Source organism: Piliocolobus tephrosceles, chromosome 2 (assembly GCF_002776525.5).
Source record: "Piliocolobus tephrosceles isolate RC106 chromosome 2, ASM277652v3, whole genome shotgun sequence".
Lineage (NCBI taxonomy): Eukaryota > Metazoa > Chordata > Mammalia > Primates > Cercopithecidae > Piliocolobus > Piliocolobus tephrosceles.
The window spans coordinates 98,583,779-98,726,755 of NC_045435.1; the positions used below are offsets into that span (position 1 = coordinate 98,583,779).

At 47.0% G+C, this 142,977-nt stretch overlaps 3 protein-coding genes across 5 annotated transcripts; 1 reads left to right on the forward strand and 2 right to left on the reverse strand.

Moving 5' to 3' along the window:
* The first annotated feature begins 6,345 nt into the window (after positions 1-6,345).
* On the forward strand, positions 6,346-28,823 carry PLCD1 (phospholipase C delta 1). 3 transcript variants are annotated; one of them, XM_023187653.2, is made up of 15 exons: positions 6,346-6,595; positions 16,066-16,230; positions 19,824-20,052; positions 24,681-24,810; positions 24,909-25,140; positions 25,777-25,978; positions 26,065-26,209; positions 26,287-26,436; positions 26,529-26,687; positions 26,908-27,067; positions 27,180-27,296; positions 27,702-27,880; positions 27,971-28,103; positions 28,174-28,323; positions 28,465-28,823. In XM_023187653.2, exons 1-15 carry the CDS (start codon positions 6,562-6,564, stop codon positions 28,548-28,550), a joined length of 2,271 nt encoding a protein of 756 aa, XP_023043421.2. In that variant the 5' UTR covers positions 6,346-6,561; the 3' UTR covers positions 28,551-28,823. The 3 variants fall into 3 exon arrangements, 2 of the variants coding, with proteins under 2 accessions (XP_023043421.2, XP_023043420.2); XR_002725466.2 differs by lacking the exon at positions 6,346-6,595 and adding an exon at positions 11,446-11,784 and having other exon boundaries at positions 27,702-27,777; XM_023187652.3 differs by lacking the exon at positions 6,346-6,595 and adding an exon at positions 11,446-11,784.
* Positions 28,824-29,140: 317 nt separating this feature from the next.
* Positions 29,141-48,289, reverse strand: VILL (villin like). Its single transcript, XM_023187640.2, has 20 exons — positions 47,974-48,289; positions 42,616-42,761; positions 42,376-42,450; positions 41,898-42,103; positions 40,515-40,623; positions 39,144-39,254; positions 38,647-38,846; positions 38,166-38,244; positions 37,970-38,068; positions 37,285-37,423; positions 36,860-36,960; positions 34,726-34,863; positions 34,459-34,617; positions 33,744-33,923; positions 33,007-33,152; positions 31,928-32,072; positions 30,359-30,541; positions 30,081-30,152; positions 29,633-29,884; positions 29,141-29,383 (listed from the first exon to the last, which is right to left on the reverse strand). Exons 2-20 carry the CDS (start codon positions 42,673-42,675, stop codon positions 29,270-29,272), a joined length of 2,568 nt encoding a protein of 855 aa, XP_023043408.2. The 5' UTR covers positions 42,676-42,761; positions 47,974-48,289; the 3' UTR covers positions 29,141-29,269.
* Positions 48,290-51,849: 3,560 nt separating this feature from the next.
* CTDSPL (CTD small phosphatase like) lies at positions 51,850-90,487 on the reverse strand. Its single transcript, XM_023187605.2, has 8 exons — positions 90,439-90,487; positions 88,746-88,900; positions 79,080-79,112; positions 71,687-71,788; positions 68,480-68,536; positions 64,849-64,941; positions 60,441-60,626; positions 51,850-55,582 (listed from the first exon to the last, which is right to left on the reverse strand). The coding sequence occupies exons 1-8, from the start codon at positions 90,485-90,487 to the stop codon at positions 55,457-55,459; spliced, it is 801 nt and encodes a 266-aa protein (XP_023043373.1). The 3' UTR covers positions 51,850-55,456.
* Positions 90,488-142,977: the final 52,490 nt, after the last annotated feature.

Here is a 142,977-nt window from a genome sequence, read left to right on the forward strand (position 1 = left end):
GACTCCCAAAGTGTTGGGATTACAGGCGTGAGACACCGCGCCCAGCCAGATGTCCAACGTTTTGATTGCAAGGAAATTTTTGCTTATCTGTGGTGGTGGATATAATGAACATTATGCATGGACCTTTTTTTTTTTTTTAAGCTTATCAGCTATTATTAGTGTTAGCGTATTTGATGTGTGGCCCAAGACAATTCTTCTTCAGGTGTGGCCCAGGGAAGCCAAAAGATTGGAGACCTGTGTATAAAAACAAATTCAAATAGTACATAAATAATGAAAAGGAAGTATCTTCCTCTCAGTCCTTTCCCCCAAATTATTAGAGTATGTCTGCATACTTTCAGCTGTTTTTTCTGCCTGCATGAACACTGATATTTGTCAAGACATTTAAAAAGTTGTTTAAAAACAGGTCAGGCATGGTGGCTCATGCCTGTAATCCCAGCACTTTGGAAGGCTGAGCAGGTGGATTGCTTGAGACCAGGAGTCTAAGACCAGCCTGGCCAACATGACGAACCCTGTCACTGCTAAAAATACAAAAATTAGCCAGACATGGTGGCACATGCCTGTAATCCCAGCTATTTGGGAAGCCAAGACACAAGAATTGCTTAAACCTGGGAGGCAGAGGTTGTAGTGAGCTGAGATAGTGCCACTGCACTCCAGCCTAGGTAACAGAGTAAGACTCTGTCTCAAAAAAAAAAAAAAAAAAAAAATTAATGACACAAGTGAAATAATGTTATACATGGATATTGTCCTGTCATTTGTATTTTTCACTTATTATATCCTATGGCAACTCATGGAGAACTACTATTTTTTTTTTTTTTTTTTTTGCTCCTATAAATAATGCTGTAATGAGTAACCTTGTTCATGTTTGTACATACTTTGCATAGCTATACAATGTTTCTGTGGAATAATATCATAGAAGTGCTTGGCCAAAGGTGTGTACATTTTAGTAGCTGAGATACTGCCAAAATGCCCTTCAAAAAGATTATACCAGAATATAATCCCATATGCAAAATGTAAGAGTTCATGGACATTTTAAACATGTTTTGAACCATATCCCAGATTTTATCCCTAGCTCACATCTCCCTCCCAAACTCTGGACTTGTACATCCATCATGTTCTTGACATCTGGATGGTACCTCAAACTTAATGTGTCCGAAGTCGAGTGCCTGCTTCTCCTCAGCCTTCCCCATTTCAGTTAATGGGAGCTCCATTCTTCAGGTGTCCAGGTCCAAAATTTGGAGTCATCCTTGACTCCTCTCTTTCTCTCACAGCCTCCACCAGTAGTAATTCCTGTTGACTCTACCTTCAAAATATATCTGGAATCCTATCAATTTCCACACTCAACTCCTACCTCCAAGGTCTGAGCCACCATCCACTCCCACCTGAATTGGGTATTACAAGAGTCTCCTCACTAGGCTCTTGCTTGAGCCCTTGTCCCTCCATGGTGACTTCCAGTAGTCAGAGGATTCTTTTTACATTAGTCAGATTATGTCCCTCCCTGGCTTGAAGCCTTGCAAGTGCTCCCCATTTTGCCCAGAGTAAAAGTTGAATTTTTTTTTTTTTTGAGACAGAGTCTCGCTTTTGTTGCCCAGGCTGGAGTACAGTGGTGCAATCTCAGCTCACCGCAACCTCTGCCTCCCAGATTCAAGCGATTCTCCTACCTCAGCCTGCAGAGTAGCTGGGATTACAGGCATGTGCCATCACGGCCGGCTAATTCCGTATTTTTAGTAGAGATGGGGTTTCACCATGTTGGTCAGGCTGGTCTTGAACTTTCGACCTCAGGCAATCCGCCTGCCTCAGCCTCCCAAAGTGCTGGAATTACAGGCGTGAGCCACTGCGCCCGGCCAAGTTGAACTCTTTTTTGTTGTTGTTGTTGTTTGAGACAGAGTCTTGCTCCGTTGCCCAGGCTAGAGTGCAATGGTGCAATCTCAGCTCACTGCAACCTCCTCCTCCCGGGTTCAAGTAATTCTTCTGCCTCAGCCTCCCAAGTAACTGGTATTACAGGTGCCCACCACCAACCACTCCCAGCTAATTGTGTGTGTGTGTGTATGTGTATTTTTAGTAGAGACAGGGTTTCACCATGTTGGCCAGCCTGGTCTTGAACTTCTGACCTCAGGTGATCCACCAGCCTTAGCCTCCCAAAGTATTGGAACTACAGGCATAAGCCACCATGCCCAGCTGTAAAATGTGAATTCTTACAAGGCCCAACAGGACTTGGTCCCGGTTACTTCTCTTTCTCCTCCCATGATCACCCCACCCCCCACTTCCCGGTTGCCTTGCTCTCACAGCTCCAGCCACACTGGCCTTGTCCTCCTTGCTCCTCCTCCAGCATGCCAATGCCCTCCTGCCTCAGGGTGTATTTCCTGTGCCTGGAATCTTCTGTCCAGATATCTCTAAATGTCTCAGTCCCTCACTTCTGTCAAGGCTTTGCTTGAATGTCACCTTTCCCATAAGATCCAGCCTGATCAACCCCTTTAGAATTTAATTGGCAGGCGGGGCGGTTCACTTGGCGTCCAGAGTTCAAGAGTACCCTGGCCAACATGGTAAAACCCCGTCTCTATTCAAAATACAAAAATTAGGCGGGTGTGGTGCCACACACCTGCAATCCTAGCTACTCAGGAGGCTGAGGCAGGAGAATCACTCAAACTTGGGGGGCAGAGATTGCAGTGAGCTGAGATCATACCACTGCACTCCAGCCTGGGCAACAGAGCGAGACTCTGTCTCAAAAAAAAAAAAAAAAAAAAAAAAAAAAAAAAAAAAAAATTAACCCTATCCCATTCCTGAACTCCTTTATCCGACTTTTTTCATTTTGCTTATTATCTGCTAATATCCTATACAATTCATTTCTTACATTTGTTAAAATATCTCTTTCCATTAGAATTTGGGCTCAAAGAGGGCAGGGGTTTTTGGTGTGTTTTGTTCACAGATGATTCCCAAGCCTCTAGAACAGTGCCCAGTACACAGGAGCTGCTCAATAAATATCTGTTGAATAAGTGACATAGCAGAACAGTTTTCAAATGTGGGTCTCTTCAGTTCACACACCCCTTAAGTGTGCTTCCTCCCTCAGGTGAGTTAGCCTCTGCCTCCTCCTTCAGATAAGGGTCTGAGGGCAAGTTTCCTGACTGTTCCCCACACCAAGCACTATATTCTGCCTCTGGGGTGGAGGTGAGCATTGGGACAGTCCACAGTGAAATGAACATCACAGTTACATTTACAAATGAATACACAATAAAATCCCATGAATATAATTATGGAATAGTAACCCCAAATAATCCCATACTGTCCTGGGACTACCAGCAAGTCCAGTTCATTATGTTATGCCATGGTTCACTATGGCATCCTGGATCCCTGCAAGGTCAGGACCTGAGGATCTGACCCTGCATGACCTGAGGACTCTCACTTTGCCACAGCTGCTCCCTTGAGAGGAGCAGCCTTCACTTCACTTTTCCTCCTGATGCATCTGGACTTGGGCCCATGACCCTCTGAAGGGAGCTCCTATGGGAGCTTTGCAGCCCTCAAAAGCAGCAGGGGCATGAGCTTAGACCAACAGCCTCAGGCTGGGTTCTGGCCACCTGGATCTGTAGAGGGGGCCAGGCAGAGGATGGTTATGGGAATATGAGATTCTGGTGGCCTTCTAGCAGGTACTTATTTGTGCCCTGTACTTGCCATCCATTATTTCTGCCAGTTCTAAGGATGATTATAGCTCCTGATTGAGGAGCTCAGAGAAGCGAAGTCACTTTTCCAAAGTCTTAACAGCAGGAAGCTGCAGAGCCAAGATTTAAACAGCCCCTTCACCCCGTATTCTGGAGCAGGGGCTCTTAAGACAGGGAGAGGGCAGAATAAACCCCATCTACCTCACCTACCCAAGCTGGGCTAGGTTTGCATTTCATGGGGCAGGGACTCGAAAGGGTCAGCCCTGAAGCACGCTTGTAGCCTGACCATCCTGAAAATTGTCATTCTTGGGTTGATAATACCCCCTCCTTAGGCCTCCAGAGAAAGTCATGGTGGAGAGGCCAAGGGAAGTGGCTTGAGGCAGGCACTGGCACCAACACTAGGTCTCTCTTCCCTGTCTCCAGTGATCCCAGAAACTCCATCACCCCATCCACCCTCACACAGACATGGAAGACTGGGCATGGTCAGGAGAGTGAGATGCCAGAAACTCCCCCATTAAAGAACTAGTCTTTGGGGCATGTGTGGGCCCTCTGTGCACCCAACTAAGCCTGCCAAATAGCCCTCTGAGTCACCGGGATCTCAGGGGATCTTGCATAGGCAACTGAGAACTGGGTTTTGAGGAGGGTAATTTAGGCACCTGGCCAGGGCTGGGCCCACAGACAGCCCTGGGAGTTGAAGGCAGAGGGAGTGAAGGCAAAGGGAATGGAATCCAGCACATCTGTGGCTTGGAGCAAAGCCTCTTTGCCTCCGCTGAGCTCCAGTCCCTCCACACATGTTCCATCGTACCGCATAGGCTTACCCCCAGCAGGAACCAGCAGAGCACCTCCCAGCCTGTGAGAGCCAGGAGGGGCCGACAGACTGGGGAGGAGAGGAGAGGACTGGAGTGAGGGCTGACCCACAGCTCCGAGCAGCCGCTGGGTTTCTTTATGAGCAGGGCGGGGCCCAGCCCTCCTGTCTGGCAGAACCTGGTTGCTTGTGCCAGCTCTGAGTCAGCAGTGCCCATCCTGCCCAAGAACCCTGGGCTAGGGAGGAGGCTGCAGCAGCTCCTATGTCTGTGTCAGGGGCCAGAGGAAGGATTCTGTGAGGTGGGTTTGGAGCATGCAAAGAAAGAGCCTGGTTGCAGCCCCCACCATGGTACAGAGACAGAGGGAAAAGAGAGGCTCCCAGGTAATGTCCTGGCTTGGGGCCTGGGGCTCAGAGTTGGGAGATGATGTGAATACATAGGAATGATGACTGAGATGAACCCATGTCCACTCCTGGTGTCAGAGTTTCATTGTGATGCTGCCTAGGAAGAGGAGGGGGGCTTGAGGAGGCCTGACTTGCTGAGTACAGGGGCTTGCAGGCTCCAGGAGTATCAGAGGTGCAGGTGGTAGGCTCCAAGGCCTGAGGAGGCCCCCAGAGGGCAGAAAAGGGGACTCTTCTTCCCCGCTGGCCCCCTGTATGGAGGTCCAAAGCAAGGCCTGCCAGTATGGATTTGCTCATCCCTCAGCAAACATGGGGTACGGCCCTGGGCGGAAGGGAAACCAAGGAGGGACCTGACAGGCCTGCCCAAGGCAGGGGTGTTCGCACTGCAGGACAGGATTTGAGCTGAGTGCCAGGTAAGGGGTGAAGCCCCATCTGTGGAGAAGGGGCATGCAGAGCATGGGGCTCTCCAAAGCCCGGAAGTCCTGGTCCACTTTTAACTCCCAGAACCAGAAGACTGACCTTCAGCTGTTCCACATCCCTTATTCAAGGCCACCCAGGCCTAGTAGGGCCCAGATGAGGAGGGATTGGGATAAGCCCTGCCCCCTCGTCCCAGAGCTGGTCCGACTAGCTTTGCCTGACTCTCACATTGGCCTTATCAGCCCAGAAGGCCTGGGTGGCTTCACTAGGGGGCCTAGCACCCCATCCTGGGAGGCCCTCTGGGGGCTCTCTGACACCAAGAGCCCAGTTTTCCCAAGGGACTCTCCAAAGGCGTGGTGGGCAACAGGATCCAGGGATCCTCCCAGGGTCTATAGTGGGAGGGGTCTCTGGGCAACCTATAAAGGGGGTTTTCTGGGTCCCAAGAGTTAGGGGGTGGGTCTGCATAGGGACCTTGCCCAGACAGCCCCTTGGGAGGCCACCTGAAGAAGGGACCCTGGGGATCCTCACCCTCGGCTGCATGGATCGCTGGGGTTTCGGGATATGAGGGGCTCAAAAGTGAATTCCGTGCACCTGCTTGCTTCCCCTTCCACCCGCAACACTCCATCAAAGGCACTCTTGGGGTTAGAAACCTCCTAGCGAGAGGGAAGGGGACCCTCCTCCAGACAAGGTCCAGGTATTGCTCTCTGAAGACCTTCTAATCGTGTCCGTGCACACATTTCGCAGAAGGGAAAGCGAACACTGGGGAGCTGCGGCTGGAAGCCTGGACGCCGCGTCTCCCTAGCTCAGCAGCCCGGCTGGGCGTGGGACCTTACACGATCCCTTCCCCGGGATGACGCCGGATTCTTTCCAGCATCACCCCGACCTCAGCGAGGCGCCCACAAACAGGGCGTGGGGCCCGGCCGCCCGCGGTAATGACAGGGCCCGCGGCCCGTGGGTGGCGGCGGCGGAGGAAGCTGGAGGGATCTGGCTATTTCTGGTCGGGGCGCACCCGCTGGCCCGGGCCAGGGTTGGCCAGTCGTCCGGGCCCCCAGCTGTGCCCTCCCTCTGGCGTCCCCACGAGGGGGCGGGGAGAGACGCGGGTTGGCGGGCTCAGGGGGCGGGGGCGCAGGCCGGTGGGGGCGGGGCGGTGTCCCGGGACCACCCCCAGCCTCCTCCCACCGCGATCCATTCAGGTCCCTCCACCGCACTCTGTTTGGACCCCAGGCCGCCGGTGCTGTCGCCACTCACGTGAGTCCCGCGGTGCCCCTCCCGCCGCGCCGCCCGTCGGGCATGGACTCGGGCCGGGACTTCCTGACCCTGCACGGTGAGTGCCTGGCCCGCGCGAGCGGGAGACCCTGCAGGGGCTGACGCCTGGAAAGCCGTTCCGGGCCCTGGACAGGGAGCCCCCAGCTACTTCGGCCGCCTCCACACCACCCCGGGCCCTCTTCTCTGCCCCTTCACCGGACTGGGAAAAATCTCAGCCCCCGGCTCCCTGGGTGGGACTGCCGGGCACTACCCTGGGCGTTTCCAAGCTTGTCCGAGATCTAGCCTGGGGGGTGGGCGGGCGGTACGGGTCTGAAGACTTCTCTCCGCCTCGCGGACCCCCTCGTCCTGGTCATGAATGTCTGAGCTCTATGATCCCGCTCGCACGGAAGGGCGGAGAAGGAAGGAAACAGCATCCGAAAACGACCAAATTCTCCTTGCCCCATCCGGGCCGCCCCAGAGGCTCCCCAAAGCCTGGGCGTGCCTGGACCGCGTCAGGCCGCGCGGGTGTGGCGGAGTAGGGGCTAAGGGGGTGGGGCGAGGAGGTGTGCAAGGTTAACCGTGGTCGGGCCATGCAGCCTTAACTGCCCAGCGCAGAATAGTCAGCGATGCCCAGGCTGGGAGAAGCAGCCCGATCCCCTCATCTGCAATCCTCCTTGGGGGACAGGACCAGGTCTCAGCTGGAGCTGCTTGCTCCATCCTTTGTCCAGCAGAGCTTTGTTTCCTCTGATAGGAGCCAGCTCTTTGCCCTTTCGCTGTCCCTCCAGCAGCCAGGGAAGCCTGGGCTCCAGAATGCAGATCTGGAGGCCTTCTGGGAGGCAGGAGGATGGGGAGGATAACTTTGGGCGCCTCTTTGCTCCAGGACAGGCACTCACCTACTCTTGGTGAGCTTGCCCTCCTGCCCCTCCAGATCACTTGCCAGCTCAGCAAACCCTGCTCCTTTCATACCAATTACTGCTTTACTGTATATCCCTCACTTTTTTAGTACCCTTGGGGTTGGAGACTTTAGTGGCCACCACCCATCCATCTAAACTGTTCATGGACATAATAGATGGGAAAGAGAAGGGCACAGTCTTCTAGCCTTCCACTAGAGTCCCCCTGGAATTTAGAGATACTTAGAGATGTTCCCATCAGCCAGCCTCCAGTCTATCTCGTGTTCCCCAGTTGGCACAGACCCAGTCCTCCTGGCCCAGAGAGACCTTGTTCTGTGCCCAGAGCTGTTGCTTTTACACCAATAGCCTAGGCTCCTTAAAGCCACCTTGTCTAGATGAGTCATGGAGTCCCTGCCCCTTCCAGTGCCCCGTCTTCTTTCTTCAGGCCAGTGGTGTCTTTAGTGCGCCTGCCAGACTAGCAAGAAGGGAGGCTGGGCAGCTGAGAGGACACGGCAGAGACCTCTGCTTTCTCTCTGACACAGCGTCATTCCTTGGCTCCTGTTGGAACAGGCTTCATCCTCAGTGTCTGTGCCTTTGTTCAGTTTCTCTCCTAAGGCAGCCCTGGTATCTTTTCCATGGAGGAAGACACACGGAGGTTCAGTCAGGACCTCCCAGTCCTGTGGCATAGGCTTGGCTGCCCTGGCCCACCACATTTGAGACCAGTCTCCCAAATGCCTAACTCAGTCCAGCCTTTCCTGAAGGGTTGACATGAACACTGTGACCCCAAACTATTTTTCCTGAAGGCCCTGCCACTTTTGGCTCATCACCCAAAATTACCTCCTTAACTGCCATCTGTCTACACTGCAAACCAGACAGGGAAATAAGAACCTGTCAAGGAGGATGGTTGGTGGGAGGGGGTGGTCACTGTGCCCTGTGCTATTCCAGGTTGTCTACACTTGCATTGGAGAGTCTGTATCTGTTTCACAGTGTGGGTACCCCAGCACTGGATGTGCTGCCAGACCACACTCTCTGGCTTAGGGCTCCACACTCTCTGGAAGGAGCCCAGAGGGATTCCTTCTATTGGCCTGGGGAGCTATGGTGCTCACCTAGATGTGACATGTCCCTTCTGTCCTCACCCCAGATGCATGCAGAGGGAATGTAGTTTACTGGCATAGATTCCGAAAGCAAAGTACCTGGGTTCAAGCCTTGGCTTTCTCATCTCAGACGAATCCCTTGACTTCTCTGTGTGTCAGTTTCCTCATCTGTAAAATGGGGAATAATACCATCTACCTCATAGGGTTGCTATGAAGATTGAATGAGATATCTACACAGCAGTTAGAACAGTGCCTGGTACTCAGTGAGAACTATGTTCCTGCAGGAGGCCCCCTCCCCAAGTTTCTATGCCTTATGAGTTGCCATCTATAGTTCTTTGGGAGATAATGGGGGCATCATAAGGTAGTTCCTAGTCAGGGAAAATAGTACCAGAACTAGATTCAAGAGTGAGCCAGCCAGCTCTTTCTAGTGCCTCTGAAGCCCTCAGACTGATACGACAGCTTCCATTCTCCTTCCTTCACTTACTTCCTCCACTCACTACGCCTGGACTGGCTTCTCTAGCAGGTTCCCCGATGTGCCCAAAAAGACATCACCTCCCAGGGCCCTCCCCTCACTGAACACCCCCTACATACACACTAACTCTTCCTACACCCAATCCCTTTTGCCCACCGCCCCCCCTGCCCCGCGAGAGGTGCCATTTGTAAAAATAGAAAATAGAGGGACCTCATCTTGGCCCCAGGAGACCTGGGCTCCAGGCCTATCTTTGCTTCTACTTACTGTGGGTCTGAGAATCATCCATGGGATAGCAATACATATTTCACAGTAGGTGTTGTGAACATAAATACCAATGGGCATAGGAATTCTAGGTTGCCCCAAAAACTAGTCCTCCAAGAGATGATGATTCCAGAACTTTTAGTAAGTTGGGGTGGCCAGCTCCTCACCTACCTATGTTCCAAAGCTGTCTGTCCCTAGGCTTCCAGGCCCATGCTACACAGGCACACACTGATCCACACCAATCTTAACTTTTTGTGCCACAGACCACTTTGGCAGTCAGGTGAAGCCTGTAGACCCTTTCTCAGGATCATGTTTTTATTTATTTATTTATTTATTTATTTATGAGACAGAATCTCACTGTCACCCAGGCTGGAGTGCAGTTTGCACCATCTTGGCTTACTGCAACCTCCGCCTCCCGTGTTCAAGGGATTGTCTTGCCTCAGCCTCCGGAGTAGCTGGGATTACAGGCGCCCGCCACCACGCCCAGCTAATATTTGCATTTTTAGCAGAGACGGGGTTTCTCCATGTTGGCCAGGCTGATCTCAAACTCCCGACCTTAAGTGATCCTCCCACCTTGGCCTCCTAAAGTGCTGGGATTACAGGTGTGAGGCACTGCGCCTAGCCAGGATCATGTTTTTAAACACAGAAAATAAAATAAATAAGAATTCAAAGGAAGCCAATTATTTTGAGATGTTATTCTATCTACAGGCACTTGAGGGGTCTTTGGTCTGGTTAAGAACCCCTGCACAGTTTCTCCATAACACAGGCTCCCTTTGCACTCTGCTTCCTCTCTCCAAAGAAGAATAACTTTTCCGCGTTCATATTTCAGTTCATCTACCTTGTCCATCTATTCACCTTGCTAATGATTTATTCTCTCTGGTATGACCTTAGGCAAGTTACTCTGCGCTTCAGTTTCTTGTTATTACTGCTGTGCTTGTCTGTGCCAATAACCAGCTTTGCCAGTGACTCACTGTCAATGCTGGTGACTGGAGCTGCAGTGCAGCGAACTGGGGGAACTATTCAGAGGCTGAGAGTAAAAGAGTGAGTCAGGCCTCTGGGTGGTGTCCTGACCTTGGCACACAGTAGGGGCTCAATAAATAATTACTGGGTGAATGAAAGGGAATTTGTGATGTACACGAAAGGACCCACTGTTGCCGAGCATATTGGCAGCAAAGTTTTGTGCAAAGTTACAGTCGTTCTCATGTATTCATGAAAGCCAGCTTGGGTTAATGGGCTCATTTTAAGATCAGCATTTTTTCAAGAATTTCGTTTGCATCCGGCACCTTGGGGATGATCACTTTGGTGGTCAAACCGAGAGAAGCAAACAAGCCCACCTGAGGTTCACAAATGAGGCAACAGCAAGCTGAGTCGCAATGAATTAGTTGAGCAATTGAAGTAACATACTTGGGGGGGCTCGGTGTCTGGCCCAGGCTCTATCCTCGGTCCCGCCTGGCCTCGCTCCATTCAGGTCCCCGCTAGACTGCCGCCCTCCTCCCACTGGGACTCTCCTCAGCTATTTCTCCCCAGACTCAGCCCTTCGGTTCTGCGCCAGCCTCCAAGGTGGCCTTAGAATTGGCCGCTCAGGCTCTCTGGTCAGACTCCGCCCACACTGCCTCCAGGGCCCTGCCTCCGCCCCCGCACCGCCTCCAAAGCCGAGGGCCCGTCCCTCCCTGCCTGGACACCGCCCTTCCAGTGCGGAATCCTCCCAAGCTCGCCTCCTGGGCCCTGGCCCCGCCCCAGGGCTGCTTCCTGGGTGTGGCTCTGCCTCCACGTCGCCTCTGGAGGAGAGGCTCCCGGCCTGAGCTCCGCCTCTGGGCCTGACCCCTACCTCTCCCCGCTGCCTTGGCTCTGGTCCCGCCCCCAGTCCGTTTTCTGTCCTCTGGCCCTCGACACAGATTTGCTTCCTGGGTTATGGATTTGTCCCACTATGCCTCCGCGGGTCCCGGCACCTCCTCGGTCCCGCCTCCTGGGTTCTGGATCCACCCCCCATTCCCCCTCCGCCACACCTCGACGCCGCTCTCTCCCCACCTCCAGGGGGCATTGGTCCCACCCCTCTTGGATGGCCCAGCCTTTTGGGGTCTGACTCCGCCCTCCCTTAGTCCAGATTTTCTTCTCGTCCCGCCTCCTGTGTTCTGACTCCCCCCACCGCCTCACTTTGCCTGGGTTTCGCTCTCGCCTCACCTTCAGGGGGCATAGGTCCCGCCCCTCGTGGACTAGCTCCGCCTCCTAGAGTCTAACTACCGGATTTCCCTCTCGTCCCGCCCCTCCGGAGTGAGCCTCTCCTCTCGAAGTCTAGCTCCTCCCTCCCACTCCTGGACTCCGCCCCTGCTCCCCTCCAGGGCGACAGTTCCGCCCCCTAGACCAGAGCAGTGGGTGTCGTGAGCATAAAACACTGGAGGCAGCACTCACTGTCCTGGATCCTGCTTCACGCAGGCAGGGGCACTGTGGAACGCCATGCAGTGCCTGGGGATCCGGAGCCGGAGCCGCTCCAGGGAGCTCTACCTGCAGGAGCAGAGCCTTAAGGTGGCGGCGCTCAATGGACAGAGGCTGGGTAAGGGGCGCAGAGCACTCTGAGATCTGCGAGGAATGGGCAGGCAGCTGGAGCAGGACGCCGACCACTTGTCCCTTAACTTGGGGCCATTTGCCTTGGAGCCTTTAATTGGACATGTTTAGTACTTATGTGAGTGTGTGGCCCACTGTGGGGCAGTGTTTGCAGTGGTAGCACGTCGGGGTGAGTACTAGGGCAGTAAGACACCCCTTCTCATGATTTAACTCAGCCCTTCCAAAGCTCCCCATCCCTTGTCACCTGATGCCCTCCTGTTTACAAATTTCTGAGGCACTGGGTGTGTGGCCTGGTGTGTTACAGGTATGACTGTGTAACCAATGAGATAATCTGCAAGAGTTTGTGCTTCAATTTGATCCTGTGCGAAAGTGTGCCTGTATGTGATGAGTGTGACAGTGGTGATCTAGTATGGGACCCAGTGCCGACTGAGTAGTTCTGTCACGACTGTGGTCTGTGGTGGAGCAGTGTGTAATGATGGTGATGGTGTGTAATGTGAAACAAAGTGTGTGACATTGTGGCACTGAGGGTGGCTGCTTGTAACCCAGTATGACAGCGTGTGATCTGTTGTGATACCGTTCAACTGAGTGTGACTGTATAACCAGTGTGACAGTGGGTGACCCAGGGTGACTGAGTGGTTTTGTCATTCAGTTATGGTGTGTGTGTTACATGGATTTTCTGATGTTCTTACTCTGTGGCAGTGTATCCCTTCACAGTGGCTGCATAAAGTTTCATAGTGCTGACCCTGTGGGTAAGCTACCTGCTTCTGAGTCCTGACTCCACTATGCAACTTCCTTGAGCCTCAATTTCCTCTTGTGTAAAATGGGAATAATGACAGTGCCTTCCTCAGAGGGTTATTGAGAGAATTAAGTGCATGTGCTAAGAACAGTATCTTATTTAAATATTAACTATTATTATGGGAGCCTCTATCATCATCATCATGTTCTGGCACTGTACGTTGTGTGGCTATGCGTGACTAAGTGAGACACTGTGCAACTCCCTGTGACAGTGTGTAATTTTGGGGGGCAGTGTGTCATTGTGTGTGGCTCATTGTCTCTTTGAGGTTGTGTGAGTGGTGGTCTAGTGTGTGTCTGTGTATTTGTGTGGCCATATCTGTGTAGCTCTGTATCGCTGTGGGTCCCAGTCCCAGTGTGTGTTCGTTATGCATCACCCTAGGTATAGGGACAGGACTCCTGGCACCTCCCTCAGCTTCCCACTGGCACCTGCAACACCCTGTATGCCCCACCACATGGCAGTCTCACTGTGCACAGCTAGCCTGGGCAGGCTACAAGGTCAACCCAGGGTCAGCTCACAGGCCCCTCACCACCACCCTCCCACAGGAGGAGAAGCTATTAGGTTGATGCAAAAGTAATCACAGTTTTTGCTATTGAAAGTAATAGCAAAAACCACAATTACTTTTGCACCAAACTAATACTATGACTGGGTTGAGTAGGGCTGGGTGAGGGGTGCCACAGACTTTCTGGGTACTAAGGGAGCAAGGGTGGTGGGGCAGGCAGTCCAGAAGCTTCAGAAACAGAAGGGCCCCAAATGAGGCTAAGAGATGAGGGCACCTGCCCGGGTTTCTTAATGGTCCAGAGGGCTGTGGCTATCACCTTTCTGGAATTATCACTCTGGAACTGATATCCACCTTTTAGAAACTATTGTTGGCAGCTGGAGGTTTATCTCTGCCTGACTGTAGATAGGGCCACAGCCTGGCTCCAGGACAGGATGAGTATGTCATCTCTTTCATGGTGTTTTCCAGAACAGGAGGGTGGTGCTCAACTTCTACTTCCTGGCTCCCAGCTCCATCCCCATATGTGCTGCCAGCAGTGGCTTGCCCTGATGTATGCCCAGCAGGGTGCTGGCAGAGGGTAAGGAGATGTCCCTCTCAGCTTTAGAGGGACATCAGCCTTAGAAGGGATAGTGGAATTCCCCACTGGAGGCCGGAGGTGGCGCTGTCCTCTGGCAACCTGGGAACTCCTTTCTCCCTCCTCTTGTCTCAGGCTCCTCAGACACAGTCAGTAGTTGGGAATAGTCTATCAGAGCCCCCTTCTTTTCCACTGGGACTCCCCTTGGGCTAAGAGGGAGCTGCTCACAGTAAGGCAGAACAACTCATCAAGTGGGTAGACAGACCTGGGAGAAAGGTGGAGGAAGGTCACATCAGACTGTCACCCCGAGGAGGCCCAGGGATGCCTCCCCCACGCTGTTCTTAGCCTAGTGCTGATGGGGGAACAAAAGCAGAAAGAGGGAAGGGAGTTGCCTAAAGCTATAGGAGGTGGATGTTAGCACTGGCCTCTGTTCTGACTGGAAGCAGGAGACTGGGGAGGGATAGAGATGTGTGAGCGATTGAAGGCTGAGGAAGTGGTCCAGAGGGTTCTGTGAGCCCTGAAGATATGTGGGACAGGCTGGCTGGGGGAGGGGGCATGTATAAAATGGGAGAGGCCATCCATTGTTGGGGATCTGGGCTCAGAAAAGAAAAGGCCTGTGGCTTTGTGAGGGCTTCCCCACATAGGCTTAGGCTCAAGACCCTCAGACTAGACACTTGAAGTCCGGAGGCTGCCACTGTGCTGGAGCAAAGGACAGAGATTGCTGATGGGTCACATAGCTCTGGGGAGAGAAGTGAAGTGGCTGATTGACTCTCAACAGAGCTGGCTGCTGGACTATACGTGGCTAGGGTGATACACGCATACATACGCCCTTATAGATGTTTCTATATTACACCAGTGGGTTACTAAGGGTTGGGGTCACTTTTATCAACTTCATCAGTTGGTGCAGGACCTGCTGGGTGGTGAAGGCTCTGGCATCCTTTTGGTGCCTCCAGTCTGGGCCTGGTAGGACTGAGGGCATCGCATCTTTGGGAGCCCACGGCTCTGAGAGCAGCAAAAGAGTGGGGCAGGACTGGGGCAAGCAGCCAGGTTCCTCTCTGTGGGCTCTGGGACAGGACCTGCTCAGCTTCAGAAAGGGATGCACTGCGCCTTAAAGCTGCTGTATCCTGGCCGGGCGTGGTGGGTCTCACCTGTAATCCCAGCACTTTGGGAGGCCAAGGCGGGTGGATCACGAGGTCAGGAGATTGAGACCATCCTGGCTAACACGGTGAAACCCCATCTCTACTAAAAATACAAAAAATTAGCCTGGCGTTGTGGTGGGCGCCTGTAGTCCCAGCTACTCGGGAGGCTGAGGCAGGAGAATGGTGTGAACCCGGGAGGCAGAGTTTGCAGTGAGCCGAGATTGCGCCACTGTACTCTAGCCTGGGTGACACAGCGAGACTCCGTCTCAAAAAAAAAAAAAAAAAAAAAAAGCTGTTGTATCCTGAGGGGTCCCAGACCCTGGGCACTCTGAGATGGGGCTGGGGCAGCGAGGGACAGGGCCATCCCAGCAGGCCAAACACAGGCTACAGTGGACTCATCTGTCTCTTCTTGGGGCAAGGATCAGAGACCCACCATGTGGGCTCAAGTCAGAGGTGGAGGGGACAGCAAGGGTAAGGGTGGCAGAGATGGGCACAAGGGTCCCACAGTAACCACAATGTTGACACCAAGAACCCCAACTGCCATTAGCTCAGGGCCTGCACAGATTCAGGCATCATCTCATTGAACCTAGAACTTTCCTTTGAGGTGGTTGCTATTATTATCTCCATTTCATAGACAGGAAAGCAGAGGCCCAGCAGCGTGAAGTCCCTCGCCCAGGTCACACAGCTTGTTGGGAAGGGCACCTGAACCTAGGCACAAATGATTCTGGAGCTATTGGAGTTGGGACATCGTTTGGCTCCATGACGCTCTGGGGTCTGTTTCCCTCTGTGTCTGTCCCCCTTTTGTCTCCCTGCTTTGCCTAACCTTTTGATCCCAGCTTCCTTCAGTTCACTCTGACCCCTAAGTGTGACCAGGAGGGGCTCACCTAATCTTTCAAAACCATCTTTCAGAACATTTCTTAGGGGCCTGGTCCTCTAGGAACCAGGGGTTCTTGAATTAGCTGCCTTTCTTTTGTTCATTCAGCTGTGGGTGGTAGGTCACCGTGTATAAGTATGGTCTTGGGTGGGCAGGTGTCCCGTTTGCATGGTCACCTTAGCTGGCAATCAGGGATGACTTCCTGGAGGAAGGCAGGCACTGGGAGCAGGTTGGAGCGTGGGTGGAGGAGGGAGGAGTAAACAGAGCTGAGGATGAGGCTGGGTGAAAAGTGGGCTCTGAGAGGGTCCAGAGGTGGGCACGGCCAGTGAGGGGCCTAGGGCATCAGGGAAACCAGCGGAGAAGGTGGCATCTTACTGGCTTTGCTCTCCAGGCCTGCAGGATGATGAGGATCTACAGGCCCTGCTGAAGGGCAGCCAGCTCCTGAAGGTGAAGTCCAGCTCTTGGAGGAGAGAGCGCTTCTACAAGTTGCAGGAGGACTGCAAGACCATCTGGCAGGAGTCCCGCAAGGTCATGCGGACCCCGGAGTCCCAGCTGTGTAAGTGCCCTGGAGTCACAGGGGAGGGGATAGAGTGTGGAATCTGCTCAGGGCTGGGTAAATATAAACGTCACTCATGGATCAAAACCACAGATGGGGAAACTGAGGCCTGGCCTGGTGGGGCATAGGTCATTTGTACAACCTGGACTGGCAATGGGGAAACTGAGGTTGGCTGGGGTTGGGGAGCGGGGCCAGTTAAATTGCCTGTCGGGAAATTGAAGCCTAGTCTGGGTTGGAAAGGGCAGTCATGGAACGAGGACCACAGATGGAAATGGCAAAGCTTTTGAGGGATGGGGATACTTAACCATGACCACAGATGGGGACAGCCAGGCTCAGAAGCGGGGAGAGAGCTGGACAGTGTTGCCTGAACTCACAGGCCTCCGCCCAGGCATTTGTGAGGAGGGAAATTGGGCGGATTAGGACTCCAGCTGTGGTGAAGGCAAAAGCCGGGCCCAAGGTCCAGGCAGATAAGGTACTTCTGGGGTTGAGTGGCCAGGGTGGGAGCTGGGGCCGCAGGAGGCAGCTCCTCCCTGGGACTGGAGCTGCAGGAGGGTTGTTAGGGCAGAGCAGGACTGGGACACACAGACAGAGGGCACTGCTGGGGAGCCCTTGTGGGTCTGAGAGCTTTCTGGAAGCTTCTAAAAAGTCCAAGGAACCCAAGTCTCAGGCCACAAATAGAGCCTCCTGCAACACCTCAGGGAGAAGAAAGCTCACTTCTGCCCCTTAAAGGACAGAATTCCCTAAAGATCCTATAAAGTGAGATGTCTCCTTCTATACCTTTACTTGGTGAGGAAATTTTAGGCTGATGCTGTACAATTGAACAATGATGGGAATGTTCTATATCTGTACTGTCCAGCATGGGAGCCACTAGCCACTTGTGGCTATTGATTGAGACCTTGAAATGTGGCTAGTGTGACTGCCGAACTGAATTCTCACTCTTATTTAATTTTAACTAATTTATATTTAAATAGCCCCAGATGGCTGGTGGCTACTGAATTAGACAGTGCATATAAATCATTGCAGCCTGGGTTTCATATAGTCAAGAACCCTGGAGATCCCTCACCTGTTCTCCTGCCATTGGCTGAGGTGTGGGTGGGGAGATGGGGGCAGGTCTATGGGGAGTGAGACTGGACATGGGTGATAAGCCCAGGTAGGAGGAGAGCATAAGGAAGAGGAGGATCCACCCACCGAGGGTGCCCCAGGAGGGTGTCTTTTACCCAGAAAGGGTCTGCCTGGCCTCAGGACACTGGACAGGACCCTGAGAAGGTATGGCCTGGCAGCCTGTGGCCTGTGGAGGGGCTGAAGGTAAGGCAGGACGGGAGCAGGACCAGTTGCGGAGAGCCTTGGGGCTCTCCACACAGTCCTTGGGGCTATGTGCCATGCAAGATTTCCGAGCAGGGCAGGGCAGAGGAGGGTCTGAGGGGTAGGGGCTCCAGAACATTCTGAGGAAACCACACACACACACACGGAGCCCCAGCTCAGCCTGCTGCCACACAATACAGGAGTGACCGCCTGACCTTTTCTCTGTCTGTAGCGCCAGACAGGCTCCTTCGTGGGGCTCTTGCCCTGATATGGGATTTCCTGTTAGATGCTGGTGGGTGGGAGCACAGTGAGAACGAGATCTTACACTCTGAGCCCTGGGGGTTCCTTGGAGCCCACCTACCTACCGATACATATGCATGACTCCCAGTGTGTACCTAGCTCTTGGGAAGCATGAAGCGGGAGACAGAGGAGTGGAAGACCCAGGCCTTTCCTTGCAGGAACCACATTTGGGCTGGCGAGAGGAGGACCTAATATTGCGACAGCTGTGAGCAGATGGGCAGGAAGGGCATTGCAGGCAGGAGGCCCAGTGTGAGCCAAGGTGCAGGGTGAGGCGGAGGAACAGCCATGAATGGGAGGCTGAGGGGCTGCGTCCTGCCAGGAGGAGGGGCTGCAGGGAGCCAGGTCCAGGGTCAGGGAGCCAGGTGTGTGCAGGTATGGAGCAAGGCCTGAGGGGGCTTTCTGCCAGTCAGACGCCTGAGACGGGTCTCGTGCTACACCTGCTTTGTTGGCTGCCTCCCTTCTCTGGGTGAGCGGTGAGACTGTTGTCTTCAATTGCTCTTTACCCTCTGGGAAACAGAGCCAGGTGAGGGAGGCCTGGAATAGCCTCCCCTTCTGCCCAGTTTTCTTTGGCTCTGCTTCCAGCTTTTTAAGTCTCCCCAATCCTGCCACTACTACCCACCCCCATAACTCTGGTTCCCAGAGGCCAAAGGTGTTATCAGAAGTGAAGGATCTGGAGTTTCTCTCTGTGCGGGTGAGGGCGCTGGCCTTGGGGGGTTCCATGGCTCAGGCTTCCTGTTTTCATTCCTGACCCAGGCAGCTGCAGCTGCACCCTGTGTGCGGCCGTGTGGGTCACCAGGGGCTGCAGGCAGAGGGATTAAGCAGTGCTATCCTCTGTCCCCGAGATGGCCCTGGGCTCATGTGTCCCACTCCTCAAAGCCTGCAGCCCAGGCTGGCACATGCTACATTTGTGGGCCCTGCAGGTGGCTAGGAGGCCCCTGGACACTCAGAGTGGGTGGGCACAGGGAGGGACAGGTGGACTTCAGCTAGAACCGTCTAGGAGCCTGGACAGATGGTTGAGGATGGCTCAGGATGGGGGCATGGCAGGGGCAGAGCCTGGATCCTGCTGCTGGGAGGAGCAGCATGAGCCTGGCTGGAAGAACTGGCTCCTGGCCAGGCCATGGAGGGCACATTGGAAGCGGGGGTAGACAGGGCCTGGCATCTCCCTGACGCTTGAAAGGCTGGGCTGTGACGGGAGGGCCCTCCCCTTGGCTTTTCTAAGGGCAGATTGATGTAATCTCTCAGACCCCTTCAGGGCACCCTCCAGTTTGCCTCTTGGGATTGGGGAAGGCAGAGTCTTCCTGTATCCCCTGCCAAGGGGCTCCCTGAAGTCAGGATACACACAGCTGCACAGAGGGCATGACTCTGTCTCCTCTCCCATTCAGGGCTTCTCCCTCTGTCTTCAGCCCTCTGTCTATAGACCCCAGGGCTGGGGCTAACTGAGGGTGGTTCCAGTCTCTTGAATGTCCGGGAGAGGGGCCCCGTGGCTCTTGTGGCTATGTCGGGTCAGGACAGACCCAAAGTCCAATACAGTCAGAAGGGTATGTGGCCTTTCTCTGTCATGGGCCCCATATGCCAGAGTGGTCTGTCTGCATCTCTTAAGAGCCCTGCCCTGCCCTGCCCTAGTCCTCTCCCTGGGGCCCTGCACCCCCCATCACTGAGACAGCAGGCCTGGGGTCCCAGGTGCCCTTTCCGCCGCTAAAGTCTGTCTTTCTTTCACCTTCTGTCCCTCCCTGTGCATCTCCACTGTGCCTGCAATGACTGTGTCTCATGCTCTGGCTCCCCCTCAGTTTCTGTCTTCCTTTCTCCTTTTTGTCCCCCCTTATCTGACCTGCTGCCCCTCTCCTTTCCCTCTGGACTCAAGGCCTGAACTCTGGCCCTGGCTCTGTGTCTCCAAGCCATGCCCCTCTCCACTGTGGCCTTGGCCATGTCAGGGTCAGGGACTGACCTCACAGCATTCTCTCCCTCTCTCCTCCACCGTCCCCCTCTCGCAGTCTCCATTGAGGACATTCAGGAGGTGCGAATGGGGCACCGCACGGAGGGTCTGGAGAAGTTCGCCCGTGATGTGCCCGAGGACCGCTGCTTCTCCATTGTCTTCAAGGACCAGCGCAATACACTAGACCTCATCGCCCCATCGCCAGCTGATGCCCAGCACTGGGTGCTGGGGCTGCGCAAGATCATCCACCACTCAGGCTCCATGGACCAGCGGCAGAAGCTACGGCAGTATCCTTTTGGTGGCAGTGGGTCAAGGCCTGGCTTGTGGGCACTGGCTGTGGTTATCCCCAGGGCAACCTGGGTATGGAAGGTGGTGTAGGTACTTTGGGCTGCCATAACAAAATATCATAGACTAGGTGGCTTAATTTATTTTCTCACAGTGTGGAGGCTGGAAGTCCAAGGTCAGGGTGCCAGTGCGGTCAGAGCCTGGTGAGGGCTGTCTCCTTTGCTGGCAGATGACTGTCTTCTTGCTGTGTCCTCACATGGTGAGGAGAGAGACTAGGTTCTCTGCCGTCTCTTCTTGTAAGGGCACTAATCCCAGCACAGGTGCCCCACCCTCATGACCTCATCTCAACCAAGTTATCTTCCAAAGGCCTTGTCTCCAAATATGATCACGTTGGGTATTAGGGCTTCAACATACAAATTTGGTGAGTTGGGGGGTTGGGTATACAATTCAGAAGGGAAGGAGGGAAGGTACATGAAGCCCTCTTTGGTCTAGTCTGACCAGAGCCCAAATAGCTCTGCTGCTCCTGATACTCCCTGTGTCCCCGTCTGTCACCAGCATGGAGTTGGGGGTCTGGGGAGCCTGAGGGGAGCAACCTGCTGCAATGGGAGACCAGTCTTGGGTGTTTTAATCATGTTTTCTAGAGTTACTACACGATTTCCCTCTGGGAGTCGGGAGGCCATAGTACCCTCCTGTGCCATTCTTTGGGGAGTGATCAAGTTCCCCTGGGTCTGGTGTGTAGGCCAGTCTGTGGGCTCAAAACAAATTAACTTCAACATTTAGTTACACAGTGACACACTGGTTTATGATTCGAAGGGTCAGGCTTCTGGCGTGTACGGATTAGGGTGGAGCCCGCTCTCTCCATTTTTTATGGCACCTTTATTGAGTATAATTCACATACCATATAATTAACCCATTTAAAGTGCTGAACCTGATTCAGTGCTTTTTAGTATATTCACAGAGTTGTGCAGCCATCACCACAATCAATTTTAGCACATTTCCATCACCCCAGAGAGAAATCCTGTACCCCTTAGGAGTCACTTCCCATTTCACCTCAACCACCAGCCCTCGACAGCCACTTATCTACTTTCTGCCTCTATACTTTCCTGTTCTGGGCATGTTACAGAAACGGAATCATGGAGTCTTTTGTGACTGGCTTCTTTCATTTAGCATGATATTTGCAATGTTCATCCATATTGTAGCCTGTGTCAGTATTTCATTGCATCTAGTAATATGCTATTGTATGGATAGACCACATTTTATTTATCTCTTCACCAGGTGATGGACATTTAGACTGTTTCCACTTTGGGGCTTTCATGAAGAATGCTGATATTAACATTTGTGTATAAGTTTTGGTGTGTATATATGTTTTCATTTATCTTGGAGTAGAATCACTGGGTCATATGGTAACTATGTTTAACCTTTTGAGAAACTGCCAAACTGTTTTCCAAACAGGCTGCATCAATTTACATTCCCACCAGCAGTATACGAGGGTTTCAGTTTTCTATGTCCTTGACAACACTACATCTTTCTTTTTGATTATAGACACCCTGTGGGTATGAAGTGGTATCTCATTGTGATTTTGATTTGCATTTCCCTAATGATTAGTGATATTGAGCATTTTTCCATGTATGTTTATGTATCTTCTTTGGAGAAATATCTATTCAGGTCCTTTGCCCATTTTTTGGATCATTTATCTTTTTATTATTGAGTTGTAAGAGCTCTTTATATATTCTAGATACAAGTCTTTTATGAGATTTATGCTTGCAAATAATTTCTCCATTCTGTGGGTTGTCTTTTCTCTTTTTTGATGGGTTTTTTTTTTTTTTGTTAGAAAAGTGAAACAGTGAGAGTGGAGAAGGAACAAAGAAATCTGGAACTGCTTGTGATCAGTTAGTTGTAAACAGCCCTGCACTCAGACCAGACTCTTCATATTCTTTGAAGCATAAAAGTTTTTGGTTTTGATGAAGTGTAATTCATATACTTTATTTCTTTTGTTATTTATGTTTTTTGGCATCATCTTCAGGAAGGTTTTGCCTAATCCAAAGTGCTGGGATTACAGCAGTGAGCCACTGCGCCCGGCCTGAATTCTCAATTTTACTCTGTCTAGATGTCTGTCCTTGCACCACTACCACAATATTTTGGTTTCTGTAACTTTGTAGTAAGTTTTGAAATAAGGAAGTGTGAGTTCTCTAAATTTGTTTCTGTTTTTGTTTTTTTTTTTTCAATATTGCTTTAGCTATTCTGGGTCCCTTGAGTTTCTGTATGAATTTTAGGATTAGCATGTCAATTTCTGCAAAGAAGCCAGCAAGATTTTGATAGGGATTATATTGAATGTATAGATCAATTTGGAGCATATTCCCAGTATAGTAATGTCAAGTCTTCTGATCCATGAACATGTAATGTCTTTCCATTTATTTATGTCTTCTTTCATTTTTTCAACAGCACCTTATGGTTTTCCAGGTTTTGCCCTTAAACAATTTCTTTAAAAGTATTTTATTCACTTTGCTGCTACTGTAAATGGAAATGTTTTCTTAATTTCACTTTAAATTTTTCATTGCTGGTGTATATCCACTCCTTAGGGGACACATTTTGAGCCCTGTTAATTTCCTTTTCTGTGTGCTTTTGTGCATTTGAAAAACTTTTAAGTGTTATTTCTCAATGGCACATCTGCCTGATTCTGAGCTTTTTAAAAAGCACGATTCTATGGCGTTTTTGTCATAATCACAACTTTGGCAGAGCCTTGACCTTAGACAATCTCGTGCCCTCTGCAGAGTCCTGCTGCCTAGATCTTACGATCATAAAGCCATTCTAATTTATAGTGCCTATACTCAGTGAAACATTATACAGCCATTAAAGCTGTTTATGGAGACTACGCTAACACAGGGAAATAATTATGATATAATGTTACACAGAAAATGGACTACAAATGTATGATTTCCACTATTTTTGGCAGATGCATCATTAGGCAAATTAAAATCCAGAAAGGCTGGGCTGTGTCTCACACCTCTAGTCCTAGCACTTTGGGAGGCTGAGGCAGGTGGATAGCTTGAGCTCAGGAGTTCAAAACTAGTCTGGGCAACATGGCAAAACCCCATCTCTACAAAAAATACAAAAATTAGCCAGCCATAGTGGCATGCACCTGTAGTTCCAGCTACTTAGGAGACTGAGGTGGGAGGATTGTTTGAGGCTGCAGTGAGCCATAATCATGCCACTGCATTCCAGCCTGGGCAACAGAGTGAGAGACCCTGTCTCAAAAAACCAAATAAATAAATTAATTAAATTGCAGAAAAAAATATTAGGAGGAAAATGCAAATATCAGAAGCTTCTGGAGGAGGTAGGTGGATCTTTAAAACTTCATTCTAGGCCAGGCATGGTGGCTCACACCTATAATCCCAGCACTCTGAGAGGCCAAGGCGGGTGGATCACTTGAGGTCAGGAGTTCAAGACCAGCTTGGCCAACATGCTGAAACCCCATCTCCACTAAAAATACAAAAATAGCCGGGCATGGTAGCATACGCCTGTAATCCTAGCTCCTCAGGAGGCTGGAGCAGGAGAATTGCTTGAACCCAGGGGGCAGAGGTTGCAGTGAGCCGAGATCGCGCCAGTGCACTCTAGCCTGGGCGACACAGCAAGACTGCATCTCCAAAAACCAACAACAACAACAACAACAAAAATTCTAACATATGTTTTCCAAATTGTATATATGGGTATATATGTGGAAAAGAATAATTATGACAGAAAGCCAGGTGAAAAAAATTCAAGTTCAGCATGGTCCAGCCAAGCACAAGATTCGTGTGCCGAAGGTTATTCAGCAGGTGGAATATCCATTTCTTTAGTGTTGGATATTTATTATTATATATTGTATGTTGAAAACCAGTCCAGATGGCTCACATCTGTAATCCCAGCACTTTGGGAGACCAAAGCAGGAGGACTGCTTGGGCCTAGGAGTTTGAGACTAGCTTGGGCAACATAGGGAGACCCTGTCTCTACCAAAAAAAAAAAAAAAAAAAGCCAGGTGTGGTGGTATGGTGCACACCTGTAGCGGGAGAATCACTTGAGCCTGAGAGGTCAAGGCTGCAATGAGCTGTGATTGTGCCACTGCACTCCAACCTGGGCGACAGAGTGAGATCTTGTTAAAAAAAAAAGAAAAAAAAAGAAAAGGAAAGAAAAAGAAAGAGGGAAGGGAAGGGAAGGGAAGGGAGGGGAGTGGAGGGGACAGGAGGGGAAGGGAAAGGGAGGGGAGGGGAGGGGAGGGGAGGGGAGAAAAGGAAAACCAGAAGGATATACTTTGGAATGTTAATAGTACTTATCCCTAGGTGATAGACTATGGGGGATTTGTTTGCTTGTTTACTTTTCTGCATTTTCTAAATTGTCTACAGTGGGCCCTTTTATAGTAAGAAAATAAATGTTTTTAAAAATTTGAAAGGTTTGAAAACCAGCAAATAGAAAAACATCCCTTCATGGGATGTAACATTTTTCTCTGAAGAGGCCACTGAAACGTGGATGTGTAGTAAGTCAGGCCTGCAGGGAGCTGTGGCTATAGGTGGCTTCAGCTGGAGTCATTCATGGCTCTGGCTGGGACCTTGGTGGGTTCCAGGATTCCTGGGTTCTTTCCTTACTTCTTACCTAGCTGGATTCACTCCTGCTTGCGAAAAGCTGACAAAAACAAGGACAACAAGATGAGCTTCAAGGAGCTGCAGAACTTCCTGAAGGAGCTCAACATCCAGGTGGACGACAGCTATGCCCGGAAGATCTTCCGGGTGAGGCAGGAAGTGGGGGCTGGGGCTGCCTGTCCATGGGGCCCTTGACCCCGGCCCAAGGCCTGCTCTGAGCCCACCCGGCTGTCCTGGCTCTGCAGGAGTGTGACCGCTCCCAGACAGACTCCCTGGAGGATGAGGAGATTGAGGCCTTCTACAAGATGCTGACCCAGCGGGTGGAGATCGACCGCACCTTCGCCGAGGCCGCGGGCTCAGGGGAGACTCTGTCGGTGGATCAGTTAGTGACGTTCCTGCAGCACCAGCAGCGGGAGGAGGCGGCAGGGCCTGCGCTGGCCCTCTCCCTCATTGAGCGCTACGAGCCCAGTGAGACTGGTGAGAGCCTGACCAGGGCCTGCCACCTGCAGTCGCAGTGCCTCACTGGGCCGGGAGACCCCTGGGGAGACTGCAGCCAGAAAGAAGGGAGCTGGAGGGAAGGGGCTGCCTCAGCCAGCCCCGCGCCCCTGCTCAGCACTTTCCAGTCCCATGAAAGCCGGCAGATGAGAGACAGGGCTCCCGCATCCCTGCCCTTCCCTGGTCCTGTTTCCCTCTTAGCACCTCCTTCAGGGGGCTTTGAGAACCTCTTCTTCAAGAAGCCAGAGAGATGGCTGAAAAGCAGATGCTACTCCTGCTTCTTTTTTTGTGCTCATTCTGGGCTAGCTTTGAGATGTGATAGAGCAGAGAAGATGGGGCCCTGCTCTGGAGGGGCCTCCAGTCTGGGGGTACAGAGAACGGGGAGATGACACCCTGTCCTCAGGGGTCTTAGAGTGTGCAGACAGAGGAGGAGGAGGAGACAGGGCCCCACTCTGGAGTAGCCACAGTCTGGTCGAGAGCCTCAGACTTATCCTAATTCCAAGAGCTCTGGAAGACTGGCTCAGGACAGGCAGGCAAGCGGGTTCAGAGGGCTCCTCTGTCCAGATGGGTGGGCAGCCGGAGGCTGGCTCTGACTGGCAGTGGCCTCCTCCCTCCTAGCCAAGGCGCAGCGGCAGATGACCAAGGATGGCTTCCTCATGTACTTACTGTCAGCCGACGGCAGTGCCTTCAGCCTGGCACACCGCCGCGTCTACCAGGATATGGGCCAGCCGCTTAGCCACTACCTGGTGTCCTCTTCGCACAACACCTACCTGCTGGAGGACCAGCTCGCTGGGCCCAGCAGCACTGAGGCCTACATCCGGTGCTGTCCAGGGAAGCCTTGGGGCGGGAGTCTGGGTGGGACCCAGGACGGGACTTGGAGGGTCCTAGCTGCCACCCTCCCCTCAGGGCACTGTGCAAAGGCTGCCGCTGCCTAGAGCTCGACTGCTGGGACGGACCCAACCAGGAACCAATCATCTACCACGGCTATACTTTCACTTCCAAGATCCTCTTCTGCGATGTGCTCAGGGCCATCCGGGACTACGCCTTCAAGGTGGGCGTGCCCCTGGCAGGTGAGGAGTGGGATGCTAGGGGTGTCCCACCACTCCTAATGTGCCCTTGGGCCTGCAGGCATCCCCCTACCCTGTCATCCTGTCCCTGGAGAACCACTGCACCCTGGAGCAGCAGCGCGTGATGGCGCGGCACCTGCAAGCCATCCTGGGCCCCATGCTGTTGAACCGGCAGCTGGATGGGGTCACCAACTGCCTGCCCTCCCCTGAGGTGTGTGGTGGGGATGTGGGATCCCAGGGGGACGGTGGAGAGCCTGGCCGGGAGGCTAGGTGTGTCTTGACCAGTTGCCCCTCCACCCCTAGCAACTGAAGGGGAAGATCCTGCTGAAGGGGAAGAAGCTCGGGGGGCTCCTGCCTCCTGGAGGGGAGGGTGACCCTGAGGCCACTGTGGTGTCAGACGAAGATGAGGCTGCTGAGATGGAGGATGAGGCAGTGAGGAGCCGCGTGCAGCACAAGCCCAAGGTTTGAGGGGGAGCTGTGGGGTGGGGCAGCCCGGGCCTTCCCCACCCCCAAACCCTGGGAGGTCTGCCTTGTCTCAGTTCTCTGTGGCTGCCACTCAGACCCTCTGCCCTGCTCTGTCTGTCTGTCTCCTTCTATCTCTCCGTGCCTGGGTTTCTGGCTTTCTCAGTGCCTACCCTGCCCCAACCACTGAATCTAACCCGGGCCTCCCCGTGGCCCCCAGGAGGACAAGCTCAGGCTAGCACAGGAGCTCTCTGACATGGTCATTTACTGCAAGAGCGTCCACTTTGGGGGCTTCTCCAGTCCTGGCACCCCTGGACAGGCCTTCTACGAGATGGCGTCCTTCTCTGAGAACCGTGCCCTTCGACTGCTCCAGGAATCAGGTGAGGCCTGGCTCCCCACTACTCCTCTGCTCTGTTACAGAGAGAACTGGCAGGGCAGTGCTAGGGCCTCACCAGGAGGCCTCCACTGCGACTGAATCACACCTCCCCTCAGGAAATGGCTTTGTCCGCCACAACGTGGGGCACCTGAGCAGAATCTACCCGGCTGGATGGAGAACAGACTCCTCCAACTACAGCCCCGTGGAGATGTGGAACGGGGGCTGCCAGATCGGTACGGGCTGGCTGGGGCTGGAGGAGGCCTGGAGGAGGGTTTCAGTCCCAAGGTGGGGGGCCTGGAGCCTCGAAGGCCATGCAGTGGAGCTCTGAGGACCCAAGCAGGGTCAAATGCCGGGGCTTGTGGAGCTGGTAATATCCGTCTGGAAATATCTGCCCACCAGCACGTCCCAGTGCCTGAAACCTCATTAGCACACTAGCCCTTTGATTTCTGACACGAGAAATGGAAGGTGTGGTTAGCGTGGTGGGTCACTGAGGGTGGCAGGTGGGCAGCAGGCATTGGAGTGATGCTGTGCCCTGATAACTCACCATGTGACCCTAGGCCTCAGTGTACCCTGAGCAGGCTGTGCTCTAGGGCTCCAGGGCCAACCCACAGCCTGCGACTGCTCTGTCCTGCCTGTAGTGGCCCTGAACTTCCAGACACCTGGGCCAGAGATGGACGTGTACCAGGGCCGCTTCCAGGACAACGGGGCCTGTGGGTACGTGCTGAAGCCAGCCTTCCTGCGAGACCCCAACGCCACCTTTAACCCCCGCGCCCTGGCTCAGGGGCCCTGGTGGGCACGGAAGCGGCTCAACATCAGGGTACGCCGGACCCAGGAGGGATAGGTGCCGATGGGCCTCCCTTCCCCGCTATCACTCCTGAACTGTCCATTGTCCCCTGCCTTTCCTCAGGTCATTTCGGGGCAGCAGCTGCCAAAAGTCAACAAGAATAAGAATTCAATTGTGGACCCCAAGGTAACAGTGGAGATCCATGGCGTGAGCCGGGACGTGGCCAGCCGCCAGACTGCTGTCATCACCAACAACGGTAGGTGCTGGGCCCGGGCTGGGCTACTAGGCTGGTGTCCATGCTGTTGATATGGTGCCTGTCCCCCTAGGTTTCAACCCATGGTGGGACACGGAGTTTGCGTTTGAGGTAGTTGTGCCTGACCTTGCCCTCGTCCGCTTCTTGGTGGAAGATTATGATGCCTCCTCCAAGAACGACTTCATTGGCCAGAGTACTATCCCCTTGAACAGCCTCAAGCAAGGTGAGTGTCAAGAGAAGGGGACGGCCAGGTTGGCGGGAAGCAGGGCCTGGTATCTCTTGGGCTGGGGCTGGCTGTCCCTTGAAGCATCCCCCGAGTGACCAAAACTCTCTCTGTGTTCCCTCCTGCCTGTCCACCCACCAGGATACCGCCATGTCCACCTCTTATCTAAGAACGGGGACCAGCATCCGTCAGCCACCCTCTTTGTGAAGATCTCCCTCCAGGAGTAGGCTGGAGGAAGCCAGGAGGGTCCCCCCGAGTGGGCTGGGCCCTCTGTCCACACGTGGGGACAGGGCTGGTGTGGCTGCTCCCAGCCTCTTGCTCAGAGCTAGGCCCCCAAACTGCCTTCAGCTCTAACATAGTGTCTGCTGCTGCCTCCCTGGGGACCAGGAGCTAGCCCAGTCCCTGGAGCTGTCCTTCATTCCGTTAGGAACAACACTGCAGCCCTCTCCACCCTCTGGCCGGCCGGTGGTCAAGGGTTTTTATAAAAATCACGATAAGATGAAGCCTTGTGGTCTCTTTACCTGGATGCCAGAAAAATCCCCTGTGAAGCGTGTGTGTGTGTGTGTGTGTGTGTCCCCATGTCCTAGCGTGCTGGAGCCTCAGCACCTCACTCTCCACCTTCCTTGCACACAGTTGAGTGGGGCGGGGGGGGGGGGGGGGGCGGGCCTGGGGGAGGGTATCTGGAGAGACCAATGAGAAATAAACCCCTCTGTGGGGTGGCACCGAGAGCTCACACTCGCCAGCCCCGGAGGCCCCTTCCCCTGAGAGGTGGACCTGCTGAGTGGCCCGGGCTTGAAAGCATGCATACCACACCTTGTATGGGCTGCCTGCTTTTACTGACAAGCAGAGGATGACCAGAAGCCTCTGAGGGGAGTGGAAGCAGGGCCTCCCCAGCATTGTAGGTATGTTGGGGTGGGGGGGTAGGGGCAGTCGAGAGGGCTTGGGGTCAGAAGAAGCCCAGCTGCTTTTTCTCCTGCTGCTGCCTCCATGTGGCCATGCTGTAGAATTCCTCCTTGGATTTCCCAAAGATATCTTGGAAGTCAGAGTCTGAGAGATAGAACTGGGCAGGGGAGAGAGGGGGAGGTACAGGGGAGGGTGTCATCTGAGCCCAGAATCCTGCCCCACTCAGGAGCGTCATCCAGGGCTTAGGACTCCCGCATCTGTCTGCCCACCACCCCAGCTAGAAGACACATCTCCCGGGGCAGCTGCCCACTGCACGCCACCCGTGGATCCCGCCTCGGGCTCCTCCAGCTCAGTGTCAGATGCACTGGTGCTGGGGCAGTGAGTGGTGGGGGTCTTGGGCACTCACCTCCCTGCGGGCAGGGTCCACGCCCTCTGGCAGGTCCTCAGCGGCCTGGTGCATCAGTTGTTCCCGGCGCAGGCCCCTGTTGATTGTGGCGCTGGTGCTGCTGACAGAGCTGCTGGTTCTGGTGCCACCCGACTTGGGGCCCCGCATCAGCTCATTCTCTGAGCTGTCCTGGGAGCCCTTGAGGGCCTGCAGGGCCACCGCACCTGCCCTGCCATTGCCCGGCCATCTGGATAGCCGGAAGTTGTTGACCTCCTGTCCAGAGAGGAGCCTCAGGCTGGGGAAGATGGGGAATCGGTAGCCCACAGGGAGGCTGCACTGAACCTACAGGCCTCTTGCCTCCAACTGCAGCCCCTCCCACCTACCAGGGCCTGGCACTTCCCCTGCCCATCAGGACCATGCGGTCAGAGCCCAGGTCACTGTGGGGAAGGCTAGGGGCCCCAGGACTCACTGCTGTTATCTCAGAGATGGTTGATGCTGCTGCTGGGCTGCCCTCCACCACTTCCTTGTGGGACAGGTGGCTCTGGAGCAAGAATAGGGGCAAGTGTCAGGGCCAGGGCAGGAGGAGGGGGCACCAGTGGGAGTCAGGAGGGGCCTGAGGACAAGACCAGGTCTCTTACACACACTGGCAATCCCCAGCCAGGGCAGTGCCTCCTCATTCCATTGGCCCAGGTCAGGCTCCTCTCCCCCCAAATTAGGGTGGGGCTGGGGGTTTCAGGCCTCACTCACGGTCCACTTGTAGGGGTCCCAAGTGAAGAACCATCCAGTGAAGGTGGGAGGCTCATGGCCCTGCTTGACCAGCACGATGGGTGTGGCCGGACTCCTCCCTGCTGGGTGGGTCTTCAGGTACTCCTGGCCCCAGGCCACCGCCTCCTTCCACTCACTTGCAGCTTCCCCAAGCCACAGGAAGATCTGGGCCACAGAGGGGGCCTGGCCTTGGGCAGGTGGAGGGGCTGCCCAGAGCGGACCCCTTCCTGTCCACTCCCTGTCTATCAGTTGTCCCAGACAGGACCCCACATACAGATCCCTGGCCAAGCAGACACATCCAGCAAGCGGCCATAGCCACATACCCGTGAACACACGAGAAGGTCACAGGAATGCATGCATGCACACATATTCAACCCACACATCTTTTTTTTCTTGCATGGTTTACCTGGACATCAATCCACAAATACTTACTGAGCACCTACTGTGTGCTGGGCCTTGGTCTAGACTCTGGGGAGTCAACAATGAAAGAAAAAGGACAAAAATCCCTGCTCTTATAGAGCTTTCATGAGAGAGCAAGTCACATGTATGTCTGGAGGAAAAGTGACCTAACCAGAAGAAACAACCAGTGTAAAAGCCCCGAGGCGGCCGTGTGCCCAGCATGTTCAGGGAACACAAGGAGGCCATTGTGGCTGCAGCAGAAGCAGTGGGGGAGTGCGGGGGGAAATTGGGTCAAAGAGTTGGGGCTGGCCAGGTCACGTAGGGCTGTGGTAAGAGCTCTGGGTTTGTTCTGAGTGAGATGGGAGCACACAGCTTCATCACCAATTCAAACAGTGCTGCAGACACGGCCCCACAGAGACGCAGAGAACACACATTATTGCAGCTTACACAGTCACACAGTCATCCATCGCCACACAGCCAGACAGCAACCATAGCCACACAGTCATCCACTGTTGTCAGACACAGCTGCACGTAAACACAACAGCACTTGTTTACACAGCCACGCACACCCAGCCAGTTACACCACTGTGCACAGAAACACAGACCCACAAACACACCCATCCATCACTCACCCACAGCCAGTCACAGTCTCTCTCACAGACACATTTTCACCAGTTGCCACTGGTCTGGTCAGTTCTACCATCATGTGACCTCACAGTCACTAACAAAGTGTCACACACAGGTGCACGAAGGGAAACGCTCACACCAAGCCACTCACGTGACTGATGCGACTGGGCGTTCCACTCACAGTCACTCATGCAGCACTGACACATGCTTGGCCGCAGGTACTGTCGCTGGAGCCACACACAGTATCATAAGGCACACAGCGCCGCACACAACTGCAAACATGGTCTTAGTTAACCCTGAGTTCCAACACACTCCTAGTCTCCCAGAGTCTCAGTGCTGCCACCTGGTGACACACACTCATCCATGGTCTCATATGCACCGCAATGCAAGCTCAGTGACAGGGTCACACAGACTCACCCACAACCCTATGTGCAGAGTCAGATGGCTAGATACACACACACCCAGTTACACAAACAGAGATACACTCCCATTCACAGCCCCACCAGGCAGGGGTGGCCACTTTACCTCCTGCCAGGTGTCCAATAACATGATGTCATACTTGTCCAGGTCCTCCTGGCTGAAGAACACCACTTCTGCCAGGACCAGGCAGCCCATCTGGCTGGAGCACTCAAACAGTCGTGGCTGGAATCTGGGGACCTCCTCAGGGAGCCTGGCCAGCACGGACAGCAAGGCTGTGAGCCACGCAGAGAGGCACCCCAGCCCATGGCACAAGTGCCCCACCCGGGGGCTGGGAAGCCACTTCTCAGGAGTGGGAGCCCTGGGCCCTCCTCTGAGCCCCATGGTCCGCTCCCCGAGCACTCTGCTCTGCTCTGGGTGCAGGGCCCCTCTCTGCTCATGGAGAAACTCTCACCCCACCCAGCTGTGATGCGAGGTGTCCCATGAATTCCCCTAGGAGGGGGCTGCAGGGGAAGGGGAGGGCCTGAGCTGGAGTCTCACCCTCCCTGGGATGGGAGGAGCTCCTCAGCCCACCCCTGGCAGAGAGTAGGTCTCCAGCCCAAAGTGGAAGGAGGGGAAGCCAGGCTGGGAGAAGGAGGCGGGAGTACTGAGCTCAGGAGAATTGTGGGGAGTGCAGCACATAAACTAAGCCCCACAGGCAGACCAAGAGTGACCAGGACTCAGCTCCCTCCTCCCCTTGAGGCCTCACTCCTACCTCCCACACAAACCCTGTCCATTTACACACCACACACACAACACCCAGAATACACCTGTTCTTGCACATCCACACGCACTATATACCGATACATCATATGACACTGTATACACACACACTGGGCACCGTGACCCCTGAGGACTGTAGGGTGCTTTGTCCCCTGGCCCAGGACCAGGACAATGCAGGGAGGGGATTCTGCCAGCAGAGAGCGCCACTGCCCCCACCCTCCCCAGCATCTTCGAGACCCAAGTTACCCAGGCCTGGGAGTGAAGGGCGGGCTGTGCTCGTGGGAGTCTCTGTGAGTGGGAAGCTGAGAGTCCTCAGTTCTAGTCTTGTCTCTCCAGCTCTCTGTGTGAACCCCAGTCACCCACCCTCCTCTCTGGGCCTCAGTTCCTCCTCTGCATTAAGAATACTCTCCTCCCAACCCTGTTACCTCTTCTTGCTGGGGTAGGGGGCCCGGCCTCCCAGGGCCTCCCAGAAGTGGGGAGGCTCCTGACCCTCCAGTACTGTTTCCTCGTTCTTCTTGGAAATGACAGTGACCACCACCCGTGCCGTCTCACGTTGATCACCATTACACCCCTAGCAGGCAAAGAGATGGCTCAGGCCCTGTACGAGGAGGGGCCTTCACCTCCAGCCCCATATCCCATTCACGGGGTGTATGGGGTGGGGCTGGGCCCAAGTCACAGGAGGCCTAAGCTGACGGCAGGGCGCTGGTGAACAAGGCATCTTCCTCACCCTCCAGGCCTGTGTCCCCAGCTGATCTGGATCACAGGGTCTGGGACCCTCGCAAGGTCCAGAGCATGGGATGGGAGGCTCCCAGGCTTAGAGGGTCAGTCATAGTTTATGCTGAAAATTAGAGAAAACTCCAGCAAACTGGCATAGGCCTCCCCTTTTCCCAGGAGACCTGGGAAGGGACATGCCTTGTGCTCCAGGCAGTAAGGAGGCGGCGGCCTGGGCCTGGCTCTGACCTGTAGACGCTCAGGTCCACCTGTAACTTTGTAACTTTCCCCAAGTTCCAGAGGGGACGCTGTGGCTTCTTCCCCTCCCCATTCCCCCCATCAGCCTATCTGAGGCTGGACTCAAAGTCTGCATCCCCTATGGAGAGGACCCACCCCCAGCCTGGCACCACTACCTCTGGGCATGAGTCAAGTGGTCAGTGCTTGTGGGTACCTTCCCAAACCAGAGGTAGCAGACGCTGGCTGTGACCAGCAAGAAGATGTCATTGGAGTTGAGGGACGAGGCACGGGCTGGCACCTCCAAGGTCTTGGTGTTTTGGCTGTCAGTGCCTTGCACGTGGAAAAGCCTCGTGGTGGACGCTGACTGCCCCTTTCCATGGTGCCCAGCTCTCTCCTACAGGAGAGCAAGGCCTCAGGCTGGGCAAGGGCTCCTGGGGGCGCCTTCCTGTCCCAGTGTGGGACATATTACGTCAGAGCTCAGGGACCCTTGCTTGAAGCTACCAGGGCCCTCACTGGTGATTTCACATGAGGAGTATAGGACCCTCTAAGCATGGAGTGCAGGAATGCCATCAGTCTGGGATAGGGACAGACCCTTTCTAAATGAACTTCCTCCCCCCATCTCTGAGTGGTAGGGGCATGGGTGCTCAGGCCTTGGAGGTGGAAAGTGGGGACCGGGTTTGCCAGTGTGCGGCCCCAGGCAAGCCTCTGGCTCCCTTTCAACTCAAATTCCTCATCTGGCTCTGGGACTGGGGAGGGTAAGTCAGGCAGGGGCCAACCTTGGAGCTCCTGGGCCTTAGACAAGCTCTGGGAAACTAGGGGATGAGAAGCAGGCCCCAGGCCCAAAGAGAAAGTGCTTAGAAGTGTGTGCGGGGGCCATGGCCCATGCAGAACTGGGCAGGCTGTGGCCAGAAGGGCAAGGTGAGACCTACCCGGAAGATCACCAGCTGGCCCTGGAAGATGGCGAGGAAGTGGGGGGGCTCGCTGCCCATGGTCACATGCTCCTGCACTAGGGCGCCACCATACATGACGTCCAGCTCCTCAGCGTTGCTGTTTAGGGCCTTGATCTCATCTGCAGTGGCCTGGTGGCCCTGCAGGTAGAGGCAGTGAGTGAGGGCCTGGCCCAGCTCTCACATCTCACTCCCAGAGCCCAGTCCTTGGGCTTTAAGGTGAGTGCCGCCTCCCTCAGGCTGGCTCACCTGCCATAGGTACAGGATGTACTGGACACGGCCCAGCCTCTGGTACGTGTAGAGCACAAGGTAGCAGCTGCCTGCACACAACTGTCCATGACGCTTGGGGTCCACGGGCTGCCTGTGTAAGTCCTCCATGCACCACACCTGGGGAATAAGGGACCGATGGGCACAGATGGCTGCTCTTCCTGAACCAGCCCACCCATCCTGCACCCAACCGGAAAGCTCTCCCCAGCCTCCGAGGCCTTCCTCATCCACAAAGGCCAGGGGCCAACCCTCAGCTCCAGGCCCATTCCGGGCTTTGTGCTGGGCTTGAACAAGGATCTGCAGGCGACCCTTTCCCCATGGACCTCTGAAACCCACCACACTTGGGAGATGGACCCAATCCCAGCCACATGCCCAGCCCCAGTCCCGACCCCACCAGCCACAGCCCTGGTTAGGGGCAGTTCGGTCCCCTCCCAGCTGCTTGCTGCTCAGGCCAGGGCAACAGAAGCCAGGCGGAAAGGGAAGCCTTGGAGCTCTTGAATGAATTCCCTTTTTTCAAGTGTCATTTAGAAAACACAAAGCCTGTTCAAAGACTGGAGGGCAAACACTGTCTCACATCTGTTAGTGTAGTTTCTTCTTCCTGTGGGTGGCAGAGCCTGGAGCCAGGCAGACTCTGGTCAAATCCCAGATAGGCCCTGTGTTAGCAGTGACATTGTTCTAAGCTTCAGGCCTTTCCCGCCTGTATACTGGGGACGATGACACCTCCCTTACCTCACCTCTGCATGGCAGGAGACAAGGCCTGGGTGTCCTTTCCCACACTGACGCTGACAGTTGTCCCTGGGGAGCTGACCTCCAGCCCAGAGCAGCCAGAGCCCTGTCTTTCACAAAAGGGGCTGACCTGACCACAGGCCACTTGGCACTTACCAGACAGCCAGGACCCCTGGCTCAGGCCCTCTCTCTGCCTGCCTGTCCACTGTCTGCCAGGAGGGATCCCCTCGCTGACTTTGTGCTTGGCGCCTGAATTCTGGAGCTCTCTTTCCTTCCGTCTTTCGCCTTTCCCTCTGCTTTCCTGTCTCCCTCTCCCACTGTCTGGCTCTCTGTCTCTCTCTGTGTATCCCATCTATTCCTGACCCCCCTTCTCTTCTCCCTGTACCCCATCTCTCCCTGCTCTTTCTCCACCCCACCTCCTCCTCCCTTCCCTCTGTCTCCTCCTCATCGCCTGTCCTTCCCAGTCTTTTTTTCTCTGTCTCTCATTGTGCTCTTTCCCTGTCTTCCTCTTTCCCTGTCTCCCCTTTCTTCCCCCTTGCCCATCTTCTCTTCTCTCTGTCTCTTCCCACTCATCGCTTCTGTCCATCCATATTAGGGCAAAGGAAGAGGAAATCTTGGTTTTCTCTGACCTCCACCTACCTCGAGAACTAGGACCCCTTGCACAGGCCCAGCAGTTCTGTTCCCACAATTCCACAGGATCCCCACATCAGCCTTGGGGCCAGATGGGACCACAGTTTCTGACTCCATTTTATTTAAAAACTAGGGCCTAAAAAATTCAGGGCTCTGCCTAGGGGGTCAGCCAACAAGTCAAGATACAACCCCACACTATACAGAGCCTGGAAGTGGCCCTCAACCCTGTGTCTCGCAGGACACTGGACTGAGACCACATGAGTGGTTGACAGTGTATGGCTATGAGCTGGGGTTGGGTGTGTGAGGCTGTGATTGATTATGTGTGATCATGTGTCTGTGTTGGTGTGTCTCTGTGGATTGATGGTTGTGTGTGACTGTGGTCATGTCTGATGTAGAGTTTTTGCAGCTTCATATTTGCGGTTGTGTACTTGGCTGTGACTATGTATGTGTGTATGTGTGTCTGTATAAGCATATGTTTGATTTTGTCCTACATGTGACTACAGGGCAAATTTAAGGGTCCAAGTGTTACTCTACTGTGTGTTTGTGATATGTGAGTGCCCATGGCTGTACATGATTAGCTATGACTATGTATGAACTGCCTGTTAGAAGAGTGTGTAAATGTACATGTGTCCCTTGGTGTCCCTGATTGTGTATATGGATATGCACCTGGGTCACGTTAGATAGCAGTCATACCGTTTACCTATAGGCAAAGCTTACCCCTGTGTGCCCATCTTCCCCTAGGTAACCCAGTGCCCCTCACCTCCACCTTCCCACAGCCGTCGTCCACCATCCTGAGCTGGGCCGCTAACTCAGGCTGGGTGTGCAGCTTGCCCATGTCCAGCTTTACATGAATCAATTTATCTGAAGGTGGGGCAGCAAGGTGTCAGTGGCGCCCTCCGCCCCACCCCCTCCCACACCATCCCTGCCCCACCCACTCCTCAACCATCCCTCCGAGATTCCAGGTCCCGCCCCGTCCTCCGCCGCCCACGCCCCTTTGCTCATCCTGAGGAGGTTCTGTTCCGCCCCGTGCAGACCAGGCCCCGCCCCCTCCGGCCCCGCCCCGCCCCGCCCCGCCCCGCCCCGCCCGCTTACCCATCCCGCCGAGTTGCCGGTTCCTGCCAGGCCCCGCCCCCGCTAGTCCCGCCCCCGTCAGCCCCGCCCCACCCGCTCGCCCCGCCCGCTCACCCCTCCCGCCGAGCTTCTGGTTCCTGCTCCGCTTGTCAGACCAAGTCCGGAAGAGCTGCTTGAACGCGGCCGACTCGGCGCCGTCGTTCAGCACCTCCACGTTGGTGTAGGTTGGGTAGCCCTTGGCCTGGATGAAGCCCTGGGACAGAAGGCACCGTCAGTCCTGCGACCCGAGAGTCCACTGCTCCACTCCCGCCCCTGGGGACCTACAGCTCTGGGACAGCCAGCCGAGCTCCAAGAAGCGTTAATTAACCGAGCTCATGACCCACTTAACGAACTGACTCTGTCACCACCAACTTCTCTGAGGTCCCTGAGGGCAGGCAGGGTCCCCTTAGTCCAGGCCTCGGGCAGGACAGGCCATGTCAACCCTCATGGACCCCAGACGGAGCCCCGTCTCCTCCCCAGCCCCACCCTCAGAAAGCGGGGCCGCCCAGTCAGTAAGGCCCCACACCTGAAGGCAGGGCCACGTGCCCCTTTTATATATGGTTTCTCAGTGGCCACCTGGTCTTCAATCTCAGGGCTCCCAAGGCAGGGCTACCTCCCCTTTAAGACTCCAGCATAGGATTTCCCAACTCAAACTCCAGGGGAGGGCTGATTCCTCCCTTAGACCCCGGGGCAGCGCTGCGTCCCCACTCAGACAGCAGGGCAGTGCTCCGTTCCTCTCAGACAGAGCCCCGGGGCTCACCACAGCCCGGCTGAAGGCAGCCTTTCTCTCCTGGAGGCTAGACATGCGTCCCTGCCACACATAGATCTTGAAGCCACCCTGGTCCAGGATGTAGACTTCCTGGGAGCAAGGGTGGGGCTGGTCAGTAGGTGGTCCAGACTGGGCTGGGGTTGTGGGTGGGGAAGGATGCGAATAGCTGGGGCCAGGACTTCCTCACCTCCTCCTGCAGCAGGTCCTGGGTCAGTGGGGGGGTCGCCAACTCCACGACCACCAAGTCTTTGCCCTTCTCATAGACACTGGGGGAAGAGGAACCCAGGAGTGACCAGCCCAGCCCCTCCCTGACCTGACTCCACTCCAGCCCCTCTTAGGACCCCACGCCAGCCCCTCAGAGACAGAAGGCATGGGGGCTGGAGCCCTGAGTTGTAGTCTTGACTTTACCGCAGCCTTGCTGTGGAGCTTTAGGCAGCTCCCTGACCCTAGCAGGGCACCACAGTCCCCCGTATGTACAATAGGTTTCTCAGCAAGGCAGCCGCACACCATGGAAGAGTACAGGCTGGGCCCACGGTCCATATGACATGTCCCGGAAACCCAGCAGCCTTTGCTGGAGGGCTTTCTAGAGATGCCGTGTTATTGCAGTAGTGATGGACACGGAGTCCTGGACTGTCCCATCCACCCCTGCCCACCCCAAGGGTACTTACTGGTACAGGCGAACACTGGCCTTCTGCAGCTGGTTGATATCTTTGCTGGGCGTGGCGGCACGCAGGCTGCCCACCCTGCGGCCCAGCACAGCTTCCATGATCTGCATGAGGTCCGGGGCTTTGGCCTCATCATCCACCACACCAATCTGTGCACGACCACCACGTTCCCTGTCCCGGAGGCTGTAGGTCAAGGCCAGCCCCTGCGGGAGAGAACCTGGCAGTCAGGGTGTCACCAGTGTGCCCCCTCACAGCACAGCTTTCTCCTGTCACTGCTCAGCTTCCAGAGGCTGGTGGGGAGAAGGGCTGGTGTCCCCTCATCCTGGCATCCAGGGGGACACCAACAGTGCAGGGTCTGAACTCAGCTTGTAACTCGTAGATGTTTCTTGGGTTGTAGCAGAGAGCCAAGCCCACCTCTTGGGGTGGCTGGAGGATGGGCACCTGGAGGACCATTCCCCCCCCAAGCCCCATACTCCCCAGTTCCTTGGGCAGACACTTACCCGAGCCTTCTCAGAAATGCTGGTCTTGGGCCCATTCCACTGGATCATCATCTTGCCTAGGTCCAGCAGGAAGATGTCACCCTTATTAAAGCTGTTCCAGGAGAGCTCCACCTGCCAGAGCCAGGAGGAGCAGGGAGGGAGACAGGGTGTCATACCACCAGCATCCACTAGAGGGGAGCATAGCTGGGATGTGTCACGTGTGCATGAAGCTGTATGCAACTGGGTGTACTAGGCATGTGTGACTGTAGATAATGCTGCATTTCACAGGGTGTACATGACTTATGACATTTCCCAGTGCATATCTGTTGCTGTACATGCGTACATGTACACATGTATACAGGTGGGGTGTATCTGTTTATCTTTTGTGTGTGCATATATACACACGTATGTATGTGGGCACATCACATGTGAAGAAGTGTGTGTGCTCATGGTGACAGTGTATACGTATGGATGAAGACAGTCTCCAAACGGACACACTTTTGAGAGTAAAAGGGAGTACTTTAGATAATTATGCCAGGATAATAGGAGAAACATGGGGCTTCATGGTGTCCCTGAACGACCAGGGATGTATGGTCACTGGGTCTGTGGGTGACATGCAGAGCCTATGTGGGATTGTCTGTGTGTCACAGGCTGCCTATGCAGACTCACTTGCCTACCTCAAGGGTTACCATTCACACTGCAGATGTTGTACACCTGAATGTTCATCACACCAAATTCTGGCCAGATGGCAGGAAAATGTTTTGTTCTAACAAAACCAGTACTTTCCTGTAATTTCCTGACAGATGGAAGAAAGGGACACTGTGTTCTGATTTGCACAAGGGCACTAAATGGACCAGAGGAGCACGTGGGGATAACAGTGGGAGACGGTGTGCGTGCATATGGGTGACAATGACAACGTGTGTGAGAGAGTGTGACGTTATTCACTCCCCAAGTTTTGCGCCACCTCTCACTGTGTTGCTAACAAGGACCATTCACAGGTGCCATATTGTCTGCCCCATCTGCCCAAGTTCTTTTTTTGATTTTAGAGACAGGGTCGGGTCTTTCTCTGTCACCCAAGCTGCTGGAGTACAGTGGTGTCATCATGAATCACTCCTGAGCTCAGGTGATCCTGCTGCCTTAGCCTCCCAAGTAGCTGTGCCCAGGTTCTCAGTATGTCCATGTGACAGATGCAGAAACACAAGGTCCGGGGAGCAGAGGCAGAAGTGGGGCTAGAAGCCTGGTGTCCTCTCCGTTCTCTTCGTTCAAGACCATCTGGGAATGCTGACAGCTCCTTGTTCCCCACACCCCCAGCCAATTTCCAACTTCCTTATACCTCAGTACACCCAGTCTGAGCTGAGTCCAGAGGTCAAGAGGCTCCCCTGGCAGCCTCACCTCAGTGGCAGACATGTGCTTCCTCCCTTTGATGTGCAGCAGTCGCTGGATGTTGAAAAAGTTGGTCTCCACATGCTTGAGGTCAGACGCTAGGCCTCCCTTCCTGTAGCTGAGGAGGGAATAGCAGGAGGGTATATACATTCTGTGTATGTGAGAACACAGTCTGCCATATGCACGAATGACTGCCGACGTGAGCACATGCACATATGTGCCTGCTTCATACATGCACGGGAGTCTGTGTGAACACATGTATGTATAAGTACATGGGTGCACACGTAGGGCATGAGTGTGCATTCGTTTCCATGTGTAGTGCACTTCCATGCATAGTCATGTGGACACATACATATATGTGTACATGTACATACATTTGGGGGCACAGTGTCTATTTGTTTATCCCTGGAAGTCTAGATGGTGAGTACATGAAAACGGGCAACAGTATATATGTGTGTAGGTGAACATGGGTATTCACACATGTCCATCTATAGGTGGACTTACATGGGGTGGTGTTTCTGCATCTGTGCATATGCTTGTGTGCACGTGTTCATGTATATGCTATATGCATATATAGGTTCAACTGTATGAAATGGAAATGATCAAATAGCAGCAATTTCCTATACTGCCAAATATATTGCAAATGTTAATTTAAAACACCTGTGAAGCAATTTACAGCGAAAGACATATTCCCACCAGCACAATAATATAAAAGCAAACTCAAAACAACATTGGTGCCTGCTCCTAGGTATATACCAAGGGGAATGAAAACATTCGTCCACACAAAAACTTGTATACAAATATTCATAGAAACAGATTCATAGCAGCCAAAAAGTGGAAACAACCTAAATGTCCATTAAGTGATGAATGGATAAATAAAATGTAGTATATTCATAAAATGCAATATTACTTGGTAATAAAAAGAAGTCATAACACGTGCTACAACATGGATAAACCTCGAAAACAGTGTGTTAAGCAAAAAGAGTCCGTCAGGGAAGACCACTTGTTGAATGATTCCATTTCTATGACATGCCCGGAAGAGGCAAATGCATAGACAAAGTAGATGAGTAGTTGCCTAGGGCAGGGGATGGGGGTGTTGGAGGGAAATGGGGAGTGACTGCAAAGGGGTATGGGACTTCTTTTTAGGGTGATGAAAATGTTCTAAAATTGATTGTGGTGATGGTTGCACACAACTGTTAAGAATTACTGACATGTATGTGTATTTTAAATGGGTGAATCGTATGGTGTATGAGTTGTATCTCAATAAAGGTGTTATCTAACCCCTCCCGGCTTTCCCCATTCAGGGATGTGGACTATGGCCACCCTAAGACTGCCCCAGCCCAGGCACCGCCTCCACGGCTCCGTCCTGCCCCCGGCCACCCCCGCACTCACATGATTCCCGGGCGGAAGTAGCTGCAGAAGCAGTCGGACTCGTGGGCCTGCGCCTCGCAGTGCAGCACGGTCTGGCCCCCCAGCTCCTCCTGTAGGCGCTGCTGGAAGGCTGCCGCAGTGCCCTGCGCCTCCGCACCTGCCTGCTTCCCGACCCAGTAGTGCAGGTCGCTGGACGCCCCCTGCGTGGCCTTCGGGCTCTGGGGAACCTAGGGTCCGGGTGTTTGTGTATATGTGTCGCGGGGAAGGCGGAGGTGCGGGTGGAGAAGGGGAGGATGTACCAAGGGCCATGGGGCTTCCGCGGAGATCAGGAAGGGGGAGGGAAGGGCTAAGAAGCCTCAACGGTAACCGCCCCATTGTGGGATGTGATTCTCGGGCTCTCAACTCCCCGCTTCCCGGGGCAGAGTTTATGTCTGTGCCACGGTCTCCCCAGTGCTGGGCCATGTCACCCCTCTCAGACAGACTTCCCCAAGCGACTCACGTGGAGGATGACATAGCAGTGTTCCTCAAAAAAGTTCCCGTAAGCCCCCTCGGGTACCGGCACCATCTTCTGGTTCTGGGAGAGGAGAGTGCCCTGTAACAACTCAGGAGATCCCTACCCGTGACACCCGCTAGGGTGGGGTGGAGGAGGACGCTCTGAGTTGGGGGCGGGAGAAGCCTGGTGTGGGAAACCCCACGCTCTTCCATGTCACCAACTCTCCTATCTGGTCGTGCCTCTCACCTCAGTGATCCATATGTGGAGGCCTCCCTGGATGGCTGGGAGGCCCTTGCTGATGTCCATCCTAGGCCAGGCAGGAATATGGGATGACACAAGGAACAAGAGCCAGAGTTCTCAGGTTGGAGACCAACGCCTTGCTACCTGTACAACTTCATTATAGAACATGACTTTTATTAGGAGGGCTCTGTAAACACACAAATGTCAGGACACAGACTATGAAGACTGACAGATTCTGCAGCAAGTGACAGGCTCAGCTGATATGAGTGGACTGGGCAGATTAGGCATAAACACTTGACAATTTTTTTTTTTTTTTTTCAGTTTTTTCGAGACAGGGTCTTGCTCTGTCACCTAGCCTGCAGTGCATGATTCGAACACACTTCACTGCAACCTCCACCTTCTGGGTTCAAGTGATGCTCCTGCTTCAGTTGACAAATTCTTGAAACAGAGCTGAACTCTGTATAAACACAGGCTCTGCAAACAGCCACAGGCTCTGCAAATAGCGATGTAGCTTGCTTGAGTCTGTGCTGTGTGGTTCTGCGCGTGCAGAGGAGGGAGAGACTGAGGGGGCAGTGAGTGACAGTGACATGGAATGAGAAGTACCTCGGGGAAGGAAGGGACCCTCACTTCTGTCGATTTTGTTATGTCTTGGCACTTCATACTCAATTACCTGAGGCTTCCCTGCACCACTCCTTCAGAAACCTCTGTGTGAGGTTTGGTCCAAAAGTCACTTCTTTCTGAATCTCTCACTCAGGGTGACCCTGGTGTGTTAGTCCTTCCCGCCCCCCTCCACTCCCACTATGTCTTATCAATAGCAGGAACACCCTTGGCTCCAGGCAGAGCGAGGCGAGGGGACAGAGTTACAGAATCGGGCGTGGTACAATAGGTGGCATAGAGCGGCTCACATTCCTTACACCTTTGTCAGGGCCCTTGGTTTGGCCCTGGTGAGTTCACGGTACACTGTGGCAACGCCCAACAGGTAGCCAAGGAAATGTGGTGGGAGCAGAGGAGGCTGTGGGGCGGCGGGGGCAGAGTGGGCGGTCCTTCTAGGGGGTTAGAGCTGGGTTTAGCTCACAGCTCCTCCCGCACCCTGTGGAAACCATAGCATGGTTGTTGGCTGCTGTCTCCCTCACCAGAGCATCAGATTCCTGAAGGCAGGGGTTTGTCCTCTTGTTTACTGTGGGATCCCAGCTGCCTGGCCCCCAGCAGGTACTCGGTAAGTAGTTGTTGAATGAGTGAAGCGTGCTGCCCTGTGACGGGACTGAGTGAAAGTGAATGGAGAAGGGAGCCGTCCCACACCCTAACTGCCCCAGGATATGTTGCCACAGTTGATGGCCTATTGGTGTGACAATGACATGAGTGACAGGCAGACACAGTGACCATGAAAAGGTGATCTCAAGCAACAGAAAACGTGAGGACGTTGGGTGGCAAGCAGGATGACATGCAATGGTGGCCCTGTAGGACACTGAGTAACAGGCAGAAATAGTAACCAGTGACAATTACCAGAGGCCCAGGCAGGCAGTGAGCAGAGGTGCAGACAGAAACTGTGAGCTGTACGTAGCTCATGGAAGAGTGCAACTCGGTGACAGAGTGTCAGAAAGACTACTGGATGGCCTCAGAACAGTGGCAACCAGGGCCCATGGGGGACAGGAAAGTCAAACTGGCAGCCAGAACGTTGGGACTCGGCTGGTGTCACTGGGAGGGGCAGCATCGTCCCCAGGGAGCCGGGAGCCTGTCTGATATCCAGCCCCAGCCCGTGGAGCCAGACCCTCAGCCACGAGGGCTGAGGTCCCACTCCCATGGCATCTGTGTCCACTCTCTTCCACCTGGGCTTCAACGAGGAATGGGTGCTCAAAGATTGGGGGCCTCCTACCTCTCCGCAGTGCCGCCTCCAGCCTTCCAAGCCCTCCTGCCCTCTTTCCTCTGGGGAACTCCCTTTCACCACCTTCCCAAGTGGGAACCCTCCTACCCCTGGTCCTCTCCTTCCTCCTGGAAGCCCCTCCTTCTCTTCCCTGGGGGTGCGCTTCCTCCACCCAGGGCTCCTTTCTCTTCCAGGTGCCCAGCTCCTTCCCTGGTTTCCCTTTCTCTCCCCATGCCCCACGCCTCCCCTTTTCCAAGGTTTCCCTCTGTCCCCGCCTGGTGCCCCTGCCTCCGCCTGGCTCTTCCTTCTCCCCGTTGGTTTCCCCTCTCCCCTGGGATCCTTCCCTTTTTCTCCCATTTTTCCTTCCCAGGCACTTCCTCCTTTCCCGGTTCCCTGTTTTCCCCTACACCCCTTCCTGTCTCCCTCCCCGCCCTCCCTACCCAGGTCTTCCCTTCTCTTCCCCGGGCTCCCCTGTCTTTCCCGGGGCACTCCCTACCCCCTTCACACACACCCTCTTCTCTCCTCCTGCCCCTCATGTCCCTGGGTGCCTCCTCTCTCCTAGCTCTCTCCCTCCTCCAGCGCCTCTTTCTCTCCCTACAGGAGCCCTTCCTTCCTTTGTGGGTACCCTTGAAGGGAGCCAGAGATTACCTTGCCCAACTTCCAGGGAGCAGGGAGTGGTGCCGCCCTCTAGAATGAGGGGAAAGGATGGGGCCAGGGTTGGGGGCAGGCACACTCAGTCTGTGGGCCACGGACTTCCCTGCCCTTCTACAAAATCCGCCACTTTCTTCCCCTTGGGCTGCCTGCCACAGTTGCCCTGCCCCATCGGTGTTTTCACCTGCTGGGCTGCTGCTGCCTCCCAATTCTGCCGCCAAGGCTCTGTGACCCTGAGCCCTGCAACCCTATGCTCTATGCCCTTGAGTTGAATAGCCCACTCTCTGCCCCACTGGTTCCCTGGAACCCCCCCACACACCCTGCCCAGGCCTACCTGCTGGAAACTGCTCCCGCGCCTTCACCCTGCCTGTGGGCAGTGCTGGGCCTGGCACAGGGCCAGTCTCTGCCTCCCAACTCCTGGCCCCTGCCACTGTAACTGAATCCCAGCTCCTGCCCTGCAGGACACACCCCACCACAGCACTCAGCGGGCTGGGCATTCACTTAGTCAGTTAGTCAGTCAACAAATATTGAGCAAGTCATCTAGGGGCCAGCGCCCTCCCCAGGGCTATGGCTAAGTCTCCCAGGTCTCACTGCCTGGGCACCAGTGGCCAGAGAGAGCAGGGGATGGAGGCCTGGACTGGGCTAAGTGGTGAGGTGTGGAAGATACTGGAATTTCCTTCTCTGGAGTACTAGATGGGCCCCTGATCCCTCACCCAGGGTGGTGGGCTCCCCCTGGACCAAGAGGGCCAGGCCACTCCAGCAAACTTTAGGAGGAAGTAGGACTGAGGCTGGGGGCTGTGGGATCAGGCTCTGTAGGACCCAGCTCACTTCAGGAGGGGAAGGTGGCCAGGGCTCCCTCTAGATATTTCTGCTGTCCCTACCCAAATGTGAGCTCACTGCCTGGCACAGCCCTCCTCAGGGAACCCCGCTACCCATCATGGGAGAGGCCAGTCCAGCTCTTGCAGCAAAGACACCTCTCGCTCACCTCAGCTGCCACCCACTGCCACTCTCTGTCTCTCACTGTGGGGTGGAGGGGCTGCAAATAAAGCCTTTCGGAAACTCCAGGGGCACAACCTCCTCTTGGCAGCTTAGGGCAAGGCCTCAGTCTGAGCCAAGGCCCAGCCAGCATGGGCCGTCCCATCAAAGCCACGCTGCTAAAGCCTGCCCACCGCCCACTGCCCACTGCCCAAGACGCTCTCCCTGTGCTTAGTCTTCACCCCACAAAGGTCTCTGTCCCAGGGGTCCGAGGACTTGGGGACTCGGGGCAGTCTGTGCCAGCAGGACCTATAGCTAGTGTGTGACTGTGTTTAATAGACACAATGCAGGGTCCCTGTGTGTGAAGGGATGCCTGTGTCACAGGCACTTGGTCTGTCCCCATGTGTGCCACTGCCTGTCCGGCCTCATGTGTGTGCCTGTGTCCTGGCATGCCTGTCTCATCCTCACTTGGGACAGGGACCCTGTCTGTGACAGTGGCAGTGTATCCGCTGCAGCTGTGCATACCCTCTTCCCTGTCTCCTTTTGTCCCTATGCCCAGGAAGACTCTGTGTCCTCACTTCTTCCCACTGACTCTTCCCCCATCTCCCCTCAGCCCACCCACCCTGTTAGTCTTGGTTCTTGAATTCCCTGGTAATGGCTCTTTCCTAAGTCACCAATGCCCACTCTCATCCAAGCAGCAGTCGGTTCAGTCACCATTGTTCCTTCCCTCTCCACCCATCTCCCTCAGGCCTCTAAATGGCAGCAGGTGCAGAGCTCGGGCCTTCACTCCTGTTTGTTTTCTAGTTACCTTCCCAGTTCCAGTCTGAAGGATGCAAATACCATGGAAACCAAGCGTCTCCCTGACCCAACTCCCCTGAACCTTGCCCCAGCCTAGGTCTCCATCTTCCATCTGATCACATCTTTCCCGGCACGTTTGGCCTCGTACTTAACATTGCCTCAGGCCCCTCCCAGATCTACCCTTTCTGAGCCCCAGGAACATGTTCAGCATGAACATCCAGTGGGTGCTTAGGCCCCGAACCTGCAGTTGCCTTAGTTTCTCTCTCCCCCAAGCCACTGGCCAGTCTGCGGCTGGTTCATGGTGGATCCTGGCCCTGGCCCTCCCTCTCATGCCTCCTGCGTGCTCCGGAGCCAGCCTCCCTCTGTGTCTCTGGGTCTGCCTGGCCACTGTGGCCATCCTCCCACAGTATCCAGGGGGATCTTTTCTCCTAAGATTTAAAAAATTGTGGTAAAATATAAAAAATCTTTTTTTCACAAGATGTAAAAAATTGTAGTAAGATATACTTAAAATTTACCATTGCATCCCCTTTTTATTTATTTATTTGAGACGGAGTTTCGCTTTTGTTACCCGGGCTGGAGTGCAATGGCGCAATCTTGGCTCACTGCAGCCTCCGCCTCCTGGGTTCAAATGATTCTCCTGCCTCAGCCCCCTGAGAAGTTGGGATTACAGGTATGCATCACCACATCCGGCTAATTTTGTATTTTTAGTAGAGACAGGGTTTCACTATGTTGGTCAGGCTTGTGGTGAACTCCTGACCTCCAGTGATCCACCCGCCTCAGCCTCCCAAAGTGTTGAGATTACAGGCATGAGCCACAACACCCGACGTGTATCCACTTTTAAGTATATGGTTCTGTGGTGTGAAGGACACTCATATTGTTGTGCAACCGCTGCCACTATTTCCAGAATTCTTTCATCTTACAAAACTGAAACCCTGCACTCATTAAACACAGACTCCCCATTGCCCCCAGCCCCTTGCAACCACCATTCTATTTTCTGTCTATGATTTTCACTAACTAGAGGGAAAATTTAACCTCAGCATTTAACCATAAACCCGCTCACACCATCCCCCTCTCCAAACCTTCCAGTGGCTTCCACTAAAACTGGGATGAAATTCTCAATGGCCGTTCCTAGCTGCCTCTCCCGTCACTCTGCGCATGGCTCACTGCGTTCTGGCAATATGATTCCTTGTGTCCCTTGAAGACGCCCAGGTCGTTGTCTGCAGACCTTTGCACTGCAGTCTTCTCTGCCTGGAAGCCCCACTCTGTATCTTCCCGTAGCTGCTCCTTTACTGCATTTAGGCCCCAGCCAAAATGGCAGCCCTGCAGAGGGCCCTTCCTGCCCTCCTTAGCCACAGCAGTCTCCCTCCTCAGACATCACCACTTTCCTCATCCTGGTGCTCCAAGAAGCTGATCTTGCTAAGTGGGATCTTTGGTTAGTCTGGTTAGTCTCTGTGTCCCAGCTGGACTGTGAGTCACCGTGGGTGGGGCCTTGCTCATGTCCACCTGTGTGTAGAATGGTGCCCGGCGTACTGCAGTTGCTTAATAAAATGTTTGCTGACATGTTTCTGTGGCCTGCGCCTGACCCAGTGTGTGTGTGTGTGTGTGTGTATGTATGTATGTATGTATGTATGTATGTATGTATGTATGTGTGTCTGGATCCTTTACTGGGCTCAGTCCTCCTCCTCTGAGAAGCTGAGGGAGTGACTCCTCTCCACTTTGGTTGTGGGCCAGATACCCCAGCTGGCACAATCCAGTGTCAGCAGCTTAGTGGGGGGCACGAGAACTTCTCCAAGGCCTCACCCCTCAGAATTGTCTCGGTGTCTGCAAACCAGAAGATGTCACCTGGGCAGAACTGCCCTGTCCAGAACCACCTACTCTGTAACCTGTGATCCCAGGCCCAGGAGAGATGGCAGTCTGGCCTTAGAACCTGGCCTCAGGCTACGATGAGCAGCACTGCCTTGAGTCTGGCCTGGGCAGCCTCCGGCTCATGGCTGTCACACCCCAGGCACACAGAGGGGAAACTGAGGCCCAGGGCAGGCTCACAGGCAGCCGGGTGCTACAAGAATGGGAGGGTGGGATGCCTAGCCTTTCCCTCCCTCCTCCCCCTAGCAGGAAAGGGGTCCCACCACCCCACCCCCATCCCTACCTCCGCCCCTCTTCAAGGGGGCCTGCCGGGAGTCAAAAGGGCCCTGAGCAGAGTTTGCCTTGCTAGCAAAGCCCTGCCCTCTTCCTGCCCCAGCCCCCCTTAATCTACCACCTCCTCACTCAGCAAGTTTCCAGGGCTTGGGGCCTACTTTGTTCCTGCCTGGCTTGTCTCCAAGGCCCAGCCTGCTCCATGTCAATATTGACCCAGGTGAAGGAGTGGCCCCAAGCTAAGTCCAGGCTCCGCCCCGGTTTCTCTGGGCTCAGGCATCCTCTCCCAGGCTTCATCCCCCAGGCCTTCTCCAGTCTCTCCCAGGCAAGTGCAGAATGTTGCCTCTGTGGAGTCTGGGCTCTGTAAGGAGTGTCCCTCCCTGAGGGCAGACAGGGAAGTGAGGACTGGAGCCCACTGCTGGAGATGCCCTGGCTCCTCATGCTGGAGGGGAGCAGCCATGGGCCGGCGTGTGTCCCCACATCTGGTGGTCCCGCCCTGGGCTGCAGGATGTGGAAGGAGCTGTGGCAGTGGTCACTGGGGCTTGCATAGGCTGGAAGTGACTCCTCCCAAGGACACCACAGGAACGGCTGGGTGAGAGGACAGACCAAACACCAACCCTGGACCCCTGCAAACAGGTGTCACTGCCTTGCCCACTGTGGTCCTGCTCAGCAGCACGCCCACCCATTAGGACCCAGCTTGGGTCAGGAAAGCCCCTGGCCTGTTGGAGGGGTGGTGGTGCAAGGCTGGGGTCCGTGCCTAGTGGCAGTGTGACCCTTCCAATGTGCAGTGGGGGGCTCCACTCTGCTCCCCACCTGTGTGAAAGCAGGTGCTGTCAGCCAGGCCGGGGTCTTACCAGGCCTCCCTCCTCACTCCTGCCTTGGGAAAGGCTCCCAGTGCCCAGGTGGGCTTTTCTCTATACTTTTCTGGATTTTCCAAGTTTTTGGCAATGAACATGTATATGGCTGATCTTTCAGGTAAAGCAACATGTCATTTTCCGCAAAGCTCTGGCCACAGCTCCTTTGCCACACCTGGGCATCAGGCCTGGAACAGTTTTGGAGGACTTGCCTTTCCTCCGTAGCCAGTCCAAGCAGGGGGTCTCAGCCCTGGCTGCCCTTTCCAGTCTTCTTGGCACTTAAAAACATGGTGCAGGTCCCTATCTGCTGAGATTGGAAATGGTCTGGGGTGGATTTGAGGGATGTATGTTTGAGACCCCTCAGGTAATTCTAGTGTACAGCTGCAGCCAGAGCTGAGAATCCCTGCGCCAGGAGAGGGAGCTGTAATGGAGGCTTGGGGTGGAAAGCTCTGGGGCCATGTCCTCCTCCCGATGGCCTCTGTTCTCAGAGGTCAGGCTGGTGGCCATGCCAGTTGGTGGCTCTGGGCCTTTAACAGCCTGCTGACCCACGGCCAACCCTGGCACAGATTTATCGTGCAAGCATTCAGGTTACTCCACAATTCGGCCACAAGCCCTCAATGCACTCATCCATAAGCTCAACAGAATGTTCATCAGCTGATGTGCCACTGTTCCCAGGCTGGCTTTTCCCAGCCACTCCTTCCCACCCTCCTGAGCTTCCTGCCCATTCCTTGGTCGTGTAACACACACAGATGACATGTGCTCAAACTAGAAAAGACGGAAGGCGTATCTCAGCATGTGTAAGTCCCCAAATAAGTGCCCTCTTGATGCCCCGTGTGTCCTTCCCACCTATTTCAGGGATCGGTGGACACTCATGAGGATACCTCAGCCTCAGGCACTGCCACAATTCTCAGCCTTTTATCTGTTTGCCTATTTGCAAAGGTGTGAGGCAGTGGGGTACAGGGTTGATGCCAGAGAAAGTGAGAGGGACAGAGAGGGCTGGGGAGCAGAATGAAGGACACAGCCTAGGAGTCTGGAACCAGGGGAGGAAGCTGTGGTGACTTCTCTCTGGCTGGCTAGCTGCTCCACTGTGACAAGGAACCTAGAGGCACGGCACAGGCTTAGCTGTGGGGTATTTGGGGTTTTGTCTCTGGGTAAATATTAGGTCTCCTGGGCTGATACACATACTGTGTCCTGAGTTATTTGGGATGAATATATGTGCCTGGTAGAATCCTGTATCTTGTGATAGAGCAGACTGCAGAGCTTTGTCTCACTGGCCTGTTTTCTCATCCACAAACTGGGGATAAGACCTACCTTATGAAATTGACACTGGCACTATCTGAATCAGATATCATTATGAACAGAAAGAGTCCTGAGAGTGGCGAAGCCGTGTCCAAGACCCTGCCAGGAGTCCCTAGCAGAGGAGGACTCACTGCCTCTCTCACCTGCACGTACAGAGGGACTGGGTTCGGGACACTGGCGACAGAATGTCTCACTGCAAGAAACTGCCTGGGACATCCTGACTCCTCTTCTGACTCCTTGCCGTGCTTCATCTGGCAATCATCTCAGTCACTGTGCCCATGGGGAGGGGGATGGGTTTAGGCACCACATATAATGCCTGTGGCTCTTATGGAATGGGAGGTCCCAGTTCTCTCAGGCTGAATTTTCAAGTCTGCTGGGAGGGCTGGAATCCTTGTGGGAGGACAGTGAGCCATACCGCTTCTGGAGAGAGGGAGCCAGGAGGCTGAACAGCAGTCACCCTTGGAGTGACAGGCAATGTGGGTGGGATGGAGGAGCTAGAAGATCAGTCTGTGGCTCCTGGAGTGCTGCAGCCCGACTCCCGTCCAACCCTGTTCTCCAGAAGTGGGGATACCAGGAGACCCAAGGTGATGGCATGAGGCTGCGCAGGAGGTGGGGAAGGGAGGGAGGAGAGGTGCTGCTGGTAGAAAAGCAGTCCATCCACAAGAGAGCGCAGTTTCACATGTTTATTTTTGGCAGGAAGGAAATCATTGCAAACCTTTTGATTGACAATACTCGCCCCTGGAAACATGCACATTCCACATGTAGCATTTTCCAAGTAATGCTGGATTGTTTATAACATTCAAATGTCCAACAGATATCCATGACTACCCAGACACCAGCATCTCCACTACCTGGGGTGGGGGAGGGTGTGTCAGTCTGCAGAGAAGCTCCTGGGAGAATGAACAGGAACAGACATGATCAAATTTACAGTACAGTAGGAACAGAGGCAGCCAGTCAATTAGGAACAGTTAACTGCAAGTACGTCAAGCCATCCACTCTTCTCAAACCCTGGCATGCCAACTGTCCAGCACAGCACCTTTAAGAGCAGAGGCACAAACGTAGGAGTGTTTGACCATAGGGCTGTGTGGTTCTGGATTTTTTATTAGAAAGCCATCTTTAAAAATACAGGGTTGTAAAATGTTGCCAGGTTATAGACTTAACGAATTTTTTTTTTTTTAAACACCAAAAGTTCAAGTGCTGCAACCATGACAAGTCAGCATCATTAGGGCATCCTCGTGTCCCCAGAGACATCTCATCAAACTTGCACCACGTCAAAGGACCTTCCTCACCATCAGCTGTGGCAGGTGGCCTTCCTTTTTCAGTATGCAAATGCATTACTTACAAACAGCTAATGCATGGAACCACAGACCAACACACAGGATTCCAGAACAAATGGAAGACAGAGCATTAACAACATTGGGAGTGCCCGTGCACTTCCACCAGAGGCCTGGCCAGAGAAGTCATAACATCATAGTGGGCTGGAGTCCACAAACCCAAGGTGTCCTGTCCCAGAGCTTAATGTCAAAAATACTTCTCCAGAAGACTAGTTTTAAACCTGGTACAGAAAGGACCATGGAAACTCAGGAGGTCAGGGTTCTCTTTTGACTAAAGAGTTGGGGGTATTTTGGTAACATGGGAAGTATATGGCACAGAGAAGTGGCTAACAGGTTTCATTAGGTTTCAAAGCCCACAATTTAATACATGGTAATAATTAAAAACAATACCCGTATTTACCTTAAAAAACATAAACCCCAAACATTCATCTCATTTCTTGGCCTTATGTTAGAATTCTATTGCTTCATTTACATGTAGATGATTAAAAATATATATAGATATAGATATAGATATTTTGATTATATACATAAAGCAGGTTCAAGGGTTAAAATAAAAACGGAATTTTGGAGTGTGATCAAATAAGGTGCACAGCTTCCAGAACCCTCAGAGGGCCTGCTGGCCCTCCCAAGACATTCTGTGTCTGTGGTAGCAGGAGCTGGGCCCCGTCCCTAACAGCTCTGCACTGGCTTAGTGCAACGGTGCTCACAGTTTCAGGAACTACTAGGTGAAGTGTCTGGCTCAAGCCTGCCAAGTGTCTTCACTCCATCGTCAGAAGTGGAGCACTATTCCTAGGTTCGATTCCCCTGAAATATTTTACGATTGCCATCCTCTTTGCCCCCTCTTCCAAATAAGGCCCTGTGATGCCAACGAAGGGGGCATGGTTGAGGGTCTAAGGCTCTCATTAGGGCCTAATACTGTGTGGATATCAACACATGACAGACACTTGACTGCAACATTCAAGACATTTAAGGCAGTGGGTTCATTTAATGACTATTTTTCCAAATAATAAAGGTTTGTGGCATGGGCAGTTCTACCATGTAACTGTCATTATCTGTGGTAATACCTAGCAAGGGGCTGTTCTATTTGAATTGGCAAGTGGATTACTGGGTTTGGAACACTCAGAATGCTGGAAGACCTGTTTATCCCCGAATACTTACTTCCCTTCTGAATATTCACACAGTAGTCCACAGACCAAAGTGCTGTTGGGAGGACGTAATTGGCAGCTGGCTTCATTACTTTGTGAATGAAAACAAAGATATTTTACTTTGACCCCCGATTTCCAGTCTTGTTAATGCCAGTCACTCCCGCCAGAACACTGGCTGAAGACCAACCCACAGAGGACTAAGGCAATGGTGCCAACATGAAAGGGTCCTTTTTAATTGTTTTTAAGAGCAATACTTTACAGACTGTCTTGTTGTCAAACAAGGAACATGGCACTGCTTAAACACCAAACTGGGAAAGGTTGCAGAGAGCCTGGGCTCTCCCTGCGGGGAGGGAGGCTTTCCTCTCCCCGGTTTGGGGCATTGAGTCCCACATCTAGACAGGCTTCCCCAACCCTTGGCTCAGAAATAGGCTGTGCTTCAAAGGAGAAGACCAAGAGATGGACTTGGGCCACATCAGCTTGGTGGCTGGTTGAGGCCACAGGTTCTCAAGAGAGAACAGTCAGCTTATGTATCAAACAGGATCTGTTACTGACTGCAGTTTAAAATCCATGCCACACCTAAGTGGTGCTTTGGCCCTTTTGCCTTTGTACCCCTTCAGTGGCCAATGCCAGGAAAGGGTTACAGGTAGTGGAGGCTGCAATGGGGTGGGACACCTCTGTTTTTGACCCTGTCCGAGTTTGTAGCTTAGCAGTGAGCATATTCTGAGCATAGGCACAGTGGCAAAGAACAGTGTAACAGCCGCTGGTCAATTCCATTTGGTGGCAGCGCGGTAGCAGCAAGGAAAATTCCCAAACAGCTCCATGTGTATCCAGCTTTTGGAAAGGAAAGATTTAAAAATCAATAAACAGATTTCTTTTATATCCAAAGGTTTTAGGGTTTCTTGTAACTGCTCTACCCAAACAATAACAACAAAAAACACAAATGTATGGCAGTAGTGTGAGAGCAGAAGGGACAGGATGTCACTTTTCAAGGGGAAAATGTGACCTCGAGACAAACTTGTCACCATCAGAAATAATAATATAAAAGAATCTATTGTTTCCTAAAGTGTTGAGCTACACAATTGCAGATACATTCCAAACTGGGTCAAAAATGAGTGGAGACAATGACATAGTCATGAAATCCTCCTATCAGGAGCCTGACCCTGCAGCATGCCACAGGTTGTCAGAGCAAAGTCACACCTGTTGGGGGACAGGCTCCTGTGACTCACTCCCCTCCCTCATTACCCCCCGCCACACACACACACGCTACCAGGTTCTAGAAAATTGTCATGTTCATCTTCTTATAGTATCTAAGACAATAAAAGACTAAACGATGTCTGGAAATATGTTGTGTAGAAAAATTAACTCTCAGCTTAAAATAACATTCAAAAGGCACTTCATCCTGTAGGAAAGAGATTCTGAGTTGGGTCAGCTGCTCCGAGCTGGGATAGAAGGGGACAGGTGGTCTGCTTGGAAGGGAGGACAGTTGAAAGGAAGTCTGATAGAGATCAAGCTTTTTTTTTTTTTTTTTTTTTTTTTCTATTTTTTTCTTTTTGGTATGTTTTAAGAAAAGCAAATCCAGTAAAATGCATGTCCCTTTATGAAATTTGTTAAAAGAGTTCTTTTAAAATAGTTGTTTCTGTTCTTAAAAAAACAAAACAGGTAGGCATGGCCACATTCACCCTGTGGCCTGGAGCACGGAGTATCCTCACTTTCAGCTTCCAGGGAGCTGAGGACAGGCAGGTCCCCTGAGGCCAGAGGTTCCAGAGTGCACAGGCGGGAGGCAGGCAGAGGCCGGGGCTACCTACTGCAGAGTCTGTGCAGCATGCTGTACACGTCGTCCTCCCGGCTCAGGCCCTCAAAGAAGGGGATGAGGTCCAGCAGCTCCGTGTCCGTCATGTCATCAAACCAGGACTGCACAGGCACCTGGAAGACAGTGCATGGAGGAGGCAGCAGGACTGCATCTAGCGCTGGGGGCTGCTCCTAACCTAAGTGGGTACCCGGGCTTTGAGCATTGTTTTTGGTAAGGACAACTGGTGTCATCGTCGTTATCATCATCATTTTGTTTGTTCCCTTGTTCAAATCGAGGCCAATCCAAAGCTAAATGGCTTGGGAGATGGCTCAGGGAGGCAAAGTTAAATGTACCCAGTTTGTATGCATTTGCCTGTTTTGTTTTCCTGCCACAGAAAAGGTGGCCAGAGCATAGCATAGAATGTATGAGAACTAGCCTTGCTACTTGCCAACTTCCAAAAGCTCTTTCTACCGCATAAGTCGGCTCCTTGCACCTCAGAGCACTTGGAGTCAGAGGTTACATGCTAACCACTGACAGCGGGGAGCTCACATCCAGGACACAGGAAGGCTTCCACTTAGAGTCATTGTGCAATATTACATCACAAAGAGAAGTGGTAAATTTCCTGCCTTGCTTAACAGTGATTAGTTAAAAGCAGAAGTCTAAAACTGTAGAACATTCTGAAGCTATGGGCAAAGACAGGATTTTCCCTTAGTTTTAGGCACAGGAGTGGCGAGGGGTGGTAGCCAGGGGTACAAAGAAGAGATTTATAAACAAATTTGAATAAACCAAACATGTTTAAAAGTAACATTTTAGCCCTTTTTCAAATCTAAAGATAGCTTAGAAACACAGACATTTATTACATAATTTTGAAAAATAAAGTAAGGGTTAGTAAAGAAATGACTACGCCTAGGGGATGGGGAGAGAGCGGAGGAGAGGGCAGAAAAGAACAGACTTCTCTATCTTTATTTATAGGTTTGATGTCGGAACCATGTAAATGTGTTATAAATTAAAATACAATTAAACCATTAAGAAAAAAGCAATAAAAGTCAATCTAAGTGTATATAAAATTGGTGACACAACCACACAATTACTTCAAGTGATTTGTGTGCGTGTGTGAGATAGGGTCACACTCTGTCACCCATGCTGGAGTGCAGCGGTACAATCATAGCTCTGCAGCCTTGACCTCCTGGGCTCAAGTGATCCTTCCACTCAGCCTCCCAAGTAGCTGGGACTATAGGCATGTGACACCATGCTTGGCTAATTTTTTTTTTTTTGAGACGGAGTTTTGCTGTTGTTGCCCAGGCTGGAGTGCAATGGCATGATCTCGGCTCACTGCAACCTCCACCTCCTGGGTTCTCCTGCCTCAGCCTCCTGAGTAGCTGGGATTACATGCGCCTGCTGCCATGCCCAGCTAGTTTTTGTATTTTAGTAGAGACAGGGCTTCGCCATGTTGGTCAGGCTGGTCTCGAACTCCTGACCTCAGGTGATTCACCCCCTCGGCCTCCCAAAGTGCTGGGATTACAGGCGTGAGCCACCACCCCCAGCTTTTCTTTCTTTCTTTCTTTTTTTTTTTTTTTTTAGTAGCGATGGGATCTCGCTTTGTTGCCCAGGGTGGTTTCAAACTCCTGAGCTCAAGCAATCCTCCCTCCTCAGCCTCCCAAAGTGCTGGGATTACAGGCAGCCAGGTAAGCCACCAAGCCTGGTATTCAAGTGATTTTAAAACATGGTGTTAAAACTGTACATCTCTCTAAAAATTCCTAAGCTGCATACAGTTGTCTTATTATTTGTCATAATTTAGTACTGCTACTGAAATTATTCAACATATACTACAGAATAAATCAAATATATAATTATGTTAATATCTTTAGAAATCAAGAGTTGCAGCATAAGATAAAGAGATACAAATACAAAACAAAGAAGCGAAGAAGTTACATAAAAACTTATCTTAACATTGAATTGGAAAAACCAGTATGAACTTATGATTTAGTTTTCTTTCTAAAAATATGTCATTTTTAGCTCTGCCCTGTAGTATGGGCTAGAAGCAAAGTATATCCCATTAGCAATGAAAATTCACCTAAACTGTGGTCTCTAAATACCACTTCCACTAATAGGAACCAGGCATCATACAAAAATGGGTGGTTCCAGGGCTGAGGCAAGAAATGTTCATGATGAGCCTGGAACATCTTGTTGTTTAAGAAAGCAAGGAAGCTACAGGTTGAGCATCCCTAATCTGAAAAAATCTGAGTTCCAAAATGCCCCAAAATCCAAAATTTTTTGACCACTGACATGGCACCACAAGTGGAAAATTCTATACCTGACCTCATGTGCCAGGTGGTAGTGAAAATGCAGGCACATGATACATGGTTTATTTAGTGTCCCCAAATTATAAAAAAATATTGTATAAAATTACCTTTAGGCTATGTGTACAAGCTGTACATAAAATAGAAATGAATTTCATGTTTAGACTTGGTTCCATGCCCAAGTTATCCAATTATGTATATGCAAATATTCCAAAATCCTAAAAAATCCAAAATCCAAAACACTTCTGGTATCAAGCATTTTAGATAAAGAATATTCAACCTATATCAAAGACTTGTTATTTTAAGGGATCTCCATAGCCAAAGGTGAAAATTTGAGAATGCAAAAGAATAACAAATGGGCTGAAACTACAACAAATCCGTGAGTTCATAATGATACTAAAAAAAAATTATTGGCTACTTTTGGAGGCCGCTAGGACACCAACTCATTAGTCTGAAAATAGAAATTGCCATTTTGCAATTCCTCATGAAATAGTGGGTGTAGACAATGATCACCAACAACTGCTAAAATTATGAGGTGAGAGGTTCATGGGGAATTTTATAATAGATGGATCAGGCTAACACCACCTGAACCCAATGATCAATTTTAAATCTTTAAAAGTGGGGTAACTTGACATTTTATGCCTCCTGATATATCTTCATAAGCATATAATACCTATGATGTATTCTTTTTTCTTCTTTTTTTTGAGATAGGGTCTTGCTCTGTCACTCAGGCTGAAGCGCAGTGGCATGAACATGGCTCACTGCAGCCTCGACCTCCTGGGCTCAAGAGATCTTCCCACCTCAGCCTCCCAAGTAGCTGGAACCACAGGTGTGTGCCACCCCATCTGGCTAATTTTTCTTTAAGAGATAGGGCCTTGCCATGTTGCTCAGGCTGGTCTCAAATTCCTGGGCTCAAGCGATCACCTGCCTTGGCCTCCCAAAGTGCTGGGATTATAGGTGTGAGCCATTGCATCTGGCCTCTATGATATATTCTTGCAAAAAAAAAAAAAAAATCTAATCAAGCAGTAGAGCTCTAATTACTTGTTTAGAGGATATAAGGTGGCTATAAAAACATATTAAACATCATCACAAGGCAGCAGCTGGGCAAATCCAGAATGTAGGAGATTTCTACAAGACAAAACACCAGGGCTTCTTCAACAAATAAATGGCATAAAAGAGAAAAGGGGAGGAAAGGGAGACATTAAGTTTACAAAAGAATGAAGAGACACGGTAACCAAAGCAATGCATGGATCTTTTTGGATCCCCACTGAAATACTCCAAATGCACGACACTTCGAGATGACAGGGACAATGTGAACACAGTCTGGATATTAGACAATGTAAGAAACTATTACTTTGTCAGATCTGACCATGACTCGTGATTATATTAAAAAGGAATCCTTATCTGTTAGAGACACATTACCGAATATATTATGTTGAATTTGATTTACTCAGTAAAATGAACATATTTACATATAAATACATTTGGAGTATTTATTCAAATAATGATTCCACACTAGCCAAATGAATCGCGTTTGAATTGTTTTTGGTTACAAGCAGGACTGCAGAGTTCTGGATTCAAGGAAAGGACTTTTGCAGGCTTTTGTAGAATCTGAGAAGCCTGTGCTTGAGAGGAAGCATCCTCTCCAGGGAAACATGCCTGGTCTAGGGGCCTGATGTGGCAGTGACTGAGGGGTCAGCAGTCACCAGAGGCCCTGGTTGGCCTCTCTTCCCCTGGAAGTGTCGGGCAGCAGGCAGGAAGGCAGTCCCTCTTGCCCTGAGAGTTGTACTGCACCCAGTGAGTAGGCACCGAGAGCTGCCATGGTCCAGGGAGCTTTATGTAGGAAATGTTCCCAATGGGTGCTTTTTAGACATCATGATGAGGTAGCAAAGCTTGGTAGTCTCATTTGAAGACCTTATTGAAGTGTTTTATTCATTTTTTTTTTTTTTTTTTTGAGACGAAGTCTCCCTCTGTCACCAGGCTGGAGTGCAGTGGTGGGATCTCAGCTCACTGCTACCTCTGCCTCCTGGGTTCAAGTGATTGCCCTGCCTCAGCCTCCCGAGTAGCTGGGACTACAGGTGCATGCCACCACGCCCGGCTAATTTTTTGTATTTTAGTAGAGACGGGGTTTTACCATGTTGGCCAGGATGGTCTCGATCGCCTGACCTCGTGATCCGTCCGCCTCGGCCTCCCAAAGGACTGGGATTACAGGCGTGAGCCACCACACCCGGCCTATTCATTCTTAAGAAATACTTCTGTTAAAGAGATCAATCAGGCCTCCTTAGTCTACAGGGGTCATGAAGTCCTAGGCAGTAGCTGGCTCCAGGAGGTTAATGCCAACAGAACCCTTGTCAATAACAATACTAAAAATATTGATAAGACGATACAGGCTTATAGCATTTATCAGTCTCTAGCACTGTTCTAAGTGCTTTTTGTATACTGCCACACTGCAACCTCCAATAATCCTATGAGATCAGCATTCCTATAATTCCCATTTGACAGATGAGGCAACCGAGGCTCAATGAGGTTACAAAACTTGCTCAATGACGTGCAACTGCTAAATGGCAGAGCTGGGATTTCATTAGGAAAAGACCCAGAGACCTTCTTTTGTAGGTGCTTAAAAGTGGTGCTTGCCTGGCAAGACAGAGGGCTCAGATGGAGCATGACATTTTCTTTCTTTGGGGCCACTTACTGCATTCTCAGGATGGAAGATGTAAGAGGCAGGGGAATTGTCGACAATGATCACTTTGCTCAGCTCCCGCCCAAGGCGACTCAGGTCCTTCACATAGTTCCCACGATGAAAAACACATGATTCTCTGAAGAGCCGGGCCCGGAACACACCCCAGCGGTCTAGGAGGTCAGCCACAGGGTCTGCATACTGGAAAAGAGGTGTCACAATGAAGGCTGCGTGCCTAAAAGAGTCCCCTAACCCTGACCTATAGCAGCAAGATCCAGATTATGTTTTTTAAAAAGGGATTTAATAATTAGATGTGTTTTAGGATCCTGGTTATTTTCCTCTCTGTATACATAAGATGGCACTGGATTCTTCCATTTCTCTCACATCCAACCCATCAGAAATTGTCAGTTTCATCTCCAAAAATAGCCTGACTCCATTTGCATCTCTCTATTTATATTGCCACCACCCTTAGCCCGGGCCTCGAATCTCTGGCCTGGGATGGCTGTGTGAGCCTCGTGGAAAACCTGTCTTTCCCACGGGCCTCCTTTCTAGCCCATTCACCTAGAAGCTGTCAGAGTGGCCACTGGAAGACATATGTGCGATCGTGTCACTCCTCTGCTGAAAACTCTCCACTGTCTACACACTGCACTTGGAGTAAAGCCCACGTTCCTCACTGCTGCGTCCCACGTGGCCACAGCTGAATGATCTCCATCTGGAGCTCCTGGAGCCACAATGGCTTTAAGCATGGTCAGGACCTTTGTACCAGTGTTCTCCCTGCATGTGTTCTCTCCCAGCTCTTTGCAGAACATTTGTCTCCTGGTTTTTTGGTCTTGACTTCCTCTCCCATCCATCTAGAGCCACCTCTATCTTCCTTTGTGGGTCGTTTCCCTCACAGAGTGGAGCACCACATGGGATTGCTTGATTTCCTCTCTACTTGTCAGGGCCCAGACCTGAAACATCCCACCACCACATCCCTAGTACCTCCAAGAGTACCTACCACAACAGGGGCTCAGTAAACACGAATTTCACCACTGAATGAATGAGCTGGCTCCAATGTGTCTTCAATGGCATGACACTGCCCCCTAGAGGTCCCGTGGGCACTTGGGCCAGACCAGCTGCTGACAGGATGGTGCCCAGCCATCCACTCCCATGGGTGCCCATCCACTTCCTTGAAGCCCAGGAGCTGGATGGGAATTTGAGCCCGGCTTACAGTTGGGGATCATCCTGCCTGACCCTCTCTCATGACCTAGGGAATTTCCCCCAAAGCAGGCTTGGATAAAGAAATAAAGGGGTTTCTGAGAGAAAATCCTCATAATTGAAGATACCTAAAAGAGTGGACCATACTGAGTGGCTGGCCCTGGAAGAAAGAGGAGCAGTTTCCAAGCCTGACACGAGGCCAGGCCCCTGCACAGAGACCAAGTAAGGGGTACAACCAGGCATCAGCGGGACCCAGTGACTCTGCCAGGGAGGCAGAGAGCACCTGTGGCTGGTGGCGCTGGGAAGGCCAGCAGTGGAGTGCAGAGCAAGTGCCGGCACAGCTGTGGGACATGGGCTGCAGAGCTGCAAGCAGCAGCTGTGATTCCATGGGAACATCCTCTCCTCTCCAAGGACATCCTGTAGAAGGCAGAGTCCAGGAGCAGCTGTGTTTCCTACTGGCCAAGGGAGGTGAGAGCTCAGGGCACTGGAGGTGAATGCTCAGGGCACTATAGCTACCTGCTGGTGAGGCTAGCCAGGGGCCACGTGGGTGGGTTGCGGGCAACTGAGTCCAGATCAGGGGTATCCCATCTTTCAGCTTCCTTGGGCCACATTGGAAGAATTGTCTTGGGTCACATATAAAACACCACCACTAACAATAGGTGACGAGCTTTCAAAAAATCTCATGTTTTAAGAAAGTTTATGAATTTGTGTTGGGCCACATCTGTGGCCTAAAGCTGTTCTGGGCTATACACAGCCTGTGGGTCACAGGTTGGACAAGCTTGCTCTAAATGGAAAAAGATGATCCATTTCCTCATAATCATGAACACTTGTGGTGGCACCTATCTTTCAAGAAAGTGCCTGAGTCTGAGGCCTAGAGGATGAATGTGAAGAATGTAAGCTTCACAAGGGCAGGGACTTTGTCTCTTTTTTTCTTTGCTATATCCCCAGGATCTAGTACTGTGCCTGATACATAATAGGTACTAAGTAAGTATTTGCTGGGTGAATGAAGGAAGAAATGACAAAGAAGCAGATACTGAAAGGCTATGACAGTCAGCTTGAGGTTCCTGCAGGCTCCTGGGCAACAGGCAAGGAGGTCCACTGCACCACTACTGCTGGCCGGGAGCCAAGCCCAGAGCCAAGGACAGGGACATGACTACCCATCAGCAGGACATGTGCATCAGGGAGGAAAGAGGGTGGAAGGCTGCACTTGGAAGCTGATTCGGCTCAGCTAGGCTGGAGTAGCAGCAAGAGAAGGGTTGAAGAGACAGATGGAGGGGCAGGTGGGAGCCATCCAGGAAGAGAAACCGAACAAGGATGTTTAAGCAAATGCTAGGGACAATGCCAAGGAAGAGTGTTTTCAATTTTCCCAAACAAAAACCAGCTCTCACTTCACTGCTACCAGTGCAGTCTTCTTGTTTATTTCTTTGGTTATTACTTCAGGCTCTTCAGCATCTCAGAGCACTGTTGGAAGAGCCACTGACGCCACAGATAACAATTAGTCTTGGTACCACTCATCTGAAAGATTACCCACTGGGGAAGATTCTTTTTTCCCTGAGGCCTTGTTCTCTTTTTGACAAGCAAAAATAAGGGCCAGGATTTTGAATCCCACTCCACTGGCTTATGCTCTAAGGCCTGGTGATGAGTCTGGCAGCATTTGTGCAAGTGGGGCTCTCGCTCCCCTCCATCATCACAAAGAGGGACCCAACCAGCAATGGCCAGGCCAGCAAAGCAGTGGAACACGCAGAGGAAGAGAATGGAGTGTGGGCACTGGGGCACCATCCAGAAGCAGGACATGGCAGAGGAAGCTACTGTGTGATGTCCTGGAGACAGGCAAATGGCTAACCTGAGCCCCAGAAAACTCATCTTTGGGACCACTCAGGGTTCCTGAGATGCCCATGGAGACAACTGTGGTGCTACCAACAAATGGATGGTGTCAGCCCCATCAAAGTCAGAGTTTGGGAAATGGTCAAGGCAAGGTTCTTCTGGGAGGAGCAAGGCCTATCCTGCCTGCCCACACAGCACGGGCACCCTGCCACACCTGTGAAGGGGAAGACTAAACCATACTGGGAGGCTTGGGAATCTGCTAGTTTCCTTAAATAGTGGAGAGGACAAAGAAACCATTCTTTTTGGTCAGAGGCAGTGTAGATTTTAGGTCAGATTCATATCAAGCTTTAGGATCAAGACATGTCTGAATGATTTTATTACCATCAACAAATATAGGTATACATATTTTTGAGATGGAGTCACTGTTGCTCAGGGTGGAGTGCAGTGGTGCGATCTCAGCTCATTGCAACCTCTGCCTTCTGGGTTCAAGCAATTCTCGTGCCTCAGCCTCCCGAGTTGCTGGGATTACAGGTGCCCGCCACCATGCCCAGCTAATTTTTGTATTTTGAGTAGAGATGGGGTTTCACCATATTGGTCAGGCTGGTCTTGAACTCCTGACTTCAAGTGATACACCCTCCTTGGCCTCCCAAAGTGTTGGGATTACAGGCGTGAGCAATCATGCCCAGCCTATCATCATCAATAAATAACTGTAACGCAAAATAATGAACATCAGCCGTGTTTACCACGTGACAATGCCCACCACAGTATGTGGAACACAGCAAGTGCTCAATGAACACTTGCTGTACGTGAGTCAGACACTGTGCTAAGTCATTTACATCTGTTATTTCATGTGATCTAGCCACAGGGTGAATGGAATTATCCCCAATTTATAGAAGAAACCGACATGAGAAGTGAAGTAACTTGCCTCAGATCCTACAGCTCATTAGGGCAGTCGGAACTCTCATTCAGTCCATGCATGTGGGTGAGTGCCCAACATTTATCTCTCACTTGCTTCTCCCTCAAATCTGTGGAAGCAAAACCCAAGGACACAGGGGCCTGTAGCATTTGGTGGACAGTCAATGGTTGAGGGGTCACCATCCTTTGTCTGTTACACTGGACCTGTTTGTGATTCTCTGGACTGTGGATACCCAGCTTCAGGTGGCTGCACACAGCAACATCATGGAGCATTTGTTCTAAGTGCTCCCTGTCACCATGGTAACCCAGAAGGCTTTCAGGCTGGCACCATGCACATGGCCTGCATCCATCCCATCTGGGGTGGGAACCTGTCACCATAGAAATAGCTTCCCCCACCAAAACAAAGGGCTGCTTGACAGATTGGGGGTAGGGGTGGAGGGGCTGGGAGTACCAGGCTGCGAGTGTGGAGCTGGGAAGCAGGACTCACCTTGGCCAAGCTGGCAGTAAAGAGCACACATTCAAAAAGCTGCCCCATCCTCTGGAGGAACTCATCCACATGTGGCCGCTTCAGCACATACACCTGCAATGGCAGGAGACAGCAGGCTGGTCAGGTGTGGCAGTTGTTGGATGGCCCGGGGCCCAAATGTCCACTGTAGGAAGAACTGCTACTAAGGTTCCTGCGTCCCTCCTCCAGGTCTATGCGCAGCAGGCAGAGGCCCAGACTGTATGAGGGGCTATGGAGTCAGACATGGCACTCCTCGGACAGGGCTCCAGGTCTGAGTTCACTGCAGACGCCCCTCCTAAGGGAAAAAGAGAAGCTGACCATGGTGTGAGGGTCTTGGGGATATTCAGGGCCAGCAAGTAGAAGGGTTGTACCATGTTTGTGTGTAATGACTGATTCATTTCACGTGTGTTTCTTGGCACCTGCTGAAGGTCAGGACCTATGTGGGCACAGGCCATGGTCTGGGTGTTGTCCTTTTAGAGGTCCAGGCCCAGTCTACTGCCCAGCAGGTCTGGGATTGCTCTGGTTGCCACCTTCTGTTCTGGATGGACATCCCCCTTACCAGGAAGGTCTGGGGTTGAAGCATAGGCCCAGCAAAGCTGCAAGAAGGGGCTTCCTTGTCAGCTTGGGAAGATGTCTATGACACCATAAAGGTTGGGCTTGGTACATTTCAGGGGATATGAAACCATTCTATTTCTGGACCCCAGACATAACCCATCAGGAGGGGTCTCTGAGCAGAGGGGTGCAAAGAGTAGCCTTTTCTAGAATGGCTGGGCTCTGTGTACCCTTTTGACCAGGCTAGGCCGGGGGTATAAGTGAGGAGGCCAAGCTTCAGACCATACATTGGCTCCTGATTAGGGAGCTTGAATGAATCTGGGGAAACAAGGGAGATGGGAGAGAAGGCAAAGCTAGTGAGAGAAGACATAGGAAGTGGGAGGAGGGAAAAACTAATTCAAACTTGAATAAATTCCGTTTGAAATTAGCCACTTCACTAAAATAAATCAAACTCTTTTAAATTCAATTCAGCATATTTACTGAGCCCCAGCTCTGAGCTCAGTCTGATGTAGTTGCAAAGATGAATAAAACACAGGCCTTGCCCTTGAAGAGCTCACACTCTAGAACAGACATAGGCAAAAACATATAAAAATAAACATGACATAATGAAAGCTGTAGTAGAGGGATAAATTAAGGACAATTAACTCCCCTCACAAGGAGAGGGGATTATAGAAGATAACATTTGGCCTGGACCCTGAAGGATAAATAGGAGTTCACCAGGCCAATAAGGATGAGAAGAAGTGGGCTTCCAGGCAGAGGAAACAGTAGAGCGCGAGACCCGAGGCCTGAGAATACTTGAGATGTTACAAGAGTAGCCAGGCTGTGTGCCCAGCCATCAGAGGCAGTGAGAGAAGCAGGAGCAGCAGGGGCTGGGAGAGGAAGTGGCTGAAGATGAAGTGAGAGGCAGGTCATGGTGGGCACGTTAGGGCCTTGAATGGCAGATGGAGCAGGTGAGGATGGCAGGAGGAGCAGCAGAGGGGAGATAGATGGGGGCTCTGCACCACATGCTGGGTGTGCTGCTGGCCGAGGAATTCTACACAGAACCAAGGCATTTTCAAGGTGCCAGAAGCAGGAGCTCAGGAGGGCCAGGACTCAGGGAGAAATTCATGGATGACTGAAAGAAGGAGGTCAACATAGGTTTGTGGCTGAGGGTGGAGCGAGGGGCTGCAGGAACAGGATGTCATAGCATGGGTACCAGCACAGCTCTGAGGAGCTGGGAGGCTGGGGAAGGGCTGAGGGCAGGGCCTGTGGCTGCAACAGCTCCAGACTCCCACTCTGCCCACAAGACTCCTGTTGCCAGCAAACGGGTGTGGCCTGTAGTCCTCCGTCTCCCTGGGAGTCCTGCTTGGAAAGCAAGCTTTGCTACATGCAAAGGGCAGGAGACTGATTTGGGAACTCTGGTGTTGGTGCCTCTGGCAGAGACGTGGGTCCTGAGCCCGGATGCCGGCGTCCAGGCCCGCGTCCCCGTGCAAGTAACCAAGAATAGGCCCATTGGGACCTGCACAGCCTATCCTGGATTACTTGAACGAGGCCACGGCCTTCGCCAGGGCCTTGGTCCTCCTGCTCTTGGCTCCTGTGGCTTCATTCCCTCGGGAGAGAATTTCTGACCCCAGCCCTGGGACCTTGTGATATCATAGCACAGCCAAGATGGAGGGTGGGGGAGCTACAGTGGCTCCTGCAAGAATGGGTCAGCAGTGGGCAGGCTGGTCATGCTCACAGTCACGTGGTACAGAGGATTAATTTCTCTCCTAATTCTTGACATGCCATTGGGCAGCCTCTCCTTTGTCTCATCATGAGCACTATGTAACACAAGCCAAGATGATAAATGCAGAAGCCTTAACTGCTTCTCAGATGCTGAATTAATTCAGTTGATGCTTTTGCAAATGTTAAATGCCCAAGTGCCTGCCGTTTTGGCTCTGTGATGGCTTTTAAAAGCATGAAGTGTGGAAACACTGGGGAAAAAGTTGCCTCTCCCAGGGACTGTTTCCTGGCAGGACATCCTGGAGAATAAGCAAGAAAGCAAGGACACGGGAGGGAAGGGACTTGAGTATCAGGAAAAGTGCCCTGGGCCAGGAGGCAGGAGACTGGAATTTTCATTTTAATTCTTCCCATTGCATGACCTTGAACCAACCCCTTCCCTGGCAAAGCCTCAGTTTCACCATCTAGACAATGAGGCAGCTGATTCCCAAGCTTTCACCAGTTCTGACACTTTGCACTCAAGAACCAAAGACTACTGACATTGCTAAGGAAAGATATCCCATTGTGGCTCAAGTACCAGGCAAGTCTTTCCTGGGGTATCAGGCCAGATACGCTCCCTTTAAGACCTTGGACTTGACAAGGAATATGGTTAGATCATCCCTGTGGAAAACCTGACAAAAGCTCCCCAGCTTCAACCTCTAAGGCTAGTTTTCCTACAACGTTTTCAATTTGTTCATAAATGAAGCTATTTCCGGAAGAGCTTTATGCAGATAAGGAAAAAAAACAGAAGCAACGAAGATGCATGCCAACTGACTACGACATCTTTATTCATAGCAGCCTGCGGATCCGAAAACTTACACCCTTCCCCCTTTTTCTTTTGGGTTGGGTATTTGCTAAAGATTCTCTGGAGAAAACGATGCGGGAATGATAAGATCCGTCTGGAGCAGCTGGCATTGAAAATGGACACTTTTTCCCGAGAATCCACCATAAGTGGGTGACTTGTGGCATTTTCCTGTTGCCTGCTAGGAGAGTAGCCGAAAGCAATTACACAAGGAAGTTAATTAGACCATCAAGCTAGGCCAGTGGGGGATATGGAAACTTCTGAAAGTCTGCTTCAAATCAAAGAACTATTGGAACTTGTAACCACATCTAATATTTATGACTATAGTTTTCCTTATAATCTCAGTATAAAATAAATTCATTGCAGTGAAAAAAGAAAAATATTGTATTTATTACAGTATGCTTCCTTTTGATTCAGTAATACGGAATTATTACTGAAATGAGAATTTAAAAATAAAGTTCATAGGAAATGTAATTACTAAAAAATTTTAATTGTAACTCAAATTTAGCTTCAATTTCTTACCTGATGTATAGTTCCATCGATTTCAACCGGAACAATAAAATCAGCATTACTAATAGGCTAGAGAAAAAAGAGACTATAATTAGTATGTCTGAAGGAACAAAAAAGCCTGGAAATTTTAGCAAGAAAAAAGCTTGCCTGGACCAATGTTTTGGTTATTGGAAAAAACAGTTCAGGAGGAGGATGCTGAAGCATGATGCCTTGGTTCCTTAAAATAAGCACAAGCAGGAAAGCACATTATTTTCCATTGTGAATGTCATTACATTTTCAGCATCTTGGTCCAATATCACCTGCCTGGCCTCAACCAAAAAGTGTGGCACTGCCTGGCTAGAGGATGGGGCTCCTGAAAACTCCAGTTCTTGCCCAGAGTCCTGCTGGGGTAATGGGGAATCACTGCTAGCCACCAGGGGGAGGAGCTGAGCATGTGATGGGCTCAGAGGACAGTGCTGCTTGAGGGAAAACTATTTGTACTTGGACCCACGACTGGGGGCTGCCCTGTGATGGGCTGCTCAGCAGGAGAAGATGGCCACATGGACTCAAAACAGTGCCAAGGGCACGTGGGGGTAAAGTCAGAGGCCACAGGCCATGCCCTTGGGCAGGCTCTTCCTCTCCCTGGACCTCAGTTTCTCCTCTCTTCCTTAGCTATTGTGATGGGTCTGATGCATGCCCATGGCCCCAGTCAGTCCTGAGAATCAGTGATTTCAGGCCCTTCCAGGTAGCCTGGCACCAGCGCCTGCCTTGGGTGGAGGTACAAAGCCAGCCCACCCTATGCCTGCTCTGCTCCAAGGAACACAACATCCAGCACACCCACAAACTTCTGGATATTTTAAATAACTCTTTGACAATATTAATGACATTTAAAATTCAAATATGATTCTTCAGCAGTCACTATGTTCTCAATGATGAACTTACACAAAGTTCTCAATGAAATTCCACAAATTAGGTACAAAACTACTTAAATGAACAGGCCCAACCGAATCATCAGCCTGCAAACCCCTGGACAAGAGAAGAGAGACAGAAGGAAGGAGAAGGTGTGTGTGGTAGCCACTGGGCAGGAGTGGGAGTACAGCGTCTCTGGTCAGACTCTGAACTGAGGTCTGCTTTTAAGCCCATCACAGTACACACAAACCCTCTTCATTGATATATAAACTAAAAAATAAAAACAAGAAAAACAAAAAACCATGGACAATGCTATGTCATAGCACCGTTACTAAGCACTTAGCTTATGATCACTGTTTATTTACTCCCAGAGTTGGAAGGCCAAGGATGAGTTCGGTATCATATAATTTCACAACTATAATCAGAATCATGCTAAAAAACAAAAGGAAAGACTGAAGGAAGAAACTCTCCCAAGGCATTAGATTATGGAATCACATTCCACGGAGTATATTAAAAGAGAAAAACCATTCCCCAGCTTACAGCAAGCACCATCCTTACTCTCCTCTCTCCTGCTGGTGTAAAGGAGTCTCTGCTACAGCTAGGGTTCTTCACTTGGAATCTATGAACCTATGCATTGTACAAACGTACATTTTTGAAGGGAAGAGGGTTCATAGCTTTCAGATTCTCAAAAGACTTTGAAATGCCCAGAACTCTAAAAACCATCAAGAATATTCTGGTTGCAAATGTAGGCAGGCCAGGGGAGGGAAGAAATGAGGAAATGCCATTCACATTAGCTTGTGGCATCAATGACCTCTGAGCAGGTGCTAGAGACACTGGGGGCTACCAAGGCCCTGCCTTTGGAGCAAGGAACCCTCAGTAACATCGGGTGATCTGGCCAGTGTTGCCCACACTCCCATAGCTGCTTAGGAGGGAGTTCTCTATGCTGTGATGGCAACCGACCCCTGCTCCGAAGGGCTTTCCTTTACAGAGACTTGGAAAAGTCTTGAGCAACTTGCCCATGGGGGAGAAACGGCTTCCAGTGCTATCTAGCGTTAAGCTGGGACACAAGGTCACCATATCCCCTGGACCAACTCTGGAAGGGCCTGGCCCTCAAGTGCTAGGGAATAAGGTGGTCCCTGCATGCCCCAGTGGCCAGAATAAGGCCATTTCTCACTGCTAGAGGTCAGTATGGTCTCTTCTCCACTCTCCAAAGGACTCAAAGACAATTTTCTGGTTTTGCCCTACCAGAAAGGTCTCTGTTTAGTGAGAAGAACAAAGAAGGATGTTTCTGGTAGAAAGGTGTTCAGGCATATTTGACAGCTCTTCTGCTTCCTACAACTTGTAAGGAATGACTGTGGTTCATGTGAGACACATGCCCCATCATGGATGGTGACCTTCATGTCTCTCAGTGAAGGGGAGTCCTAGGCTGGTGGGGGAAATAGGAATGCAGTATAATTATAGAGCAGTCCCATTACCAGAAATAACCCAAGGAAAACAAGACCAGAATCCTAAACACCTGCTTCTTCTCCCCGAACTACCAATCTCTTATTTCCAAACTTTTCATCATTTGCCTCTTTTAAACAATTTATTTCACGTCAAAAAAAAAAAAGGTTAACTAACTCATTTCTTAACAGTGTCACCACAGCTCTTCCTGCATGGAGGCCATTTCTGCTGTTTTTCCAGCAGGAAGATGGAGATCAGGGAAGGTGACAGGAAGGAAGAGTGTCTGACCTCCACACCCTTCAGGAGGGAAGTCCTGATGGTGGGTACTCATTTAGCTGTGAAGCTTGCAAAAAACCCCAGCCACCTCTTGTCATGAAGATGCTCAAACTAAATGGCTGAATCTGTTCAGATGCCCTGAAGTCTGGAAAGTCTTCTTCAGAGTTGGGCATCTTTCAAAAATCGATCCGGGAAAATCTCCAGGATACCGGGTCATTTGACAGTTTCCAACAGAGCCTCCCTACCTCGTCCCAATAAAATACATAGCACTCTGGTCATCTTGACAAATATAAACAGTGTCCTGGGGGCACTGAGTGCCTTGTGCCACCTGAAAAGTATTTCTGCAGGGGTTAGAGTGTTGGAAAATGCAAACCCTCCTAAGTAAGAATGAAGTCCCAGTGATGTTGGTAGCTTAGTGGTTTCTTTCCAAACTAACTATGTTAATATTCAACTACTTTAATGTTCACCTGGGTTAATAAGCAGCTCCTGGGATTTCTACATGAAGAGTGAAGTTACACACTAACCATCATAAGCTTTCATCCTTTCTGTTTTCCCTTTTCCAATACAATTGTTATCAAATCACAAAGATCACAGATTTTTATGTTGATTTACCTTAAACGAACTGTGCACCAATGTTTCATCCAAATCAATGACCACACATTTCTTTCCATAGTCAAGCACCGTCACCTCTGGAAGAAGGTACTTAGCTGGTGGCTAAAGGGGAAAAATAAACCAATATTACCTTTATGTAAAAGACAAACCAATCAGTATTGTATTATACCACTTTCAAACATTTAAATGCCTGGTCAAGCATATAATGGACTTTTATTAAGAACAACAGGAATAAGTAGTTTGCAACTGAAGCTTTATCAAATACTGTGCCATGATATGAATGACTACTATGAAGTCCTAGGCTTTGGAACCAGACAAACCTGGTTTCAATTATCAGCTCTGTCACTTTCTTGGTTGTAAATTGGGATAGTAATACCTACCATGAAAGGTTGTTGTTATCAGTTATAATGGCAATAAAACACCCAGCATTTTGCCTCGCACATATATTGGTGGCTACAGTTATTATTAAAATGGATTACACAGGAATGAGTATTTAATTATAATAGGTACTGTAACAACGGAGGTCTGTTTTGTGGGGTCATATTTTGCCTGAAATTCACTGTGGCACATAAGTAGATTTTAGAGCTATGTTGGAATCACAGAATTTTTTTTTTTTTCTTTAGTGACTGAGATTTTTAAAAAACTTGAAGAGAAACTATAGGCCCACCAGCAAAATGCAGTCCAGAGTTACCCCCAACACTAGGAAACAGAAATAAAACTAATCCAGGTACAGTGCCACCTTGTGCCACCACACTGTGGTATAATACTGAGCAAATGTGGTATTTTTACCCCTTGGATTCTCCGCCTCTGAAAGTTATATTTTAATCCACATGTTATTTGTTGACCAAACAATCTATTTATGTGTCTTAGTAGCAGGTGACTCAAATCTCATGATAAAGAAGTCATAAAGAGTTAATAAAATGCCAGGTATCTTCAGTCAACCATAAAATGCTAGGTATCTTTGGCCAATCTCACTCGACTTAGAGGATTTATTTCTTTAGGCCTTGCCTCATTCTAGAAATGATCTGAAGTATTTTAGTCTACTTTGTGGTATATTCAATATCCAGTGTTAACTAATTAATTTTCTGACCTGCACAGAAGGTCAAACTCTCTTTAATATTTGATACAAAAGAAAATACAAGGAAATATCTATTCTGAGCTCCCGAAGAATGGACAATTTAGTTCATCAAATAAAACAAGAAAAAAAATGAAATCAAGCTGTATTTCCTTTTACGTGGCCATTTCCTCTTTTTATTATTTTTGGTTCAAACTGAAAGTCAGTTAATGATCAAAAGTTAATTTTGAACTTTAGCTGGTTCATAGTAAATGTAACACAGGCAGTCAACAGGTTAGGTAAATTTGCAAGTACAATGGTCACCTTGGCAGAGAGAGACTGTCCAGGGTTGCCCAGGAAGGGGCTACGTGTGGAGACATAAACATTTCTAACTCCATGTTTCTTCCTTCCCAACGTCATCCAAAAGAAAGAGCCTTTATGGCCTCCCACCTCTCTCAGCTGGAAGCAATCCTCCCTAATCCTGCAGCACTGTGAAGGGATGTGGGGAGGTGCCTTGGAGACAGGCACGGAATTCGAGGATCTAGAAAGGACTTTGTCCTCTATTCCAAACCAGTGAGTCAGCAGGTTATTTTAAAAAATTAAATTTGCAAAAAGTTTTGTATCAAAAGGTGTTTTAAAAAGGCAGAGTGTGATGAGCTAAGTGAACATGATAGAGAGAATGTGAGTCATTTCTGTTGTTTGGGACAGAGCAGAAAGCATGCTTGTGACCAGAATAAAATTTGTTTGAATTTTTATTACACAATTATTTAATATAAAACACATTCTCATTGTAAAGATTATAGACACCAGAGAGATAAAACACAATCATTCTCTTTTCTCTGTCTCCCTTTTGACATTAGTGCCTATCCAGTCCTTTTCCTATGCGTTTATAAGCTACTAAAACGTTATAACTTATTAATTTAATTGTTAGCCTGGAAAATAAGGATCTAGAAATTCTAACCCTAGCATCTCTGAAAACATCAAAGATCTGCCAAAAGTGGTTCATTTTCCAAACTCAAGAATAAAGATTACTTTCTTAGCACAGTTAGCCCACACTTTACAAGCATTCTTTAACAGTAAGTAAAACCCCTCATGGTGTTATCTAAGACAGAAAAGTTAACAGTAAGTAAAACCCCTCATGGTAAGATCTAAGAGAGAAAATATGGAGAAGAGTGAGAAGGGTGAGACTCATATTAAGCAAGCTATTGATTTTAATTTGTGCTGTAGGGAACAAGGCCAAGATGGGAGGCAGCAGGCTAGGAGGTTCCATTAATCCTCTGATGTTTCCTAAATGCACACAGCTTCCCTGAGAGCTTGGCTTTAGATTAATGCAAATTCTTCAGCCCATGGTTAAAATTCTTTGGGACAGCTGCGTCCTTGGAAATGTAAGGATGCTATAAAATGGCAATACAGTGCTTTGTTACTTCAGTTGATCTGTTCAGGTGATGCTTGAATCATTAACTAAGAAATGTCCTGAACCAAGTTTTCTCTGAGGTTTTCATAAAGCTGAAGAACAAGAGAAATACCAGTCATATCAAGAAAGGCCTTTCTTATACAAAATGACTTGCTCAAATGTACACAAAGAACATTGCTGGGGCGTGGGTGGAGGAGGACCATGGCTTGCCATCCACGGTTTGGGAATGGTATTCATTCCTGTTCCTTTCCTGGGAGTAAATCTGAAATTTCCTGTCCTTGGCAGAGAACTGGCAGTCATGAATAGTTAACACTAAGCTTATTTCCTCTTGGAGTACACACCCCACAAACTCTCATAAATCTTACAGATGTAGTACCTCTTCCTAGTACACTGGATTATTGTTTCCTTACTTAAGATTTCTCAGACTCAAGGTCTGCACGCTGTGCTCCCCAAGCCCTCAGAGCTCCGGGTGGATGTCGGGGCCTAACGCAGGAGGGGAGCAAGAGGATCTCTAGACTGCTTTTAATCAGAATAGCTGTCCTGCTTGTATATTCTTTATAATGTTTTCGTGGAAAGAAGTGTACTATTGCTGTATTAAAAGCCTTAAGCAAATAGCATAGAAACATAGCTGTTAGAAAACAAATCCTCTCCTCTTTCACCATGTTTATGTCTTGGTTACACTGCAAGCCTCATGTTTGTGAGCATCAGTGTGGTGTGTAATTTAAGCAAAAGTGTGGGATCGGTAGGACTCAGGACACAGCCTCAGTGGCGTTCCTCACTGGGGTCAAGGCATTCGAGTGCTCACCTCAAGTCATGACCACCCATACATCAGCACTTTCAAACTTTCGTTCCCTCTGCACCTTTTCCTTATCTTTCCATACCTGATGTTCACCAAACAGCCCATGAAGCTTCCCACTAAGAAGGCCCTAAATCCTGGCCCATAGTTGGGAGACGAATGGTACTAATGGTAAGGATAAAAATGTCATTTCCAATAGGCATGCAAAACATGATTACTCACTAAATGGTGCTGGGACAACTGAGTAGCCACTTGGAAAAAAAGACAGTTTCCTACTTCATGCCTTACACCAACAAACATTCCAAATGGATCAAAGATATAAAGGTGTAATGGTGAAACTATTAAAAACGATTAAAATACTAGAAGAAAATATACAATCAATGAGCATAAAGGATGACATTAATATTTACTTACATAAAACTAAAACTTCCTTGTGGCCAAAATAATTATAAACAAACAAGGCCAAAAGATATATCATATATTTGGGGAAAAGTACTAATTTCCTTAAGATTTAAAACGACAAGCAACACAGCATAAAAAACTAGAGGAAATGAATAGAGAAGAAGAAAGATAGCCAATGATCTTATGAAAAGCTGTTCAAACTCACTGATAAAGAAATAAGATAGGGTCTGGCTCTGTAGCTCAGGCTGGAGTACAGTGGCGCCATTTCAGCTCACTGCAACCTCCGCCTACTGGGCTCAGGTGATCCTCCCAAGTAGCTGGGACTATAGGCATGCACTACCATGACTGGTTAATTTTTTTTTTTTTTTTTTTTGAGACTGAGTTTTGCTCTTGTTGCCCAGGCTGGAGTGCAATGGTGCGATCTTGGCTCACGGCAACCTCCGCCTCCCAGGTTCAAGCGATTCTCCTGTCTCAGCTTCCCAAGTTACCTGGGATTAAAGGCATGTACCACCACGCCCAGCTAATTGTATTTTTTTTTGTTGAGACAGTTTTTTGCTTTTGTTGCCCAGGCTGGAGTGCAATGGCATGATCTCAGCTCACCGCAACCTCCCCTCCCGGGTTCAAGCAATTCTCCTGCCTCAGCCTTCCAAGTAGCTGGGATTACAGGCATGAGCCACCACACCCGGCTAATTTTGTATTTTTAATAGAAACGGGGTTTCTCCATACTGGTCAGGCGGGTCTGGAACTCTCAACCTCAGGTGATCCACCCGCCTCGGCCTCCCAAAGTGCTGGGATTACAGGCGTGAGCCACCGCGCCCAGCTGCCATGCCCAGTTAATTTTGTGTATATTTTATAGAGATGGGGTTTCACCACGTTGCCCAGGCTGGTTGTGAACTCCTGAGCTGAAGCCATCTGCCTGCCTCGGTCTCTCCAAGTGCTTGGGTTATAGGCGTGAGCCACTGCTACCGTTCTTTACTTTCAGATTAGCAAAGATTGAAACATTTGATAATCATTTTCAGTAAGGGTATGAGGCAATCTCATAGATACTTCATGGGAATGTAAATTAGCATAGGCTTTTGGAGGACAATTTGGCTTTAATGTACCAATACTGTAATATTATATCCTTTGACCTAGCATTTCCACAAATAGAAACTGATCACAAAGAACTATCACACAAGTCCATAAGCACACAGAAAAGAGGATATTTTTAACAGAAATATCTGTAATAGCACAGAAGTGGAAACAAAGTAAATGCCATCAATGAAATATAAAACAATGAGGCAGATATATACCTACTAATATTTGGAAAGATGTTCAAGGCATCTTGTTAGAAAGTAACAAGCAATTTGCAGAATGGTGAATACAACACAACTTCATTTATATAACTATGTTTGTGTTTGGAAAACTTCTGGAAGGATAAATGACATATATTAAAAGTGGTACTACCTAGAAGGAAGTAGGACTACATTGAGAGATATTTTCTTTTTGCTTTAATCTTTCAACTTCATGTATGTATGGTATGTATGTATGTATTTCCACAGGTGTTAATCCCAAATCCTTCAATACTTAGTAATTAACCATGAGCTTGAATTATTGTTTAGCAAAAAATTAAAAGACCAAACCTACACACACAAACAGAGCAGCATGCGAATGAAAAAAGAGGGGTGAAGTGACAGGCACAGATGGGGACCCCAGCTGCAGTTGCTCTGGTCACACAGGCTTAGAGGATTCTTTACCTTCAGGGCCTGAAGAAAGCTTTCAGGAGGTTGTGGGATCCGGTTTGGAGGCTCAGCACAAGCCCGGATTTCTGGTTCTATGTGTGGAACCCTAAGATCTCAGGGGTCCCAGCACTGACCAGGTCCCCCCGAGGTCCAGAAAAGCCAGGACCACGCTGCTTATGTAACCTGCAGCCTTTTCAGGTAGGTGCAAATTTTGCAGGGGCTCCCAAGACTTGATTCCAGGGCTGAAATGGCCTCAGATGGACTTGGGATCAGTCCTATATGCTAAGCAGGCAGTGGAAATCACACTGTGCCCACTAGTGGAACTACTTTTCTGGAGGTCATCATTCAAAAATGCAAGTTCCTTTAGCTTGGCTGTTTCTTTGGGCAAGATAGTTCATAGGTTCACATGACCTGACCCAACACCTCACATGTAGGACACAGTCAGCAGTTTATTAATCCATCACCAGGATCCATTACATAAGGAATTTTCTTCCTGTTTCTCTAATTCCAGAATTCTATACATGGCTGAGTCTAGATTTGTGGGAAAAGGGTCTGTTTCTTCAGTGGGGTTTTTATACTGACAAGTGCTTTTGTTCTGCACTTAACTTTGCACACGGCTGCCAATTAGCTTTAAGAAAAAACAGTAACAGTGCCATTGAAGGTGGAAGGAGAGATGCTACCTGCCATCATTTAATGTAGGTACCTTTGTAGGAAAAAAAAATGTCAAAAACTACTTTGTATAAAGGTTAAAGAGTCTTCTGGTATTAACTCTGCTGGGCATCTCCCTCAAACTCTGGATAAAAAGTTGGGTTGCTAGGTCAATCTTTTTGATCAAAGCCAGTTTTCCCAACAAAGCCCAACCCTCAGGCACATGGGCAGTCAGAATCACTACACAGACTCTTGCAACTCATTAGTCAATCAAGAGTTAGAGTTTTGAGAAAAATGAAATTACTGTAAACTTTTTGGGCAATTTGTAAGTGACATGTACTACCAAAGCCTTTGGAGTCACCCTGTATGCATGAAATCCATCTACTCCTTCTATGTAAGATTGCTGTGTCTATTGGATGTTCCCAGAAAATATGTGAAAAACTCCAAGGAAAGAGAGATGAACAGATTTGAATCAAGTAATCTGAATCTGATCATCTTTACAGACTAAAAAATTAATTTATAGACACATTTTGAAACCTAACTCCTTCTCTAAGGACATAAGACTATTTGAAAGGTCTTGTTTGATATAGACATCTCGACTGTAAGTTTCTTTTGGAAGTCAGTCTTCAGTTTACTTCTTGCTGACTGGCCTCAGGCTGGGTGGCTCTGCTGGCAGAACAGGAGGAAGAGAAGGGACAGCGGATGGCTGAGGGGTGGCTGGTGTGGGACTGTGCTGGGGTGGAACAAATTTCAGGGCTGGCAACAGAAGTGAGGGTGGCCTCAGGGAGTGCCCAGCTGGGCAGAGTTGCAGCACAGCAGGCCTGTGGGATGGGTCCTGCAAGTCCAGAGAATATAGTTAGGGTGACTTCTCTGATCTCGGAGCTACAGCCATACTACCACTGATAAGTTAGAAACGGTCCGGTCACCTGGGACCTGGGCTTGGTGAGCCCAGTTCCACTGGGACTGAACCTGCTGCAAAGAACTGTGTCTGGGCAAAAGAATGTTCCCGCCAATCTATGGAGTTGAGGCTAAGATGGTGGGGTGTGGGTGAGGGTTCTGAGCAACCTCAGCTTGTTCAGCTTGGAGGTCCTTCCCAGAGAGAAAGGGAAAATGAGAATTGGGTAAATGGATGCTGGCTGCCTTGCTGTTCCTGAGAAAGGAAACTGTCTCTGTAGAGAACTTCCTGCTCACAGTTTAAAATGTAGCTTCAGTTTTCTTTGTAACAGAACAGAGCTGTTTACACCACATGATAAACTCAACATAAGCAATAACATTAAAAAAATCCTTTATATCAGTAGGCCCAAAGCCACAAGATTTTATGACCGTTTTAATAAATAAAATTAGATAAATATACATACACTTGGTATGGGAATGACCTGCCTCTGGTCACCCTGAGGAAAAAGAAAAAAAAAAATCATTGTCAGGTTTGAAGAGAAGATCATATTCTCAAAAGAAACTTCAAAGCCCTCTCGAGCACAGCAGCTGCATGATCTGCCATTCTCTGTACCTTGGTGGTGTTTAATGAACAGGAGGAATCCGAAAATTTTCCACAGTTAAGGCATGAGGCTCCTTCTGTCTCTCAGACACTCGTTCTGCTAACAAGCCAGGCTGGGCTCCTGAGGCTCACCAACCATTTTGTGTATTTAAATAGTGCCTCCCTTACTCCCAGGAATTCAATCCTTAATTAAAAAACAAAAATAAAAACTCATACTTTATTTTAATCCTTGACTCCTTCTAATAACTGTTTGTTTTTTCTTTTAAGCAAGTTTTTCCCTAAAAAGACTAAGTCAATATCATATGCAGGGAATGGGAGACGTGTTCATCAGATTACAATGACCTCCTGGTCATTCCAGGAGCTCCTCTAGGGGAAGACTGAGGAGAGGGGACAAGGCAAGGTACAAGAAGTTCCCTCCCAGGCAACAGACAAGGGGACAGCTTTCTCCTTTAAGGGAAATACAACCTGTATTCACAGGGAGTGTTAAGAAAACCTAGGCTCCAAGGAAAGGCCTCAATTATTCCTCAGCCCCAAATGCCAGCCATTCCAAACCTAATTGATGGAAACACTTCATTATAGCATTGTTAAGAAATGCTAATAAAAAAGATTATTTCCAGTGAGCATTTCCAGTTTCTGTTTCTTCTTTTTTAGATGGCCTAATAAGGCGATGCACTGCTTCATGCCTTGTACACTGAAGAATTTGTGAAAATATGTGTCCATTTTTATGAAGAGGGTTACAGTGATAACGAGGTCTCACATGAAGGGGCCAAACCTGATGGCTGGCAATGGCAGCTGGCTGGCACCTTTCTGAGCTCTGTTTTGACACTGAGAACAATTTAGCAACTTCTTGATTATCTCTAACCCCTAGTCATCACCTCTGCAGTATAAGAGCAAGTATCATTTCCTCTTGAGATGATCTCCACAGTTCCTTCCTTTTTCAGATTTTGGGCTTGTCTTAAAGACTGTAAGCTTCCTTCTGACATCACTCAAGGCAGAGCTATTCTGCTCTCCAACAGACAATGCAATCAAATAAATCAAAGTTTTCAAGAACTTGCACAGATAAATTCATTTAAGAAGCTTTTAAATAATATTATTCCTAATACTGGGACTCAAGGGTAGGTCACTGCTCCTACAGACATACTTGGTGGAGGACATACTTTTATTTTAGGTTCAGAGGTACACGTGCAGGTTTGTTATATAGGTAAATTGCATGTCATTTACCTATGGGGTAAATGGGGATTTAGTGCACAGATTATTTCGTCACCCAGGTAATACGCATTGTACCCAAGAGATAGTCTTTTCATCCTCACCCTCCTCCTAATCTCCACCCTCAAGTAGGCCCCAGTGTCTGTTGTTCCCTTTGTTGTCCATGAGTATTCAGTGTTTAGCTCCCACTTATAAGTGAGAATGTGCGGTATTTGGTTTTCTGTTCCTGCATTAGTTTGCTTAGATTAATGGCCTCTAGCTCCATCCATGTTGCTGCAAATTACATGACTTCTTCTTTTTCACGGCTGCATAGTATTTGTTGGAGGAGATTTTAACCAGAAATTCACAGCCTATTTGGGTTTCCTTATTTTTATTTTATTTTACTTTACAGACGGGGTCTTGCTCTGTCACCGAGGTTGGAGTGCAGTGGTGTGATCATGGCTCACTGTGGCCTCAAACTCCTAGCTCAAGACATCCTTCTGCCTCAGCCTCCTGAGTATCTGGGGCTATAGGTATGTGCTGCCATACCCAGCTGGGCCACTTCAGAGTAGGGTTTCTCAACCTCAGCCCTGGTGACATTCTGGGCTGGGTAACTCTGTTGTGAGGGATGTCCTATTTGTTGCAGGATGTTTAACAGCATCCTTGGCCTCTACTCACCAGATGTCAGCAGATGCTCTCTCCCCCTCTAGTGACAATCTGTCTTCAGACATTGCCACATGTTCCCTGGAGGGCAAATTATCCCAAGTTGAGAAGCTCGGCTCTAGCAGGAGAGTGCAGACAGCCCCTGCACACAGGTGCACCTTCAGAACACACTTTTGATGAGATGAGCACGTCCATAATGCAAGAGATCACAACAAAGCATCTGAAAGGCCTGACAAAATGTCCACTATGAGCAAGCAAAAGTGCTGATCTAGAAGCTTACATGTATGTATGTGTGTGTATACAGCATGAGGTATGCATGTATTTGTGAGTGTCCAACAATCCGTTTTACGCTGTCTTTGCCCTTAAAAGTCCTCCATGGTCTTTGCCATTGGGGTGCTGACTCCTCCCAGCCTCTGGAGGCTTCTGGTCTGTAGGTCCAGGTTGTGGCTGTGATGGTGGCAATGGCTGCTACCCCAAGCTGCTGCTGCAGAAGCAGCTGGAAACTCAAAGGCTCCAAATCCTCATTTCTCCAGGGCAAAAGTAAATATGCAGGGTAGATAGAACCCTAGAGGTCATCTGTCCCATTCTGTCCATAGCCTTCCCTCTTCCTCTGGCATGCTAAATTCCGAGAGGCACAGATACTTAAGGAATCAGCAGTAGAAATGGGCCTGGAATCTGCTTCCACATCTAATAGGCCCGGGCTTTGTGTTCCCAATGTCCTGAGCAAGCTAGGGGCAAGAGGCAGAGGGTCCTCCTCTGGGAATTCACTCTCCCACTCTGACAGGGCTCTTTCTCTGGTGTCTGGTCTCCCGGATTGAGTAGCCAAGTGTTATGGAAATAATGTATCACCCCACTTTGGATTAACTAAATTAACTCAAAGTTAACATAATTCTTTAAAAAGCCATCTTGACAAATGTTAATAGAAGTTCATGAATGAACAGTAAGTCCAAGAGAGCTCAGCTCTGCTGGAGGAACTGCCTTTAAAGGCTTCTATTTCCTGATAGATACAGCTGAGTACCCCAGGAAAGCTTCCAAGGCTGCCATGCCATTTTCCTCATATCATTTCATCTACAAAGATACCAAGCTGTCTTCCTTATTTTCTTTCTAAAAATTTCTCGGTTCTTCTTTGACATTTTTTGTCCCAGAAGAACTTAAGCCTTTCTATCCAGAAACAGCACACACATTTCTCATAAACATGAGAAATCAAAATCTTTTATGATTTGAACCAACTTTGGTGGAGTCTTTTGGGTTTTCTATGTAAACAATCATGTCACCTGCAAATAAGACTAACTTTGTATCTTTTCCATGTTTATACCAATTGTCTCATTTTCTTGGCTTATTCCATTAGCCAGAACCTACCATTGATTTTTCTGTGTTGTTTGCTGTTTATATTTTGAAGATAGCTTTTTATCATGTATAGTTTTCTTCTTTGGTGGCATTGTTGATTTTATATATAAAGGTTTATGGGCTACTATATGGTTCATGTATTAGACTATTTGTCCTAAAGTACCCCTATTTATCCTGTTTAATGCTTTTGAATTTGAATTCTGCTTTATCTGATATTAATATTGCCACTCTTGCTTTCTGTTTGATCTGCTTTGTATATTTTGCCCATTTCTTTATTTTCCACCTTTCTTTATCTGTATGTTAGATGTTATGTCAGAAACTGTCACCTACTGTAATTGTCATTAGCACTGTCCACCAAATAATTCCAGTTTTCTTTCTGAATATGTGGGAGGATTACACTTCCATTCCCCTTGAACTTAATGCAGTCATGTGACTTACTTTAGCCAATAAAATGTCAGCTGAAATGAGGCATGTTTTTCTGAGTTTTCTGAGTGAAAACTTTAAGAGCCAATGTGATTTATCACATTTCCTTTGTCCTGCTGTGACAGTCATGGAAGCAAAGAGATGGGGTATAGGCATGTGAATGAGGGTAAGATGGTTATACTGTCCAGTACGGTAGCTACTAGTCACATGTGGCTACTGAGCACACAAAATGTGCCTGGTCCAAATTAAGACGTGCTGTAAGTGTAAAATACACATCAGATTTTGAAGGATTAGTAAGATAAAAGGAATATAAATTGTCTAATATTTTTTTCTATTGATTACATATCGAGAGAATATTTTGGATATAGTGATTAAATAACATGTTATTAAAATTAATTTCACTTGTTTTAAAAATATTTTCATTAATGTGGCTACTGGAAAAAATTAAATTATACATGCGACTCACATTATATTTCTGTTGGATAGTGCCACAGAACAAAAGGCTCAGCCTCAGCCAACCCATTATAAAGAAGTAGCATGAGTGAAAAATAGATTTTTATTGTTTAAGCCTCTGAGGTTTTGAGGTTGTTACTGAAGCAGAAACAAACCCACACTGACTAGTGTACCTACTCATGAGTCATTCTTCCCTCCTGATTTTGTTGAGAGCAAGAATATGCTGGGCTAAATTCCTCCCCTGTTGCTATTGGATAGCCATGTGACAAATGGCTATACCCAACTGGTTTGACTAATTCAACTGTACGCTGTTTCCAAGAACATATCTGCCATCAGATAGAAATGATTTTGGCAGTAAGTAAAAGAAATCTGGCAGGCACTATGTCAGGCCAATAAGACATAAGCAGAAGTCTCCTGGGTTTTTCTGTGAAAGCATTTACTTTTCATAAAAGGACAGACATGGCCAGTGCCACCCCTCCCTATCTTTTTCCTTTAAATGTGGATAGGATATCTAAAGCTTGCGACTTTGAGATAATAAATAGCAAGCATGAGGATGAAGGCAAACACACAAAGGACAGGGGAGCAGAAAGACAGAAAAACATGTTCTTGATGGCATCATCAGAAATCTAAACCCCAGTAACTACCTGACCCAGGCTTTTTATGTGAGAAAAATAATCCCCTATTTGTCTAAGCTATTATTTGTCAGCTTTCTTCCTTTTCTTTCTTTCACACTTTCTCTCTCTCTCTCTCCTTTCATTCCCTCTCTCTTTTTTTCTTTCTTTCAAGACAGTATCTTGCTCTGGCACCCAGGCTGGAGGACAATGGAGCGATAGGCTCACTGCAGCCTCAACCTCCAGGCCTCAAGTGATCCTCTTGCCTCGGCTTCCCAAAGTGCAGGTATTATAGGCGTTAGCCACCATGCCCAGCAGTTTTCTTTTACTTACTGACAAAATCATTCCTATTTGATGACAGGCATATTCTTGGAAATATCATACAGCTGAATTTGTCAAACCAATCTGATGTAGTCTTGGTCTTTGTTAGAAGAATCTGGTTCATCAAACTAGGTTTTATGCCTATTCTTTATGTTATGTTTGCTATTTATTATTTGTTCTTTTTCCCTTTCCTTAATTTTGATGGCTTGTTCAATTTGTTTATTTCTCCTTTACTCCCTCTGTGAATTTTAAAGATCTATTTTCTAATTGTGCCACTTGCTACAGTTCTATTATTAGTTCTATTCCTAAAAATCATGTTTGTTTCTACACTGGGGGTTTTTTGAGACAGGGTCTTGCTGTCACCCAGGCTGGAGGGCAGTGGTGCGATCATGGCTCGCTGCAGCCTCAACCTCCTGGGTGCAAGCAATCCTCCCACTTCAGCCTCCAGAGTAGCTGGGACTACAAGTGCACACCTCCACATCTAGCTAATTATTTATTATTTATTTTGTAGAGATGGGGGTTTCCCTATGTTGCCCAGGCTGGTCTCAAACTTCTGGGCTGAAGTGATCTTTCTGCCTTAGCCTCCCAAAGTGCTGGGATTATAGGAATGAGCCACTGCACCCAGCTTATTTCTAATCCTTTTTTTTTTTTTTTTTTTTGAGACTGAGTCTCGCTCTGTCACCCAGGCTGCAGTGCAGTGGCGCAATCTTGGCTTACTGCAAGCTCCGCCTCCTGTGTTCATGCTATTCTCCTGCCTCAGCCTTCCGAGTAGCTGGGACTACAGGCACCCGCCACGAGGCCAGGCTAATTTTTTGTATTTTTTAGTAGAGATGGGGTTTCACTGTGTTAGCCAGGATGGTCTCGATCTCCCGACCTCGTGATCCGCCCACCTTGGCCTCCCAAAGTGCTGGGATTATGGGAATTAGCCACTGCATCCAGCCTATTTCTAACATTTTTAACAATTATATCATAACTGAGTATCAATCTCACCCAGATTTTTATGTTTTGTTCCCTCTCTGAATCATTACATATCTAAGAAACTTTTGTCTCAACAGATAAATGATATCTTGGTCACATACAAAATTTTTGGTTTCCATTTTTTTCCCTCAGTAGCCTATAAATATTTTTTCATAGTCTTCTGGCTTTTAGTGTTGCTGATGAGAAGTCTGATACTAATATAACTGTTTTCCTTGAAAATAACTTATTCTAGTATCTTGTAAGACTTTCTCTTTGTCCTTAAACTTCAGAATTTCAACAGATACATCTAGGCATGCGCTCCTCTACTAATCCTGCTGTTGACTTGGTAAGCTCCTTCAATCCACAGATTCAAGCTTTGTTTTTAGCTCAAGAAAATTTTCTTCTACTACTTTTTCTCTTTCTGGAACTCTTAACATTTGCATGTTCCATCTCCTAGATGCCTGCTGTCCCCTCTCACAATTACCATCTCTGTGTTTCTGGTCCGAATTGTAAGATATTTCTTCTTCCACTTGCCTTTCCAGAACATGAATTCAGTTCCCAGCAGTGACCATTCTCCTTCTGTTTATTTACTGAATTTTTATATTTAGAAATCATGAGTTTTTAAATTCCAAATGTTACTTTTGTACTCATAATTCATTTCCTGAGTTGTCCGTTAAAGTTCTCTTCCATCTTTTCCATTAGTTTTACCGCAGTGGGAGTCTCATTACAGTTTTTTCAACTTGGACTTTCTCAGTGGAGGCTGCATTTTTCTTTGCTTGCACCAGGTTGTGGGTTCCCTTAGTGTCTGTGCAGGTCAGTCTATGAGGCTCTCTGGGAAGTGGCAAATGAGTGAGTACTGCAAGGCCCAGCAAGGAATGCTGTTTTCATGGCCCAGCAGAGCCCAAGTTAACAAACCTCAGAGATGAAGAAAGCCCCTATACTACTGGCTCCTCCAAGGCACAAGCACTGGAAGCAATCCAGCTCACCAGGGCAGCCCCTCAAAGGACCACACACATTGTGTGGGCAGTGTGGGCCCTTTCTAAGGCGATCCGCTAGCTCCTTCTGGCTAGTGGACCTCATGGGACTATACATTCGAGTGTTTGTCCAAGGACTCAGGGAGATGTAAGCATTTTCCTCTGTTGGTGGTTCCCTGCTTCTTACTGAGTAACAGAGAGAATAAATCCTGTGCCTGCTCTCTACCCTGAAGGTGTCAGGAAAACTGAGGGCCTTAATGCACTTTCCAGGCTCCACCAGCAGGCCCACCTGGGTTTATCCTGGGAGGGAATTTTAACAGAGCCATGTGCTCAGGCTGTCATCTTCCCAGAATTCCCTTCTATACATCCATATGTGGTTTTAAAATAATTTTTTAAATCATAAAAGTAATTTAAGCTGATTTTCTGAAAACTGAGGAAAGTATAGAGGGAAGGAGAAAATCCTAGCTATAATTCCACCAGTGTGAGCAATAGGAGATAACCTCTTCATATTTCAGCATACGTCCTTCTAGTCTTATAAATGCTTGTGTGTGAATGTGTGTGAGAGAACAAGAGAGACACTCTATCCATTTCTTTATATCAGCAATATTTACGAGATATCATTTTGAAGGGCTGTAGGCTATTTGATTGCACAGTTATTCTATAGTTTTTTTTTTAACCAACTGCCTGTTGTTGAACATCAGGTTGCTTATCATTTTTCGGTATTATAATCTATGCTGGGTGGGACCTCATGGTTAAATCTTTGCACATTCATAATTATGTCCATAAAGGGTAACTGCCTGCATCAACAAATAGGGATATTTTTAAGACTTTAAGATCATATTGCCAAATTTTCCTCCAGAAAGGTGTCATCAAGTAACATTGTTAGCAGCAACTTATTTATATTCTCTATCCTCCCTCCTACCACTCCATGCTACAACCAAATATTGTGTTTAAAAATATCTTTAATAAGTTGAAAGCTGGAAAACGGTATCTCATTATTTAGTTTGTGTTTCTTCGATTACTAAACAAGTAAAATATTTTTCATGTATTTATATGTGCAACATTCTTATTTTTTCATATGTTTGACCATATGAAAACCTTCAGCCTAATTCCTATGCTTCTACACTCCAAGCCTGTGAGACAAATCAGGCAACAGCAGTGTTCTCAGTCTTGCAGAAGCAATGTGGCTACTGTCACAGCCCACAGCCACTCCTGGTCTATGATACCAACAAGACTGAACCATCTGTATTTCTTATTTTGTGAATTACCTGTTTGTGTCCTTTGCTCATGTTATTTGGAATATAAAGCTTTATGACTTTTGTGTCCTCAAATGTCAACTATCTTCATGATGAATAATCTTCTTTCAGTGATTTTTCCCTGAAATTCCATTTTGACTGAGATTAATATTATAACCCTTATTTTCTTTAATTTATACTTGTATGAGGTCTCTTTGCTCATCCTTATTCCTTATACTTTTTTTGCGGGGGGGTGGGGTGGAGTTTCACTCTTGTCACTCAGCTGGAGTACAGTGGCGTGATTTTGGCTCACTGCAATCTCCGTCTTCCAGGTTCAAGCGATTCTCCAGCCTCAGCCTCCCAAGTAGCTGGGATTACAGGTGCCCACCACCATGCCCAGCTAAGTTTTGTATTTTTACTAGAGAAGGGGTTTCGCCATGTTGGCCAGGCTGGTCTCAAACTCCTGACTTCAGGTGATCTGCCTGCCTTGGCCTCCCAAAGTGCTGGGATTCCAGGCATGAGTCACCATGCCTGGCCTCATCCTTATACTTTTAACTGTTCTGAGTAACTTTGTTTCAGATGCGTTTGTTAGATAGCATGTTGGTAATTTTGGTTTTTGACCTATTGTGACAATCTGACATATTTTATTTGATATATACAAAAGAATATATAACATGTTTATTATTAAACAAGGTAGTTAAACTCAATTATTTTATTGTTAGCTCTTCTCTATGTCTGTTTCTCTTTTTATCTATTTGTGAGTCTGCTACTGGTTGTTTAACTGTTTCATGCATTCAACTTCCCAAGAGAGAATGTTATAAAAATGTGAAGTGACTCCCGTAACTCCCATCAAAAATGATCTTTAGTTGCTAAATGAGATATCCTTTATCAAAAAAGGTTACTTTTCTTGGTAATTTCAAATCTTTAAGTAAATGGCTGTACACATACTATCACATATTCTTTTCTTTTTGTTTTTTGTTTTTGAGACATAGTTTTGCTCTTGTTGCCCAGGCTACAGTGCAATGGCACGATGTTGGCTCACTGCAACCTCCGCCTCTCAGGTTCAAGTGATTCTCCTGCCTCAGCCTCCCTAGTAGCTGGGATTACAGGCGCCTGCCACCAAGCCCAGCTAATTTTTTGTATTTTTAGTAGAGACGGGGTTTCACTATGTTGGCCAGGCTGGTCTCGAACTCCTGACCTCAGGGAATCTACCTGTCTCAGCCTCCCAAAGTGCTGAGATTACAGGCGTGAGCCATCGCGCCCAGCTCTGCATATTCTTATTAAGGATATTCATCAAGGATGGGACAGATATGCCGCTGCTGCAGTTTTATGGAGTGCACAGTTCCTCGCCAGTACTGACCTTCTGAAGTCCACCATTCTCCTCCACCAGTGGCGGAAGCACACTGGGGCTGTTGGGTGGAGGGGCCTCCACATTGTAATCACGGAAGCAGCAGAAGAAGGAGCTAAGGATGCTGCGGCTCCTCTGCTTCTTTAAGCTGACGTTGCACTGGGAAGCTGGAAACAAAAACAGAGCACACTGTGGCCAACTGCAGCATGTACTGATAGTTGTAATATAATGCAAAAATCTGAGTGTGCAGTTGCCCCCCCAGACCCCAGATTCCTGCCCTGAGGGCCTGCTCAGGAGGAGAAGATGAGGGGCTCCTGGAAGTTACTCTAAAGAACTGTGAATCCAATGTGAGAATCCCAGGAGCCAGCTAGTCGATGGAGTCCAATCCCTCTGGTTGGACAGGATCCCTTTGACCTCAGCCCAGCAGGGGCTGCTTGCTTATTAACTGACTCACCCTCAGGGTCAGTCCCCATCTGCATTCCTGAACACAGCAGATGAAGTATTCCCACCCTGCACCAAGCACTACTTCAAAATAAACATCCTTTCAGGCACAAATCAGACTTGACACTCTCTGGGAAGCATCTCTCCATTATGGATACCAATACAGAATCACTTTGAATCTAGGTTCTTGGACATTCCCTGCTCACTATGGAAATGACTTAACTTCGTGGGTTAAGAAATAAGATATGTAAAGGCACAAAAGAACTGCCTGCTTAAACTCGCCAAGAGTTTGTCCAGAAGTTGGTGAGGGCCTGGATCCACAGAGCTTAGGGCTGAAGGCTTCCATTTCACTTAAAAAACATAAACAGCAGGAGATGTTGGATGGAGAACACGTGTTCCTGCCCCAGTAGGGCCAGCCAGGGCAAAGCCCATCTTCATGAGATCCAGGGCAATACTGTGCCCTGGCCTGTCCTGAACTAAGACACTGGAGGGAGTGACACATCCTTTCTGTTTATCTAAGGCTCACGACAAGCTGCCACAAGTCAGGAATAAAAGGTGAAAATTAGTATAGATGAAAAACACCCCTCAGGGGAGGGCTCACAACTTCGAGGGGCAGGAGTATTTGCCTGGGAATGCAGCCGGGACTGTCCCACCACATGCCATGCCTAGGCGGGTCAGTGGTGCTCTGAGAAGAGGCCGCAGGCAAGGGAACATGCTTAGGGTTAATGGGAAAATTGCCAGTGCAGGAAATGATTTAAGTCCACATGATAACTGTTGGAGCTTATCTCTTCTCCCAAAAAGCAATTCTGGCACAATTCCTCTTTTTGTGCACTTAGGAGTGATTTGTGTAACACCTTTCCTCCCAAGAGATCACAAAACCTTTGCTGAATGTTTTGGGGGTACTCTTCTGCCAGCAGCAAAACTAAGTGCATTCAGATGGAATTCTGAAAAGGGACTGAAAAGCTATTCTTCCAGCAACTCCACAGATATGAATGGTTTCTACCCTGGGTTTGGGCAAATGGCCCAGTGAGTATGAATTTAAGATCAGCACTTACTAAAGATGAACTTCAGAACCATAAATCTCTGAGAAAGCTGGCTGTTTTTATCTTCCTCAAGCATCCTTGGGTGCATGCATAGAGCACCAGCCATCACATTTCAGGCATCTCATTTCAAGGGCAGGTCAGGCCAGACCAGGCCATTGGGACTGCCAGGCATGTGGGCCTCCTAAGTGGTAGTGTGGGAAGAGATAATAACCACTGCTCACCAAGGGCCAATGCTGTAGGTCCCAGTAGTTCACAAACCTCATCTTGCATGCTCCTAAGGAAATAGGTGTTACTGCTTCCATCTTACTGCTGAGAATATACAACTATTGAGAAAATACAGCCGGATTGTGTCGGTTCCTTTGCCAGATTCAAACCCAAGTGGGCCTGTTTCCAAACTGTGTGATTTCCCTATGTGCCATGCTGAATACAATCTTGAAACAATTTAGGTTAGATTAAGAAGGTGGAAGATGCCAAATAGGGAGAGAAAAGCATTGCAATAAACTTGTATTTAATATAAATGATACGTTAAACCATTTCATTGTTACTCTGAATGCCTTAATTTTTATCCCACACTCAGAAAATTTAGTTAGGGGAAGAAAAAAAATCTTTCCCCTAGCTGATAGCACATTCCTCTGCAAGTAAACAAGCTATCTGTTCATGTCTCAGAGACACTGAGCAGTCTGCAGAAAGCACCTTTCCAGGTCCTATTTTCATCCCTGGATGACATGAATCTTCCCCACAACTAATTAGCCAACTAATTAACAAATGAACTTACATACTAAAAAAATCATAAACCTGGAACCAGTACACTACTCATAATTTCTACCACACGCTTACTTACTCTACAGAAGGTACACACAGCTAACAGAGCCAGTAAATTAGTTATCCGAGCACCTGGGAGGCCTTCGTGCCTCCAGACAGGGAAAGGCAGCTTACCCAGGTCTTTCCTTCTCTGTATAGAGTGCAGCAGTTAAAGTGGTCTCATTTTCATAGGTGTGGGAGGTTCCAGGATTCTTCCTTTCAAATAAGGTTAGTTCTAGGGCCTGCAGGAACTTCTTGGAGGCTCGGTAGCTAATTTTCTAATCACTCTTGGATTGGTCTAGAACTCTCAAAATCAGGAGAGGTGGGAAGGGTAAATGGAAGGATTTCCTCAGGACCAGCACTGGCCTCACCCACCCTCAGCATTCACTTCTTCCTGAATAGGGCTCCAGACGTGGGTGCTCTGGACTAATGACCCTACTTGCCTTCCAGCCCCAGTTGCTGCTTCTCTCCCCCAGCTATCATCCAGAAGATCCTTGACTTGCTCATAAACTGGTAAGGGAGTTTTGGTCAACACATGAAATAAAAATTCAGTTTGATGGACAAATGTTGACAATAGAACATTAGATGAAAAAGTTAATATATATTATTGTATATCTGATTTGATCATAACTAAGCAAAGCAAACTAAAAAAGATTATAATTAAGAAAACATTTGCAAGAAATATGTCAAAAAGTTAACAGTAATTAATTGTCGGACCATAAGTGTTTACATTTCTTCCACATTTTCCAAATGTTTTCTGGTAATTATGTATTGCTCTAATAATGGGGGGGAGGAAGTAAACAGTCTTGTTAAACTCTCTTTCGGCAACTTTGTGCTATTTCTAAACCATATCCTTCTTCTAATTCTCAACCTTTAGCCTAATTCCTATGCTTCTACACTCCAAGCCCGTGAGACAAACCAGGCAACAGCAGTGTTCTCAGCCTTGCAGAAGCAATGTGGCTACTGCCACGGCCCACAGCCACTCCTGGTCTATGATATCAACAAGACTGAATATATCCACTAAACTCAAAACCAGAGGAGGCCCATGTGAAAAGAAGGTACCAAAGAAGTGTCCTTTGCCCGCTAGAACGCTCCTGCTGGCTTTCTCATCTGGCATCCATGCTCCACCGCTCACCCTCCTTGTATAGACAAAAGGAGTCTTGCTGTTTCTCTGCTTTGATCAAGACTTTACCTCTCACCACCTTTCCTCCCTTGCCCCCTTTACATGTTTCCACTGATAAGACACATGAGAGGTCTCCTGGTGGCCCAGGTATCCAAGAACAAGGTCTTTTAGGATATTAAAGATAGTTGAATGCATACATCTCCCCATAACACTGGTTTTAAGAAATTACTTTGGAAGAGCAAAGGAGGGAGTAGCAACTATGAACATCAGTTTAAAATATTCCATAACGATTTTCATTTTAAAAAATCAGACTTAGGAGGAGGAAGTCATCAAAAGTCATTCCAAAGCTTTCTGTCACTTTTCCCTGATAACCTCCCCTATCCAAACCCAGCACCTGCCCACCTTACTCCCTAGCTTCCTCCATGGTAGACTCCTCATCACACTGACATCCCTTCTCCCACTCCTCCTCCCCCCATTTCCCCACTTCTCAGAGCATCCTGCTTTTCAGAGCCTGGCTCAAAGCCAACCTCACCCAGGAAGCCTTTGCCAACCTCCCTGTGGAGATCGTTTTTTTCTTTGGCCACCAAACTCCCAAATGAATGTGTGTATGACCGAGTTGTGCCTTTGGGCCAGGCCAGTTCATCCACCTGTCTGCTGGACATCTCCTCTGGATGCCTCTGACTTGGCATATCTAAATGGGGCTCACCACTCCCCTCTTCACTCAGGGTACCAATATCCTAAGCTAGACATCTGTCCTTCTCCCTCATTAAGTTGTTGGTTCTGACATCCTAATCGATTCTTAAATGTGTCCTTAGCAACTCCTTGTCCCTGCCCTATCCTGACTCAGGTCCTCATCATTTTGTCCCTGGACCACTACAGTTGCTTTTCGACTTGTCTTTCTGCTGTTGATTTTGCATCTCAACATGTCTTGACATGACAGGTAAAGCCCATCAAGTTACAAGAATGTGTGGTGTGGTTAGGAGTGTGGGTTCCGATGCCAACTTGCCTAGGTGCAAAATCTGGCTCAACCAGCAATAGCACAGGACCTGGGCAAGTTGTGTGATTTCTTTGTGCCTCAGTTTATCTATAAAATGAGGATAATAAATACCCATCTTATGGGTCTGTTGTGAGAATTAAATGAGTTATTACAACAGTGTCTAACATAGAACAAGCACTCCACAATTTTTGTTTGTTTTTTAAAGACAGGGTCTCACTCTGTCACCCAGGCTGGAGTACAGTGGTGCAATCTTGGCTCACTGCAACCTTTACCTCCAGGGCTCAAGACATCCTCCCACCTCAGTCTCCTAAGAAGCTGGGACTACAGGCATGTGCCACTATACCCAGCCAATTTTTCTATTTTTAGTAGAGACAGGGTCTTGTCATGCTGCTCAGGCAGGTCTCGAACTCCTGAGCTCAAGTGATCTGCTTGCCTTGGCCTCCCAAAGTGCTGGAATTACAGTTGTGAGCCACCACACCCGGTCTAGACATTTTATTATTTTATTATTATAGTCTCGTAAAAGCTTTTGCTTCATAAATGAGGCGGGTTCTCCAGGAACACTGGATCAAAGGCTGGATTCTGCGGGCATACATTTTTTTCTCTGATATCTGACAACTAGGAGAAACAACTCACTATAACAGATCTTGGTTATATAAACTGTAATTCAGAAAGCAAAACTAGAAAAATCTCAGGAAGTGATTCTAATCAATTGCTCTAAAAAGTAGACATAGACATGGGGAAGGAAAAGGGAGGGGTTGCGTGTCCCAGTGAGCTCTGCTGGGGGCTGTTTTCCCTTAGGAAAAGAACAATGCTTTCAAGTGGAGGGCAGGAAGCATACACTCTCCCTCCTTAATCCCCTTGCTTAATTCCCTCTGTGGCTGAAGCTTAGCTCTCTTCTGCACAGCATTCTGCCTCCTGGGTCTGTATCTGGTTCCAGGGACTTCTTGCCTCAAGCTGTACATCAGAAAGGAGCATTGAGGAGGACCATGAGAGGAGGATCACAGAGGTGGCTAGCTGACCCAGCAGTCTCCCCTGCTGGGTCCCCCTATAGGCTACTACATGCTGCCATTTTCCCAAGGCTCAGCCCGGGGCAGGCCTGCTTAGAAGGACCACCCTCTTTCTCCTCCTTATCCCTGTCAATGAAAACATGCCCAGCTGGGTGCGGTGGCTCATTCCTGTAGTCCCAGCACTTGGGGAGGCCGAGGCGGGCAGATCACGTGAGGTCAGGAGTTTGAGACCAGCCTAGGCAACATGGCGAAACCCTGTCTCTACTAAAAATACAAAAATTAGCAGAGTGTGGTGGCCGGTGCCTGTAATTCCAGCTACTCAGGAGGCTGAGGCACAAGTTGCAGTGAGCTGACAGAACACCACTGCACACCAGCCTGGGTGACAGGGCGAGACTCTGTCTTAAAAAAAAAAAAAAAGAGGCCGGGCGCGGTGGCTCACACCTGTAATCCCAGCACTTCGGGAGGCCAAGGCGGGTGAATCACGAGGTCAGGAGATGGAGACCATCCTGGCTAACACTGTGAAACCCTGTCTCTACTAAAAATACAAAAAATTAGCCGGGCGTGGTGGCGGGCGCCTATAGTCCCAGCTACTTGGGAGGCTGAGGCAGGAGAATGGCGTGAACCCTGGAGGCAGAGCTTACAGTGAGCGGAGATCGTGCCACTGCACTCCAGCCTGGGCAACAGAGCGAGACTCTGTCTAAAAAAAAAAAAAAAAAGCAAGCAAGCAAGCATGCCCACAGCCAGTCCCAGCACACAAACATACCATGGGCACAGATACCCCACTGGGAGAGTAAAGGGAAATCCTTGATACAGGTAGCCGAGGTGATCCTAAGACTTTACTTTCTCCATTTCTCTGAGCAAACTCGGGTGAAGTAGAAACCTGGAGAGGGTTGTAAAGAGCTGGAGATGTGAGGCATGGGCCTTATTACTGGTCGTTGTGTATCCACTGGAGGAACAGGGTAACATGTGGCTCTGTTTTCCTGGATATGCCCTTAGAGCTAATGCTTCTCCCTAAGCCCCTGGTCCTGGTGTCCTTGCAGCCCAGCAAATTAAGACCTTGTTTCTCACTCATATACATTTCTCCCTTGCCCCTTCCCATGGGCTGGGGACCTCCCATCTGCCAGCAACAGGCTTACAAACGGTCTATGAATGGTGCAGCTTAAAGTGCCCATATAGACAATTGCCTTCCTCTCTAAAGACAAGACAGGAAGCCTTCCAAATGCCTCCCTGGTCTTCTAAGCAGAGTGCTGGCCCAGCAGCAAGAACCAGTATCTTCAAAGCACCAATTATAGATGGGGAGCATAGTGGACATCTGACAGTTTTTGCCTGCCAGAATCCATTACTCTCCTTTCTGGTAAAAGTTCCTCTATTTTCCTCTGGGGAACCACTCTCACCCTATCAGTACTCTGTCCTTTATCATGGGCTGGCCAATCTGAGCCACATGACTGGCTTAGGGATGGGCACATGACCCACCCTGAGCCAAAGACTCTGCAAGGATTCATGTAAGCCCTATTGGAAAAGATGTTCTCCTTTTGCTGGGTTTCTTAACATGGCAGGATGTAAGCCTGGAGCAACTGGTAGTCATCTTTGCACCTGGTAAGAAATACCTACCTGAGCATGAAGTCAAAACTGAGGAAAAAGGAGCTGGGTTACAAAGAGGGACAGATTTCTGACGACATTGTCTGAGAACTTGGTTTTATTAAAACCAGACCCTTCTGGAATTTTCAGTTATGTAAGTAAACAAATTCCCTTTTGCTCCTAAGCCAATATAATTGGGTTTACATGATTTGAAATGGAAAGGATTGTCTCTGAAAATACAAGCTCCAATGCTAGGTGGTACAGAAACACTGACCAACAACATAGGCAGGGGTCCGACCTCACGAAGCCCACATCTAGCAGGAGAGATGTTTGAATATGTACTTCTGGTACACAGTGAGTCTTGTTAGGATGGGAAAGTGCAGGGTACTCCTGGGGCCCAAAGAAGAGCACATAGCCTAGACTGGGGACTGTGAGTAGGGAGGGGTACAGAAATGACTTTTTTTTTTTTTTGAGACAGAGTCTCGCTCTGTCACCCAGGCTGGAGTACAGTGGTGCGATCTTGGCACAACGCAAACTCTGCCTCCCGCGTTCAAGTGATTCTCCTGCCTCAGCCTCCCGACTAGCTGGGACTACAGGTGCCCGCCATCACGCCCAGCTAATTTTTGTATTTTTAGTAGAGATGGGGTTTCACCATATTGGCCAGGCTGGTCTCGAACTCCTGACTTTGTGATCCATCCGCCTTGGCCTTCCAAAGTGCTGGGATTACAGGCATGAGCCACTGTGCCCAGTCCAGAAATGGCTTCTTGAAAGAAGCTGGCTGAAAGTTTCATTAATTTTTTTGTGGTGGGAGGAGCAGGGAAGTGGGGAAACAGCATGTGTAAAAGGCATGGTGTGAGAGAGAGCATGAAACATTTAAGAAATCAAAGGAGTAGCAAGGAGTATGAGATGGGAGTAATGACAGCAAGGGCCTTGCAAGCCAAGGAGATGAATTTGGATTTGATGTTATGGAAAAGGGGAGTGATGGGATCAGATTTGTACCATGAATGTCATGTCTTAGCTCTGCAATTAAAACTACTGAGTTTAAATGTTAAATTATGACCAATGCAGCCAAGATCCAGGATATTTGCAAATTACACATGTGGGCCATTTAAGAGCCTAGAGTGAAATTTTTTATTTAGAAATTGACTTTAAATATGTTACATGGAAAGAACACAGGCTTTGGAATTACATTTGGGTTCAAGTCCCAGCCTTGCCACTTGTTAGCTGGTGTGACCTCACCTACCTCCATAGCAGCAATAATACAGGAACGATAATCCCTACCCCACAGGACTGTTGTATGGGCACAGTGAAAACATGTATGTTTGTGTAAGAGAGAAAATCTACCAGCAGCTTCAAATATAACAAAAAACTGTGACTGGTTTAGGTACAGTGCAGGGTCTCACTGTGAACATGGAGAATTTAGCTTGTATCCAGACAACGGTCCTCACAAAAACAGCCTGGCTTTATGAAAAAACATGTAGGCAGATCCATTTTGTTTTAGGTTATGTGAAGTCTAAAGTTAGAACATTAAGTAGCTCTTTAAAACTTTACCTCCTATCCAGTAAAGTTTTCTCTGTATAATAATAATAGTAATGATGATAGAAACTAAACAAACAAAAAGCAGCTACACACATGGGGCCTAAAACAAACCTTAGGACTCAGGTCTTTTCTACAAAATCTCATATTAAATACGGTTAGAAAGAAAGTGTTATAATTAAAAACATGAAATGGTGGCAGGCACCTGTAGTCCCAGCTACTTGGGAGGCTGAGGGAGGAGAATCGTTTGAACCCGGGAGGCGGAGGTTGCAGTGAGCCGAGATCGTACCACTGCACTCCAGGCTGGGCAACAGAGCAAGACACCATTTCAAAAAAAGAAAAAGAAAAACCATGAAATGTTCAGGGGAAAGTCCACTGAGGCTGACAGTGGGGCTTGGACCTTCAGTGGCCCAAGAAGACTGGTCTAAAGAGCTACCCAACAGATGTTTATGTTTATGCCAACAGATGGAGGCACAACAGGGTCCACATCCAGCTCATATCGTAGGCTGAAGGTGCATTTCTCTTGTACTTCCTGACCTAACTGGTTCCCTTCAGTATCCAGAAGTTGAAATGTTGACGCCCAAACAGCCAGCATTTCTTAATTAGTGTGATATCTGCCCATGCCATAAAACCAGTGACCTTTTATAATTCTTTCATTCTGATCTGGTTTAGATTCAAGATGTGGGGAGGCTTTGGAACCATCCTTAACCCCTGGCTTCAGGACCCAAACCTCTGAGGTCTGCACCAATTCAGAGCTTCACATACGTTCCTGAGCACATCCACCCACACACATACACAGCTTCCATCTCTCCTTATCTGTGATCTGACCTAAAACTCCCAGCACCCCACACAACTCTACACAATCAAAGGAGTTCAGGACGAAGATCAGAGTAGCTGGAATGTAGGTGGAAATGTCTGCTACTCACTATGAATCCATCCCTAATCATTCAAGTTTCTACTCAAGTGAAGAAACTACAACTTGGTAGCTACAAAAAACAAAGGCTTGCCTTTCATTTCTATGGTGCCGAGCCAGCCTCTCAAAACATAAATGTGCTGGTACAGGGGCCGGATCTCTGAAGACCCAGCATGATATAATTTTCAGAAAAAAACTGCCTTAACACTGACCAAGACTCTTTGCTTGACCGAACTTCAGTCAGATTCCTGAACTCCTAGGTCCACCTGCGTACTTCCTTGTAAAATCCAAATTTAGCAAGATCCCTGCTAAGTCAGTTTAGCAAGAATCCCCCATCCTCCATATCTGACTGCTCTTCATATCTAATTGGGTTCCTCACCCTCTACCATCTTCCAGGTGATGTCTGATCTACCCTGGCCTGTCTTCATGAAGAATTCTGTTAGTTCAGTGCCTCAATCCATTTAGCGTTGCTGTAATAGAATACTTGAAACTGGGTAATTTATAAAGAAAATAAGTTTATTTGGCTCATGATTCTGGAGGTTGAGAAGTCCAAGATTGGGTAGCCCAGCTGGCAAGGGTCTTGTGCTGCTTCAACTTATGGTGGAAAGCACAAAGTGGAAGGGGTATGCACAAAAGGAGGGCGAATGTGAGGAGGAGCCTTGCTTTATAACAACCTACTCTCAAGGTAACTAATCCAGTCCCATAAGGGCAAGAACTCACTCGGGCCAGATGGCATTTACCTATTCATGAGAGATCTGCCCCTAGGACTCAGACAGCTCCCATTAGGCCCCATCTCCCAACACCACTACAATGGCAACTGCACACCAATATGAGTTTTGGTGGGGACAAACCACGTCTAAACCACAGCAGTTGGTTAAGCCACAAGCCCCCCTACCTCTGATGTTTCTTCTTAGCAATTTTCTATCCACCGATTCCCACTCTACCCCTTGGCTGTGAGTACTCACTTATCCATGCTGTGTTCAGAATTAAGCCTGGTTTTGGACTGAGGTCTCTTTCCCTCTAATGCAACAGTTTTCAATAAAATCTGCTTTTGCTGTTTTAACTACTGCCCAGGTCTGGTTTTCTCTGACAACACACCAAATGTACTGCTAATGACTCAAAGCACCAAAAGTCTTCCCTCAAACTAGCTTCTTTCTTGTTACAAGAGCAGAACTAAGAAGGTAATCCATGGCAGATTTACATTGTTCAAGTATTTATAGCAGAACATTAAACATAGGCTCTATACCAAGCATCAATGGGGACATCCATGCTGTTAATGCTACAAAACTGAACACTGAAATTGCCCAAGTGAAGGCTATTTCTTCACATGTGGGAATGTCAGAGCCATTACAACCCTGAAGAGATCTTAGAGTTGAATTCACAACTATATTATTATGGAATAAGCTAAACACCTTTTTTTTTTTTTTAACTGGGGAGAGGAGGAATTCTTTCTGAAGGCCAGGGACATTTAAATGAATGCGCCATTTCTTCTCTTTGAGAATTGGGCTGTAATCTCTGGAATGCATCCCAGGGCCGTGGTTTGGAATGGGTGTCTAACAGGAAATTCTGGGCAGTCTATGCATACATTACATTCCTTTCCCACCCTGAAAGAGTGGTCAACAAACACAACTTTCCTCTGTTCGAATAAAAGGGGGAGTGTTGGGAGTGGTGAGAGGCCAGGGCACAGACCGCACAGAGTTCAAAAGCAGATGTGGCTGCTGAGAATCCAAACATCCTTTTCTTCTAGAAAAGAGACTCAGTCACTAAAAGAGTCACCTTTTGAGATATCCAGTCAGTCCTTCTCCTATTTCCATGAGATAAATTTCCCCAGGGAATTCCTACCAGACACTCTATAAAAGAAACGTACCTTTGAAAGCTCATTTTCCCACTGCAGGACTGGCAGTAGTCCCTCCAGCAGTGACAAACCAAGGGAAGGAGCAAGGCTGGTGGCTTAACAGTGGCCAGGAGGAATTCTGCTCTCATCATCCACAATGGCAGATGTGTTTCCCCATCCACTGTGGGTTCATAACAACCCACATTTGTTGAGTGCCTTAATTGTGTGTGCAAGGCCCCTGACATAAATTGTCTCTGGTCTTCATGACCATTCCATTTTCTGATGAGAAAACGGAGACTCAAAGTACATATTCTCAACTATGCATTGGAAGTGCTGGGGTTCAAAGCCAGAACAGGCTGACTCCGGGGCTTCCAGCTTTCCCACTGCCCCTCCCTACCTTTCCCTGGCACTCTTGTAAGTTTTGATCTAATTTCCATAGAGAAACTCTGAATCTGAGGCCCAGTGCTGACTGCCTTCACTGCAAATGCCACATTTGAAAACCACTCCAGAACGAACCAATAATACTCATGGTAGCCTTATTAGATGAAGCCAGACAAGGTCCCACCACACCTTAAATGTATCCAGGCCACCAACCTCTCGCTAATTCAGCTTCTCAGGAGAGCCCCTATGCTGGAAATGCCCTTCCTTGCCTCAGCATTTCCTAAACCCCTGTGACCAAGGTCACATAGCTTCTAAGTAGCAGGGCTGGACATAAACCAGATTTGTGTGAGTCTAGAATCTGAGCCCTTAGCCATCACTGCACAGAGTCTGTTTATAACATTTAGAGCCAAAATAAGTAACAGAACAAAGGATGTGAGCAGATAATGCACTTAAGAGGAGGAAGTAAAGGTTAAAATTTAATAATAATCAAATAAAAGAAGTTTAAACAACAAGGCCCCGTTTTTTTTTAACCTACTAAATGAATAGAAATGGCAAAAACATATAGGCGATGGTGGTGAGATTTTCATGGCATAGGCCCATTCATTCACATGTCACTGGTCACTCTGTAAACTGGGACAATTCATTTGAAAAGCAGTTGAGTAATGTCTCAAAGACTATGAAGTATTCATGCAAACAATATGAATGTCCAACAGAGTAGGAATAGTTAATAAAATCAGCACATAGCAACTGGAGAGAACACTGTGCAGCCACAATAGATGATCATTATGAAGACATGCGGTGAAGTGTCTATGGTCAGGATTAGATGAAGCATCTCAGGCACATGCACATATACCCTATGTCTGTAAGTCAGTAATGAATGTCTGTACAAGCTCTGGAGGGTAGGCTCCAAGGGTACAGGGACCTTACCTATCTTGTTCATATCTGAGTCCCCTTACAGTCATTCTGTGCCTATGAGGTAGGGACTAATATAACCATTTTACAGATGAAGAACTTAAGGTCCAGAGAAGTTAAAAAACTTGCCCAAGATGACTTTGCTAGTAAAGAGTGGAGTTTGTTCAAACCCAGTGGTCTGTGCTCTCAACCTCTGCACTATATTGCCTACTGAGAATGGAGCACACTCCGAAAGACAGGAAATGAGAAAAGCAAGGTGCATACAGTAGCTTGCTAGGTCCATGTAGCATGCTACCATTAACCTCTAAATAGAAAATTAAATAAAATTTTAAAACACGTGTATATGTGTAATCTTATATGGGTAAAGAGTATCTCTGGGAATATTTATAACTAACTGGTTGTCTCCTGGGAGAGAAATTGGGAAAATAGAAGACAGACTGGAAGGGAGAGGAGAATGATTTTTCCCTCTAATCCCTTTTACATCTTTTGAATTTTATATAATGTATTAAAATAACAATTCTGTATCATGCATTATTTTAAACTCCAAAAATAATACTGCAATAAGCATCAGTGAACATAATCTTTTTTTTTTTTTTTTCTTGAGACAGAGTATCTCACTGTGTTACCCAGGCTGGAGCACAGTGGAGTGGTCTTGACTCACTGCAGCCTCCACTCACTAGTTCAAGCGATTCTCCTGCTTCAGTCTCCTGAGTAGCTGGGATTACAGGTGCCCGCCACCACGCCTGGCTAATTTTTGTATTTCTAGTAGAGATAGGGCTTCACCTTGTTGGCCAGGCTGGTCTCGAACTCCCGAGCTCAACTAATCCACACGCCTCGGCCTCCCAAAGTGCTGGAATTACAGGCGTGAGCCACGGTGCCCAGCCAGTGCACATAATCTTTATGTGCATGTCAGATTATCCCCTTAGAATAAATTTCCAGACATGTAATGGCTGAGACTAAAGTCTGAAAAAATGTCAAGCCTCTTGATACCTATGGACAATCTGCCACCTAGGAAGGCAGTGCCAGTGTGCACTCACACCCATGGGGTGTTCCATTAAAGCTGTGCCAATCGAAGCACTGATGCCAAGACAGAGACTTAATGGCCTTTGCCAATCTGAAAGGTGAAAACAGCAACTCAGTGTTGTTTTAATTTGCATTTCTTGGACTGTCATCCCAGTTCTACATCTCTTGTATGCTTTTTGGTCATTTCTATTTCTTCTTTTGAGAACTGTGCTTATATACTTTTTTGCCCATTTTTAATTTTTTTCTTTGATTTATAAGAGTTCCTTTGACATATATTAGCAATATAATCCCTTGACTGTTCTGTATGTTGGAACTATTGTCTCAGTTTGCTATAGGCCTTTTACTTTTGTTTATAGTTGTTATGGATGTGCAGAAGTTTTAAGTTTTTAGGAAGTCACATCTAATAATCTTTTTTAGAAATGGTTCCTTCCCATTCTAATATGATATACTATTCACTTATATTTTCTTCTAGTAAATATTTTTTAAAGTAAACATTTAACTGTTTGGGGTTTGTCCTGGTATACGGTAGGATGTATGAATCTGCCCTTTTTCTCCAAAAGATCAATCAAATATCCTAATATTTACTGAACAATTTATCCTCATACAGTGATTTGGGCATCCTATTCAAATCTATCCTGTTCTTTTCCATTCCATTCTCCTGCTTGTGCCAGTAAAACACAGCTTTGCTACTGTAGATTTATTGTTTTATGTTTAATAGTACTAGACTCCCTTTTACTTTTTTTTTCCAAAAATTTCTTGGCTAGTCTAACATTTTGCACTTACAAATGAATGTTAGAGTCACTTTATCAAGCCCTAAAACAAACCATTGGAACTTAGTTTATCAACTTGTAAAACATACATCTACTAACTCTAGTTAATTCTTTTTTAAAGCAGTTAAATGTAAGTTAAAATGAAAAAGTAAAAAAAAAAAAAAATTGTTATAGCTTAGACCTAAAAACTGTGTCAAGATTAAGATTGGCCCTGTTTATCAGCTTAAAATTGATTATTATTACTACAAAATGTTTCATGTAAGCACCATAGTAATCACAAAGAAAATACCTATAGGAGATAAAAGAAAACGAGAAAGGAATCAAAGCATGTCACTACAAAAAATTCATGAACCACAAAGGAAGACAGAAAGAGAGGAAAGAAGGACAAAAGGACTGCAAGATAAATAAAAAACAGTTAACAAAATGGCAATAGTAAGTCCTTTCCTACCATAATTAAGCACAAATGGATTAAACTCTCCAATCAAGAGACACAGAGGGGGCTGGGTGTGATGGCTCACATCTATAATCCCAGTGCTTCGGGAGGCTGAGGCTGAGGCAGGAGGCTCACCTGAGGCCAGGAGTTTGAGATCAGCCTGGGAAGCACAGTGAGACCTCATCTCTTCAAAAACTAAAAAAGTTGGCTAGTTGTAGTGGCATGCGCCTGTAGTCCCAAGCTACCTGAAAGGGCGAGGTGGGAGGATTGCTTAAGCCCAGGAGTTCAAGGCTGCAATAAGCTGTGATTGCACCACTGCACTCCAGTCTGAATGACACAGTGAAACCTTGTCTCGAAGGAAAAAAAAAAGAAGAAAGACACAGAGGAGCTGAAGAGAGGGGGAAAAAGGCAAGACCCAATTATACACTGTCTTTTAAAAGAGACTCACTTTAGATTTAAAGACACACATAGGCTGAAAGTGAAAGGATGGAAAAAGATATTCCATGTAAATGGTACAAAAAGAGAGCAAAAGTGGCCATACTTATATCAGACCAAAAAGACTTTAAGTCAAAAAGCTGTCACAAGAGACAAACAAAGATACTACATAATGATAAAAAGGAGTTACATGTTCACCAGGAAGATATAACATCAGAACACCCAAATATATGAAGCAAGCACCGATAGAACTGAAGAGAGAAACAGCAATACAACAATAGTAGATTTCAACAATGATCAACAAGGATGCAGAAGACCTGAATAATACTATAGGCCAAATGGACCTAAGAGACACAGAATATTCCATCCAACAGCAGTAGAATATACATTCTTCTCAAATATGGAAAATACTCTTCAGGATATATCACATGTTCAAGTCAAGTCTTCTTCTTTTTTTTTTTTTTTTTTTTTGAGACAGAGTCTCGCTCTGTTGCCGAGGCTGGAGTTCAGTGGCTGGATCTCAGCTCACTGCAAGCTCCGCCTCCCGGGTTCCGGCCATTCTCCTGCCTCAGCCTCCGGAGTAGCTGGGACTACAGGCGCCCGCCACCTCACCCGGCTAGATTTTTGTATTTTTTTAGTACAGACAGGGTTTCACTGTGTTAGCCAGGATGGTCTCGATCTCCTGACCTCGTGATCCACCCATCTCGGCCTCCCAAAATGCTGGGATTACAGGCTTGAGCCACCGCGCCCGGCCCGGCAAAACAAGTCTTTAAAAATTTAAGAAGAGACTAATCATCTAAGTGTGGTGGCTTATGCCTCCAACTTTTCGGGAGGCTGAAGTGAGAGCACTGCTTGAGGCCGGGAGTTTGAGACCAAGCCTGGGAAACACAGCAAGACCTCATCTCAATAATAATAGTAGGAGTAGTAGTAGTAGTAGTAATAATAATAATAATAATAATAATAAAGAAAAAGAAAAAAATTAGCTGGGCATGGTGTAGTTCCAGCTAGTTGGGAGACTAGAGTAGCAGGAGGACTGCCTGAGCCTGGGAGCCTGAGGATGCTGTGAACTATGATTGCACTGCTGCACTCCAGCCTGGGTGACAGAGTGAAACTCTGTATCTAAAAATAAATCTAAAATAAAAATAAAAATTTTAAAAGGCTGAAATCATACCAAGTGTCTTTTCTGACCATGACATGAAACTAGAAATCTATACAAAGAAAACTAGAAAATTCACAAATATGTAGAAGGTAAACACCATACCCTTCTTCTTCTTCTTCTTTTTTTTTTTTTTTTTTTTTTTTTTGAGATGGAGTCTCACTCTGTCACTCCAGCCTGGGTGACAGAGTGTGATCTCGGCTCACTGCAACCTCCACCTCCCAGGTTCAAGCTATTCTCCTGCCTCAGCCTCCTGAGTAGCTGGGATTACAGGATGCGCCACCATGCCTGGCTAATTTTTGTATTTTTAGTAGAGACGGGGTTTCACCATGTTGGTCAGGCTGCTATCGAACTCCTGACCTCAAGTGATCCGCCTGCATCGGCCTCCGCAAGTACTGGGATTATAGGCGTGAGCCACCACACCACCCTTGCCATTTCTACTGAACACATTACGGGAAATTCTAGTCAAAGCAATTAGACAGGAAAAAGATATAAAAGGCATACAAATGAGAAAGGAAGAAGTAAAATTATCACAGTGACATGATCTTATATGTAGAAACCCTAAAGATTGCACGGAAAAGCTGTTAGAACTAATAAATGAATTCAGCCAAGTTGCAAGATAAAAATCAACATGCAAAAGACAGATCTGCTTCTATACACTGACAACGAGCAAACCAAAAAGAAAATTAAGAAAACAATCTCATTTACAATAGCATTAAAAAGAATAAAATACTTGGGAATAAACTTAACTAAGGGGGTGAAAAATATGTACATTGGAAACTATAAAACATTGCTGGAAGAAATAAAGAAGACCTAATAAATGGAAAGACATTTGTGTTCATGGAGTGGAAAACTTAATACTGTAAAAATGTCTGTATTACCCAAAGCAATCTACAGATTCAATGCAATCCCTTTCAAAATCCAAATGGCTTTTGTTTTTGTTGGATAAATGGGAAAAACAATCCTAAAATTCATATGGAGCCACAAAAGACCCTGAATAGCCAAAACAATCATGATAAAGAACAAAGCTGGAGTCCTTACACTTCCTGACTTCAAAACAAATTACAAAGCTATGGCAATTAAAATAGTATGGTACTGGCATAAAGACAGACACATAGACCAATGGAACAGAATAGAGGGCCCAGAAATAAACCTATGCATGTACGGTCAAATGATCTTTGACAAGGGCACCAAGACTACACAATGGGGAAAGGATAGTCTCTTCAACACATGGTGCTGGCAAAATGACATCCACATGCAAAAGAATGAAGTTGGACCTTTATCTTATGCCATACACAAAAGTCAACTCAAAATGGATTAAAGACTTCAGCATAAGACCTGAAACTGTAAAAAGCCCAGAAGAAAACACAGGGGATAAACTTAATAACATTGGTCTTAGCAATGATTTCTTGGATATGACACTAAAAACATAGGCAATGAAAGCAAAAATAGATAAGTGGCACTACATCAAACTCAATAGCTTCCCTGCAGCAAAGGAAGGGAACAGCACAGTGAAAAGGCAACCTAAAGCATGGGAGAAAATATATGCAAACAATATATCCAATAAGAGAATAAGATCCAAAAAATACAAAGAACTCTTACAATGCAGAACAAAAACAAAAACCAAACCACAACCCAAAAAACCTGATTAAAAAATGGTCATTTGCAACCACTGAAGTACAGAAAAAAATAAAAAACGGGCAAAGGACTTGCATAGATATTTCTCTAAAGACATACAAGTGGCCAACAGGTATATGAGAAGATGCTTGACATCACTAACCATCTGGGAAATGCAAATCAAAACCACAATGGGATATCACTTCACATCTATTAGGCTGGCCACCATCAAAAAAAGAAAAAGAAAAATAAGCTTTGCCTAGGATGTGGAGGAACTGAAATGCTTGTGCATTGTTAGTGAAAATGTAAAATGGTACAGCTGCTGTGGAAAACAGTATGGAGTTTCTGCAAAAAATTAAAAGTAGAACTACCATGTAATCCAGCAATTCCACTTCTAGGTATTCATGCAAAATAACTGAAAACAGAATCCTGAAGAGCTATTTGTACTCCATGTTTACTGCAGCACTATTTACAATAAGCAACTGAAACATCCATTGACAGATGAATGGATAAAGAAAAAGTGGTCCATGCATACAATGGAATATTATTCAGCCTTAAAAAGGAAAGAAATTTTGACATGTGCCACAGCATAGATGAAGGATATTATACAAAGAGAAATAAGCCAGTCACAGGACAAATATTGTATGATTCCACTTACATGAGGTATCTAATGTAGGCAAACTCACAGAAGCATAAAGCAGAATAGTGGTTGCCAAGGGTTGGGAGAAGGGGGAAATGAGGAGTTATTGTTCAATGAGTCTAGAGTTTCAGTCAATGAAATGAAAAAATTCTAGAGATTTGCTGTACAACAATGTGCAATACAGATAAGACTGTACTGTTCACTTAAAAACTTAAGAGGGTAGATTTCATTATATATATATATACATACATACACACACACACACACACACACACATATATATATATATATATTTTTTTTCTTTTAACCACGGTTAAAAAAAGACTGACCTTGGGAGAAGCCACAATTACTGCTGATGGAATGCCTGCTGTACTCATGTCAGTGGCTCACATGCCAACCTTATGCAATCTTCACCACACGTGGTACCCTGAAGATCCCTTATCCAAAATACTTGGGACCAGAAGTGTTTTGGTGTTCAAACTTTTTTGGATTTTGGAATATTTGCATATACATAATGAGTTATCTGGCGGATGGGACCCAAATCTAAACATAAAATTAATTTATGTTATATATATACCCTAAACACATAGCCCGAAGGCAATTTTACACAATATGTTTAATGATTTTGTGCATGAAACAAAGTTTTGACTTTGACCCATCATATCTTTGAGCATCTTTTCAGATACCTGTTGGTCACTTGTATGTCTTTGGAGAAATATCTATTCAAGCCCACGAGGTCAGGTGCGGAATTTTCCACTTGTGGCTTCATATCAGCATTCAAAAATATTTGGATTTTAGAGTAATTGGACTTTGGATTCGGGATACTCAGCCTGTACCATTACCCCCATTTTACTGGACAAGATGTGACCAAGAAGTGAAGTACCTAGACCTCGCCCAAGGATGCACTAAGTAGTAGAACTGGAATTTGAACTCAGGTTTGTTGGACTGCAAAGCTTATAGTTTTCTGCCCTCTGTCATTATCATCATCACCCTGTGGGATATCTTTCCCACCCACTCTGGCCTGTGAGTGATCCAAGCGGAGGAGCTTGTTCACTCCTGGCTCACTATCACTATTGCCTAGCACTGAGTACTGCAAGCCTCCTCCAGATAATAAATACATTTGCTTCTTATACTTATCTATGGACAAAAGTCACAATTCAGTGATACAATTCATCTAAAATCTGGCATAATTGGATCAAACTTCTTCCCATGATGTTTAATTAGAATGATTTGTTAAAGTAGCAAGCCAGTTCATCCAGAATATTCCACATTGGTTTTGCAATGAAAATGTAACCATATCTAAAGTCTGCTCTCAATTCACTCACACCAAAAACTGGTTCACAACTGAATACAGGAATAATCACCTCCAAGAATGCCTCAAGAGTCCTCCATAATCCTTTTCAAAGGACTGACATCACCTAGGCCAAAAAGAAAAATAATTCCTTAATAAATACTTTATTTGCTAGCACTGACCCACAGTTCATGGTTGGGGCAGGAATGAAAAAAATAACAGTGTTTCTTACGTGGGCTGGAAACCTATGATATTACCATCCACCTTAGCTGTTGCTCTCAGTTCCCTGGCATGGCTTTGATGAAGATCTCTGACTAGCTTCTGCTGCTCTGCTCACTTGGGCTCTGCTAGTATTTGCCCCACTTAATTGTGTGGTACCTTTTAATTTCCCTTTGTCAGCTGGCCTGCCATCTCCTCTGTGACTTTCCCATGGCCTCACAGACCTCTCCCCAGCTACCACTGATCACCCCATGTAGCAGGAATGCCAGTCCCCAAAGGGCAGTGAATTCATCCAACACTTGCTTATTTGGCATTTACTATGTGTCAAGTACTGTGGAATAGATACGTGCACAACACTTACAAAAATTCCTGCCCTTATTGAGCTTAGATTCCAGTGGGAAGAGACGGACAATAAATAAACATGTAAAATATAGAGTATGTCACACAGCGTTAAGTATTGTGGATCAAAGCAAAGCAGGGAAGAGGTTAAAGAGTGGTGTGTATGTGTGTATGTGTGTGTGTGTACTGGAGAACTGTCACACGTGCAAGAAAAGTGCTTCACAACTAGTGCATCTCTTCCATTCCTCCTTTTCCCATTCTCAGTCACACACCCTTCATCGGCCTCCACACGTACCCCAACCAGCAACCCTTCTGCTTACCTGCTCTGTTCCCAGGTTTGGGTATATACTTTGTGGGACTATTTGTTAAAAATGCAGGGCCCTTTGTTCAAAAAGTAAGAAGGTCGGAGTATTAAAACAAGTTTGAGGCCTCTGCAGGGCCTACGCTGCAAGCCCAGGAAGACAGCCCTGCTTGTTCCTATGCTACCCAAGATGATAGGTGAAGGCAAGGCCCTGTGTTTGCAGGCCCCACACCCTCCAACAAGCCCCAGCGGGAGGTGAAGGGTAGCTGCTGCCACTGCTAAGTTCTATAGAAAGCTCAATGAGTCTGGGTGGAGGAGAAAGACAAGCCCAGGAACCAATGCTTGGAGGGTATGCCTTTTACAGGACAAGAACAGCTTCTAGAAGGGGGAAACCTCATGCCAAAAGGGAGGGCTACACAGAAATGTCTACTGAGTACCTCCTTTGCAGTGGACATTGAGGGAAAGAGACAGTGATGGATGGTGCAGGCAAATATTCAGAGGGGTGGGCTTCCCTGGGCAGGGAAGTCTTCTATTGTGGGGAGAGGGGATGAGGGCAACTACAACTGAGCAGGGAAGGATGGACAGAGGGGACAGGGAAGGATGTTTATGAGTGAGAAATGGAAAGTTACAGGAGGCAACAAGGAGGACAGTTTGGCTGGTGGCAGAGGATGTACCACTAGGTGAGACCAGAGTGGGGAAGGGCCTCTAGCCTGAAAGCAGTTGAGGGAGGGGGTGGTCAGTGAATGCTTTGAGGAGAAACAGGGACAGGATGAGAGCTGTGCTCTTGGAAGACCTGTCTGGCGGTGTATGAAGGACAGACAGCAGGCTCAGAGCGGCATCTAAGAAGAGGTCATGCTGGTGAGGGCAGGACAGCGAGAGCCTACCAAAATTAGCTGGGTAGAGCTTTCCTACCTGCACAGATGGGCAGACGTGAGGGAAGGTTTAGATGCACATTTCCAAGCAAGCAACAACACATAAGAAACTACATATCCCTGAGACAAAGTTCTCCGGCAGGATGCCCCAAACCACGTGCATTCCATAGAATCCCTAATTTTAGAAACCAGACTGGAACTTATCTGACCAAAATAAACCTGGCCCCAAATATTTACTTTTGTTATTTTCCTGTTGTGGAGGAAGGAAGATCAATATGGACCTCAGGACATTTTACATGTTCCTCATGAAGATAATTTCTTAGGGTGCCCTCTTGTACACCCTTGTTGGAAAAGCTGGCAATTACAAAACAAGGAAGTCTCCCAGTAAAAGTAAAAGTTTTTGGCATTTTTATCGCACGTCACTGTTTTTCAGTTTCTCAAATATCAACTGTGCACTTCATAACCCTTTGATTTCCTTGTACACATGGATAAAAAAAAAAGTCTTCCAATTGTGGGATAGTAACCATAATGAACAGAAAAGCAAACGGCAGGCCTAGAAAAATTTACTTTCATCATATAAACAGGACACACAATATTATTCTCTCTTTACGCCGAATAATGGAAACAGCCTTAGTATGAATCATAATAAACTGAATTCTCATCTCAAGAGTTTTAGGACGAAGAAACTCTCACCTTGGACTGGGTTGAATGCCATATGGCAAGACGCCTGTTGTCCTCACTCCCAGTTTTCAAACACAGAAACTCTTCTCTGTTTCGTTTTGTTTTAATGAGAAGAGTAAAATAGAAGAGTTTATGCTTGCAACATTCTGCTCCAAACAGACATCAGCTCTCATGCATACTCACAGATGTTCTGGGATTAATGGTGAAGATGTCATCCAATTGTATGTTTGTGTTGTTCCCTTCCTGCTATCATGGCTCTGATACCCTAAATGAGTGATTTAATACTGTGTGAATTTTGTATTGGTTTATAAGTGTGTTGGTTCATTTAAAAAAAAAACAGAGAAAAGCAAGGAATACTCAGAAGGCTTGTTTGTATCAACTGACAGTTAATCATTCAGATGGAAATATGCACGTTAAAATGGCATTGCCGACAGCCTATGGTTTTTAACTGTACAATTTGAATTCCCACAACAGTATATGGCTTTATAAGAAATGTTTAAGAAATGCCCTAAAGTTATTTGTTCCTTAACCTGGAATTTTATAGACTATATAATACCTTTATAAATGGAAAAATATTAACAAATGACCCTAAGAAACCTCTCAATAAAATTGCATAAACCACATATTTCAAAATAGACACCACACGCTGGGGACTGAACATGGAATAAGAAGTACCATGTGATTCTTCCTACACAGAGTCCCACTCTGCCAAGATCAGATATTTTAAGAACATGTTTGAACTATCAGTTGGGATGGCAGTTCTCTGGAAGTCTTTACAGCATTTTCAGGGTTTCCCAAAAGAAGAGCTCAAGGCTCCTCTCTCCAGCTGACTACTTCAATGTCACTCCAAGAACACCAGAAATGTGGATACCACCCTCAGCTTTTCCTCCTGCGTCTCCTACAGCCAGCCAGCTGCCAGGCCCAGGCTCTTCTCCCCATATGCTCAGCAGTCATCCTGTCCCATGCCACTGTCCCTCCCTTCACGGAACCTTTGCAACAGTCTGATTACAGGTTTCTCCTCCCCTAGAACGATCTTTTCTGAAATGCAGATGTGGTTAGGCCCCCTTCCTGCTTACAGCCCCTCGGTAGCTCTGCACGGCTCAGACTGGGTTCTTGTCATGTTACACAAGATAAAGTAACACAGGGCAGTGAAGGAAGCTTGGTGAACTCACCCTTACTGTCCCCAGTGGAAACACTGCCCTGCTTGTCAAACATCCACAGGCCTGAATGCCAAGCCTGTGGGCTCTGAGTCTATGCTGTGGGCTCTGAGTCTATGCTGGACTGCAGCCTTGAAGGTAGCCCTCACACAGAAGCACACTTAGTGCTTCAGACCAGGAGTGGCAAAGCCCTTGTTGGTGAGTCAACTGTGTTCCCAAGCTTCCCTTGCCAATCCCTTGTTTGGAACCTGGAATGCTATTTCCTACCAATATCATGTAATAAGGAGTGACAAAGTGTCCATGCTAGCCCATAAGGGCTGATTTAATTTGTAACTCAACAGAGCCACATTTGCAAGGAAAAAGAATGGTGGTCTATTTAGTAAAGACTTATCTGGCATCTAATGTAAGGAAGCCTGCTAGCTGCTTTAATAAAAAGACACTCTGAGCAGAGAAGGGAGAATCTCCCCATGGAATGGAGCAGTAGGAGATCCTGGCCCAATTGTTTTCCTGACATCTATCTTCCCATTAGGAATCTTACTGGTCACTCCTGTCCCTCAATTGGGGGTCTCAGAGTACTGCTTCCCAGGTCACACAGGCTCAGTCTTTAGGTCACCTGGCAGGGCCTCTGCAGCCTCCTACCCTGATGTTAAACCATCAGGGCAGATGGTGGCCTGGGGAAACACAGCTGATCTGCGGTGCAGTAAAGCTACAGAACTACCAAAGATGCCAATTAAAAGGAGGAGAACTGTTTCCTCCTAATGCAGTTGCAGCGGCTCACATTCCTGCTTCCAGCACCAGACAAGTCAACTCCGGAGAGGCTGCCCCCACAATGCTCAGTCTCACCAAGACCTGGTGCATACCAGGGCACATTCCATCTGCTGAAAGGAAGGTCTGGGGATCTCATCTCTGGCAACAGTCCAGGCTGGTTCTGCCCTCAAGACAAGGTACCCGAGCACATCCTCAAAGGCCTCAAGTGGAGATCACGAATCCCTGCCTTTATCTAGCAATTGTTCCTCTGAACAATTTCAGAGCCTCCAAAGGAACTAGCCCTGACAACATCTTGACTTTAACCCAGTGAGACTGGTTTACTTCCACCCTCTAGAACTGCAAGAGAATAAATTTGTATTATTTAAAAGCCACTGAGTTTGTGGTGTTTTTTTTATAGCATATATAGGAAGCAAATAGAAGCCCCCATCAGAGACTAAGAGACGAAAACATCCCCAGGGCTTCCATAATTCCCCATTCTTGAAAATTAGCTCTCTGGGCTCCTGACCTTCTAGCCAGTTCCCTTCTCCAGCTATCCTATGGGCTTTCACTTGGCTTACTCACGCAAACCCAACTTCCTTCTCTGTTTCCCCCAGGGCCCAGCCAAGCACAACTCCTAGAATCCAGGAGAGGCCCCAGGAACAGATGCTGATGGAGACTCCACTATCCTGAGGAAGAGAAACCCTGACCCCCTTTCCCATTCCATCTCTGCTGATCCTTCCTCTGCTGTAGGCTTTTTCTGGCTAACCAATTCTCCAGCTCTTGAAACTGCAGCCTTCCACCAATTCCTCACCTTCTCTAGGACCTGGTTTTGGATTAGAAAACACCTGCTATTATTAAGTAATCCTTTCTGGAAATGGCCCTCAACACCTGCCTCACCTATTTCCTATTCTGGTTTCTACCTTACACTTCACTTTTTAAAAAAAGTTGGAGGTGAAAATATATTCAGAGAACCTGTCCTTCTGTCATGTTGTATTAATGATCAACTTGAGGCAAAATTCCAATACTGTTTTCCTGAGAAGGGAAAGCTGTAAACTCTATGCTGGAAACTGTTTTAAATATTCCAAGGAGAGGGGTCCCATCTCAGAGCAGCTTCTTGAGAAGGAAAATCCTCTGCTTAGAAGATCCCAAAATGCAGCTTCTCAACAGAGTCCAGGAGTCTATGATGAAGCATCTTCTATAGTATAGTTTCCAAACTTTAAAATATCAATAGATAGCCTTTTTAAACAGTAATTCTTATAAGTACAGTTAATACAAAACATAAATTAAAAAGAGCTGCTTGGTGGGGGGTAGGGGGAAGGCCCTGGTAGCGACTAGGGGTCAGGAAGAACTGTATGGAATCCATTCAGTCAATGAGAGATTTTCAGAGCCATTTAACAACCACTATTACACAGAACTTACTTATTATATTACATATAATCTTTTTAATGATAAATAATCCCATTGCCATAAATTCTATTACAATTAAAGGCAAACACGACTCTCCACAATGTCCCTTAGTGTTTTCTTATGCTGCAGGGCCTGTTTCCCCTCCTAGGGTGGGAGTCCTGGGGTAGAGAATAGTGTTCTCAGCAGGGGGCCCAGATCACATACAGTTTGAATGTTTGTTGGATGAAGGAATCAAATTGTTTCCAAGCTCCAGGCACTGTCCTTTATTTAAGCCTGTATCAGATACAAACAAGCACAAAACAAAACTCTACCACAATTAAAGAATACAATCCCTTAGAGTCACTGTAAGGAAACATTAGTTTTGCTTTACCCAGATGAAGTCTGTGATCATATTTAATCAAGAGAACATGTCATGGGAGAACTACTGTAAGAACCAATTAATATGAACATAGAAGGTGATTGAAGGATAGAATGAAAGCGTTCTCTAGAAATGCCAGCCCAGATGACAATTCTAGAGGCAGACCACATTTATAGGCTAGAGAGCTCCAAGAAATACAGAAAGTGCAAGAAGGCATGGGAAATATTTCACATGAGGCCACAAGGACCCCAGCTTTCTGGAGCAGACACAGAGACTTCCAAAGCTGGCAAAGGCATTGGCTGGATGAGACAGGCAATGGGGACAGGCTAAGTGGGTACAGAAGGGGATTCATAAATTAGATTTTGCAGAATTTCCTGACACTAGATAGATTTTTGAGTTCTTTAATAAAGCTGCAGAGAAATGAAGTGACCTGCACAATATCAAGAGTTGGCTGGTTAGAGGCAAAGAGAAGACTGTATCTTAGGCCCAGGTCCTGAGATTTGCTATCTTATTCAGTGAGCAAGCATGCATATAACTGGGTTTATTTAGCATATGCCCCTCCTGGGGCACCCTTCTGTATGCTTCCTGTTTCCTCCTTGTCTCTGCTCCCCGTCTCCCCTCACTTAGAATCCCCTAGGATCTTCCTTTATCCCCTACTTGTTCTTATCTTTTAAGAACTATTAATAATTCTACGAAACTTGGAAATTCTTTGTGAAAACTCTAACCCGTACTTCTCCTCCCTAAATCCTGCTATGCCCTTGGGGTCCTTGGCTCATTCAGCAATTTTCTCCGATACCTGCTGTCAAACACAATCACAATAAATTTTATACTTTACTTATTTATATACTATTCAACACATGAATGCTCATATCCCCAGTGCCTGGATACTCAAATTAAGGTTGAAGGAATTAAAGAACAAACGTTTCATTGCTGATAGTTTGTGGCTGAGGGCAGCAGCTGCCTGATGCTTCCTTTATATCCCTCTGAAAGTTCTAAATAAAAATTTGATGAGTGAGTGACACTGTGCACTAAATGGAAACGTTTAATAGTAAAACTATATCAGCACATTATGGTCTGGCATTTGCTGTAAGGCTACATTTCCAACTAGATGACATCAACCTAATACGATCTAAATTTATTCATCTATATTGGGATATAATTTAGGACAATTTATCAGCAGATAATTTTCTAAATAATTACAATGAAAGTATTAACACCTTAGGGCAAAAGATGTGCCATAAATATTAAACAGAACATACAAATGCTTTCTTAGTTTTCATTTGTATATCAACCAGGAGGAAAGCTCACTTTACATTAGCAAGATTATTCATGCCCTGCTAAATTCTACTATAAACATGTACATGTGAACATGTATCCTCTCGACCATTGGACTGTGAGCTCCTGAGGGAGGGGACTGAGTTCTTGCTCTGTCCCTCTTGTGTTTGTCCCTCTCTGTACTGTGCTCGCACCCAGGTGTAGGACCTCAGTGCTCAGTTAAGTGTCTGCTGAACAAATGAATGAACAGATGAATATGTGCACAGCCCATTCAATAAAATACTCTGTCCTTTTCACCTATAAAGCAACAGGCATCAGTACAGGGTGACTTGGAATTTCCTGATACCTACGACACTGGAAAGATGTGAGGAAGCTGGAGAAAACCTGCAGCATGTCAGTGGAGTAGAAAGCAGCAGGACACCCAGGTACCATCCAAACTGCCCGTGACTCATGGCACCCAGATTGTTGATGCCTCCTCTCTAGGCCTCAGTTTCTCTAACTCTGATCCCATCTAGCATCACCTGTCCTCCTGCCTCCCTGCCAGGAGGGTTGTGCAGAACAAACAATGGGGTTATGGGAAAGTACTCTGTACATTATAAAGCACTGTATTAGTTTTCTAGGGTTGCCATATCAAAGTACCACAAGTTGGATAGCTTAAAACAACAGAAATTTATTGTCTCTCAATTCTGAAGGCTGGAAGTGTGAAATCAAGCTGTCAGGAGGGCCATGCCTCTTCCTTGCCACTCCCGGTTTCTGATGTTTGCCAGCAATCCTTGGTGTTCCTTGACTTGTAGATGCATTACTCTAATCTCTGCCTCTATCATCTTCTCCCTGTGTGTGTCTGTGTCTCTTCTTCTCTTCTTATAAGGGCAGCAGTCATATTGGATTAAGGGCTCACCCTCCTCCAGTATGACCTTACCTTAACTACTTACATTTGCAATGACTCTGTTTCCAAATAAGGTAACACTTTAAAGTACTGGGAGCTACGACTTCAACATATCTTTTTGGGGGACAAGATTCAATCAACAAGTACCATGTGCATAAAAGCACCACAGTAAAAAACCCCTGAAATAATGTTATAGCTCGGACAAACTCTAAAGTTAGAAAAATACTTAAAAAATTATCCTTCAAGTTATGGAGAATTAGCAGGTAGTAAGGAATAATGGGGCCAAGATTCTGATGAAGAGAGAAATCCAGAGAGGTCTGCCTGGAATTTAGGGACACTCTTTCTGTTGGGATACCTGCCACTTCTGAAAGAGTCTGAGAAGCTGAGCAGCACTTTGGACAGCTTGTGAGTGAGGCAGACTGAAATTGGAGTTCCATTCTCCAAGGGTTATACCCTAAGACTAAAGGTAAACCACAAAAAGTGGACTGGTTCTCAGAAGCCCTCTCAATCTCTAAAAATGAGATCACAGTCATACCAGATTCATAGTGCCCCAGGTGCCTGCCAGAGACAAGTATAAATTCTCCCTAAAGAAAGATAACATCATCCAAGGCCTCAGATTATTTCTAGAAGTTTTCACCCATCATGTCTGACACTTAATAAAAAAATAATTAGGTATATGAGGATATAAGACAAGATGAATGTATTATATTCCAAGTAAAACAACAGGCAACAGAAACAGCTCACAAAGGCTACAAATAAAGGTGTTATTAGATATGGGATTTTTTTTTTTTTTTAAACTATGCTTAAAGAGTCCAAAGAGGTAAAAGATAAAATTGAAGTTTCTCAGAGAACTAGAAACAAAACAAAACCCAGCAATTCTAGACTTTAAAAATAAAATAACTAAAATTAAGAATTCAATATGGAGGTTTAAGAGCACTTTATAGCTTGAAGAAAAATTAGTGAACTAAATGATAGGTCAAAAGCAAAATCTAGTTTGAAACTCAGAAAGACATAAGGATAGAAAATAAAGATGAAAGGGTAAAAGATAAAGGGGTAGTGAGCAGGACTAATAGATATATAATTAGAGTCACAGGAGAGGAGAGAATTGAGTAGAAGACATAGCCAAGAATTTTTTAAAACTGAAGACATCAAACACAGATTCAAGATCTTAAATGGATGAACCTCAAACAGATAAATAAAAATAAAACTATACGTAAGTACATCATAGTAAACTGCTCAGCACCAAAGACAAACAGAAAATCTTAAAAGCAGCCAGAGGGGAGGAAAAACAGATTATCATCAATGGAGTAACGATTAGATCAACAATTCATTTAATGAAAATACTAACAGCCAGAAGGCACTAGAATATCATCAAAATACCAAGAGAAAATATCAAAACATTTAAAGAACAAATAACAACAATGTTAAACAAACTCTTGGGAAAGAAATAACACTGGCTGGGCATGGTGGCTCATGCCTGTAATTACAGCACTTTGGGAGGCCAAGGCAGGAGGACTGCTTGAAGGTAGGAGGAGGCTGAGGCTGCAGTGAGCCTTGATCACACCACTGCACTCCAGCCTAAGCAACAGAGTGAGACCCTGTCTCTAAAAAAAAAAAAAAAAAAAAAAGAACATATATATCTTATATAAACTCTTCCAGAGAACAACAACAACAAAACACTTCCCAACTCATTTTGCGAGTCTAACCAAACCATGACACAAAAATCTGACAAGGACATTACAAAAAAGTGAAATTATAGTAAAAAATCCTTCTTAGGAGCAAAACCTTGAATAAAATAGGAGGAAACTGAATCCAGAAAAGTATATGAAAATGATAATATGTCACTAGCAAATTAATTTTATTGCAGGAATGCAAGTCATCATATTAACAGAATAAAGGGGGGAATCAAATGATCATATCCATAGATTCAGAAAAATAATGATAAAATTCAAGGACCGTTTATAATAAAACTCCTTGCAAACTAAGCCTAGATAGGACCTTCCTAAATCTGATATGGTATTTACAAATAATTACAGCACATGTCATACTTGATGGTGAAATACTGAAGGCTTCCTGCTAAGATCAAGGATAAGACAAGAATGCCTGCATCACTACCTCTATTTAACATCAAACAGGGAAAAAAGACGTAGGGGAAAGGAGAAAAAAAACCCTAATTCACAGATATTTTGATGATATATGTAGAAAATCCAAAAGAATCTGCAGATAAATTTCTAAGCTAAACAGTTGGGAGATACATAGTCTGCAAATATAATAAACATTTGGAAAAGGAAAAATTTTCAGTTGCAATTTACAATAAAACCAAAATGTAAAATATATAGGAGTAAATAAAAATATGTAACAAGACTTCTACACAGAAAATTCTAAAATGTTATTTGGAGAAATTTTTAAAGCCCATAAATAATAGAGGGATATCCTATGTTCATGGTTTTAAAGATTCTATACTGTGAAGACGTCAATTCTTCCAAACTTGCCTACAGATTCCATGCAATCTCAATGAAAACCACAGCGGTTTTTGTTTATTCATTTTGTAGAAACTGGAAACAGATAAGCTGATTTTAAAATCTATATGGAAATGCAAAAGACCAATAATAGACTTGTCCCACTGGATACTGAAACTTATCATACAGCAACAGTAATTAAGAAAGTGTCATTTTGGCAAAAGAGCAATGTAATGGAAAAGAAAGTCCAGAAACTCAGGCACATATATATTCACCAGAGGGAGATCAACATTGGTAGATTCCTGTCTGTCTAATCCCAGAGAAGGTTCTTCCCCTTTTTGGACCTCAATTTCTTCATCTATAACATGAGGCAGATAGACTAGGTCACTCAAATTCTGATTTGAAATTAGAATAAACAGATTAATAAATCCTTCCAGACTGCAAGTCTCCCCAATTTTCATTTCTACTCAAAAGCAAGACAATCTTCTAAGGAAATCAAACAACATCCCCCCTCTGTTTTCCAGGTTAAAAAGGCAGGGATTAGGCACTCTGTCTTGCTACCTACTGATTTTAGTCCAAAATATTCCAGCCAGCCTGAATATAGAGGTCATAGCCAGAGTCTTGCATTGTCTGCTCATTTAGAAGGCAAGTAAGGTAGTGGATAAATCAGGTAGAACTAGGTTTTAAAATTTTTTTTTTCTTTTTTGAGACAGTCTCACTCTGTCACCCAGGCTGGAGTGCAGTGGCACAATCTTGGTTCATTGCAGCCTCCACCTCCTGGGCTCAAGTGATCCTCCCACCTCAGCCTCCTGAGTAGCCGGGACTACAGGTACATGCCACCACACCTGGCTAATTTATGCATTTTTGTAAAGATGGGGTTTTGCCTGTTGCCCAGACTGGTCTCAAACTCCTGGGCTCAAGCAATTTGCCCACCTCGGCCTCCCGAAGTGCTGGAATTACAGGTGTAAGCTGCCACATCTGGCCAAATACTGTTTTTCATTTATACATTTATCTAACTACTTCTAATCAAACTATCTAAGATCTCTGAGCCTCAGTTTCCTTATATGTGAAAGGAAAATTTTTGTGAAGATTAAATGGAATAATGCTTGTAATACACTTAGGACAGTATCTAGCAGATAACAATTATTTAATAAATGGAAGCCATTGCTGGCAATATACTGGAGCTGGGTATTGGGGCTATGAGGATGAGAAGACAGGATGACAGAAAAAGCAAACTAGACTTGTGAGGGTTTAACACATAGTGCCTAATGTGTAGCTGATGCTCAATAAATATTAAGGGAATAGGCAAGTTACTAACTTGACAGGCTCTCACAAAATGCTTAAGAGTCAAGGTCCCCTTGTTTATAGTGCCAAGTTCCCTTCAAAATAACTGGATTCCAGTGCATTTTTGCCCTTGTTATTACTGAAGACAGAGCTCACTCCCATGTACCCAGTACCACATGCCCCCCCAACACACACCTGGCCTCAGCTAGCATCATTTCCCTTCTTTCCCATCCTGAACACACAGGGGTGCCTCAGCCTCGTGTGGTCATCTTGTGCCCGGGTAGCTTGCAGCCTGCGTAACATCTAGTTTGTTTACTGAGCCTCTCCCTCACCCACAGACTCCTTAAATCAAAATGGCCTATAAAGAAAAGATTTCAAAAGCAACAAGAGGCTGAGTACTACAAATCCTGTTACTTCAGACCTTACACTTCAGGCCTGAAAACGCATGCCTGGAAGGTAGGAGTGGCCAGGGTTGAGTGCAGGAAGGAACCGGCCTCCTCTCCACTAGGGGGAGCCATGCCACTCTTACTCACTCCTGGGTGGACCCCACTTGGGCTGTGAAAGGAGGTTAGGTCCCCTCACTCCCTCCAAAGACAATATAAATTGGGATGCTTTTAGAGTCACAGATGAATATGCAGAACTGTAGTTAACTGAAGAGGTTTCCCTAATGACGGTTTTTGACTTCTAAGTGTATCAGGACTAGGCTGGAGTGCAGTGGCACTAACTTGGCTGACAGCAACCTCTGCCTCCTGGGTTCAAGCGATTCTCCTGCCTCAGCCTCCCGAGTAGCTGGGACTGCAGGCGCCTGCCACCATGCCCAGCTAATACATTTTTGTATTTTAGTAGAGATGGGGTTTCACCATGTTGCCCAGGCTGGTCTTGAACCCCCGAACTCAAGTGATCCACCCACCTTGGCCTCCCAAAGTGCTGGGATTATAGGCGTGAACCACCGCGCCTGGCTGTGCTCCTTCTCTAGCAAGGGCTACACCTGCCACCCAGGTGTGTAGACAACGTCCTGATTCTTCTGCCACTCATATTCTTGCCCTTCTCAGAAAGAGAATCGGAAATGGAAACCCACTAAAACTAGACAAACTAGACAAACATTTTTCTCCAACAAAAATCCCTGTTATTTGCCAAAGGTTCTTGTTGGGGGTTCAGTGGAATTAGAAACAGATACTCTGTAGCTAATCCAGATAAAGAACGCTTCATTATTCCCTCACCCCTCAGCCTTCTCTGTGTAAGCTCCAGGGCTCTGCTTCCCTCAAGGCTCTGCGCTCCCACATCTTGCAGGCCCTGCTCTTAATTCTCTCCCAGTTTTCAGAGAGTAACAAAAGGGAAGTCACCACTCCGCAGCCTTGACTCAGTTCTGAAGTTCCAAAGACACTGAAAATTGTTACTTAAAGGTGTGAGCTTCCCTAGTTTGTAAAACCTGAAGAGTACTATCCTCTTAACTTAGAGCTCAGTCACTGGCAAACCACCACACTGTGGAAAAGCTAATGCAGCAGTCACTGTAATCCCATCTGGGGCTTGCCCTCAGCTTTGATTTCCTGAGTAGAGCAATAAACCAAGTCAATCTCCTATGAGAACTGTTTTGAAGGAAGCAAGGGCATTAAGTGACTTAAATGACTGCATGTGCACACTCTAAGGTGTGCATTTCTTTTTGTTTGTTTGTTTGTTTGTTTTTTGAAAGGTCTACCTTTCTGTTAGTACCCCTGAAATACAGGACAACAACATCCTCCAGCAAATCCATTTACAGTCATAAACCAGGGGCAGATGCCTGCCTTCCCACCGCAGGGGAAGCAGGAGCCTCAACCTAGGAACCACTAGAGCTTGGGAAGAGCTGTAACCCAGGGTCTTACCTCCCCCAGACAGCAGGGACCACATTCACATGTGGTGAGCTCACACCTCTCTCCATCACCCCCTGGCCCCCACCCTGTGGAACGGAGTAATTCAGACTCTATGTGTTTCCCTGGGACAAAGAGGCATTTATTTCAGTGGGAAGCAAACTTTTTTCATGGGAATACAGCCTTGAATTTTAGAATCAAAGCAGATAAAAAGAAAAGCTTAATTTTATAATATTTTATAGCTAACTTTTAAGAAATACATTTAAATATACACTTCATGCAGATTATTCATAAATACTGTCTACTTCTAATGAACTGAGAAATTTTACCAAATTACCTTTCATGAATTCAACTGGAGTTAAGCAAGTAAAATATTCAGACTTTGTTTGTTTGCTTGTTTGTTTTTGAGATAGAGTTTTGCTCTTGTTGCCCAGACTGGAGTGCCATGGCGCCATCTTGGCTCACTGCAACCTCCGCCTCCCAGGTTCAAGCAATTCTCCTGCCTCGGCCTCCTGAGTAACTGGGATTACAGGTGCCCACCACCATGCCTGGCTGATTTTTTGTATTTTTATTAGAGACAAGGGTTCACCATGTTGGCCAGGCTGGTCTCGAACTCCTAACCTCAGGTGACCCACCCACCTCGGCCTCCCAAAGTGCTGGGATTTCAGGTGTAAGCCACTGCACCAGGCCAAAATATTCAGACTTTATACAAACTATTGTGTGGTTACTATGTGGCCTAGAACACTGCTAATACTTCACTCACATTACCTCATTGAATCCTTACAACAACCCTCTGAGGGAGGTACTATTATTCTCCCCGTTTTACAGATGAGAAAATTGAAGCATAGAAGTTAAGTCACTTGCCTAAAGTCATAGGCTAAAAATGGTAGAGCTGGGATTTGAATTCAGGCAGTCTAGCCCCAGTGATCATGTCCTAATTATTCTTCCTAGAATGTGAGAACGCGAATGTGTGATACCATTCACTTTGTGGGAAATAATAGTTTAATGTTTAATCAACATACATTTACATTAGCCATTAGTTCACGGGCACCACAATCCTGAATTACAAGCAATAGTGACTCACTGTCTCCTCATTCCCTCCCCAAATGTGGGACTTGGCCTTATGGCCCAGCTCAAGGTCACGAAGCCTCGTGATCACAGAGTCCATGCTGCAAAGGGCCAACATTTCTTCCTGCAAAAGGATTACAAAACTGAGGTTACCCATCCAGGACTATTTCTTTCCCTCCTACTGCTGACTAAAGGACCACCACCACACCAGGAAAAATAGGAAGCTGGTTACCAGATATGCCAGAACAACAGCTCCACTATTCACAGCTACTAGCAAGAAGCACAGTCACTGCCATGTCCCTGGGCCTCCTGCCTGAAAGGAAATGGCCAGCCCCAGGGCAGTGCTGGGCAAGCCACAGGCAGTCTGGGGTGAGCCCTGAAGCCCATTTCTCTGAAACAGCCACTTGGCCACCCTGAAAGACCTGCTCAGCCCTAGGATCCGGAAAACTGGGAGTGGGAAGAGCACCCAGGTTTATTGGGCATCTGCTATGCCAGTGTTTGTTCATGATCCCAGTCCCACAAACGGAAGTTGGGTATCATTTCCACGGCAGAAATGAATTCAGCAAGGCTTGGAGAGCTTCGATGATTTCCTCAGCCAGGACACCACAGGGGCAGGGACTGGAACCTGGCTTTGTCTACCTTCAAAGCCTTCAATTTGATGCATTTTTCATCATGCCATGCTGTGAACTTTCTTTCTTGAATTTAGCAAAAGGGTATCTTCATTTTCATTTAGCCCAACAAAGTAAACAGAAACACCAATGAATTGGTATCGGTTTATTTAAAGAAGAACACTTTATGTAAAATTTCAAATTCTAAAAGGGAAAACAAAATAGTTGTAGTAATTATGACAAAGACTAAATATCGATATTGAGTAAAGGCTGCATATATACGGAAAAGAATAACCCAAGACCACTCCAACAGCAACATGAACAGAAATACCAATCTCTAACCAACTTGGACAATTTTCAACCTCACTATTAATCAAATAAATGCAAAAATAAAAACAATGTACATTAGCTCTTAAATTGGCAATTAAGAACTTACAGAACACAACGCTGGTCCAAGAACACACTGCTAGTGGAAGTGTAAATTGTTACTATCCTTCTGGAAAGCAATTTAGTAATTTGCACCAAGAGTCATAGATGTGTTTGCACACTCCTTTACTCAGTAATTCAATTTCCTGTCTATCCTAAGGGTCCTCGGAGATTAATTTAAAATATGAAGAAGCTGTACGTGCAGCATAGATACCTTCCTCTCTGCACTGCTTATAAGTGGCATAAGCAGAAAGCAGCCTAAATGTCATACAAAGAGGTAATGGCTAATAAATGTTGGTACATTTAGTCAATAAAATATTACCCAGCCATTAAATATAATGGTGACAGAGTCTACGTAGCAAAATGAAAAAATACAGTTAACTGCAACATTAGGAAAAATAACTGAGATGTTAAATGTTATAGAGGATACATCAATCAAAATACTGTATGCAGTCTCTTTTTATAGGTTTAACATGCATTTGCCATAGCTTCCACTTTCTATTAGGCGATTTTTTTAAAAAAAGAAACACATTTGGAATACTCTCGCCTGCTGTGATGGACATTCGCCCACTTGGCGGGTGCTCCCAGGTGGTCAGAGTTTCCAGAAGTGAGCCTGAAGGGCGGCTCACAGCATCCCTTCTTTCATGCGGTTTCTAGGCAGCGTTTGTGCTGTGTTTGTGTTCTAACCCTACAAAGGGTACTTTTGTTCCATTAACCACTTGTGGTTTAGCTGCTACACTGAAGGTTATGGGGAAGACTATGCAAACCGAACTGTAGAAGCTTTCAGACTTCTTAAAAACAAAAACCTGCAGACTTTGTTTGTTTTGCATCTCAGGCACATAGGGTTGCATTTACCATATATGATAGTTCCTGGCACACCACTAGCACTATCTAGGCAAATGCCCTGTATGTATACATGCTTTTATGTCCCTTTATCCTCACAGCCCACCTCCATTCCCCTCAACCCACAGGCAAACTTTCTAACAGGCTTAAAGTATATCTTTATGTTTACAGGAGTGCTAGAAAAATGTGCATTGTACTTTTCTGAGCACTTATTTTTAACTTATAGAAATATTAGTCTGTGTATCTCATTCTTATTTTTTCCACTAAGTGCTATGTTCTTAACATCCCCCCACACTGATACACACACAGTTCCTAACTGCTGTGTGATAAATACACTGTGGTACCCTCCCCCACCCAGGGCATTTAATGCTCTGTCCTCTCCCAGCCTGTCACTCTTTCATCCTTTTCTCCTTCACCTCCTCCACTCATCCTGCACATGTGCCCTATATGCATATGGATGAACAATATCAACAGTGTCAAGTGAACAAGACTCAAGTTCTTTAAGTCTCTTAATTTTTTCCTTAGAGAGAAAATTGCACTTGACATTTGTAGTTTTCAAGAATGTATTTTGCAGGTATTTCAAGAAGTCTCTGTGATAACTTTAATAATTAAGAATGTATAGGCTTAAACATGCCTTTAATTTCCTTCATTCTCCTCCCTTAGACCTATTTTGAAGCAGCTGCTTTTAGAAGGGCCATAAATGGCCACCTAAGACCCTCAAGGTCAGAGTCTAAATTCCAGAGATGTCAGAAGGCGGCTGCTGCAGTTTGATGGCATGATTTTGTAATTTGGTATCACTTAGGTCATGCTTTGATCCTAAAATTGACACTCGAAGAGCCATGTATGTCTCAGCAAGTGCACATACCAGGAAAGAACGAAAGGAAGTGGGGCTTTTTGGCAGGGACAGGAGCAGAGGTAATGTCCCCACTGGGCTCTGTGCCCTAGCTGTGACCCCTACCACAATAAAAGCTGTTTATGACTGCAACTCTCTTTAGTCTTGCATTTTATATTCGACAAAGCAGTTTGACACAGATGCCTTCATTTGTACCTCATAACCACTGTGTGTGGGCCAGAGTGGGTATTCTCAGCTTTGGTTTAGGAGGGAAGGAAAGGCTCAGAGGGCCTTCTCAGTCACAAAGGCAGAAAGGAGTGGCAGTGACAGTCCAGCCTCAGTTGATGAGATTGTCCCTTGCCCTCTCCCCACTACTAGAGTGGGCAGCACACTTTGCACTTTGGGAATCAGGTTCCTAGCAGTCTGTGTCTACCAGGGCAACAGTGACTCTTGTCCTAGGGACTCTGTGCCCTGGAGATCGTACTGCTACCAGTTCCTCCCTCCCATGACCTTGGGGAACCATTCAGGGAGGCACCAATGAAAAACAGGAGCCCCAAAGGGCTGGCTCCTCCCTGCTTGTGGTCATCTTTTTACAGAGCTGGAAAAGATCTTAGGAACCTTATCCAGCAGGGTTCTGGCAGGAAACAGATGGCACTCTCAAAATGAGTAATTTGAGGAGACTTTAATAAGGGAACCATTTATAGAAGGGACCAAAGTGCAGTGGTCTGGGACCAGTAACAGTGGCACATTTACATGCTAGGCCCAAAAGGGTGAGGAAGGAGAGGCTGCTAGACCCGAGACAGAGCTCCCTGCACAGAGGGCTGCCTGCCAGGTGCTCAGACCTTTGGTGATGCCACAGGGTGAAGCCAGGAGAAATCAATACTTCCTCCGATCTCCTGTTAGTGCTCCCCACTGGGAAAAGCACACAATAGGAGCCAGGAAGCAAAGGAGCCCATTCATAGTGTCCCCACTGGTCGGCTTCCAGGGCACAGGGTAGGACAGAGAGTAGATGTGGAGGGCAAACAGAAAACATCTGGCACAAGAACTAACTAACCAAACCCTCCTGACTTGAAAGGTACTGCGCCTCTGCAGGGGAAAGGCCTGGCCCAGGAAAATTAATGGGCGATTTGCAGAGCTGAGCTGAGAACTCAATCCCTGGGTGCCAGTTCATATTCTTCTCTCCTCTTCATTGGATTTGAGAATATCTTCTCCTATAAGCATGACTCAAACCTTGAAAAATAGCAGGCTTTCAAATCAGCTGGAAGTTGTTTATTTCTCTTTTATGAATGGTGTATTCCAAAGCTACTTCTCCACGTTACAGTTCCCAATGCCTGTGTTGTTCAGACCTGGACATGGGAGCCAAAGTTCTCACAATCTAAAGAAACCACAACTCGGAATAAAACACCTTGCAGCTGGTAAAGGTATGCAAACACAAGTAGGTCTGGAGAACATGTCTGCATTTCTGCAGTGCCCAGCTGTGGCACAAGGGGGTGGGGGCGGGGAAGGAAGCCTAGTTCAGCCAGTCAGGCCCCTGGCCTTTGTGAACCCACAGAGTACTCTCCCAGCCTACTTACATACAGAAATAGCTGTGCATTGACCCACGAATTGCCCAGGCCTGGAAAAATACTCCAGGATATTTTAAAAATCACATGTTCTTCCAAGCCTTTTAAAACTTGACTGGAGAACTGGCTGGCTAAAAAAAGAATGAATCATTGAGATCCTTTTTGTAGGCATTATCTGAGACGAATTCAAAATCAAAGATCAAAATGTTATTTGACTCTTAATTTCCTTTACATATTCTATAAACCTTGCCCCCTTTATGAAGTAAGGCAGGCATCCCAATAATGGATAACAGGCTTGTATCAGGGAAACTGTGAAAACACTAACAATGATTAATCTTATGTAGATATTAGCATGATAGCTCTGTAACCACAAAATTAAAAACACCAGAGCACTTTTGCTCAGGTTTTTACTTTTTATATTCATTCATTCCATCTCTAAATGTTTTCTGAGTCCCCATGTTTGAAGCTGTGGGCAGAACAAAGTGTAACAAGATTCGGAGAGGCAGTGGGGGTCAAATCACAAAGGAAGGTTCTCCCACCTTCTTCTGTTTCTTGTAGGCAGTGAGGAGGCACTGAAGGCTTCCAAACAGAGGAGTGATTAGACTGAGTCATGTTTTGGCTAGTTACTTGGAAAGATGGATAGGGTGATGATGAGGAGACCTAGAGGCAGGAAATCTAGTTAGGAGGCTGTTGTAACATTGCATTTAAGAGGCAAGGATGGGCAGGAAAACGACTTTCCCAGATCAGAGAATGAAGTAGCAGAGATTTGGATCAGGTCTGTCTGATGCAACAGGGAGATAAGTCCTGGCCATGTGGGAAGAAAGGGACTCCTGGCCACTTATATGCTTTCTCTATAAAAAGGGGGCTGAGCAGAGAGCCACAGGCTGAGCACCAAGGCTCTGGTGGGCTATGTCATTCTCAGCGTCTAGTCTCAGTCTGGTACTCACAGATACTGATCTTTGGGAGCCCGGAGTGGGCTAGGTCTCTAGCCAGGGAGTTGGAAGGGGGACTCTTGCCCTTGACAGGTGCCCCCATTTCTCATCCAGTGGGTCACCACCTCCCGGTGAGCCAGTTCTCCCTTGTACAGTTCTTCACACTGCGAAGTTCTTTCTCTTTTCAGGTGAGATCAGTACCCCAGGGTCTTCCATCCACTGGGTGGGTCCTTTCCTCAGTGCCTGATAGAGTGCCCCACTCCTCCTTCTCCTGGATGCCTAAGAAGGGGCCAAGTGCAGACCCTTCCCCAAAGGGAACTAGTGCTAAATAGCCAAGAAAAGAACTCTAAGCAGCTTGGCTCTTCTCAGCAATCTGGCTTTCTTCTCTGATTCAGGTGCAAATGTCACATAATTAAGTTCAAAGTTTCAGTGAAAGGCTGCTCTGTTCTTCTGGCAGTCTGACAGGCAGCCAGCCCACAAAGCCAACTTTATCCTATAGAATTCTTCATGTTAAGGAGATTTACTATCCAGCCTTCCAGCCTTGGACAGGTTGAAGGAGAAGTCCTGAAGCCACAAGAGCGTGTGGCAGTGATCTTGTGAGGAGGGGAGTGCCATCTGGTTATTTTCTGCCTACACCGTAATAGCCACTGCATGAACTGCTTGAATAAGTCAGTAACCTGGTGGCAGTGGCAGTAAAGGCTGGCCTGGTGAACTGGTACCAGCCAGAAGCAACTGCACATGGACTTGGCAGGAACCCTGTCCTGACAGTGGCAGTCGCTTGACCCACTGCAGCTTCTCTAGGGAAGAGTAGAAATGCAAGGTGGACAAGAAGAGGGACTACTGGGCTTTTGTCGCCAAGAAGCTCTGAGCTTATGCCTGGTACTATGAAGCCACCTCACAGCTCAAATTGAGAGGAGTCTGGTGGGGGTGTGGCAGAGTGTGGTACATCCTTTGGGGACTGTCTGCCTGGACATGTTTGTGATAACCCTTGTGATAGCAAGGACATTCTTGTTTGCCTCCTACATTTGACCCTAAGGTCCCAAGAATTACATAATAACCTAAAGTCACTACTACTGAGGAGACAGAAGACCCTTATTCATCAGTCCTGCTCAGGTCCTGGTCGATGAACATAAGTTCTCATATCCTGTGTTGCCAGAATCTCTCCCCCACCCCCTGCCCCGGCTTCCAAAATCAGTCTCATACCTCAGGGTTCAAAGCTGTTTTGCTGCAGCAGCAGCTGTAGTAACAGCAACGAGAAGGCCTCTCAAGTGGGCCGCTGTTTCAAAGTATGTGCACACACATTCCCTCATTTGTCCTGACAACTGTCCCTCACCTCTTACTAGCTAGGGATGAAAGGTGTAGCTAACAGCAGCCTCCTTTTCTAACAACAAAGTCTGCCTCAGGAATTCCGGCAATCAGACCTGCTGCCCCTTCCCAAGTCCCCTCCTGCATCTTTTCATAGAACCCATACTTTCCACTGTGCCCTTGCCCTTAGCTTAGAATACCAGTGGGCCAAGGCTTGTGCTTGGCTCTCTAGCTGCCAGATAATGAGAAGCCCACCACTATCTCAAATAGCCTCAAACAGTCTCAAACAACTGAAGCCCACCTGGGACCAGCATCACCATGCTATTCAACTTCAGAATGGTGTTTCTTGGAGCACAGCTCACATACCTTTCACTGTAGATGTTGCCCCCTAGAGTTGTGCACCTGAAACTCTCTGAGTAACATATTGGAGAGGATGTGGGATCCAGTGAGCACCTGAAACAGCCACAGGCCTGTGCTGAGGAAAGCAGCCACAATGTGTCCTGTAGTTAACTGGTGACTGGTGACCCCTGGGGTGCCTGGTGTAAGACTCTTTCTGACTGCATTGTTGCTCAATGGGAGGCCACTGACCCACCCAAGATGTTGCCTCTTTGTTGGGGGTTTGAATGTGAGATGCAGCAGAAGCAGCAGAGAGAGCAGTTGGGGTAGGAATACAGACAGAGAAGGAGACACAAGAGGAAGAAGCAGGCAAAGAGATTAGCTTTCCACACCTGGAGGAATCCCTAGGGAGGGGAGCCATGGATGCCCAATTCTAAAATGATGGCATGATGGTAGGTCCTGAGGAGGACTCCTGGCACATCCTGAACAATGAGGTGCCCCCAGGCCCACTGGGAAGTACAGAGACCCCTGGGGAATGGACTATTTGTTGCTATGACCCATACCAAGTTTTCCTCTGTCCTTAGAGATCTACACAAGGAGCTCCCATCCCCTGGGGCAAACTAGGTAACCTTTTGTAGGTTGAAAGAGCCTGACTAGAATAGGGAGATATTATTACCAGAGGAAACTGAGCTTCAAAGAAATGCAATGACTTGCTGACACAGACACTGATGGCTGCTGACCCATCAAACACTCACTCTTCTCCCTTCCTAATAGAACTCTGATTCCTCAGGGATGGCAATGTGCCCAGCTAAAGCTTTTTCCCTGGCTTACAGACAGATGACCATGAGACATAGTCCTGGCCAATGACATATAAGCTCAGAGTTTCAAGAACAGCACTTGCTCTTCTGAAATAGGAATTGCTCCTTCCTCCTTCTCTACTTCTTCCTCCTGCTTGGGCCCCTCAGAGGAGAGGCCTCAGAATGCAGCAGCCATCTTGCAATCATGAAGATGAAAGCCACATGCCAAGGATAGTACAGGCAGGAAGATAAGAGACTGAGTCCCTGATGTCACCATATCAGCCCTGGACTGACTCCGTCCAGAATTATCACTATGTCAGAAAGATACTGTCTACATATTTAAGCTACCTGTGGTTGGGTTTTCTGATTTTTGTGTAGCTGAATACCTTTCTCGTTGGATACACTTGCCCAAGTCACAGAGTTGCTGGTAATGGCAGAGCTGCAGATCTAACCAAGGTCTGTTCAACTCTAGAGCCTTCCCTGCATATTTCTACTGGATGGTACTACCTCCTGCTCTCAGAACAAGAGGTCTGCAAAGTAATAAGATGCTGTGGGTAAAGCACATGACATACCATAGTAAATGCACAATAAATATGAGCCATTGTTATTTAGGTCAAGTACTACTATTATTAGGTCTAAGCCACTAATTGCTCATCTGTTTTAGTGCCTTAGACAACAGAGAAATGGCAGCTCACAAAGAGGTGTCTCTGTTTCTGAGGCAGGGAGAATGAGGAAGGGCTAGGTTTTTTGGTTTATAGAGTGACTGGGAGCAGAGGGGTTGTGTACTGAGATGGACTACCACTCCCAGAAGCTGCTTGTCTCCCTGGGAAGAACAGCACAGACACAGAGGCCAGAGTGAACCCTGGCATGATCAGTGGATCTGAGTTCTCCCTTCCTGTTCTTGACCTGGACCCAGGTCCCTTTGGAGCATACATAGAAAGGCCTGAGTCCCTGAGATGGGGGCTGAGCAGGTCCAGCTGGGGGCATCAGGCACTCTTGCAAGCTCACACATTTCTCTTCCTGCCCAGACTACTAATGATTACTAATATTCTGTAGTCATTAAATATGATATTCTCAGGCTGGGCGTGGTGGCTCACACCTGTAATCCCAGTATTTTGGGAGGCCGAGGCGGGAGGATCACCTGAGGTCAGGAGTTTGAGACCAGCCTGGCCAACATGGCAAACCCTGTCTCTACCATAAATACAAAAATTAGCCGGCGTGGTGATGTGCGCCTGTAATCCCGGCTACTAGGGAGGTTGAGGCAAGAGAATTGCTTGAACAGGGAGACGGAGGTTGCAGTAAGCCAAGATTGCGCCACTGCACTCCAGCCAGGACAACAGAGTGAGACTTCGTTTAAAACAAATAGTAATAGTAATAATAAATAAATATTATGTTCTCTAAGGACTTCTAATGACGTGAAAATTCTCATGGTACATTAAAAAACAGCTGGCATATTAAGCTATAACTGTGAGATAGGTCCCATGGTCTCTTCATGATATTTATCCGTATATATATAAGAAATTAAAAGCCAAGAAAACTCTTAAAAAGCCAATGATGGTTAACAGTATTATGGATGACTTGTCTTGATCGTTCTATATTTCATAAGATTTCTACAGTTCCTTTAATAACCTTAAGTCCTTATAAATACATTTTTCAAACAATATCACAACTTGTCACACCTTCCCTTTCTTTCTTCAAATCTTTGTATCAATAGAAGCCAAACATTTTCTTCACTGTCAAAATGTGACCCTTACTAACTCCTATAAATATTATTCTAAAACTTCGAAGCTGATTTGAAGAATTGCTAGTTCTAGTTGTGAATAATGTCAGTTCAGGGGTTGTATACATGCTTCATATTAGATATTTCCTCAGCTTAATTCTATTGCCTTCAGTCTGGCCAAACAATTTCCACAATTTGAGTAGATGTATAACATCCTCAGCTAACCAACCTCCAGCTCCACTCCCTCCCTGCTCACACTCAAGCCTTCCTCTCAAGAATGGTGATGATGACATGAACTTCCTTCCTTGGTGCTAACCCAAGGTGTAATTCAATGATAAAGCTCAAAGGCAACAAAAACTCTCATTTTCATAGGAGGCAATATTTCACTGTGATTAAAGACCTCAAGCTGTTTAAAACTTCTCAGAGTCTCAGTCTTCTCACGGGGAAAAGGGAATGACATGAGGTACTTCATGATCTCCCCACTGATCCAAGCTTTCTACAAGTATAAACTTGTAGGTACCATTATTATCTCCATTTTACAGATGAGGAAACTGAGACCCAGAGAAGTTAACTAATTCACCTAAGGTTATTTAGAGATAAGCAGCAAAGCTAAGATCTGAGTTCAAAAAGTGTGATTCCAGAGCCCACTCTTTTAACAACTACACCTACTTTGCAATACTCCATTGTAATTGCCTACATGGCCTGTGACTGCAATTGAAGAGTCTTTGAGACTCAAGGCTCCCTCTGAGTCCTTGCTTGTTTGAGAGCAACTGCAATGTCCTGGCCTCCTCACTTTCTTCTCTGCTATCTTCTCTGATCCTCATGCCTTCAGTTTGAGCTTGTCTTCTGACTTTCTGAGCTCAGAATTCTCACTCACCACCACATCATCAGTCTCTCAGTTTCTCAACGCCAAACTCCAGAGGAAGCAGCCTGATTGGCTCCTGTTTTTTGCCTCTGACCACAAGATGGTCATAGTTCAGGCTATGAGTTGGCAGCTCCTGCACATGGGGCTTTCCTTGGACCAGACCCCTGTAGTGGGTAAGAGTGGTTATGTGCTACAGACTGCAGCATGACCCCTTGACCCACAGGAACAGATTTCCTACGATCTCTGGCTTTAGGATGGGCTAGTTACTGAAGGCATGAAAAGTCACTTACAATTTAAATGATGGCATTCTTCAGGAATGTTTACTCTCTCTCCCTAGGTGAGCTCCTCCATTCCCACGAGTTTAAGTATCATCTATAAGCCAGTGGGTCTCAAGTTTACATCTCCAGCCAAGACTATTCCTCTGGGTTCCAGCCCAGGACTTCACTGCCTGCTTAGCACTTCTCCCTGGAAGTCCCACAGACATTTCAAACTCTATTTTTCCAAAACAGAAGGGTTGGTATGGCTCTCCGTATATGACCTGATCCTGCTTACTTTTCCAAGTTCATCTCAAGTTTCTTTCCTCCTCATTCACTCACTGGGATCCTGTTGACTCCTGGATCATGCCAAGCATTTTCCTGTTGCAGGGCTTTGGCACCTGCTGTTTTCTTTGCCTAGAATGCTCCTTAATGGTATCTCTCCCCATAAGGTATGAGGCTTCTCTGACCACACATAAAACTAGGCCCACCCTAAATTTTCTATCATAGTTCCCTATTTATAGCTTTCCTACACCTACATAATCTGTAATTAATTATTTTTTTGGTTCACTTGTGATTGTCTGCCCTTCTCACTATATAGTAAAGCATATGAGGGCAAGAACTCTGTTGTATATCATTGTTGTATGTTACTTGGCACATTAGCAGGTCCTCAGTAAATATCTGCTGAGTGACCAAATAGAACGTGAGTCAAGCAAGCAACAAAAAACATTTTATAAATGGAATACATGCGATCACGTGTGTAAAGCTCTTGGCATGGGGCTTGTAGTAAGCACTCAATAGATGGCACTAGTAATATTATTATTACTATTGCTAGGTTAAACCATGTGGTATTGCTAATATTTGAACTCTCTTTACCTGCAAAACAGCAACTTAACATGGTCCAACTAATATTGCTATTATTTGCACATGATATGTAGCTTTTAAACATGCTGTCTGCTAACAGCCAGAAAGCATACATTTCAGTACAGTATTCTTAAAATGGAACAAAGTTTCTGATGCAGCACTCTCCATTTTCCAGCTAACACAAAGAAGTACCTTTCTCCTCTCACTGGGGCCTAGGCCTAGGGATATATCCTATCTCTTTGAAGCAGCTCTGATCTGAGACCTTTCATTCTGGGGTTCCCTGAGAGAAGACCCTCTTTGTAAAAGACCCTGCTGCTTCTGAAATTACTCTGGACTCATTCCAGCAATAAATGCGAATATTGACCATCTTTGCCCAGTTCTCAGATGACAAATATATGAAGCACTTGAAGAGTTGTGGCTTTGTGTTCAAATGCTTTTCATGAGGTCAGGGCATGGTCTCTCCCTAATAAGATGAAAAGTGAATAAAAGATAAACACATTTTCTCTATGACAGAGTTCTCTAGTGTATAACCAGCACTCCAAAAATAATCCCACTTGGACTTCTGGAACTAAGTCTAAGTCAGTTATCACACACAACGGCAACGGCAAACTTACTAATGGGAATGCTCTGTGCTACTTTTCTTTCTGTTTTTCTCACAAAAAGTTTGCATTCCCATATCACACAACTTTATCAGCTTATCAGTCCTTTCTCACTTCAGATGCTTGACCCTAGTCGTCCGAAAATAACAATTTTCCAGCATCCTGCCTTCACTCTTCACACAAGCAGATGTCCATCTAGGCCTGGATGCTTAGAGATGAAAAGGTAACTTTTCACCACTCACCCAATGGTTCGATACATTGTTTGGGATTTTTATTTCTGAGACAAAGATTAACACACTTACTACATCATAGATAATAGAAAGATGGCTGAAAACTCATACAGTAAGAGATTTTCTTTTCAAGAAATGAAATTGTACTGTCCCATAAAATTTTAAGATCCTACTTGTATTTGGAAATTAGCAGAATGATGTAAACATTCTGTGAAGAGTATCATTTTAAATTATGAAAAAAATCAATAAGTAAAATAAATTGGGATTATCCAAACTTACCTGCGACATGTGCAGAACTACTAGATTTTCTTGAGAAACTTGGTAAGCTTCCCCCATAGCCGCCATCTAGCTTAACAGCACAGTCATTTTTTTCATAATGTGAAAGTTCAATAGCTTAAAATGTTACAGCTGTGAAAAACAACATCGCCACACAGCAACAGCTCATGAGCTCTGACACTCTGAATATCGAATCTGTATTACTGTATATCTTATAGTACAATCCAGACTTTATGAAGAAGAGTTGGCTAACAGAGCAAAATAACACTGCAAGAGGAAATATTTAATCTGTGCAAGAAACAACTCTTTCAAGCAGCCATCAGATCACAGAATGCTGAGCTGAAAGAACTGTGGAGATCCTCTAGTCTAACTCCTTCAAATTAAAGCGCCGGCCTGGGCCCTCTACCAAAAGGATGTGTCTGAAATAAAGACTCCCAGTGAAGGGGAGAGGGGGCTGAGGGGGCAGGGTCCCACCTGAAAGTCCTGCATTTCTAAGTATCACACAAATAACTGAATGTTGGCCAGGCATGGTGACTCACACCTGTAATCTCAATACTTTGGGAGGTTGAGGCAGGAGGACTGCTTGAGCCCAGGAGTTCAAGACCAGCCTGGGAAACAAAGTAAGGCTCTGCTTCTACAGAAAATTTTTAAATTAGCTAGGTGTGGTGGTATGTGACTGTAGTTCCAGCTACTCAGGGGGTGCTGAGATGGGAAAAACCCTTGAGCCCGGGAGGTTGAAGTTGCATTAAGCTATGATCACACTACTGCACTCCAGCCTGGGCCACAAAGCAAGACCCTGTCTCAAAAAAAATTAAAAATAACAAAATAACACAATGTTGAAGCATTCACCTCCCACCCTTGCTGAAAGACACAATGTCTCCTACCTATCTATTGAATAAAACCCAAAACTGGTTTTCAAGGCCCTGGTCCTACCTTTCTAGCTCTTTTTCACATCACTCTAAACATCACTCTACACAGACTCCTTCCTGCACCTTGGATATCCTCCCGCCCCCTTGGTGATGCCCTCTGGCTGGCTGTTCTAAGATACTCCTCTTTCATGCAGCCTCCGTGACTTCTCGAACTTAATATGCACTTACTCTACTGAACAACACCCCAGCATGTCTGTACCTCTCTTAGAGGATGTATCATATTCTGCATTCAATCATATTCTGCATTCAATCATTTGTATGTTTTTATTATATCCTTCATTAGGCTGCAAGTTTCTAGAAGGCAGGGAAAACATCTGATTCTTACTGATTGATTATTCCACAGCCCTTTGTTTATAGGAGCTCTTAAGAAACTGAGAACAAATGTGTTCACATTTTTCTTGTCTGTTTATAAAAGCAGATCCCAATGAGGACTCAACTAACTGCATTTCAGGGATTCTGTGTACATGGAATCAAAAAGTACAATTTCACTTCACTTTTTCTGCTCAATATTTTATTCTGTAAATGTTCAAACATATGCCTGTCATTAACTACAGTTCACTATTACTTTTTTTTGAGGTGAAATTTATATTCAGTGAAGTGCCCAAATCCTAAGTGTACATTCACTGAGTTTTGACAAATATATACACCTAGGTAAAAACTCTTACTTCTCTATAGGAAACTAGTGTTTTGATTATTTTTCCTCTGCCATACACTAGGTTTTCCATCCTAGACTGATTCTCCTGGAGAAAATTATAAACTATTAACAAAATACAAAAAATAACTATCTGGAGGCACTGTAAAAAGACAGATAGTAAGCGGATTTTAGAGGGGTGAGAATGACATTTGGAAAATGGAAAAAGATCTAGATATGTTTTTCAATTTTATGGCTTTTAGCCTGGTGTCAGGCTGCCGCCAGTGCCATGCTGCATGGCTAAATCTCCAATAGAGAGCATGTAGTGCTCGGGTGACAGATTTTGGTACAATCACAGCCACTACAAAGTGAAAGGGGGGAATCCAGAAAGTACAGAGCCAGAAAGGGAGAGCCCCAAATTCTATGTAAAAACTGCCCAAATCTTTGGATGACCCCTGAACTATGCATGCATGCAGCAGACGCTAAGCAACCTAGCTAAGGATAAAATAACTAAGCCAAGAATTGAGGTAGTGCCTCGATTCAGAGACAGAGTTTGTGGTTTTAGCTCAACCAAGCTGAATGCTCGCTAAGGCAAAAAACAAAATAAACAATAATAAACAACAACCCCTCACTACCCAGAAAACCTGTACAGAGGAATATAATAGAATCCAGAGTCTCCACAATGTAATATGCACAATGTCAAAATAAAATCCAGAATTATTTAACATACAAATAGGAAAATGCAACCCATCCTCAAGAAAAAAGACAATCAATAGAGATTCCAAGATAACCTAGATGGTGCAATTAGCAGACAAGATTTTTTAAAATAGCTATTATAATTGTGCTCAATGGCATAAAGGAATATAAGAAATATACAGGAAACCTTGGCAGAGAAAGTGTAAGAGAGAACCAACTGCAAGTTCCAGAATTTAAAATATGTGAAAAATGTTAAAAATCACTGGATGAGCTTAACAGAATAGTGATAACAGAAAAGGTCAGTGAACTTGAAGATAGATTCATAGAAATTATCCAATCTGAACAGAAAGGAAAAAAAGATTGAAAATGAATGAACAGAACCTCAGACCTGTAGGACAACATTGAAAGGTCTATCATAGGTTTAACTGTAGTCCCAGAAGACAAAAAGAGAGAGAATGGGACAGAAAAAAACCATATATTTTTTTAAATGGCTGCAAAGTCTTTAAATTTACAGATTTAAGAAGTTCAATAAAGTCTAAGCAACATAAAGAAAACCAAAGATAAAGAGTAGAAAATCTTGACAGTAGCCAAAGGAAAATTATACATTACATAAAAGTAACAATTCCAGTGACCACTTACTTTGCATCAGAAACCAAGGATGCCAGGAGATCGTTATAATAGCATCTGGAAAAAAAATCTTGGATGGGCCTGGTGGTTCACACCTGTAATCCCAGTGCTTTGGGAGGCTGAGGTGGGAGAATTGCTTGAGGCTAAGAGTTTGAGATCAGCCTGGGCAATATAGCTAGACTCCCATCTCTACAAAAAAAAAATTTTTTTTTAAGTTAGCTGGATATGGTGGTGTGTGCCCATAGTCCCAGCTACTTGAGAGGCTGAGGCGGGTTAATCACTTGAGCCCAGGGGTTCAAGGCTGCAGTGAGCTACGATTGTGCTACTGTACTCCAGCCTGGGTGACACCGTAGGACCTTTTCTCTTAAAACAAAACAAAAGAGAACTTCATTCCAGAATTCTATATCCAGCGAAAATATCCTTCAAGTATAAAGGTGAACTTTACATTAAATTTGCATTACCTTTACATTATCTTTTAGTCAAAACTTTTAATTTTATTCTAATGGTCAGCCATGTAGCAGTTTGCAAACCAATTCATACAAACTTCAAAACACGTTTAAGAGTTAAGAGTAATTAAAAATACAGTGTGGGCTGGGGGAAAAAAATCAACAAAACAATCTGTCATCCATTTTTCTTTAATACTGAAGAGTGTGTAAGAAGTTACTTTTCTGTAATCTGCTCTAAGACTGAGAATCATTTATACTGGTCTATATTGTCCTGGCTATCTCTTCTTCCTCCTTTTCCACAATTATACCACTAAGAAAATCAAGGAATATTTATACTTACTCCTCTAAACATTATTGAGATACCAAGAAAATCAAGGAATATTTATACTTACTCCTCTAGACATTATTGAGACCTAGAGATAGAATGTAGAACTGACCACTAAACAACCACCTGCTAACCACCTTCAAAATGAAGGGTAGGCAAATGATTAGGCATAAAGAAAGAAAACAGGCAAGGTATCCTGAAAGGACACATTCAAGTTGGAGAATTAACTGCAAAGGTTGAGACTGAGTCAATATTTGCATTAGAAATCTCAACCTGAATTAACACATTTGTTGAACTTGTTAGCCCAGAAGTAGTTCCTCAGAGAGCTCTGGAAGTGTGATCTCCAGCACATCTGCTTTGACTTTTATGAGTTCTCTTAATACTTTTTAAAGCTGCTGTGAAGTGTTAATTTTTGTTCAAAGAAAGATTACCAAAGAACCTGTTGGTAACACAAAGATTCCCTTCATACCGTTCTTCTGGCCTTCCTTAAACCTAGAAGCTGTTAACATCCCGAGCTGATTGCCAAACACAGTTATTAACTAGCCTCTGACATCCAAACAACAGCTGTGTTCTGTCCTGCTAAAGGGCAGCCTCACTCAGACAGTGACTCTCCAAAGGTCAGCTGTGTCCTGCAGCAGGAAGTCCACTCCACGGTTGGTGGCACATGCCAGCACAATGGAACAGTCTATGTTTGTCCCAATTCCTTTTCCTCCCTCTTGGCTAATCTTCACTGGTCGTAAATGTTCAGCTTGCCTTGCACAGGAAGTGGGGGCCTTAAACTTCATCCTGTATGTTCACCACTGCTCTCACTCTCAAACTCTTTTCCCTAAAGATCACCTTAGAGCTGCTACTGAAAATGGTGCTGAAGACAAAGGACTAGAAGATAAATTTAAAACACTTGCCTCAAAAGCAAGCACACTTATTAAGTATTTATTGTCAGGCATTGTTCCAGCTTTCTTATACTATCCCCCCATTCCCATAAGGATTGACCCTCCCATTTACAGGTACAGAAAGCACAGCTGCTCAGAGAGTTTAAATGAACTGCTTATGGTCACGTGGCTTTGGAGGGACACCATAAGAACATTCAGTTCTCTCTGACTCAAGCTTAAGGGTCTTTCTACTCTGGCAACCTTCAGAAGTAGAGACACCCTTTAGAATTCCAACTGGATTAAAAAAAAAAAAAAAAAACTTGTCATATTGATGAGAGGTAGGTGGAAAGTTGATTTTAAAATTTACTGGAGGAGTAAATGCATAGGAATAGCTAATGCCATTTTAATGATGATGATGATGACTTTACAGGTATTAAAAAATATGTTATAATACTAAAGCATGAAACAGTTGGTATTTGTTTACACACAGTACCTGGCTGATAGTAAGTACTCAATAAATGTTAACTATCATTATTATAATATGTTAGGTACATTTATATGTATTCCCTCATTTAGCTTTTTTAAATAGTAACACTGTGAGAGCAATTTTATTCCCATTTAACAAATCAGGAAATTGAGGCACAGAGAGTTTAAATAACTTGCTAAAGTAAGTAATTGATTATCTAGAACCTGAACTAAGTCTGTCTGACTTCAGAGTTAAGGGTGTTAATGCAGCACTGATACTAATTATCAAAAGTCTGGGGAACCTAAGTGTTCATCAGTAGGGAAATGCATAGATGAATTAAGGTGCATTCATATAAAGAATATTCCTGAAAATGTGGCAGATCTATAGGTTCTGATATTAAAAGATGTTTACAAAGTATATCAACAGAAAAAAAAAAGTTGTATTGATCTCGTTTTTATTAAATGATTATATATGTATTGTTATAGCTGTTTGTAAAGTACATTAGCACATATATATGTGTGTGTACATGTAACACACATATATATGTTATACAAAGTTGTACAGACAGACATACACGTACACCATCCTTATTCTTTATGGATGGAATTAGGGTGAGGGATGGCAATCCTTTTTAAAACATTTTTTATTGTTTCAACCTGTTACAAGCATGTACTACTTCTATAATAAACAAACAAAAATTTTAAGAAACTGACTCAGTATCTGAAAAATGAAAGATATTCTTTTAAGAAATACTTCCATTAACAGGTTAAATGACCACTAATTCAAAGTGCAAATGGGTCCTTCCCTACTAGGAGCTCGGTACAACAGTTTCTACTATAAAATGGTACTCTAAGCCTGCAGTAGAAGAGGACGGTCTGGGTTTTAAGCACACAGTCTCCACAAACAGCTGTGTCCTCGCCTGCAGCTGGCCTGGTGCCCCACACACCTGTGCGTAGGAGTAGAAAGGCCCTTTCCTTCACAACCACTGCTTTCAGCCAGTGCTGGTCAACACAGGTAGGGTACAGAGAAGTGAATGGTTGCTTGAATATCACTGTGGTCTGGGTGGTCCAGTTGTAACCAGACACACAGTGAGCCCAGACATGGATTAATCTGGTCTAGGGTAGATCCCAGATGTATAAGGTACTGTAGGTCAGCGGTGGTGACATATGGAGAGAGGTCACTCCCTGGGTAACAGGTAGGGATGGAAGGAAATCTGGTTCATTCTCTGTTCTTTAGACTGATTACTGGATCAAGTAAGCCTAGAACCATATCCTAACCCCAACGTGGAACAGAGTAGGCATGGGAGAGCCTAGTGTGCCCACTGGTTAACTCCACCCTGGGGCTGGCCTAGAGATATACTCTGTGTTATACTAGGCAAGCTTCAGACAGTGAAGTGGAATTGTCATTTGATGCCATATTCAGCTGGTGGGTGGATTTCAGATAGAATTTCCTTGGAGTTGTCTCAATAACAAGGTGGCAAAACCGTTTTCTAAATCCATCTATGAAGGAAATTTTCTCCTTCCTTCCTCTTTCCTCCCTTCCTGTTATTAGGTATACACCCCCGCTCAGCCTTATAACCTCATCTGAAACTTGGTATGACTCTGGCAGGAGACAGCCCAGTTACCTGCCAACAGACAGGGAGGACATCCTGTGATGGGGAGCCTCGGGGCACAAAGCCTGGATCTTACTGAGACTCTGTGCTCCATCTAACACACTGGCGATGCCTGTGGCGGCAAAAGCTTCTTGGATGATACAGGTTTGAGTATTCTATTCACAGTCAAACTTTTAACTTTTACTTTTTTATCAAAACAAACAAAATCCCATGGTTTAAATCAAATTGCTGAAAAAATTTTTTAAAACTCACTACTTTGAGGCAAACACTTTCAAAGCTTTTAGCTTTTTTTAAACCAAACAATATGCTAATACTGTCATTTCTTGATTTCTCTATTTTATCCTTCAACTATTAATTTCCTGTTTA

Excerpts from the sequence above, each read along its gene's own strand:
- CTDSPL (XM_023187605.2), bottom strand. The coding sequence starts at position 90,487 with ATGCAAGATGAGGTTTGTGAACTACTGGGACCTACAGCATTGGCCCTT. Across the intron at positions 88,901-90,438 it reads ACCTACAGCATTGGCCCTTG|CTTCCCAGTGCAACGTCAGC; the intron begins GTGAGCAGTGGT and ends TTTTGTTTCCAG. Across the intron at positions 55,583-60,440 it reads TCTTCCATCCTGAGAATGCA|GTGCCTGTGCAGTCCTGGTT; the intron begins GTAAGTGGCCCC and ends ACTGTCTTCCAG.
- PLCD1 (XM_023187652.3), top strand. The coding sequence starts at position 11,688 with ATGCAGTGCCTGGGGATCCGGAGCCGGAGCCGCTCCAGGGAGCTCTAC. Across the intron at positions 16,231-19,823 it reads GACCCCGGAGTCCCAGCTGT|TCTCCATTGAGGACATTCAG; the intron begins GTAAGTGCCCTG and ends CCCCTCTCGCAG. Across the intron at positions 26,437-26,528 it reads ACTGCCTGCCCTCCCCTGAG|CAACTGAAGGGGAAGATCCT; the intron begins GTGTGTGGTGGG and ends CTCCACCCCTAG.
- VILL (XM_023187640.2), bottom strand. The coding sequence starts at position 42,675 with ATGGACATCAGCAAGGGCCTCCCAGCCATCCAGGGAGGCCTCCACATA. Across the intron at positions 40,624-41,897 it reads TACTTCCGCCCGGGAATCAT|CTACAGGAAGGGAGGCCTAG; the intron begins GTGAGTGCGGGG and ends TTCCCTCCTCAG. Across the intron at positions 32,073-33,006 it reads CCCTACCCCAGCAAGAAGAG|GCTCCCTGAGGAGGTCCCCA; the intron begins GTAACAGGGTTG and ends CGTGCTGGCCAG.